Consider the following 122,745-nt stretch of genomic DNA (forward strand, 5'->3'; position numbering starts at 1 on the left):
TATTATTATTATTCTTTATTTCAGACTCATGGGTCCATATAAAAAAGGAAAAAAGAAAAATACATACAAACATACAATTTTAACAAACAACAGGCAAAATTTAAAAGACATACAAGCTTTCATTCCAATGCTTCCAGAAACTGGAAAAATACCTTGTATCACTTAATATAATATCATTTAAGACCATTATGATACTATTTTTTGAATCACTCAACCGACATATGAAGTTATACATACATTTCCTTATGACAGCATGCAAAGTAGGTACATTATTAGAGACAAACATTTGGCTCACACTTGTCCACCTTGGGAGTTTAAGCAAAATTCTTAGCGCATCATTAAATGCCACCTGGAGCTTTTTCATTTTAGCTTTAGCATACCTACACCACAAGTGGGCTGTATGTAGAGAGAAGTACAGTATGCCCTAAATAGAGCTATTTTAACATCATCTGTACACATATAAAATTTACGAGCCAGCATATTAGCTTGCCCATACAACTTACAGCACTGGCGCTGCACATCATCGCCATCATTTAAATCATTTCTAATGATGTGACCCAAGTATTTTACTTTATTTACCACATTTAAAACTTGGTAATCTATATAAAAAGAAGGAACATCACCATTGAACTTTTAAGGTTTGATGTATATACCAAAAATGTCAAATTCTTATCAAATATGGGGAAACCCCTCTTTCTTGCAATTTTATAAATAACTTAGTACGATTAATTCGATCAAACGCCTTAGATGCATCTAAAAAACACACGAAAACTGTGGAATTATGTACATTATACTTACTAACTACTTCTTTTAATGAATATATGCATAGATCAGTGCCATGCTTACTTTTGAAGCATAAACAACAACATATAATAAAAGTGAACTTCATGTGAATTTAATAATGATGTTGATGAGAGTTTTTGTGTGATAATCATACAAAATAGTGTGCTTTTTATTATTCCAACCACAAAATGATATAAAAAATACCAAGATAAATAAGGAAAAGGGCAAAACTAAGACAAGTAAGGTAAAAGGTACACCCCCCCCCCCCAAAAAATAAATAAATAAATAAATAAATAAATAAATAAATAAATAAATAAAAAACAAGAGACACACACACACACTTCCCATAGGTATTTCACGCAAGTAGAGGGCGCTATCATACAGTGAGAGCAGACATAGGCTCATTCAGAGTCCCAGCATCCTCCTCCCACTGCCTACTGCAGATGAATCCATTCAGATATGTCATAATAATAATATCCCAGTGATATTATACCAAAGCAGATTGATGTATAATGAGTGAATGTAAGTAGAAAATACAGTATTTTCAACACCTGTCTTAGTTGTAGATTATATGTTTGGTACTATTTTAACCAAGACTGTTCTTAAGGGCTTTATTTTAAACATTCTATTGATCAAAGAATCCTGTAAAAAAAAATGTATCACCACTTTCCCAAAAATAGCTATTAGGCAGTACAACGGTATTCAACACTGATAATAATAATAAATGTTTCTTGAGCAGCAAATCAGAATGATTTCTGAAGGATCATGTGACACTGAAAACTGGAGTAATGATGCTGAAAATTCAGCTTTGCATCACAGGAATAAATTACATTTCAAAAAAATAATTGTAAAATGTAATAATATTTCTGTCACAATACTAAAGGTCCAAAGACAAAGACGAGTTAAGAGATTCAAAAACAAATTAATAAGAAAAATAAACCAAGTCCACATCTAAGCTTAACCACTAACACAAACAATAACAGTGAACTGATAATGAACAGAATAATAACAGGTGTGATCAAATTAATCAGTAACCATAGTAACAAAGGAAACAGGAAACAACGCTGAGCAAACTAAAAGTCCATGAAAATGAAATCTAAGACAAGATAACTGAATAAGTGTGACATTTTTACAATATTACCTTGGTGACCATAAGAGACCCCAAACTTTTGAGCAGTGTATACAACAAATGACAAAGTGTATCCATATTTCACTATAGCGCCATCCTTTTTTTTTTTTTTTTTTTTTTAATAAATAAAGGACGGGGGAACAGAAAACAGAAATAAATACACAGATAAAATATAAACGAAGCAAAAATAGGGAGACAAATTATACAATATAATATTTGTGGATAAACTGGATCTATTTCATCAATCCATTTTGTCCAATATTCTTCAGGTTTTGTTATTATTATTGTTTAATTTTCTCCACAAATATAGGCTAATGTATAAATTCTTGCGTAGGCTGTTTTTATTGTTGTTGTTTGTTTGATTTTTGCAGTAAACATGATTCCGAATAGATACTGAAGTAATTTAACTCATATTTGAGCGTATAAAGCCCATGGACAGTGAGACACAGTTATGTAATAGACCATGTGAGATTTAGTTGTATCGTAGTTGGTACCATGGATGGCTGTCTCTCATGGGGTGACCTATGACCCCATCTAAGGACGTGTGTGTGAGATCATCTATTATCTCAGTGGTGATGCCAGTGGCTGCAAGTGCATTTACTGAGGCCTCCATCATTCACTGCCATCTGTTTAGACTGTACTAATTACAATATCTTTACTGTAAACAGTCAGAAGAATGAACGAGAGCACTGGAAAGGCTCTCTGCTCCAGTACAACAAAGTTTGGATTCAACAGTGTCCATCCATAAATTAAAATTCAGTCATTATTTATTTATCCTTGTGATGTTCCAAACACATATGTCTTTGTTTGTTCGGTGGAACACAAAAGGAGATGTTAGGTGGAACGACAGCCTTTCACAGAATGGCATTCATTGTATGAAAAAAAAAAAAAAGATGCAATGAAAGTGAATGTTGCCCGAGGCTGTCGGCCCATAACGTTTAGCCTAATATCTCCTTTTGTATTCCATATAGAAGAGAGAAATACACACATGTTTGGAACAATGTGTGTTTTATTGTGGTTCATTTTAAAAAGAACCTCATATAGCGTATCAAGACAGCACAGATGAATAGGGTAAAGTAAACATTTTAATAGATATTACCATACTTCCCCAGTTGGTTAATCACATTTCATTAAAACAAATGCTTTATTTTACAAGTTTTATGAAATGTTATGTTTAAATGATGCACTATCTAATTAAATATGCACTATTTTGCATATATTTCCATAACAGAAATCTGACCAGAAGATAAAGCCAGGTTCAAAATCTTGTTTAATTTTAAGTTGTTAAAAATCTTTTCAAATGAAAAGCTCTGCCAGTCCTATCAGTGCTGTTTTGATTTAAAACACCAGGAGGCAGTATGAAACCTTATCGAGATGATGAAAGTAGAATTTTTAAAAACCACATTTCCTTAGAAATACCCCCTTTAAGACCCTTTAAGATTTTTTTTTCAAGAATATTTCGTTTTTTCATTTTTTGAGACACAAAACTCTTCTGTTTTTAATGAAAACCCCAGCAATTCATACGACAAAAAAAACCCAACAGACTTATAACACCTTTTGATTTTTTGACAATAAACTAGTCGGGAATAAATAAAAAAAACGGGAAGGTTTGATGATGGGTAGCTTTGTACGTTTTTGTTTTGATTGTTGAGTAAGAAACATTCCTCATTGGTCAAGCCGGAGGCGTGGCGTAACGGTGCCACGCAGCTCTAGGCGAAACAACGGATCTTACTATGGCGAAGGTCATGAATATTAATGAGGTCAAGTTAAACGTTGCTTGGTAACCTTGGAGCGTTCAGTCACGTTTCCTAATTAATATTTACAAGTCTTCCTTCTCCATAGTAGGATTAGCTAACTTTCAGTCAATCAGTTTACTGGTCGAACGTCACACAATTCATTCATTATTCATGAGAAAAGCACGGAGGCTCTTTAAAGTTAAATAAACGCCGCGGCGCGACTTGTGTTGCAGTTGCACACAGTGTGCAGAGGCGCTGAGAGACAGGCAGGCAACGAACCGAGACGAACAGACCCGAACCTGCGTGGCAAAAAGATTCTTCTAGAGAATGACGTCCATTTGTCCAAGATGCGATAAGACTGTGTTTTTCGGTGAGAGTTTTCCTCTAGAATGATCACTTAGCAGAAATCTAAGCCAAGTTCATTTCATTGTTATCATATCATTGGACTGGACTAATTGACTCAAATTGCAGGGCATTTAAATTATGTTCTGAAAGGTCAAAGGTTTTTTTTTTTTTTTCTTTAAAGGAATAAACTTCTGCAAATCTTGGCAGAGTTAGGCTACATAACAAGTGTTTGGAAAGTGTATTTGTTGTTTTTGGAGTCATTGGGTTATATGCAGTGGGATTTGAACACTTATGTTTTCTTTTGGGGATATTGAAGACCTCATATCCAGTTTAATAGTTCCAAATATTTCATGGTGTAACGTTAGCATTACATCGGATAGATACTTTATGGTGTGTGCGTGTGTGTGTTTAAATGCTTTATAACGAATTATGTTTTATAAGTAGCCTGCTTCATTATTGTTCTTCGTCTGTTTGGGATTAATGTGAATAAATGCAATGTATTTCCATATACTAATATTCTTACCTTTTAGCCTTCACATCAGTACTTCAGCCCCAAACAAAAGTGTTTGGTGTTCCTGTCCTTGAGAAACATTCTGAAAAGTAGGCTATGTGTCTGCTTTGTAAACGGTTAAGTTAATCTGTCTAGTAGTTTTAACTGGGTCTGAGGAAAAGATGTAGGGTAAAATAATAGGTTAATTTCAAAATTGTTATTATGAATTTTCTCACATACGGCATAGGGATATATGGGACCCCAAACTGTCAGTCTCAAGAAGAAGAAGTCTAATCTTGCAGCCTGTGCAGAACTAAGTATTTTTATTAGTAGGTCAAGCACAAGTGACCCAGACGCTCCCACAACCGCATTGGAGGATGTTCTCTAGTCTGTCCCGTTTTTGTCACGTTATATGCTCCTGTTTAGTATTCTGTCCCGGAATCCAGTAGCCACAGGGTTAGTAAATGCTTTAGCCCATGAAAAGAGAATTGGGTGACAGTGTTACGTAAGAATTTGGCAAGGGACTCTTGGAACAAAGTGAGAGGATCTGTTGTGCTACTGTTGCAGGTTAGCGGATGGAGTAACGGTCTTTCTGGCTGTGCTGAAGAGGAGATGTTAGCTTGATGATTTGATATCCCCATTGAGCCTAGACTTCTGAAAATGTCTGACTCGGTGTGCTCTCTGTTTGACCTGACTAGTTTTGTGTGATGGAATGTGTGTGTGAGAAAGACAGACCTTAGGAATGTTGGCTGGTTAGTGTGTGAGGTTCTGGGATGGTGGGTTTAGTCCCCCATATGCACAATGCACAATGTCAACCTGGCAAATGTTTTTTTGTACCATATTATAGCTCTTTCGCGTGGTATTTTATCACTACAATCTTAAAAATGACAGTGGTTTTCACAGCGATGCCATAGAAGAACCATTTTTGTTTCCCCAAATAACCTTTCAGTCAACAGTTCCTAAAAAAACGTTTTTCTTAGTGTGAAGAACATTCTAAATCTTAAAGGTATAGGATAGGTTGCAGCAGTCATGTGGTACAAGTCAGAGCTTTGAAGTCGTTTACATTCATTATTATTGTAATGTTATGTGCTTTGAGAGATGGGGTAATTTAACGCCGTCTCTCATGACACTTTCCAGACTCTGCTCTGGCTATGCGCATTCATGTGTTATGGAGAAGTAAAGCATTTTCTGTAAAGCTGCTTTGAAACGATACGTGTTGTTAAAAGCACTCTACAAATTAATGTGAATTGAATTGAAGGGAGGGTGGGATCTTATGCATTCAAAGCTAGCTTGCTATTGCTAGCCTCTCTGAAATTGCCTATCCTTCCTCAAAGAACCTTTTTCCACTGTAAATAAACTTTTGTGGAATTGAGAGGTTCAATGGGTGTTGAAAGGTTCTTCATTGAACCATCAATGCCAATATAGAACCTTTTTTTTTAAGAGTGAAAATCTAAAATCTAAAAGTACTTTTATTTTCATTTTTTTGTGTGGAATGTTGACGTGTGTCTTTCTCTAAATCACTTGTATTTCTCATTCCTGTGCTCCAAAGTCCATGGTTGTTTACTGTGTATTTGCTCATAGCAAACTATTGATTTTTTTTTTTTTTTTTCGTAGTTATGTTAAATTCAGGAGCTGATAGACAAATGAGAGAACACAGGCAAGCAGTTTTGTGCAATGGAAGTTGTAAAACATTACTAAAGAAGGCTGAAAATCAGCATACACTACCATTCAGAAGTTTGGGGTCCTTAAGAGGCTGCATTTATATAAACAAAAATACAGTAAAAACAGTAATATTGTGAAATAATACTACAATTTTAAATAACTGTTTCAATTGGAATACTTTTTAAAATATTATTTATTCCTCTGATGGCAATGCTGAATTTTCATCAGCCATTTCTCTAGTCACATGATCCTTCAGAAATCATTCTAATATGCTGATTTTGCTGCTCAAGAAACATTTATTATTACTATGAATGTTGAAAATAGCTGTGCTGCTTAATATTTTTGTGAAACCATTTTTTAAAGATTAATTAATAAATAGAAAGTTTAAAAGAACATTTAAAGTATTAATTAAAAAAAAAATCTTACTGACCCCAAACATTTAAATGGTAGTGTTTCTTTTGAAATATCAGTGAAATGCTTGTTCAATTGATTATGCACTATAACTGCTTGTGAAGATCAGAAGGTCAGAGATAAGATGCACTTTTCAACATCCTCTTGATAGGAGCAGATCTGACTCAGCAGGGTTTGCGTTGTAACAGGATCTCCCTTTGGAGCTTTTTTTCAGATGGTCCAGTTTGTTCTTCCTCTCCTTTGATGCTGCATTTTCAGCTGCACACACACACACACACACACACACACACACACACACACACACACACACACACACACACACACACACACACACACACACACACACACACACACACACACACACACACACACACACACACACATACATACATACACACATACAGACCCCACCCATTAGAATTAGTATTTTGTGTGGAAAGTCTTTCTCAGAGCTCTTGTAAGTACTGTTTATAGATATCTCGACAGATATAAATGCACAAACACACACACAATTGTAGTTGTTGTGTTAAGCTGTATTTCAGCATTTGCCGAGCTGGGCACACCTGAAAAGAACTATGAATTTACAGTAACAGTAATTATAAAAGTTATATAAATAAAGATTTTAAAGTCCCGCTTTAGTCAATAATTGTATCCTTTAAAACTCACCTTTGATCACCAAAATGAAAAAAAAAAAGAATCCGTCATGCCTTGAATGTACCTCTACACACTTGCCTCGTTTAGTATACGTGGTTCTATGATTATGCAAATTAGCCCCGCCTCCACTCACTCTCACCAGCTCAGAGATCCACTCGTTGACGTGATTGGTTACAGTTTGTGACATCAGAAACACCAGTGATTTCAAACCGCGTTTATGAGTTTTAAGGAGAAAATACTCAGCAATGGTGATGACTTATGAATATGCACATGGTTTGTCTTAAAGCATATTAAAAACACCTGATTGACATATAAAAAACGTTAAAAGCTTGATTTTTACCACACCGGAACTTTAAGTACACTACCATTCAAAAGTTTGGGGTCAGAAGATATTTTTTATTTTATGTTTTTGAAAGATTTCTCTTATGCTCACTTGGCTGCTTTTATTTGATAAAAAATAGAGTAAATAGTTAAATTGTGAAATATTTGTACAATTTAAAAATAACTTTATATTTTAATTAATTATTTAATTAATCCCTTCTAATATGCTGATTTGGTGCTCAAGAAACATTTCTTATTATCAATGTTGTAAAAAGTTTCCGCTTAATATATTTGCAGAAACCGTGATCAATTTATTTTTTAGATAAATAAAAGTTTTATTTGAAATCTGTCTTTACTGTCACTTTTGAATGCAATTTTGCTGAATTAACTTTTTTTTTTTTCATTAAATCTTACTGACCCTAATCTTTTGAATTGTAGTGTATATGGCTGATTTGTAAAAAAAATTTTTTTTTAGGCTTTTGAATATTGACATATAGTCAGGTCCACTTAGCAGTGTTTTTGACCAAGAACTACTCACTTAGAAAGAACAATGTCATTTGACTGAGCTGTAATGTGGCCAAACATAGAAATGTATCACTACAGGATAATTGTGATCTTATTAATTGTGTGTAATTTAGAGATACATCACTGCAGTTAAAGCTGTCACCCTCAGTTATATATACGGTATTACACACTGATCAGATAACGCATTACACTCTCTCCCTGTTCTAGCTGAGAAAGTGAGCTCTCTGGGGAAAAACTGGCACCGCTTCTGTCTGAAATGTGAACGATGTAGTAAGATTCTGTCTCCTGGAGGCCATGCGGAGGTAAGCAGAACTAAAGCTGATACTGCTGGCTGAGATGCCATTAAAGGGTTAGTTCACCCAAAAATGAATATTCTGTCAGTACATTAATTACTCACCCTCATGTTATTCCAACCCTGTAAGACTTTCGTTGATCTTCGTAACACAAATTAAGATATTTTTTATGAAATCTAAGAGCTGTCTTACTTCTTCATAGGCTTCTATGTAATTTCATTCTGCCGGCCCAGAAAAGTTAGTAAAAACATCGTTAAAATAGTCCAAGTGACTACAGTGTCTCAACCTTAAGTTTATCAAGTGACAAGAATACTTTTTGTGTGCGAAAACCCCCCAAAATAATGACTTTATTCAACTATTCATTTTCTTCTGTGTGGGCCTCTGACGTGAGTTCACGAGAGAGCCACGATGCATGCGCGAAAACTGAGAAGATGACGCAGATGGGTCTCGATGTAGGGTTTAAAATGGTTCTAAAGTGAGCATTTCCTGGATGTCCGAATCGTGAGAAACCAATGAGAAAACATAAAAGTGCCTTACCAGTGCCACAAAATGAATGGCTTACCTTTCACACTTTCCATCAAATGATCATGAGCGGCATCTTCTCAATTCTCGCTCATGCATCGTGGCGTTCACGTCAGAGGCCCACACGGGAGAAAATTAATAGTTGAATAAAGTCGTTGCGCACAAAAAGTATTCTCGTAGCTTGATAAACTTAAAACTGTAGTCACTTGGAGTATTTTAACGATGTTTAACTAACTTTCTTTCTTTCTTTCTTTCTTTCTTTCTTTCTTTCTTTCTTTCTTTTCTTCTTTCCTTCCTTCCTTCGTTCCTTCTCCTTTGATCAGACAGCACAGACATGATCCCTGATGACAGATAAATGGGATTCTGGATGTCCTACTTCTTGGTCTGTATGTATGTTGGTCTGTAGAGTTTCAGGCTTGCACATCCTCAATGTCATAGTTTAGCAGGAGATCACACAACCGACTTTTAAAGCTCAAGCCATTGGGTTGACACTGATTCTAGGTCATCCATGCCCTTGCCTATTTCAGTGCACCTCACTGCACTTTCTTCTTCCTTTCTTCTTTTTTCTCTCCTTCTTATTGTCCTGACATGTTCGATGGTCTTGTCTGATACATTAGAAGACATTTTCTAGTTCAGTGATCTGAGTTGTCTTTTGTCCCTGTTTGGGTTAAATGATTGTTCACATCCATTCCTCTGTAAGTCTACACTCCACCCGTAGACTTGTCACTCATCAAGAGTAGAAGTTTATGGAGGAATTGAAAGTCCTACAATGACTTTAAGCACAGATAATCAGTATTTATAGTAACCTCATTGGATCTGTCTGGAATGCTCTCTGACTGTCAGGGAGAGATTACAATTACATTCACTATTAAAATTGAATGGAAAAAATGTAGCATGTTTGTTTTCTTGAAACGGTTACATAAAACCGTTCCCATACTCATTTGAACCCTAAACATCAAAATAGCAAAGAACGAAAGGATAAGGTATAAATATCCTCAGTACTCCTTACTAAAAGCATTTGATTTTGCTTTATTCTGTAATTTTTTTACAGTATGAACAGAAAAGAGTTTGACAGACACAGCGGGATGAAGAATGACTGACTGTGTTAACAGGAAGCGAAACAAATTCTTTTAGTCTTGGGCTTTACTACTACTTGCCTCTTACAGGAAATGTAAATCATAATATTCTTAACCGCATGAAATTCATGGAGAAATGGCAGTAATCTGTCATTTTCAAATGCATGTTCAGTCCGGTACAGCTGCTACATTTCAAATAACTTTACTGAACTTGTAGGTATCTGTAAGCCTATGCACTTTCTCTCCCACACAGTGTTACTGTGGGTTTTTACCAGAACTATTACAAGGACAATGTAGGGACAAAGATAGTGTTCATTCAAACCAGAAAACAATCGTCTGCTTTTCTGCTTCTCTTCCTTTCTTCCTTCTCCCTCCTTCTCTCTCTCATTACGCTCACGCTTGCACGCACACAAACACAACAGTCACATACAGCTTTAGTTTAATTATAAGGTGAGTTTGGACTGAAGGAAGTTTTTTTTTCTTTTGCTTTTTCATTTGTGTTGATAAAAATGGATGGACAAACAGCTCTTCATTGTCTCACCGAAAGATATATTTAGTCTCGTTACTCTTCTATTAAAGTTACTGTTTCCCCTTCTTTTGAGAACTGTGTGCTCTTTTTTTTTGTTTCCCCTTCTTTTGAGAACTGTGTGTGCTCTTTTTCTCTTATTGTGTTCAAAACAGCAGGAGGTTGTGTTGTTGGTGTTCACTCTCTGCAGGTGTCGACTGCCTTTTTTTTTCTAACTCTATTCTTTGGGAAATGGCTCTCAGTGGGAACGCAAACTGTATTTTTAGCTTGTCACAACAGAGACACTGAGTTAGATGTTGCTTTTAATATAATATATAAAATATATTAAAAAATGCCTGATTAAGATGGTAAGATAAGAATAAATGAGTAAATATCTGTTTGTTCAGTTTAGCATGTTATTTTGGATTTAATGTTTTGAGCACACGCACTAAAACACTTGCACACTAAAATAGAGGTGTGTGTGTGTGTGTGTGTGTGTGTGTGTGCGTGTGTGTACTTGTACAACTATCTTTGTGAGGACCAGTTTGAGTTTTAGACCATTGGAGTGAGAACAAAGAGAGTAAAGTGAGTACATTTTGGCCGGTCCTCACTTTCTGAGACCCCTTTAAAGGCCTGTTTGAGGGTCAAGACTTTTTTTTAGGAATAAGGTTATAATTAGGTTAAGGGTATACCTATAAGTTTAGGGTTCGGGTTAGGCACTTAGTTGTGATGGGTAAGGTTAGAGTAAGCGGCTAGAGATTGCATTGCGTCAATGAATGTCCTCATAAAGATAGATGTACAAGAGTGTGTGTGTGTGTGTGTGTGTGTGGGTGTGGGTGTGGGTGTGTGTGTGTGTGTAAGGAGGCTTGAATTTCACTCTTGATTTGAGCCTGACTGGGTCTTTTTATGCAGTCTGGGAGGAGCAGGAAGGAACAGAAGGATAAACAATGACCTCTAATGAATCCAGCACGACACAAGCCTCTTTCTCTCTTTCATTCTGTCTCCCACACACACTTCTGAAAATATTACCTTGCTTGAAAATTTAGGTTTTAGTAGAAGAGTGTCTAGCACAAATTTTAATTTAATTTACAAATACACGTTTTTATAGAAAAAAAAAAATTATTATTGGTAGTGAACTAAATATGTGTAAGCACTCTGCAATTAGAATATTTTTATCATTTTAGTTTTAGTATGGTTTATTGATGTGATTTAAAAAAAACTATACATTTGTACAGTGGGAAATTTAGCAGATGAAGTAAAACAAAGTTAAAATGGACTAATAAAGATATTCTCTCTTTTTCTCTATCAGCACGATGGATTGCCTTACTGTCATAAACCCTGCTATGGAACTCTCTTTGGACCAAAAGGTATGTACAATAAATTGTATGGTATGGAGTTTGTAAGGTGTTTTGTGCGTACGTGTAAAAATTTGACATTTAATTGGAAATATAGTGCATTTTCATCTTCATACAAAGCTATGTAAGAATTTACGTGCTAACAGGTATTTAATGCGTATTTGGATTTTTTGTTCTAGCTGCTCTCTGTATCCATGTACAGGAAATAAAGGTTTGAATCAGGGCTCATTTAGAGACATCTGACTCTCGGTGACTTTTTTAGAATAACCTTCCAACCAAAGACCATTCACTCACCACTAGAAACCTTATCGTTCGTGTGTGTGTGAGAGGGAGAGAGAGAGAACACAGAGAAGAGAGAGAGAGAGAGAGAACAGAGAGAGAGAGAGAGAGAGAGAACACAGAGAAGAGAGAGAGAGAGAGAGAACAGAGAGAGAGAGAGAGAGAGAGAGAGAGAGAGAGAGAACAGAGGGGTCATTTTTTTTACCCTCATGTCAGCAGAGGTTGACCAGCTTTTTTGGTACTTTTTCTCCCTTTTGGAGCTGAACATCACTTGAAGAGATCCTTAAAAATATCATAAAGTCTTACAGGTTTGCAACAACAGGAGTTAATGATGATTCAGTTTTGTTTTGTTTTTTGGGTGAATTATCATTTAAAGTCCCCATGAAATCAAAATTGAAGTTTTTTGGCTTTTAGTATGAATAAGCTGTTGTCTATAAGCTAATGTGCTCCAAAACAATGACAAAATTAGCATTTAGTAGATATACAGTGGGGAGAACAAGTACTTGATACACTGCCGATTTTGCAGGTTTTCCTACTTACAAAGCATGTAGAGGTCTGTAATTTTTCATAGGTACACTTCAACTGTGAGTGACGGAATCTAAAACAAAAATCCAGAAAATCACATTGTATGATTTTTACATAATTAATTTGCATTTTATTGCATGACATAAGTATTTGATCACCTACCAACCAGTAAGAATTCCGGCTTTTTCTTGAAGAAGCTCTCCTGTTCTCCACTCATTACCTGTATTAACTGTACCTGTTTGAACTCGTTACCTATATAAAAGACACCTGTCCACACACTCAATCAAACAGACTCCAACCTCTCCACAGTGGCCAAGACCAGAGAGCTGTGTAACGACATCAGGGATAAAATTGTAGACCTGCACAAGGCTGGGATGGGCTACAGGACAATAGGCAAGCAGGTTGGTGAGAAGGCAACAACTGTTGGCGCAATTATTAGAAAATGGAAGAAGTTCAAGATGATGGTCAATCTCCCTCGGTCTGGGGCACCATGCAAGATCTCACCTTGTGGGGCATCAATGATCATGAGGAAGGTGAGGGATCAGCCCAGAACTACACGGCAGGACCTGGTCAATGACCTGAAGAGAGCTGGGACCACAGTCTCAAAGAAAACCATTAGTAACACACTACGCCGTCATGGATTAAAATCCTGCAGCGCACGCAAGGTCCCCCTGCTCAAGCCAGCGCATGTCCAGGCCCATCTGAAGTTTGCCAATGACCATCTGGATGATCCAGAGGAGGAATGGGAGAAGGTCATGTGGTCTGATGAGACAAAAATAGAGCTTTTTGGTCTAAACTCCACTCACCGTGTTTGGAGGAAGAAGAAGGATGAGTACAACCCCAAGAACACCATCCCAACCGTGAAGCATGGAGGTGGAAACATCATTCTTTGGGGATGCTTTTCTGCAAAGGGGACAGGACGACTGCACCGTATTGAGGGGAGGATGGATGGGGCCATGTATCGTGAGATCTTGGCCAACAACCTCCTTCCCTCAGTAAGAGCATTGAAGATGGGTCGTGGCTGGGTCTTCCAGCATGACAATGACCAGAAACACACAGCCAGGGCAACTAAGGAGTGGCTCCGCAAGAAGCATCTCAAGGTCCTCGAGTGGCCTAGCCAGTCTCCAGACCTGAACCCAATAGAAAATCTTTGGAGGGAGCTGAAAGTCCGTATTGCCCAGCGACAGCCCCGAAACCTGAAGGATCTGGAGAAGGTCTGTCTGGAGGAGTGGGCCAAAATCCCTGCTGCAGTGTGTGCAAACCTGGTCAAGAACTACAGGAAACGTATGATCTCTGTAATTGCAAACAAAGGTTTATGTACCAAATATTAAGTTCTGCTTTTCTGATGTATCAAATACTTATGTCATGCAATAAAATGCAAATTAATTACTTAAAAATCATACAATGTGATTTTCTGGATTTTTGTTTTAGATTCCGTCTCTCACAGTTGAAGAGTACCTATGATAAAAATTGCAGACTTCTACATGCTTTGTAAGTGGGAAAACCTGCAAAATCGGCAGTGTATCAAATACTTGTTCTCCCCACTGTAAACATTCAAAACTTACTGTCTCTCACTTCGTTATGTCCCACCCTGTCTTCCTGTTTCAGTGGAAATTACGTCAACAAATTGAATAATGCTGCGCGTTTCAAGGCACTTCAGTGGGCCTTTCAAGGGGCCGTTTACACAACTCCATTTCAACTAAAAACTGAAAACTTTGTATGCATTTTGGCCGTTCATTTACACGACAATGGTGTTTTGGGCTTTTGAAAACGGGTTTCAAAGTGCAAGTTTTTGAAAACAATACCGTTATCACCTCCATGTAAACTATAAAAACGTGAATATGTGAAACGATGACGTCATGCGCATGCTTATTACGTGTTCAGTCTATAGGCGCGTAATGTCTCTTTACAAAGTGACATCACCAACAACTGGCCTGTTTTTAGTCATTTTTGTGGATCCATGTGAACACGGATCGTTTTGACTACGTTGTCACCTGTATGCAAAAATCGCGTTCTGTTTTTAGTACATTGTTTTTAGTACAAGCAACTAAATCTCGAACCTCCGGATAATCACCCATTTTAAAAAGACCCCGAACAAAGGAGAGTCTGCTGGCAAAAAGAGAACGCAACTGAGCTCGTAATAAAGCATCAATGAATCAACATTGGCTTGGCTTTAGGAGATAGCGAGAACTGAGGGATTTGAATTGTTGTAAAAGTGATGTGAAGATTTTATTACTGAACAAGTGAGTAAGGCATTTTATTGAATGAATACATTGCCATGTGTACAGTAGCTCTCTAACAGAGTTCATTGTAAAGCATTATCTATTTTGAAGGGTAATTTCATTATGGTTGTTGTAGCGCTGTGTCAAGTCATCTTTATCCAAATAGCCTAGCGCTTTTTACAGTACAGATTGTTTTAAAACAGCTTTACAGTGATGACAGGAAAATAATCAACAAAGTTTATTTCGGCTGTACAGCAGCTCTAGAAGAAAATGGTGTCATTGTCCAGCTTAAGTAAGTTCAGTATTGATTAATTTAAGTTGTAAAAGTCATTAGTTATTAATTTAGTTTATTTATCTATTCAGCAGCTCTTAAGAAAACAGTGATGTCATCATCCAGCTCAGTTCAGTTCTCATACAGTGGTGTCAATGAAGTCAGATCAATAATATTGTTGAATATCAAGTGTCCCCAACTAAGCAAGCCATAAGCAACAGTTGCAAGGAACCCAAACTCAGGTGACAGAATGGATAAAAAAAACCTTGGGAGAAACCAGGCTCAGTCGGGGGGCCAGTTCTCCTCTGGCCAACAAACGAACAGTGTATGAAGCTGTGCTGGAATTTATTTTCAAGGAAGTACCGTGTCTATTAATGGGTGTAGCTACTGTAGCGTCTTCAGCTATTCAGCTTGAGATCCTTTCCATCCAAACTGGTTATATCTCTTAAGCTCAGTAGTGAATGTTTTATGAGCAGTTGAATAATCTCGCTCTCTCTCTTTTTAGAGAAAGAACCATATTCAGCTGTAGTCACACTGAGCCAAAGCACAACCAAAACAATGTTCTTCTGCAAAAAGCATGCAGTTTTGTTTTTTAACGATAGAGGGCCAAAAGTTGCATATTGTACTTTTTGTGTGTGTGTGTGTGATTGGTAGGTTTAGGGGTCGGGTTAGTGTAAGGGGACAGAATATACAGTTTGGACCGTATAAAACCATTACATCTATGGGGAGTCCCCACAAATAAAGTGAACCTGCCTGTGCGTATGTGTGTGCGTGTGCGTGCGCATTCGGTAAGATGCTAGGTTTTATTTTTATAGCTTGTTAATGCACATCCAGACTTTAGAATAAGCTTGTTTCAGTTTGTATTATACTATCCAAGTGAGTGTGTAATTCGGAAGAGATACATTTTATCAGGATCTGAACAGGTTATTTTTGGCTTTTGGCAAATGCTATCTGCATTAGGAGAGTCTGAACACTTAGATATGAGCTTTATCAACCAAACACTCACTCACACAGTAATGGAATGGTATTCACTGCTCTGTCTTCTCTTTGGTAGGTGTAAATATCGGAGGGGCGGGGTCTTACATATATGACACGCCTCCTCAAACACCGGTTGACAAATCATTTAACAGCTCTCCAGACGGAGCACCCACCACACCTTGGACCAACTCACAGATCAACTATAATCAACCCAAAGGTAATTTAGACACTACTGTTCAAAAGTTTTAAGTCATTAATACATTATTATTATTATTTTCTTTTTTTTATTAATATCTTTATTCCATAAGGATGCATTCAATTAATCAAATGTGCGGTAAAGACATTTATAACACTACAGAAAATATCTATTTCAAATTAATACTGTTATTTAGAAAATTCTATACATCAAAGAATCCTGAACTGGGATCTCAATGGCCACGTACACACTGCAGCTAAATTTGGCTGTCAACTCACCTGTGAGTGCTTAATCCTCTTCTGTACACGCACAGTTCAGTATTTTACGGGAGTGACAACCAACCACATTCTACATTCGAATGAACTCCCAAAAAATGCTGGTAGTCACAAACTCAAAACTTCTACTCTGTGTGTACAGAACTGAACTGAACAACTAGTTGGTAATGACGTATTTTAACATGCAATGAATGTTTCTCTTTATGTGCAGTGCGAGAAATCACAGGGAAAGCAGTACGAGCCTTGACTTATTCATGTTCCAGATCTAGAAAAACAGCAAAGAACAAGACAAAATAGACAAAATAAATCCAAATCCAAATGCTAAAATTGAGACAGAATATTTAATAACTGTTTTGCTTATTTGCTTGGAAAGGCTGAGTGCTTAGTGTTGCCATTTCCACTTATTATAAGTGTTGTTAGGCTTACTGTTTAAGCTTTGCTCATAAAGTGAACAAGTTGACTCCTCCATCGACTGTGCTTTAGTTAAAATTGCTGAACATAACAATTCTTTAAGTAATGGCTGCTGCATAATCAGCTTTTTTAAAAGCTGCATCACAAACACACTTTTAAGCAAAAATATTACAAAAAGTTTATTGATGTCTCTGAAAAAAGGTTAGAATAAAAGAGAAACATAAAAAAATTAACTTTGTGAGATCAATTGCGAAAAACAGTCGTTCTTTTAAATTTATATCTCATTGTCATTATTATATCTCACAAGTTTTGTTGTTTTATTATGTGTATAAATTTTGTAATCATTTATTCCTTGTTTCCCTTTTGCAGTTTTTATTTTTTATTCTTTTACACTGAGGCTGAAATGGTTTCTATAATATACTGTCAAAAATTAAAACAAGTATTTGAACACTTTTCGGTTGTCAAACGTTAGTGTAATATGTCCTTACTTAATGTGGCTACTCTGCTAGAACACCTGTTGAACTTGAGGGAAACTAATTTGTACATCTACTAAAATCTCTTGACATTAATTGGTAAAAGTGAGGAAAAGTTATTTCTGAGAAAAGTTTGAGCATAATTTGACTGTAAATGCCACTTGGTTTGATATTTTGTCTTGTAATGAAATGACATTCAGACATGGTTAAGTGTGATTTAAGTGTCCAAATGTGTCCATATGCTATTTTTAGCCAATGCATATATATAGACACGCTCTTTCTTCCAAGCTGCATTGTTCCACACATTCCTTTTATATATTAACACTTCCTCAGAACTTTTTAACAACACACACACACACACACACACACACACACACACACACACACACACACACACACACACACACACAGATTCCCACACTGAGTGGGAGATAGAAATACTTAAATGTGTGTGTTGTAATGGAGGGGTGGGAGGATTGTTTTCTGAAGTGACCCCCTTGGGATTTTATGCAGTGGAATTTTAATGGCTTTAGTTGATTGGCTTCTTTCCTGAAATATTTCCCCTTAATAGGTGTTTTCCGACAGGCGGGACGTTGCAGGAATGTAAGGGGAGGGTTTTAAGGACTGCTGTGGAAACGTCTGGAGAAATGTCTCAGAATGTAACGTGTTTCCTGTGAGCCAAGCGCCATGGGTTCACTTTGTTAAATATAACACAGGAGAAGACATTAGGATCTGAAACTGGTAACAGTCTGTCATCTTTGATGTGAGACAGAAGTGTTGATTTAAAGATCCTTATCAAATCTAGATCATACAGAACAGATTTGGATCTGGCATTCAAAAGCAACAAACCAGTCCTCCAAAGAAAAATGTTAACATACGCAAAGATACGAAAATAAAAGTTTAAACAAGTATGTATACAGAACCATAAAGTGTTTGCTTTTCGTTTGTAGCTTCCAATGCTCCTACACGCATGTTTGCTGGAGAAACTTATTCGTGTCCCGGCTGTGGAAAGGCAGTTTATTTCGGTGAGTCCAGTGAATCAAAACTATGACTTTTCAGACATTTGAGAACTTTCAGGAATGTCTGTGGTGTGTGTGAGTGTTTGCGAGTGAGTGAGTGAGTGAGTGTGTACCTGGTATTCCCTACGTTACGGGGACCAAATGTCCCCACAAGAATAGTAATACCAGTACTTGTTGGTCCCCATGAGGAAAACAGCTTATAAATCATAATACAAAATTAAATATTCTAAAAATGTAAAAATGTTTTCTGTGATAGGTAGGTTTAGGTTTAGCGTTAGGGTGTAGAATATACAGTTTTGCACAGTATGAAAATCATTGTCTAGGGAAAGTCTCCATAAAAGATGGAAACGTGTGTGTGTGTGTGTGTGTGTGTGGTTTTGTGCTTCTGTGGTAGATCCTGTACGTGTGCAAGCATTCTGTCTGACCATTCTTTGGTCTATTTAAAAGGGAACATAGGCAATATTTTTTGTCTCAAACAAAATTACACTTACAAATTTTATTTAAAATTATATATATATATTTTTTTTATTACATTTATTTTATATATCAAATTATATATTTGAAATAAATTAATGTATATTTAAAATAAAAAAATATTACAAATTGTAAATAATTTTTTTAAATATTTTTTTCTTTGTTATAAAATATACATATCTTATTTAGTTTTTAATGTATAATTATTAAAAACAGTGCTGTGATAGATTGATATGATGTCATTTGTGTTGTGGTGATGTCATGGTCTAATGCTGCAGCTGAGAAGGTGATGTCACTGGGTCGCAACTGGCACAGGCCTTGCCTTCGCTGTGTGAGGTGCAAGAAAACACTGACCCCTGGTGGTCATGCAGAGGTACTCATAAACGCATTGTTCAGCCTACTGCTTCTATTAAAAGTGTTTAAAGTTTATATTATTTCATATTAAATTCATATTCAAAATTAAAATAGTAGCTAACACTGGAATGCAACTCAAAGTTATGTGATCAATAGTTGAGTTCTTCTTTATATATAATGTTGATAAGTGATATATTGTGTAATATTTGTAGAATATTTACCATAATGATTACTTCATTATTAATTCGGACTCCCTAATAATAATACTCTATTATTTTCTCTATTTTCTGCAGCATGAGGGCAGCCCGTACTGCCATGTGCCCTGCTATGGGTACCTTTTTGGACCAAAAGGTGTGAACATTGGAAAGGTGGGCTGTTACATATACGAGAAAGAAAATGCAGAGAATGAAATGCCAAGTGAGCATTAAGTCATAACGAAAAAGCTCTTTTTTTAATTTGGTACTGAAGTGTTTTTTTTTTTTTTTTTACATTAATAAAATTGTAAAGTGTAAAGGTTCATTTGATATATGCAAATGTCATTGCATATGCATGTATTCTAATTGATAATCAGAAATGGCCACTGGCATCTTAAAAATTAATTCATAGTCAACAGTCCCCACTCAAACACACACACTCTCTCTCTCTCTCTCTCTCTCTCTCTCTCTCTCTCTCTCTCTCTCTCTCTCTCTCTCTCTCTCTCTCTCTCTCTCTCTCTCTCTCTTTGTGTCAACACAGATTCACAATTTCAGTGTATTCATTCACAACTCCATTTAATCTCATTTAGGAAATCTCTAATTATTACATGGCACTGGAGAAATTTGTAAATCTTATAAAAAAAAATATTTGTAACTAATAAAAACTATTTTAAAAGAACTTTAGAGTTGTTCTTTCATTTTTTTTTTTTTTTAATCTGAACATGACACTTGTTCCTGGAATCCGAACATGACACTAAGCAACAGAACATCAGTCTGTATTATAAATTTGGTAAAAGGATTGAAAGTACACAAATCTCAGTGGTCTTCAGTGGGTTCTTTCATTTTCATTTTCTCCACGTCTTCCTGCTTTCCATGATGTTTAATGAGATTTTTCCTATTCAATATGATAAAAACACATGATTAATTTGGTTAATGAACACAACTTCAACTTTCCTTTTATGTTTCCTTTTAGTGTGTTTTTAATAGAGATTAAATGTACCTATATTGATCCCAATATTCAAGCTAATTCTCCTCTAAGCTAAAATAATCTTAAAATAATTTAGTGGTTTGTGTTTTACATGCTTGACTCGACAGAGTTACTCAAATGTTCAGCAGTGTGTTAAATACAAGTCTTCTATAGCTGCAAAACAAAATATAGGTTATGACTCACCCAGTACCCTCGACATCCTCTATAGTCTCGGGTAGACACCTGCCTCGTGTCTCGGGTAACTGCCAAGCCACCAGACAAGCGACGAATGCCACAGAACACAGGATGGTCTGAGAGAAGTGACCCCAGAAACTGTCCAATAGCAGGACTAGAGGAGCCACAGACACACCCAGACGGGCCAGGAACGAGTTATAGCCCATCCCATTTTGCCTATAGGACCCAATCAAATAAATTCTTTGTTTATATTCTATGCATTGACATACATTTTGCACTTTGCGGTCAAAAGTTTGGAATAATATATATATATATATATATATATTTTATGTTGTTTAAAGAAGTCTCTTATGCTCACCAAGGTTGCATTTATTTACTTAAAAATAAAAACAGTAATATTCCGAAATAGTATTACAATTTTAAAGAACTTTTTATATTTTAATATATTTAAAAATACAATTTGTCCCTGTGTTGGCAAAGCTCAAGAAACATTTCTTATTACTATCAATGTTGAAAACCGTTGTGCTGTTTAATATTTTTTTTATACAGTACCATTTAAAAATTTCGGGTAAGAAAGATTTAAAAAAAAAAAAATCTCTACTTTATTCAGTTCTGATCAAAAATGACAGTAAAGACATTTATAATGTTACAAAATTTCTATTTCAAATAAATACTGTTCTTTTAAATTTTATTACAGAAATTAAGTAGCGGAAACTGTTTTCAACATTGTTAATAATGAGAACCATTATTAAAAGGTAAAAAGAGTATCAATATAAACAATGCAAAATAAAGTAGTGCAGTTATATTTATATCAAATAATGCAAATATAATTTAATTTTAGATAATAATAGCCTAATAATAATAGTAATATAACAATTAAGTAATTTAAAGATTTTAGTGTAAAATACACCTTTAATCATATGTTCTGTTACCTGAGAACAGTGGGGTAAAGCTCCGAGCTGTATAATACAATTGTAGAAAAAGCAGCAACCGCGAAACCTTTACCCAGTACTGCCACCACAGTACGACCAATCCACTGATCTGAGTGTGAAAGAGATGAAATTGAGCACAGTGTGTGTGACTGAATAAATAAATGTCTAGTGGCTAGTTTCCCTAATGAGTTCAAGTTGTCCAGCGCTTATGCCGTTTCTACAGTGTCCATTGAACAATTACAGTGTGTTCTTAGACTACACAGTTATCTAATCGACTGAGCAGCGTACCATGATCGGGATTTTTAAGTGCCTGTCATTTAATCACATGTACATACTGTACAACTGACTGCTGAAATTGCTGATTTATTCAGGAACGAAACAAGGTAATGTCTTTATGAGAGAGGTTAATAGACGCTGATTCATCGGCACGATAGCCTCATGGGCAGCGCCGACATATAGCGTCGTTGTCCCCCCCCCCCCCCCCCCCCCCCCCCCCAAAAAAAATCTTTAAAAACGCTGATTCATTCAGGAACAAAACACCACTATGCTCGTACTTTGCAACGTTTTACTTTGGCTTTGTTTTGAACAGTTTTTGTTGGCGGAGCAAAAAACAAGGTAATGTCAATATAGTGTCTAAAATGTAGGCCTAATACAGACTTAACATCTTGTTTATTCATCTGTTGCATAAAAGCAGTCGTGCTGTTTTAGATATGTGAGAACAACAGGACTCTTGCTCGTGTGATATTGTGCAATCATGGGTTGGTTTTGCTAGTCTCACCTTTGGGTATGAATATGTTGATCATAAGACTGATTCCAGCCAATAGATGAGCTCCTGCTTCAGTTTTACGTCTGCCAATCTTCTCCAGCAGGTAATATACGATCAGTTTAGATGGAACCTCAATGGCTCCATACACAAACTGAGTGAGGTACATATTTAGTCCAAAGCCAGTGATGTTGAGGCTTATACCATAGGTTATAGTGGCAACACAAAACCTGCAAGAGGTGAAAAGTCATTAAAGATAATTTATTATTCAAACAATAAAGTCTGTCCATGTTCTCTAATCTAGTGCGGCTGAAGGCTAATAGAGTTCAACAGCCAGGTTCCAGAAGTAAAAATCCCTTTAATTTTTTATTTTCATTTTTTTAAACAGAGAAATGGATTTTAAACAATTACTTATCAACTGCTAAAGGGTTAGTTCACCAAAAAATGAAAAGTATCCCATAATTTACTCAGCCTCAAGCCATCCTAGGTGTATATGGCTTTCTTCTTTCAGCCAAACACAATCGGAGTTATATTAAAAAATATTCTGGCTCTTCCAAGCTTTATAATGGGAGTGAATGGTACCTTAGATTTTGAAGCCCAAAAAAGCGCATCTATCCATCATAAAAGTAATCCATAAAGTAATCCATACGGCTCCGGGGGGTTAATAAAGGCCTTCTGAAGCAAAGCAATGCATTTTTATAACTTTATAAACTATAATCACTGGCTTCCAGTAACGGCTACGCAAGTCGAGTTCCAGCAGAAGAGTGACCTCTGACCCGACGCATGACGTAGGATGTAGGAGTAGCGTAAGCTTAGGTGAGAGTAGACGCCTCTTGCGGTTCAAACAAATAGGGCTGGGCAACAAAAAAACTCAAAACTGAGCTCAAGCTCCTCTTCTCTTACATCGAAATCATTAATCAACATTTCATTCTAATTCATGACAGGTGTTTTGTTTTGCTCTATCCTCTGCGCTTCATCAATACGTCATGCGTCGGGTCAGAGGTCACTCTTCCGCCAGAACTAGACTCGTGTACAGTCGTTTCCAAAAGTCAGTGATTATAGTTTATAAAGTTATAAATATTGATTATAGAATACTTTTATGATGGATGGATGTGCTTTTTTTGGGCTTCAAAAATTAAGGTAGGCCTACCATTCACTCCCATTATAAAGCATGGAAGAGCCAGGATATTTTTAATATGACTCTGAATGTGTTTGGCTGAAAGAATAAAGTCATATACAAGGATGGCTTGAGGATGAGTAAATTACGGGATAATTTTTGGGTGAACTACCCTATTAAAGACAGACTTTCTGTGAACAACCTGGTTGTTAATTGATGGTATATGCTTTCACTGAAGTCATCAACCCGCTTTATTTGAACTTACTTTATCTGGTGAGAAGGATCAAAAACTGTTATATTTCTCCATCATTTTTAATTGGATTATATAATTTGCAATGCTTCTTGCAATTGTATTTTTTCCCTCATTAAAGCCGTTAAGTACACTGTCTTGGACCTTTTTGTCCAATTTTCAAATACTTTTTTCCCCCTTAAAATCAATGTTTTTAATGTTGTGATTCACCTCTTAGCTGGTTGGTTTGGTACATGTCTTATACCTCTTTAATGAAAACATTAAAAAAAAAAAAAAAACTATGGAAAAAATGAATGGGAAAAATACTTCCAGAACCAAGACTGCTGAAAAAGTGGGCGGGCACTCTATAAAGTTAGCACATGCTCATTAGAGGATTCACTAGGCTTTATGTCGAACGTCACATGCGCAAATACAGGAAAACAAATCTCATCGCATCAGCTTGTCTGAGAAAGTGTTAATGGCGGATTCTATGGGCTTTTAAGGTAATCAGCTAACCTAGTTATTTTCATTGTTGGTGTTTTCTTCAATTTCAATATCCAAATTTTAGTGAGAAGAAGAAATATATATATATATATATATTTAACATTTAGATATCAATCTGCATATGGGATGGAAATCTGTTATGCTCATCTTTGCTCACTTATTTGAAGGCATTTTGAGTAAAACAGCTCTCTATATTTAATAAAGCACACAAACGAATGGAAGCGATGCTATTGATTTACAGAATTCGGAAGTTAGTTGTGCAAAACCAGTTACACACCAAATGGTTCCTGTGAGCATAGCCAGTCTCCTTATCTTAGGGGTTCTGACAAGGTCCAGGTATGAATAATTTTTCTTTCCTTGATCTGTTATTATGATAGAGAGAGCCTATAGAAGAAAGACAGAGCTATAGTTAGCCTACTGACAGACAGTTGTTTTAAAGTGACCATTTGTCAATCCAGCATGTACTGTAAAATCGAAAATATATATTTTCTCTCACCTCAGGTTTGATTCTTGAGATAACTTCCTCCTTGCGATTCATGACAGCACATTTATGAAGATAAAAATGAGCTCTTTCTGCCTTCCCATTGGCTATCAGCCACCGAGCCGACTCTGGAACCCACCTAGATAAGAAACATTTGCTCTATAAAACATAGGGGTCGTTCAGACAGAATGCATTTTTGCATTACACTCCTCTGCTTTTTCATAGTTTTCTAAGTAAACATGCACTATACTAGAGAGACGTGTTTGACACGGCATTCTAAAAACGTGGCACTCAAGTTAAATGTTCATCTTTTAAAAAACGATGCTGCGTCCGAAAGCGCAAACTAAGTAGGTACTACATTTGGTTTGAAATGTACTTAGCAACCGTTAAAAAAGTGTGTTCTATAGGATAAATGTGTGTAGTAGGAATGAAATTCAGATGTGAAATTCATGTGATCTATGGCGTGAGTTGCATTGCTTCACTGCCATTCATAAATCACCCCCGTGGCCTCATGGGATTGTAAAGTCTCCAGTGGCATGCGCACTTCAGAATCTGGATACTTGGACACAGGGCATGTCTTTAGACGTAGGCTGTACTGACTAAATTGTGCTTTAAATTAGACAGAAAGAATATGTAAGGCCCATTACCACCAGAGGACTGTGCACAGTAGTAAAGGTGAAGTGACGGCCACTGTCAGCCATCTCCAGTCTCTGATACAGTACGCAATAAGAGACAATGAGGTGCTCCCAAAAGCCCATGCCATACTGTCAATTATACATACTAGTCTCCTGTGCTGAATGTCCACCCACTCCACATCTGGAGAAAGACACGTATAAACGATAAGGCCCTTTTCCTTTGTTTTCTTTCAATCATAATCTGAGGCATTGAGACTGAGAGAGAGAGGTTCTTACTGAGTACGGATGAGACGATAACGATGCCAGTGATGGTGAATCCACTAAAGAATCTCAGCACTGCAAACATGATGAAGGAGGAAGAAAAGACGCTGGCCAATGCAAAAGCCATTCCTGATATATACGACACCAGCAGCATTGGCTTACGCCCAAACCTACATGCCAAACAGAGTATGTTTTTTATACAGAGCATTTCATGCTTTTGGCTGTGTTCATAAAATGTACATCATTTATTATAATACACAGTTCTATTTTTAACGAAACATCACCTGTCACTCATGCCTCCATAAAAAGCTGCTCCAAACATCACTCCAACGAAGAAGATGGTGGCCACAGCTTTATTCAGACCTCTGTTATCACATACTAGATCCCACTGTGAAATGAAGAGAGATGGGAAATAACTTTTCTTAAACAGTAACTGTTGTGATGAACTGCTTCATGAACTAAAAGACTAAAAGACTGAAAACTAAATGTAGATGTGCATGAACCTGCAACCATTCATTTGTCACGTTACCCCTCAAATTCCCCAACTAACAGATTCATTTATTTATTTATTGGTTGGATGTCAAGGGCAGTGGAAAAAACTTAAAGGTAAGAATGTGCAAATGACTGAAAAACTATTGCTATTATTATATATATTTTTTTTTATTGTACTTGCACATGCAGAATTCCTAGCCAATAATTACCTACTACTGACTTGCTTGAGTTAATTTTATGTTAAATTTTATTTGATTTTGCTCAATTTAGACACAATGTATTTGAGTAGAGTTTATAGTGTCTTTTAATAGTAAGACAATGTCTCTCTCTTCACAGTATTCATACAATAAATATTGTTTTGTAAAGAATTAGCATACAGCATTTATGCTTCCACACTAAAAGTGGTCACTCATATATACCTAATCTTCAGACCAGGTCTGCAAAACTGCTTGCACATTATATGGTTTACACTCAGGTTGCAATTGTAAAACATTTTTTTTTTTTTTTTGCAAAATGCTAAACACAGTTCTCTACATTAGACACATTATTCTAAACTAACAGCTCTTGTGTTTCATTTGGAAAACACTGCCATTCAAATGCCACATTCATATTCCTCATATTACCTACACCTAATGATCGTGTAAAAAAAAAATATAAATTATATATATATATATATATATATATATATATATATATATATATATATATATATATATATATATATATATATACACATTATTTGTTTATTTGGAAAGAAATTATTTTTACCCCCCAGTAAGTTCATCAATTGTGCATGCATACTGTATATACAGTGTATTTGTGCACATACATGTAAGTATAAGTGCTATGACAAACTCATGCACACTGAACAAGCAAAAGACACGAGAGTAGTGTTTTACATTTTTCACATCTGCGTAGTTTGCCGTGTATGTGGCTAATCATTTAATGGTTTGTGTGTAGAGTTACTGTACTACACAAAAAAAAAAAAAAAAAAAAACATTTTTTAAAAGAGTAAAAACAGTTATGTATTAATTGTTTGCTTCTGCAAGAGTTTAGAGTTTAGAGAAAAGGAGCCATAGTTTGAAAAATTGTGTAAGCAATTTTTTTTAAAACTGCATTAACATTTGTTAATGTCAGTAAAAAAGACAATCGTTCGTTGTTTGTTCATGCTACTTCACAGTGCATTAACTAGAATGAAATGAACAAGCTTAAATGAACATCAGGTTATAAATGCTGTGAAAGTATTGTTCATTGTTAGTTCATGTTAACTAATGTAGTTAACTCTAATGTAAACATTATAAAGTGTTACCCCTCAAATGATTTGAGTTAACTCGTTGGATTTGTCAGTATACAGGCACGTTTGTGAAGTGCAGCACCTTCTTCATTGAAATCTCACCTGTGTGGCGAGAGTGCTGATGAATGTGCTGTTGTCATACTCCCATCCATTCTGACACTCCACTACAGGACGTTCTGTGCTGCTGGAGGAGTTTGCCAACAGGTGGAACTGAGGATAAGAAAACATGAGACAAGAAGCAGGAGTCCCATCTTCCTGTGCTGGAATACTGGCAGCAAGTTTCTGCTCCCGACTCAAATTCCAAAAAATTCCCTCAGCATCCAGAGAGCTAATGTCACAATGGTGAGACGGGATGGCGGCGATAAAGTTGCTTAGTAGAAAGTGGCACGGTATAGTGAATCGTCCTACAAAACTGATGCAAATAATCATCTTCTGGAACCTGCCGAAGCCATTGATCTCCGTAATTAGATCATCAAACTTCATGCTTTTTATTGATGCACAGAATTCCCTCTGTGTCGTCTTACAAAATGCTTGGTTTATGTGCTGAGCTGGATATCAAAGGTTGGTAACTGGAAGTCAGATGCAGCTTGTACTTTGGTCATTAATAAAACTGCTGTGGTTGTATGTCTGTGTTTGAAATGTGTGTGTGTCCATATCTTCATATGATCTTTCATCCATAGTAGATTGTGGTGAATGATTTGTAAGTTGTAGTTAAAGAGTGTCTCGCCATGTGTGCAATTCACTTGGTTAATGTGTGCGGACATTGACACCTTTCCTTACCAATGATAGCCTACTGTATCTTGTCAGCAACTGGCATTCACACTGGCACAGTTTGGCTAGTATACATGATTTGTTTTGTGCATACATGGATCAATATGTCAATCTCAGTCTGTTTTTGATCAATTTCCTCTTTGTAGGAAATGGAGTTTGCAGAAAAAAGGCAAACTTTGTCTCTGATTGCAAGTCATAAAACACCATCTTCTCATGTTACCTTTGCTATTATCCAACATGCTTATTGTTCAAAGAATTTGTGGTTCACAAAACTTCTGTATCAAGAGGATTAAATCAATGTTGCAGCCTTTGGACATTTAACATTGTGTGTACTTAAAGGAAAAAAAATAGACTCAAAGAAATAAATCACTTCTATATACACACTAACATTCTGCATTTTATAAACACTTATTGATAAGCACTAGGGCAGCATTCTAGATTACTGGTTAACAAACAGTAAACTCAAGCTTCAAGTTGTGTAACATGTCTTCCGCAATCATATCAGATGAAGCATTTTGATAAACTGTACTTATGAAGTTAGTAAACCAGTGCCAAGCCTTGATTTTATAAACCATGTTTCTATAGGCACCAATTATTTGTTGTCCTGTAAAAATTTACTAGGGGCAACATTTTATTTATCCTGGAATAAGGTCTCACTTTGTGAAACCAATTTTTGCTTTAAAGCAAATTATAGTATGTTGATGAATTCATTTATCAAAATAAAGGTGTGAGAATGACAGAGTGAAAAGCCTTTGAGCTATTTCTATGATATTCCCATATGTGGAATAATGAGTCCACACAATTCTGACTAAAACAGTAAACACAATGAGAAAACATGCAACGCCTCCCTTCAGATTTCTTTTAAAATTGTTTAATTAAATGAATGGGTAACACATAAATAGGAAATTTTATGGATCTATGGATGCTATAGTTATGTGTTCTGCAAAATTAAATCATCTTTCCATTTCACCCGACTGCCTTCTTTTTCCTCCATTTTTCGATCTTGTAGTGGTGAGCCATCAGTGCCTTTCCTGAGATGAGAAGCAAATGTTAAATCTTAAGGGTTCTGTTTCGTGGAAACACAATACATAGACTAAATAGTTTTTCCACATAACCTTACCTGATTCCCTCAATATCCTCTATAGTCTCCGGCAGACACCTGCCTCGTGTCTCTGGGAGCTGATAAGCCACGAAAGCAGCAGAGAGTGCAATAGAACACAGGATGACTTGAGAGAAATGGCTCCATATATCATCCGATAGCAAGATCAGAGGAGCCACAGACACACCGAGACGTGCCACGAAGGAATTATAGCCCATCCCATTTTGCCTACGGGCAGCGCAACATTTCAATAAATGCATAAATAATTAGTTGCTGATGTTGGATATAGTTTTACTTGAATACAACTGAGCATGAAGTTAGTTTTCCTACCTTAAAACAGTGGGGTAAAGCTCAGAACTGTATAAAATAACTGTACCAAAAGACGTGGCGGAGCAGCCTTTTCCCAGCACGGCTATTACCGTACGAACCACTGTCTTATCTGAATAGCAAGAGAAATCATTGTTGCACTGGATCTTTTCATCAAACCTACATTGTCATTTCATTCTTCATGTCAAAAAGTCAGTAAGTTGTAAGTCTCTCACCTTTGGGTATGAATATGTTAATCATGAGGCTGATTCCAACCAATAGCAAGGATCCAGCTTGAGTTATGTGTCTTCCAAACTTATCTAGCAGATAATAGATGCTCGCTTTGGCAGGAATCTCAATTGCACCATACACAAACTGAGTGAGGTACATATTTAGTCCAAAGCTTGAAATGTTGAAACTAATTCCATAGGCAACAGTGGCGACAGAAAACCTGGCAGTTAGAAAGCAGAAGGAACGTGCAGAATTAGATTAATCTGAACACCCTTTTACTGATGCCACTGTGGTGTGTGTTTGTGATTGTGATTTGACACACCAGGTGATTCCTGTGAGTAAAGCCAGTCTCCTCATCTTAGGAGTCTTGATCAGATCCAGGTATGAATACTTCCTGTTTCCTCTTCCAGTAACTATGATTTTAGCCAACTCCTAGACAGAGAGAGAAAAACAAAGATGTTCAGATTCTATGTAAGCAAACTATGCTGAAGTAAAAGCAAGAAAAAAAACACAGACCCTATTAACACCATTGTAAACAATGTGTTATTTTATTTTTTAGAAATGACAGACTCTCTGATGATGTATGCTGGACTTCTCCAATTATTTCATAAGCTTAAACCTGCCCCTTTCGACTGCAAGCTCGCATTCAGATCTGCCTCCATCTAAGCAGTTGCACTGCTTTAAAGACAAACATAAATAGTAATGAAAGACAAAATATTAAATGTCACAGATGTATATTTACTGAGTAAGAACAAACATTATGTTCAGATATTCCTCTTTAAAAAAAAAAAAGTATCAGCTGTATGGAAAGTAACCCACTTTTGGTTTTTGACCACTGAAAGTGTGTACAATTTACCAATTTACTCATGGAGCCGCATTAAGATCTCCAAATCTCTGGGACTGAACCATTGGGGGCCTTTAAAATGAAGATACCAAAAGGAAAGTTTAAGAACCAGAATCTAAAAGAAAATTTAGAAGCGCTTTTTGCCATTTTTTAACTGTCACTGTTGGCTTATAACGCAACAAAGCTTTCTAAAGTCAACAGATTTTACTAATAGACCTACCAATCGCTGTGTAAAAATAAAATGATGATGCTGACATCTTTCTAAAGTCATTTTTACCCCCCTCTAATTTGGCTCCAAATCTCAGGTGAAAATAGTGGATTACTCAGTACATCTGTGACTTTTAATATTTTGGCTTTCATCACTATTTATGTTGGTCTTTCTACAGAAAAAAATATTAACAAAATAAAAAATTTGAGCTGGGAATGTTTCTGAAATTTGGTTGCTTTGACACGGAATGACCCTATACAGTACCATCCATTGCTAGCAAAAATATGTTGCTGATATTTCTACTGACATTTTAGATTTCTTTCTGGAATCTCTCACCTCAGGTTTTATCCTAGCAGTGGCTTCTTTTTTACGATTCATGACAGCACATTTATGAAGATAATTATAAGCTTTATCTGCCTTCCCATTAGCAATCAGCCACCGAGCCGACTCTGGAATCCACCTATAACATTATTCACATTTATGATTATTTCATATTGAGAATGTACTGTTTTTATTTTGATCTGCAAGCGACTTTCTTGGAAAAGGCATATTTAATGTACCAGATATTTTAAGACATCTACTTAGTATTGGTTTATTTATACTCACCACCAAGTGATTATAGCAATAATGGTGGGCAATGAGATGGAAACTGTCAGCCATCTCCAGTCTCGAATAAAGTATGCAATCAGTGAAATGCTCATGAAGGCAAATGTCCAAGACAGGCTGTCAATCACCCCTACAAGCTTTCTGTGCTCAATGCTCACCCACTCCACATCTGATGAAGAATGAATGAACAAAAGAACCAATACACACACTCATCACTTACAATGACATGTCTTCATTTTAGAAACACTACCGTGTGCTGTTTTAAAACCACAACAAAAACAAAACAATTAAAAATAGAAAGGTTCTCCTCACTGAGTACAGTGGAGATGATGACAGTGCCAGTGATGGTGAATCCAGTGAAGAATCTCAGCACTGCAAACATGGTGAAGGAGGAAGAAAAAGCACTACACAATCCAAAACCCATTCCTGATATATGCGACACCAGCAACATCGGCTTACGCCCATACCTGTGTAGAATAAGACATGTATCCATTTAGAAACACTCCAGTGCTAGTACAAACACATTATTTTTAAGCCAGTGTTTCTAATGCAACTGGAAATTAAAGGGTCACCAAAATGCACCCAAAAATGTCAGCATTTAATGTCAGAATTTACTCACTATGTCGTTTCCCAATCTGTACGACTTTCTTCTTTGGAACTTTTGGAATATTTTTGTGGATTTTATTTTTGACCAAATAATGGAAATGAATGGTTACCAGAACTGTTTGTGTTCCACAGAAAAAACTCATATAGGTTTGGAGCATCATAAGTAAATTATGACAGAATTTTCATTTTATGGTGAACTATGCCTTTAAGAAATGTATTGAGCTAATTTTGAGATGGTAAAATCACCCATATCAATGTTTATATTCAGTTTAGTTGCACTAACATTGCACTCAGGCTCCCGTAAGCAGCTGCTCCAAACATGACCCCAATGAAGAAGATGGTGGTTGTCAATCTGCTCAGCGCTCTGTTGTCACACACTAAATCCCACTGAACAGAAAGAGAGAGAGAGAAAGAGGCCACAACTAGAATAGAGTACAATACATCAGCGATACATAAAAAGCAAGAGACTACCTGTGTGGCAAGAGTGCTGATGAATGTGCTGTTGTCATACTCCCATCCATTCTGACACTCCACTACAGGAAGTGCTGTGCTGTTGGAGGAGTTCATCAGCAGGTGGAACTGAGGATACGAGAACATGTGACAGGAAGCAGGAGTCCCATCCTCCTGTACAGGAATACTGACAGTCAGTCTCTCTTCTCGACTCAGATTCCCAAAGATCCCGTCAGCATCCAGAGAGCCGATATCGCAGTGATGAGACGGGATGACAGCAATGAAGTTGCCTAACAGGAAATGACACGCGAGACTGAATCGACCAAAGAAGTTGATCATCAGGACCATCTTCTGAAACCTTCCGAATCCATTAATTTCTGAGAGAAGATCTTCAAACTTCATCTTTGTGCTCTGTTGTGCTTGACCTGGTTGTGGATCTGTCTCACCTGGACGCTGAGTTCATACCTCACAATGATAACACTCCAAGGGAAGAAAATGGTTAACAGAGGGGATGTCTAAAGCTTTGTGGAACATTTGTAAAAATTAAACCCTTTGGTTGAAACTTTACATTGTGGTAATTTTATAAAAGAAGTTAATTCTTGCTTTGTCATTCTGAGCTCATGCTAACTTTGTACTCAGACACATTAACTGCTTCTTTCAAATTATTTGGCAGCCATAGTCTGTTCACTTTGATTCTCTAAACTGAGAAATTGTTTAGCATGAATTTTGTAATGAATTTTATTCAGCAATAATGCATTAAATTGATCAAAAGGCATTTATCTTACAAGGCATTTATGTTGGATTTCTATCCCAAATAAATGCTGTTCTTTCCACAAAATCTTAATATGATAACAGCACAACTGTTTTCAACATTGAAAAGAAATATTGAGCACCAAATTAGTATTTTAGAACATTTTCTGAAGGATCATGTGACTGGAGTAGGGTATAAATTATATTAAAAAATTTACTAAAATAAAAAAGTTATTTTAAATTTTTATATTTACTAATTTGTGACCCTGGACCACAAAACCAGTCTCATGGGTCAATTTTTTTAAATTGAGATTTGTACATCATATAGAAGCTGAATAAATACACTTTTCATTGATGTATTGTTTGTAGGACAATATTTGGCCGAGATACAACTATTTGAAAATCTGGAATCTGAGGGTACAAAAAAAATGCCTTTAAAATTGTCCATTTATGTTCGCGATTGTGCTGCATTCACTCACAAAAATAAATGTTTTATACATTTATGGTAGGAAATTTACTAAATATCTTCATGGAACATGATGACCTAATGATGCCCTAACAAAACCTAATGATTTTTGGCATAAAAGAAAAATCGATAATTTTGACCCATACAATGTATTGTTGGCTATTGCCACAAATAAATACCGTGTGACATGTGACTGCTTTTGTGATCCAGGGTCACATATTTGCAATACTGATGTTTTGATCAAATAAATTCAGCATGTGCATAAGAGTCTTAAAACCAACCCTAAACATTTGAACAGCAATGTACTCAGCAAAGAAAAGAAAAAAAAGATATGTCCTCCCACTTTCAACTGACATTTGACAAACAGAAATGGAACAATAAGTCCCTGAACAGGGGGCAGGGGTAGCAGTCAATTACAAAATCAAAAGTTGCTGTCAGTGTCTGGTGTGTCCACCAGCTGCTTTAAGTAGCATCTCATCCTCATGGGCTGAGCCAGATTTGCCAGTTCTTGCTGTGCAATGTTCGCCCAATCTTCTACCAAGACATTTGTTCTCAAACAAGTCTGGGAGAACATATGGATACATGTGCTTTTGCACTGCAAGGACGATCAGCTGTCCTTCCTGTTTCTCTTAAGTGTCTTACATCACGTGATGGACATTGCAGTTTATTGCTCTGGCTACATTTGCAGTCCTCATGCTTTCTGTTTTTTCATGGAATAAGCATAAAAAACATTGTTTAAACCCTTTTAAAAAACTTATAAACTTATATTTACAAAATCATCTTTATCCTGTATCCTTTAACTGTATCCTGAAAAGGGGAAATTTCTTTTTTTGCTGAGTTTATTTACAGGAAAAGGCTTTGTAGATTGTCGGAAGAGTATTTAAGAGTAAGTTAAGACCAAGAGATTCAGTGATGAATTTGATTTTTATTAGATTCATCTTCTCTACAGGTTAGATTCATTTTGTCTCTTTGTAGAGCTCATTTCCAAGCTGATATTCAAGTTGTGAACACACCGATCTTTTCCTGAGAAAAAAACATAGTGGTTTAAGTTAATTAAACAAAAATATGTATTTAATATTTTTATATCAAGTTCCTTTTGAACACAGTGAGATATTTTAAGTATCATGAAAACTATGATAATCATTTTTATTATCTTTCATTCTAGTAGTAGTAGTATAGTAGAAAATGATCAATCACCTAGTTTTCTCAATGTCCTCAATAGTCTCAGGAAGCCGCACATTGTGGGTCTCAGGGAGGAGCAGCGCTACGAAGCCTGCAATGACGGCTACGGAGCAAAACAGGACCTGTGGCAGAGGGAGCCATACCTCGTCCAGGAGGCTCACAAGAGGTGCTAAAGAGACACCAACACGACCAACAAATGAACTATAGCCTAATCCATTCTGCCTATGGTCAAAAGAGAAAGAGTGTTAATAACCCATTTCTTTACTGAACTAATTTGAGCTTAAATCGCATTTTATTATGCACAAACATCAAGAGCATTTGCAAATGATAAACTGACCGTAACACAGTCGGGTACAGCTCAGTGGTATAGAGGTAAACACATGTGAAGGAGGCCTCTGAGAATCCTTTACCCAGCACAGAAATCACTGTACGAGCCAGCAACAAATCTAGAGACAGACACAGAGACAGCGGGAGAATTTGACTCTTATATAGGTGAAGTTCAGTGTGAAATGTGTGCCATCTCCTGAGCCATTCACCATAAATGACATAACTGAAATGTTTAACTAAAATGTAACTAATATTTTGAGAGCCACAGGAAAATGTATTTTATTAAATACGTAGCTACTTGGCATAAATTGGAGAAACATGCTTTTTGTGGCCAGGTGGTGTAATCACATCTGCATAATAACCTGCAAAACCTTGTTAGTACACTTAAATAAGAAGAGCAATGTTTTGATTTTGTTGTACATTGTGTGGAAATCAGCCCATAAATGGCTCAATTATATTTGCCTTTGCAAAGTAAACTGGGATAAAGCATTTTAACTCTAGAAAAAACACATACTTCAACGTTAACTTTGATTTTGACATCAAAAAGGCTTTTAAAGTTACCATGAAATCAAAATGGACAATTTCCTTTTTTTAAAGGAATATAGCAGGATGTATTATAAATTATTTTTTCATGCACATCATTATTTAAAAAAAATAAAAAATAATCATGTGCCCTAGATTAATCAAAATAACTTCCCCTCCCTCTTGCAGCGACATCTCTTCTCTTCTCCAATGATGTTTTTACTCACATGAGATTACAGCAGTAGCAAACCACAACAATCCAATCAATTCCTGGTGGACAAAATCAAGCCCCGCCCTACATTTTTTCTTGTTCAAAAAGCCGTTTTACTCAAATATAAATTTTTGAAATGATTGACATGCTGAACACATGACTGTGATATCACAATCAGTGGCGGCGCCAGGGAGGAGCTAGGTGGTGCTGTAGCTCCCCCTATAATAGCCATAGCACCTGCCCAGCACCCCCAAGAAATGTCTGTAATTTTTTTAGATTTATATTTTAATGTCATGTTTAAATAGTCTTTTTCATGTTGTTAAAAATAGGAATTAAATAATAATTTAAAAATCGCGAGCGGACGCGCTGGCGGGGTCTACGTTACTCACTACGTTACTCGTTCCTGCTCACTCAGCGCTCACGGCGACCGCTGAGTGAGCAGGAACGAGTAACGTAGTGAGTTGTCGCCGAAAAAGATGGATAAAGCAAAAAAACTGTTGGGGACTAAAAATAGAAAGAGAAAGAGGGAAAAGGAGATGGCATGTCAATTGATGCGACAGCAGCTACTGTAAGTAAGTGGATGGTGAAAGGCAACAGGTAGGATTTAAAGTGTGACGTCCAGGCATGTAGGTTACTGGCCATCGGGACTACCGGGAGATTCCTGGTGGGCCGACGTGCTTTTTGGGCCGATACATCTCATACTTTTTTTTGTCTTAACGGCCCACAAAACTCGTACATCGGCGGCCCATTCGTTTTGTTTTGCTTAATTGGCGGCGCATGGGTTTGTGCCGGTGTAATGCATTGGTTAAAAAAGTCAGCATTAGTTTGTTTTTTCTTACACCCCATGAAACACGTAGATCAGCGGCCCATTGGTTCTTTTCTTGATTGACACTGGGCTGGCCCAATCACATCTGTAAAGTATAGAAATATACTCTTTCAAGTATAGAAATTAGTACAAAATTAATTATGAAAGTTTCCTTTATTTTTCAGTGCATTTGTTTTACAATATATGGCTATTACTATAATGGGATTAATTAACTATTATTATGTAGTAGTGTAACCAACTAAAAGAGGTTTGAATTTTTCTTTGTTTAATTTGCACACTGAATATGGGTTGGAGCTTTTAATTTTTAACTCTCAAAGTGCACCAGATTGATGATTGCCAAAATTGTTGCTGCATACCCCTCTGACACTGGGTAGTTGCGTCCCTGTCTACAGCCCTTGCGTTGAATACTTTTACATATATATACAGTAAATATATATACTTATAGTCGCAGAACGAGTATAGTTAATGTGGGCATGTACGCATAATGAAACGCCCCAAAATTTAAAGCACCTTCTCTTAAGTGTTGAGCATCCCCATAGCACCTGCAACAGAAAATCTCTGGAGCCGCCACTGATCACAATGGATGACTTTTAGTCTTTTATGACTGTGACATTGCAATATATTGTTGTTCTGTAACTAAATAAACTAAATAAAACAAACATTCACAGTCACACATGATTGTGGAATCCTAATAAATGATTGTTCTCTATCCTTTACCTCTGGGAATAAGGACAGTGATTCCAGTGCAGACCCCTGTTGTAATCAACGTTCCCACCTGACTGTACCTGCGGCCTAGTTTATCAAGACACACATAGGCCACCAGTTTTGATGGCATCTCTATGGCACCATAAATAAACTGGGTGAGGTACAGGTTCAGCCCAAAGCCACTGATGTTCAAACTGATACCGTAGTAAATGAATGCCACACCAAACCTGCAAAAATAATTTACCTCAATATCTTCTCTTAGTAAACCAGATTTTAGCCATCATAAAGTCTATAACCTAATACATTCCCACCAAGTGATTCCTGTAAGCAGAGCCAGTTTCCTCATCTTAGAAGACCTCACAAGATCCAGATATGAGTACTTCTTGTCACCTCTGTCCTCAGCAATTATAACATTAGCAAGGGTCTGAAAGTCATGTTGTCAAAAGCATTAGGAAGATGCTGAAAATTGGATCTTTCTCAATGTCACATATTAAAAGGTTACCTCTGGTTTGATATCTCTGAGGTTGTGTTGCCTGTTATTAGCTGAGGCACATTTGCTCAGATAAAGATGGGCCTCTTCCAGTCGTCCATTGGCTATGAGCCATCGTGCTGACTCTGGGATCCACCTAGCAAACAAGAATTATGTGATTTGGGACAAGTGGACATGAGAATCAATCATAGTAACATCTTACCTCCATGTGATCAATGCCAGTCCGAGGGGAGCTGTCACCGTGATGATCAGACTCCTCCAGTCATTGACGAGATAAGCAATGCCAGGCAATATCATAGTGCTGACAGACCAATCAAGACTGATTATAACACCAGCAATCGTCCTGTGTGCAATATCAGCCCATTCTACGCCTAATGAACAATAACAATAATGTTTTATTATTTAAAATAGACTGTCTGTTAGATATGACATTAGAGATGAAGATATTTAAGTGACTTTCAAAGTTACATCTTTAGACCAAGTGCCCTTTTTTATGAGTGAGCCATTCAATCATTCAATCGACTCAAAACACTGATTCATACAGGAACAAAATGAGTCTTTGAATCATTCATTCAATCAATTTGTTCAAAAACGCTGCTTCATTCAGATATTAAACAAGTGTCATGCTGTCTGAAATTGCATACTGTCTAGTTGGTACAACATTTAGTTTGAAACTTACTTTTGAAACTTTCCTTACAACTCCTTCATGGCCGCATGGAATACAATAGTAAAGTGTCCATCAAATGCACACTCCAGAATCTCAGCAGGAGTATTAAGTCATCCGCGTAATTTTGCCTACTGTTTTTCAAATTCGGACATACTACTCTCTTTTGCCGGACTGTATTCACATACTATACAGTATGATATTAAGCATATTCGGACACAGTGACTGTCTTTATGAGCGAGTCATTGAATCGTTTATTCATTGATTAATTGATGAATTAATTCATACAACTGACTTGTTGAAAAATTTTGATTCATAAGGAGCATTAAGAAAAAGCAAATTAGAAACAAAGACAGAGCCACTGTATAATTGTGAAGTAATCTGGTAATTGTGATTGTGAATAAATTTACCAAAATAAACATATTAATTATAAAATACATATTAATTTGTCGCCCAAGTCCGGGCATCTAGAGCACTCACACAGGACAATGGAGATTATGCTGATGCCTGTAAGGCCCATTCCAGTGAAGAATCTCATTATAGCAAACATGATGAAGGACTGAGAGAATGCACTGGCCACTCCAAATGAAATGGATATTAAGTAAGACATCATCAGCATTCGTTTCCTACCGTACCTGGAATTAGGTAAACAGAACATCTTGGTTACTGATATAACCCTTGTTCACTGGTGGAGGGAACAGAAACGTTATGTCGACTGACAAATGGGGTCTCACTTGGGAGCCCCAATCACCTATAAATTTGAACAAAAATGGCCAATGGAATTGGTGAGTGGAATTTGCATGCTGAGCCACTCCCCTGCACATAAGGGTGTAAAATGGCAGCATGCATCCACTCATTCAGGTTTATGCTGAGGAGCAGAGACAAAGGCACCGGCCATTTATCGGGTCTAAATGGGGTCTATATGGGAAACACCACAACCACTGAACTTTGTTACAAGTGATGGAAATGCAAATGCTGGCAAGCTGTAGCATGCCCTTTTGGCAAATACTCCCATTGAGTCGTAACCTACTCTGTACCCCACGTAAGCCCAGAATATTAGTACTCCATGCCAATGGGATAGAAGGGACAGGGCTTACCATGAAGACAGTCATAGCTGCTGTTCCTTTTACATTTTATTTCATGGGAGGAGTACTTTGGGGGCTCAATTCCCTTTTTTCAGCCATGTCCAGTGTTATTAGCACTGGGGAGTCCAACGGAGAGGGACACTATGGATGCCACATCCTACCCGTAGAGAGGAACATGTGGAAATACACACATGGACTGACCCATGAGGCAGTACTACAAATGGAAAAGGCCTCTGCGGTAGGTCCTGCCTAAACAGGGATTGAACTAATACAGACGCAGAGATGGGGCATGGTAAATCTGCCCAGGGAAAGACAAGGATTTACAGAGAGGGAAACCATACCGTGGAAGAATACACATATGGGATTACCAAGGGGGAATCACAACACATGAGGCATCTAGTCCAGTACAGGGGCTGACCGAGCGGGTATGCACTCGAGTACTGGACCTGGCGCTGGACACCTTCTCCGCGTCTGACTGCCGAAGGATGCTCTGAGGAAACTCAATCTAGGGTTTGCCAAGCACGGAACTCAGCTGGAGAGCCAAGAGGGGACAGGCGCTGCAAGTGAGACACTGAGCCAGCCTTCCTACACATTACCTGTTTGTACCTAACACACAGGAAGAAACCAGCTCCATCCGGAGATTGTAGAATCTTGCAAAGGTATTAGGTGTCGCCCAGCCCACAGCTCTGCAGATGTCTGCCAAAAAGGCACTGCGTGCCAATGCCTAGGAGAAGGCTAGACTTTGATTGTCCACGTAAACGCAACTTATCTGGGCCGGGGAACTCAAAGCATGATTCGCTGACCGAAAATACCTGTAGTTCCCCCACCCTCTTGATGGAAGTGAGTGCGGTCAGGAGCGCTGTCTTTAGAGACAGGCTCTTAAGCTCAACTGACTACTCAAAGGGAGCTCTCTGCAGACCAGAAAGGACCACAGAGAGATCCCAGGAGGGGATGGGCTTGACAACCTGACGACCAGGTTGTGCTTTCCTTGTGACTTACCATCAACTGCAACGTGATGTGTAGCAATGACGGTGGCAGTGCAGAGGCAGCATGCTGGGCAACATCAGAGGGGACTCTAGTCTTCATGAGGAAAGAGAGTCACAACCACAGTGTCGACATGGTCATGCCCTCACAAGTAGCCATCCATGAATGCTGCCTCAGCATGCTCTCATCAGATGTAGACAGGAAACAACCGCATCCAGAAACACAAGGACAAAAAGATATATTTAAAAAGACGCTCACCGAAAGTAATTGCTCTTTTAGGAAAATCAGCTCTTTGCTCTGAAGTGTCCAAGGGGATTTCGTTGCACTTAACTGTGCACTGCTCTTTTAGAATGGCGAAACCCACTGAATGCCCCCTCTCCACCAGCATAAGCCGCTTTCCGACCGGAGGAACCTTTTCACAGTTCCTAGAACTATTGGCTAAAGTACCCGTATGTTCCTGCGGTGCGAACACGCCGACTAGGAACGACTTTAGTTCTAGGAACTCCATTTGTAGGAACTAATTTAGCTCCTACTTCAGAGTAGGGTCTAAACTAGCACTATAGGAACTACACTTGACGTTAGTGTACGCTGATGACCGAACGCATGCAAAACACCAGCACCTGCCATTTTTAAAACAGCTATATGTAAACACACAGATTATAGCCTATATATTTACTCCAGAAACTAGATACAAACATGGAAAACAGTGATAGATGGGCCTCTAATCCTTTATGCTGAAGAAAAAATCCAACGCAACTGAGGGGACCAAGCCAAACATGATTATGTATTTCTGCTCAGCTAGCAACACTGGACATCAACCACATGGCATAGGCTAATAACTTTTTTTCATATACTGTGTACTTTCTATAACAATTCTATCTAATAACATACATGTTATACAGATCGCTAACTAATGAACACAGAGAATGCGAGCATTGTTTGATCTGGCGTTCTCAGCGCCGTCAAAATAAAGGTCCGTCGCTACCTCAAAATAAAAGTCGTCGTGCTTGCGTCACTCCCTTACCCCTCCTACCAGTTCCTATGGCCACTTGGCCAGTGCGAACGCAAACAGCAAAACCGAGTTTGGGGGAGAGTAGTTCATAGAACTGTTTAGAAGTGGACAGTTCCTATAACTAAGTTCCTGTAACTACTTGGTCAGAAAGCGGCTATAGAATGATCTCCGTAACACACTCGTTGCATGGTCATTGGAAGAGTGATCACTGTGCAACCACTCGGTTCCGAAGCAAATTCCACTCACCAATTCCATTGGCCATTTTCCTAAATCTCAGAGGTGATTGGGGCTCCCAAGTGAGATCCCATTTGTCAGTCGACAAAACGTTGTAGTGACTGACAGATGTGGAACCCATGAGATATACTTAAGTAGCCTACAGTGTTGGGAAGTGACAAAAAAAAAAAACATGCTACCTATTATGTTTTTCAGTAGCTTGACAGTAGTTCAGATGTTCTTAAAGTAGTGTAGCTTTTCCAGAACAAGTTACTTTTTCTAATGGACTGCATTAAGTGACCAAAACACCACATCGCTTTTTTAAATAGCTTTAAGGAAACAACAAAGCTGTCACCTAAACAGTAAATTCATTCCGCAAGTATGTAATTCTGATTCATTGTTTTAGTGAATAAGCTAATCCTCCCTAAACCTCCCTTTTAGTGAATTGCTCTATTCGGATGATTCATGTGATTCGCAAAAATTGAAAAGTCATTTGAATTCCTGCAATATCTAGATTTTCATTTAACTCAATATGTTAAATAAAGCATTTTTGTTGCATAAATGTATTATTCAACTTTCAACCTTAATTAAGATGACAATTTATTCAAAACCTCATTGTGTTTGTGCAAAATATTTTTCTGATTAAATTGTAACTAAGAACAGTTATTTTCTTTATTTATAAACTCATATTGTTTACTTACAATATGTGTCTATAAATATTTAACTAACTTCAATGTATGTAGATACTTTTTGTTTGTGGTGTGGCCTTTACAAAACAATGGACTGTAGTTGAACTGCTTCAAATAATGATTATGTGACATCGCCATTTACTTCATCTCTTGAAGGGCCAGATCTTAGTCTAAGGTCTCACCTGTCACTCAGCCAGCCAAAAATAGCTGCTCCAACCATCACACCAACAAAGAAGATAGTGGCTGTGGCTTTATTCAGACCTTTCCTGTCGCACACCAATTCAAACTGAAAGAGGGACACACACAGTATCAGAGAGATATAATTTTCCTTTTGATCAGTGAAATAATTCTGCTTAATGTCTAATTCAGATGTTCAACTCTTCTTTATTCAAAACTTGCATTTGTCATGTTTTTTAAAAGCTGATGTAATTCTTGCACTGCTATCATCACCAAACAGAATTTAAACACCCCTCATCTGCCATTGGCCAGAGAAAAATAAAGTCCCGCCCCAAACTCATGCCATTTGTTGAGCCAATGTTTTAGGGAAACCCCAAAAATGGCTTACTTATAATTTTAACATAAAACAAACATACACTCCAACTTTAGCATTTATTTAGGCTGAGAATGGCTGTGAAAACAATATTTAACAATCTTAAAATTAAAGTATACTGTATAGTTATAAAATGCATTTGAATAAATACATATGAAGTGAATTACCTCAGTAGCCAAGGCTGATTTAAATGTGCTGTTGTCATACTCCCATCCATTCTGACACTCCACTACAGGAAGTGCTGTGCTGTTGGAGGAGTTCATCAGCAGGTGGAACTGAGGATACGAGAACATGTGACAGGAAGCAGGAGTCCCATCCTCCTGTGCAGGAATACTGACAGTCAGTCTCTCTTCTCGACTCAGATTCCCAAGGATCCCGTCAGCATCCAGAGAGCTGATGTTACAGTGATGAGATGGGATAGCAGCGATAAAGTTGTTTAACAGAAAGTGAAACGGCAATGTGACTCTCGGAATCACCAAAAGGGCGATGATACTGATCTGGTATTTTCCAAACCCCCCAACCTCAGCCAAAAGGTTCTCAAACTTCATCTTTGCTGATCTAAACTTCTGATGTGGCTCAAAAGAAGCAATGAGGGTGAAATGGACTTGAGCTTGTCCAACCATAAGTGTACTTACACATTCACTGATTTGATGTAGATCATTAAGCATGTAGATCATTAGCATTGTCCTTTAGTACATTAACATCTAACACAGACAGTGTTTGGTGGAACTTAAGGCTTGACCTCATTTGGATGGACTGCCTGCTTAATAAATGACAACAGTGTTGAACAATACATAGACAAACTGGGGAAAAAGGCAGATATTATATAATATTATATTATACTATATTATTACAGTTCAAATGTTAAATTACATTTCTTGGTGAAATATGCTGTTATTGTTTATATGCTAAACAAACAAAAGAAACAATACACTGCCGTTGTCACAACCACCACCTGGAGTGCTCATGATCTTCACCAGAGGACACTCCTCCTGCTTTATCTCACCATGAACTACATTTCCCATAACCCATTGCCTGGACTAATCATGTTCTGATCACTTCTACCTGTGTTATTGTCTCGTTTACTCTTGCCTATGTAAGCTCTGTGTATATGCACTCTTATTTGATGAAGTCTTGTATGTTGTTACACTGCATTTCTGGGTGTTATCCTGGTTTCCTGTGTCTTTTTTAATTTATTATTCTCTGCCCGTCATCAATATGATGTGATGAAGAATAATGTAGCCTACACATATATGAATTGCATTTGCATATGGCAAATACTTTATTTTCCTGAAATAATCTGTATTCTTCATATTATTAGCCTAATTGTTATGACAGAAAGTGAAGCTTCTCCAGTAGTAAAGGCTAGCGCAAAATGCGTTGTTTCAGACATAGTTTACATGAGCGCTGTCTTCTCTGGCAGCGCGCGAAAGCATGCTAAATATTCGGATGTGATCGCGGAATCATTTAAGAATAAGGTCGTGTCCTTGTCACGATCCAATCTGTTAATGATTAATCGTGCATAGGCTGCTACATACACATATAATGGGCTATAGATCCTAGATATAATGCTATTTCTTTTTTCAAATGTAGTTTTTACAGTTAAAAATATTACGCTGCTGAATTATATAACTGGTCAGCGGCAGGTGTTATTTCAGCTGGCTGAAAAAGTCCCTAGCTGCTGGAGATGCCGCCGGAAGTGCCGCTGCATGCTTCATCTGGCACGCCCATTTATGCTCGACACGAGCTCCGACGTCTCGGTTGACTTTTTGCTCATTATATGAATTATTCTGGATCGTCCCAATAAAGCTGCATTTGGATCTTCAACCCAAGTCGCGGACTTTGCAAGATGTTATAAGTCTCTTATGCTCATCAAATATAGCCTAGAGTAAAACCAGCAATTCTTTGTGAAATATTATTTCAATTTAAAATAACTGGTTTCCATTTGAAAATAAATGTAATATATTCCTGTGTTGGCAAAGCTGAATTTTCAGCATCATTACTGAATGCTCAGTGTCACATTATCCTTCAGAAATCATTCTAATATGCTTGCTGGTCAAAAAACATTTCATATTATTATTGTCAATGTTGAAAATGTTAATATTTTTGCTGCTTAATAATTTTGTGGAAACCGTGATAACTTTCAAAAATTCGAAAGAACAGCATTCATTTGAAATAGAAATCATAATGTATGAGATTCTTTACTGTCACTTTTTATCAATTTAAAGCATAAATAAAAGTATGAATTTCTTTCAAATAATACTACTACTTTTGAACAGTAGCCTAGTGTACATTATACAGTGCTTGCCTATTATGATCTCTTTTGACAGCACTGTAAGCCACATGTAAAGAATGATTACTCTTTCTCTGTCACTACTGCCATCTAGAGGTTCTGTGACCATACCATTATTAGAAGGACTGAACATGTAGCAACAGAAACTTACATAAATTATGTTCAGGTCCAGCAAAGCTTCATCAAAGTTTTTCAAGTGCAGAAAGCTATAGGTGTGAAAAACACAATATCCGATCTCACTCCCTGCCAGGAACATTAGAATTGAATACAATCTAATTAAACAACTGCATACAGTTGGGTGCATGTTTGGCCTGTCTGCTTGCATTCAGGTCTTTTCTCTATAATTTCATATTTATAGCAGTATCACTTGTTATAAAGTTTAGATAACGAACAAAAATGTTTTTTTTTGTTGTTGTTGTTGTTTTAATGACAGGTGTGCACCTTCATTTTATGAAGAAGACTGAATGATACACAGTATGTTTTTTTAATGATAAATATGGATACATGAGCTGTGTTCACTCTGTATAATAACTTATGAAGATAATATGTGTGATGTACTGGTTTTTGGTGGCAGTTGTCAATTACATGAGAGTGTTGCCACTTCCACAGCTCATTAACTAACAGAAGTCAGACTCTGGAAAATGTGGAGCTATCCAGGGTGCTGTTTGTCACACAGAGTCCAGATACTAATCCTGGTCTGAGTGGGTGCTGTCCATGGTGCTGGGAAACCGACTTAAAGATGCCATATTGTGCCCTTTTTCAAAGTCTGGATTTTGTTTTTGGGGTCTCCAAGAAAAGGTTTTCATGCTTGAAAGTTCAAAAAACACATTATTCTTCACATATTTTACATTGTTGCAGCACCTGGTTTTCCAGTCTGTCTGTATTGCTCTGTTTAGTTCATATCTCTATAAAGCCCCTCCTTCTGAAAAGCGTAATGTGCTCTGATTGGTCAGCTGGACCAGTGTGTTGTGATTGGTCAACCGCTTCAGCTATTTCAGAAATGCCACGCCCCTTACTATAACAGCAAGTTTCAACACACTAACACAACTCAACCAGGCCTCCCCTTTTTTGCATATGACTTGGGCAAGAATTATTTAAATGAGGGATACTGTGACGTGTATGTTTCTGGAAGAAAGACTACAACAAAGCATTTCAGAGAGTTCAGAAACAATGCTTCCTGATATAGAGATCAGCTCCCTATGGAGTGGACTTTGTGCTCTGTAACTTTGACCTTTTTCCTGCTCAAACAGGAACATTATACACTAAAGAAAGTTGAAAATGTAAAATAAAACATAATAGGTCCTCTTTAAAAAGAAAGAGATTAACTAAATATGTATATAAAGATAGGTAATGCATGGGCAAAAAAGACTGAATCTAGATTTCTCAATTCCTAGACGTAAGTAAAACAGTATACCATGACTCAAGTTTTATATACAAAAGGTGGGATATCAAGTACAGCTTATGAGACTTGTTACTATGATTTGTGCTTTTGAAGTGATTTGCATATCATTGCGTAGTGTCTGTAGAGATGGGCAACTTTAAAGGAATGTTTCTCTGATCCTCTGTTGTGAAATAGACAGGTTTCTTTCTGCAATAATAAAGCAAATGATTGTGAATTTAAAAATGAGAAAAACAAACAGAATACAATACAACAAACTAAAGCTGAAAACATTTTGTCTTGTATTTGCTGTCATTTCGTTTTCTTATACCTCATCTCTTCAATATCTTCTATTGTTTCTGGCAATCTTGCGTTGTTTGTTTCAGGGAGAAGCCAAGCGATGAGACCAGAAAAGATGGCCAATGTGCAGAAAATGACCTCAGGGAGGAGCGTCCACTTGTCTTCTAAGAGCATGATGAGAGGAGAAATGGATGCACCCAAACGTGCCATAAAACTGGTGTAGCCAAGCCCATTCTGCCTATAGACGTGAAAGGGAGATAACAGAAGCATTTTCAAAAACGAGAGTGCTTAATAATTCGAAAAGGGACATGGTAGATTCTAACCTCATGACTGTAGGATAGAGCTCAGTGGTGTAAAGGAATACAGTTGTGAACGAAGCTTCTGAAAGTCCTTTACCCAACACTGCAATCACAGTCCGAAAAGTCCAGAATTCTAAACCCACAGACATTCACACAGAAGAGGTCATAGAAAATCACCACGCAACCAAATCACGTCATACTATGCCATTCATAAAAGATGGGCAAAACTGTTTTGGGCAAAGCAGTGGTTCTTTAAGATTAGATTTTATGATGGATCCACAGTGCGACTCAAAACAGTATCAAAATTTGTCCTTAAAAAGAAAATGTCCTTGAAATTAAGCATTTCAATTTCTTAATATACCTGCAATATCTTAAGATATGCATTTCAGTGGTTTCGAAGGCAAATAATTCACCATACAAAAAGAACTGTGGTCATGATAAACTATGTCTGTCCTTGTTGTGAGTGTACCTGTGTTTAAAGGTGCAGGATGTAGATTGACAGCTAGGGGTTGAAATGGGTACTGCAGACCAAATTCAAAATAATGGAGAGTGTTGTGTCCCCCGCCCCCTCCTCCTCAGACCCGACACTCACGCGGGTTGCCAGTTTGAGGACATGCAACAGGAGCGAGCGCAATTGACAATGTATTAGTATAATTTTGTCCTTTTCAAGGATGGATAATCATTCCATGTTGGCATCTACAGATTTGGCCAGTTTCTATGATTTGTATCAAAATTAATAGCTTGGCTGCTGTATGGCTTTTGACATCATTATCAAGTGTTTTCTCACCCCCTTTAAAAGCGTATGTATTGAGAAATTTGGTATCTTGGTATCCAACTTTGGTATCTTAACCTTAACCCTATTGGAACCATAGTCGTGGAACTATTTTTTGATGAGAACCACTGATTTAAAGCGTACTTGCAACTAAAGGTGTTCAACCTGTAGGTGTGATGATGTTGATGAGTATGCAAAATCCTGTGAGCACCAGTGTCCCGCTCTGAGTGACTCTACGGCCGACCTTGTTGAGACTTAAGTAGATGAGGATTTTTGCCGGCACCTCTATGGCTGCATAAATGAAGTGCGTCAGGTAAAAATCAAGCCCAAAGCTGGTGATGTTTAAGCTGATGCCGTAGTACGTAGAAGAAACTCCATACCTACAAAAAGGGAAGATGAACGTATCCTCATTGCTTCCATATATTCACTAAAAAGAGGCACTTTCATCAAATCTAAAATAAAATACTTAAATTAGTACACACACAAAAACCTACCACACTATTCCAGTAAAGAGTGTGAGTCTCCTCAGCTGTGGGGTTTTGACTAGGTCTAAGTAAGTGTAACTGTGACCCTGTTGATCCATAGTTGCTACAGTGGACAGAGACTGAGATAGAAACAGAAATAATGGTGTTACTGTTGAAATAAGTTCTTTGCAAATATCTAAATGATGGCAAACATAGATGGCAAATGAAACCCTGTTTACCTCTGGCTTGACTCTAGAACTGAAGTCTCGTCTTTTGTTAAAATTAGCACACTTTTGCAGATACTTGTATGCTGTTTCTGCCTCTCCATTGGCTATTAGCCATCGTGCTGATTCAGGGATCCACCTGTTAAAGTATTAACCAATCTCTCTAAAGTAATAACCAATATACACTCACCTAAAGGATTATTAGGAACACCATACTAATACTGTGTTTGACCCCCTTTCGCCTTCAGAACTGCATTAATTCTACGTGGCATTGATTCAACAAGGTGCTGAAAGCATTCTTTAGAAATGTTGGCCCATATTGATAGGATAGCATCTTGCAGTTGATGGAGATTTGTGGGATGCACATCCAGGGCACGAAGCTCCCGTTCCACCACATCCCAAAGATGCTCTATTGGGTTGAGATCTGGTGACTGTGGGGGCCATTTTAGTACAGTGAACTCATTGTCATGTTCAAGAAACCAATTTGAAATGATTCGAGCTTTGTGACATGGTGCATTATCCTGCTGGAAGTAGCCATCAGAGGATGGGTACATGGTGGTCATAAAGGGATGGACATGGTCAGAAACAATGCTCAGGTAGGCCGTGGCATTTAAACGATGCCCAATTGGCACTAAGGGGCCTAAAGTGTGCCAAGAAAACATCCCCCACACCATTACACCACCAGCCTGCACATTGGTAACAAGGCATGATGGATCCATGTTCTCATTCTGTTTACGCCAAATTCTGACTCTACCATCTGAATGTCTCAACAGAAATCGAGACTCATCAGACCAGGCAACATTTTTCCAGTCTTCAACTGTCCAATTTTGGTGTGCTCGTGCAAATTGTAGCCTCTTTTTCCTATTTGTAGTGGAGATGAGTGGTACCCGGTGGGGTCTTCTGCTGTTGTAGCCCATCCGCCTCAAGGTTGTGCGTGTTGTGGCTTCACAAATGCTTTGCTGCATACCTCGGTTGTAACGAGTGGTTATTTCAGTCAAAGTTGCTCTTCTATCAGCTTGAATCAGTCGGCCCATTCTCCTCTGACCTCTAGCATCAACAAGGCATTTTCGCCCACAGGACTGATGCATACTGGATGTTTTTCCCTTTTCACACCATTCTTTGTAAACCCTAGAAATGGTTGTGCGTGAAAATCCCAGTAACTGAGCAGATTGTGAAATACTCAGACAGGCTCGTCTGGCACCAACAACCATGCCACGCTCAAAATTGCTTAAATCACCTTTCTTTCCCATTCTGACATTCAGTTTGGAGTTCAGGAGATGACCAGGACCACACCCCTAAATGCATTGAAGCAACTGCCATGTGATTGGTTGATTAGATAATTGCATTAATGAGAAATTGAACAGGTGTTCCTAATAATCCTTTAGGTGAGTGTATATATATATATATATATTAGGGATGCCACAATTCTCAATATAATATTGAACCGTTCGGTACGACATCCACGGTTCAATACGCGCTTGTGAATTGCGGTTTTTTCGGTTTTACGTTTAAATAATTTATGTGCGTTTTATTTCTCTCCGAATTGACTGTTTGTGTGTGCCTGTAAGTCTACAAGCTGATAAGGAAATTCCCCGCGAGTAAATATTCAATATGCTCTAAATTTAGGGGGCGCTTAACCATCATTCCACACTTTAACATGGCGAGCGGCGATGAAGTGAGGCTACAGTACGAGGAAGCGCCGGCGTCTTTCAAATCCGTGGTGTGGGGACATTTCGGTTTTGCCGTTGAGTATAGTGCCGAGGAAGAAAAAACGGTAAACAATAAAAATAACTGTGTGCAAGCATTGTTTTACACGTGTAGCCTACTCAAACGGAGACACTTCCAACATGACTGCACATCTGCGGCGCCATCACCCAATATCACTGTCTGAAGGCACAAATATGTTTATTTGAAATGGTCAATTTAAAGGGGTCGCACACCGGACGCGCAGCGCCACGTCTTTTAAATTCGAAAACATTATTCTCTATGAGTGTACGTAGCGCTACACACACCGTCGGCGCCTTTCGGATCAGGACCGTGTTCAAAATCCTGCCGCGCCACAGAATGCCATCTATATAGTTTTACATTAAATGTACATTTATTTGTCTCAAATCGTCGTTAATGTATATACTGACTTCACCCTGTGCTGCAATATACATTTAGTTTTACATTCATTCACAGAAATCAGCTGCTTGAATGAAAATTGCTGATGTTATCGGATTTTCAGGTGACATTCAGTTAACGGACGCTCTGAGGTAAAGAGATGTCAGTGTTAATTGTATATTATACAATACACTAAGAACTAGTGGACTTTGCTTAGCTTTTAAGTAAAATAAAGGAGTATTGCAATAAATCGTTTTTATTTTTTTTCTCCTTAACCTCTTACTGTTCCTATTGCCTAAGCACAGAATAACAAAAAAACACTATTATGTGTCAAGCCATCAGAACCGAACCGAACCGAAAACCGTGGTTAAAAAACCGAGGTATGTATTGAACCGTGGGCTAACTGTATTGTTGCATCCCTAATATATATATATATATATATATATATATATATATATATATATATATATATATATATATATATATATATATGTGTGTGTGTGTGCAGTCCCTGTCAAAAGTTTGGAAACATTCATTTTTTTATGTTTTTGAAAGAAATGCATTAAATTGATCAAAAGTGACAGTGAAGACATTTTGTTCATGAATTTAATTGCATTTAATTAAAAATAATTTAATGAAAAAATGTAATTCATGAAAAACAGACAAATCTTTCCAGCAGAGGAAAAACATGTCATGACCTTACAAACAGGCCCTGACTGTGAGGAAGACTCAGGATATAATGGTGTTCCCCTACCACCAGGTTGCTGTTGCAAGAAGAAGAGGAGAAGTGACAGTAATAATCAGCATCCTCCAATCAGTGACCAGATAGGCAAAACCAGCCAGCAGCATGTTGCCTAAACTCCAGGAAATACTGCCGAACACCCCCATAAATGTACGGTGCTCAGTGTCCACCCACTCAATACCTGCAGAACAGATCAAATGTAATCATTAACTCTTTCCTTGCCGTTGACGAAATTTTTCGTCATTTATGAGACAACGCTTCCACTGTTATAGGGTAGAGGGCGCTATTACGCATCTTCAGACAGAGTAGATAATCTCCGTTACATATATTCAATACAGATAGTTTTAAAGCAGCTTCATGACAAATTTGATTCAGCTATAAAACAGCTCTACAGGAGTGTCATCATCCAGCTCAATTCACTTATCCGATAATGTCCGATAATTTTCATTTTGGACCCTAAAGTGTTCAGACTGGACAAACGTCTTAATGTCTCTGAGTCCTAGGAAGGGATACAATGGAGAGGAAAAATACAGAGCAAAGAAGAATTAAGTCAGTTGGGTTTCAGAGAAGACCTACTGAGTCCAACAGATATGTTGACGATTCCCGACAATGCCAATCCAGTCAGGAAGCGGAAGGCAGCAAACATGATGTAGGTGCTTGAGAAAGCACTAGCAACACTGAACACTATAGATAACACATAGGACACCAGCAACATGCTCCTACGGCCATACCTGAAAACAACACATACTGTACATGAGCAATGACCCTTCAGAGCATTAATACTGCATTCATAATAATATGAAATGTTTCATTAAACTATCTCTCTGTGTTATTATATCACACTGCAGAAAGATTATTAAAGGAGGATATTGTTTTTTTACTTATCACAGAGCACTCCAAAGAACACAGCTCCAGCCATGACGCCCAAAAAAAATATGGTGACTGATGTTTTGGCCAGTCCCCTCTTGTCACAAACTAAATCAAACTGATTGAGAAATTAAAGAGAGAGAAACAGGAAAAAAACTGTGAGTGGTGAGAGGGCAGAGAAGGATCTATGGTATACACCGCCATGAGACTTTACCTGTGTGGCGAGAGTGCTGATGAATGTGCTGTTGTCATACTCCCATCCATTCTGACACTCCACTACAGGAAGTGCTGTGCTGTTGGAGGAGTTCATCAGCAGGTGGAACTGAGGATACGAGAACATGTGACAGGAAGCAGGAGTCCCATCCTCCTGTACAGGAATACTGACAGTCAGTCTCTCTTCTCGACTCAGATTCCCAAGGATCCCGTCAGCAACCAGAGAGCTGATGTTGCAGTGATGAGACGGGATGGCGGCTATAAAATTGTTCAGCAGGAAGTGACATGGGATAGTGATGCGAGGTATGAACAGCAGCAAGGCCAGTGCAATCTGGTAACGGCCAAACCCATCTGCTTTGTCCAGAATACTGTCAAACTTCATTGTCACCTGGAATCTCAGACAATTAAACATCAATATGTTATAACTGAATAAAGGTTCATGTTATTTGAAAAGTTTGGAATCAGTGAGATTAATAATAATAATAATAATAATAATAATAATAATAATTTTATTCAGCAAGGATGCATTAAATTGATCAAAAGTGACAGTAAAGGCACTTAAATGATACAACAGATTTCTGTTGCAAATGAATGCTGCTGAAATTTCTATTCATCAAAGAATCATGAAAAAAAAATGTATTGTGGTTTCTACAAAAATATTAGGCAGTACAATGTTTTCAACATTGATAAAAACAACAAATGTTTCTTGATCAGCAAATCAGCATATGATTTCTGAAGGATCATGTGACACTGTGACGGTAATAATGCTGAAAATTCAGCTTTGCCATCACAGGAATAAATTAACTTACATCTTAAAATAAAATAGTTATAGAGACATTTTACAAAAACATAACAATAATTCACTAACCCCAAACATTTGTGTATATTTATTTATATATACATTTATGTGTGTGTAATAATTACAATAATAACTTTTTTAACCCTTAAATGCATGAATGTTTCGCCAATCATTATTACATATTTGGGTCTTTATCGACCCGGATCTATATTCAATCATGGGCAAATCTCTACCTGTCACGATGATATTAAACTCTCCTTATATAAAATAAAGCATATTTTGTTACCTTTTGGATCTAGGAAAGGTTCAGTTTGAGCAGATGTTTTATACCATCACCACTGTCCTCATCAGAGCTCATTTCCCAGTACATTCAGCATCTGTCTCATATTCTTAAAACTAACATCTTCAAAATCAATATTTTGATCGCTGACAGCATCTTCACCAGATCCACCATCAAGTGACAGTGACACATATTTGATTGCATTCAGTACTTGCTCTACAGTAAATCGCTGAGCCATTTTTTCAAGTTTTGCAGATGACACTTCCTATTCTTTTGTTTTCTGCCTGCGGTAACTATGAGTGAAAAGTCACTTCATCATTGTGTATCAGACATTGCCACCTTGTGGAATAAAAGTGAATTGCACTTATTCAGTCATCAAAGATTAAATGATTGTTTTGCAGAAAAAAATTATACTTACAGTGTTACACACCTCGGGTCGTTAGAAAACAGGCATCCTTTTTTTATTTTATATTTTTTTTTCTTGTTATATTGTTTATAACGAATTGATTAAAGAATACTAAGAAGGTTAATGTCTATCTTTAAAAAGATGAATGAGGGGGAGGTCAGTGAATTACGTCCCGGGTCATTAAAGACCCGAGGTATGCATTTAAGGGTTAAAATAATATTTATTAATAGATATTTGTAAGATCAATTCAGAGCAAGGATCATTGCTTGAAGCATTCTTAAAACATCCCCCTCTAATCCCAAATATAGGTTACATCATTGACTATATAGAGAGATAGAGAGACAAATAATTTTATTATAAATCAATTAGTAAATCGTTGAGACATGTTTGTGATACAACTTCATCACAGACCATTTCAATTATTCTGTAATAAACTAATGGGTTGTTGGACTCTGTGAAGCATGAACTCTTTTGAAGTCCATTCCTTCACCCTACATTAGCCTCATAGCAGGCAATGGACCGCAGGGGGTACAGAACTCTGTTTGAATGCTGAGAACAGCTGTTGGGACACACACCAGCTGAACACATTTGATTAAAGTTTAGAATAGTAGTTGTTCGATGTAAATGGTTTCATTCCATTATTTATAATGACAGACACTGCAAATATGTATTCGTTTTTTTAATGTTTCGATTGTCCAGTTGCTTATCCTCTCATCAACAACAAAAAATCCTCGCATTAATCAACACTTTCAGCTTCCAGTCAGGACTTAAAACAAAAAGAATATTTTCTTAAAAATGGTCCATTGTGAAGATGTTGATTTTTATTCAATAAATGATCATTTTTGTGTTTTTGTGCTTTTAAAAGCACTTTGATACTATTCCATCAATGATAAAAACAAACAAAAAACATCCAAGATGGAAAAGACACTCACCTCTTCTTCAGCTTGACTATTGAAGTGGGTGGATGATCTTTGTAGAGTGCCGTGATGGTGAAGAGCTTCAACAAGCAGAGTCAAAACAGACAGAAGGATATTGGAGGATAACAATGAACAGTACTTCAAATAAAGGCTAAATGAAGTCCCTCCCCAAACTCCCTTCATCTTTCCTCCCTCTCTGCCTCCTTCAGTCATAGAGAGATATGCTGTTTTTGGCTGTTGAGTAACTTTTTTTCCCCAGTCATTTCTGCTCACTATCCATCCGTTTACCCTACAGTATAATGTACAGTACAATGTCTCTGTCATGATATACAACACCAAGCACAATCAGAATTTAGAGTTAGAGCTTTTTCTGTAAAATCCTCACAGGAAACCGAGAGAGACATTTAACCACAGGAATTCGCTGTAGAAAAGAAATCCCAATCAGAGTAATCAGGCTGGAATATGATGATGAACAGTTAACTTGCAATCACTGTAATGACCACTGACAGGTATTATACAATCAAATTATTACACAAAACCACTTCATCAACATAAACTGACCAAGTAAAGAATCAGTGATCCCATGTTTGACTATACAAAAAACCTATTAATCTGCAGTTCTACCAGAAAGACTCGGGAGATAAATTGATATAACAAGCGTATATTTATTAACAGCCCAGCAAGCATACATTTATAAAGTTCTTTGGCGTAGGCCCCGTCCTTAGCGCGCAATGCGAGGGTAGCGGGAGCAGCATATCCTGCCTGAAGACGAAGGCAGGGGTGCAGCCGACCCCCTGGAGGTAAAGGAAGGGACCATCCTGGTGGTGGTGGGGAGGATGAAGTGGAAGGGACCATCTTGGTGGTGGTTGGGGAGGATGGAGGTAATTGGCAGCGTCAGCATCTGCAAACTCAGACAAATGCTACCAATCTTTTATACTGCGAGTGTTAGCACATGATTGGTTAGAAGTGAGGTAATACGTGACGTGCTGATTGAGTCTTCCTGGCAGAACTTACGCTAAAGCTTTCATTTCTCAACTACCAGACGGAATCCAAACCTGTAGAGGCAAGATTAGACAATGTTTACAAGTTTCTTTTTGCCCCAATCCCATTTTAACAACTGTTTGTGCTTGAAAAGGTTGTTCTGTCCAGAGATTAGACTTTAAAATGACATTTTCAGTGAATGAATGTTGGTGTTGGTTAAAAAAGGTTAACAGATCCAACAATTTCTGGCTGTGATCCTTGAACCAGTCTGAGGGACACAAAGATCAGATGCGATTACATAATGTTGTCAACTGTACTATTTGACATTTATTATAAAATTAGATGATGCAGCTTAGATCGGTATGAGGTATGCACACAGAAGACTGGTAATGGCTGCTGGGAATTCAGCTTTACCATCACAGGAATAAAGTACAATTTAAAATATCTTCAAATAGAAAATATTACAATATTACTGGTTTTATTGTATTTTTGAATGAATAAATGCAGCCCAGACTTTTGAACCTTATTGCTAGCCTATTGTTTCCCCACCATTATTAATGATTTTTAGGGAATGGTTAACAGAAACATCTTGAACTAGTAATGCTTGCACTAGTCTGAAGGACACTAAAATCAAAAATGATGTGATTACATAGTGTTCTGGCTTCTCTGTTATTGCTTAATTCTTGTGCAGATGATTCTCAATTCACTCTCACTTTCACAACAGCCAGGACATGCAGATTCCCTATGCAGAACATCCACTATTCTTTTCTGAAAAGAAAAGAAAAAGATACAAAACCATCAACTGAAACAGTGATGAAACTTGCGTTTATTGAATGGCATCATTGATAATTTGTAATAATTTTAAATTGTATAACTCAGAAAGGTTGCTCCTTAGTATAAGTTAGTCAATCATGATTCATGAAACACATTCATGCATATTCTCTTAAAGCGACACTCTGAAAAGAGATGACCAACCACGAGGAGATGTCTTTCCTCATATCTTGTCTGTATTAAGAGCAGAGAGAGTCTTCAAAGTTCTCTGCCGATGGAACATTCTGGAACATACAGCAGAAAGTATTTTCCTTTTATTTCATCCAAACAACAGCATGCAATGGTTTTGCAGTGGGGCATGGTTCAAATCAAGCACTCCCTTTAAGTTAACTCACAAATAACACTGGCTAGTGTGCACTAGGGACATTTTTCTCCTCAGCTGATTTGACACTCTTCATGAATATTTGGGTTTTATTCCAAGCACAGGATGGGGAAAAACACCAATGACTAGAGCAGGCATGAAGGAAAACTCTTATAGCACCTTAATCATTTAAACTCCACGTCAGATTACCGGCCTTTGAACACATGCTGTACACACTCGGGAGTAACAGTACTGCATAAAAAATAACATCCTAGAGTACATTTACACACTCCAGACATGCTGCTTTAACACACATTATTGGTTCCTGCTGCTTTATTCTCCTTGGTGTGTGTGATTTTTGAGAAGCTTTGATGTTCTCTTTGACCTTCACTCAGCTTCCTCCAGTGTTCTTTGAACTGCAAAAGTTGCATACAGATCAGTCTGAGACTGAGAAAAATGCAACTAAGTTAATCCTATTTTCATCCATTCATCTTTTGTTTGGAACAAAAATATAAATTTGTTTTTCAAAAGTACTGCTTACATTATCTACAGTTTTGCAAAAGACGATAAACAGAACGAGCATTTCCAAATGCATACCGCTGGTCCGGGATCCGGTTATAAGTAAATTTAGCAGACGAGTGTCACGGATGGATTGATCAGAGAGAGAAACGCATACAGTGGGCGGGGCCAAGATGATTATATGATTGACATCAAACTGTAGCAGCAACATTAGTCATCAAGATTACATTTAGGTATTAATACCAGATTTATGTACCATATGACATTTTCCCCCCAGTATATTCTGCACAGAACTACCCAGTCTAGGTGCATATGATTATTATAATTATGTTTGAGATAAATACAAATTTTAGCACACAGTAATTGACTTGAGGCTGTCCCAAACACCAACTAGACAATTTGGGACTTTTGATACATTTTAGGTTTTTGTAAGTTTAAATAAAGCTATCTTTTTTCCAGTTTCTGATATTGTGATGTTAGTCAAAAACAGTTGGGGAAGTGATATTCAAATAAAATAAATGGCATGTACAGTAATGCATTTAAAAGCTTTAAAGCTGCAGCAAAACCCGATTCTAACTTGTACAATGGGATTGATTGTATTATTGAACATGATAGTGACATTAACGCCATGGACAGAAGGATAGAGCCTGTGGAAGCTTTGTTGTGATGGCAGCAATTATTTCCTTTGCAGGTTTAAGGCATATGAAGTGTGTTCATCAGTCCAACACACTTCATTAATGACAACTCGCCCTCCCCTCACACAGTTTTGTACACTCACTGTGTGAATGAATGTCAGAGGTTCTCCTCATCAGAGGTATTTCAGTAGCTGCTGCAGTCACTTGGCTGAATAACGAACATGTTTGGTTGAATCTGTTGTGTGTTGTGAGAGGTGCAGTCCAACACTGTTGATTGTGATGATGATGATGATGCTGAGGATGAAGATCATCTGGAGGAATGAAGTCCTTCAATGCAGTGTAATTATCTCGTTGTAGTCTTTGAGTCCGGTGAGTCTTTCTTCGCTTTTTGAGATGAGGTTGATGGGTGGGTTTTGCTCTTTTTGGGGGTGGAGTCCTGAGGTTTGGATTTGGACTGCGACGGGCAAGGAGGTCTGGGCTGCTGGGGCTGTCGTTGCGTTTCATTGGCTATAGGCTGTCGGCGAATGCGCTGAGGCGAGGGGCTGTCGGTGCGAGAGGTGGCGTGGCTCCGCGGGGAGGAGCTAATGCTTCGAGTGGAATTAAGAGTTAAGGTACGAGTAATAGTACGTGTGGCGGTCCGACTTCCCTGTGAGGGGCCTGAAGATGGAGGACGGGGTGGAAGTGTTTTTGAGGGGCGGAGCTGAGGTTTAGGTGGCTGCTGATGGATATTTGTGTGCAGACTTGCAGACTTTTGAATCCTGGGATTGACAGAACTTTTGGTTCTGTTGGAGAGAGGAAAGAATGAGTCATATCACTCAGAGCTATTATAGGATAGTCTGTATAATTTTCCTTACATAGTTTGTCAGTAAAAGTGCCAAGCTAAATCTGAGGTTCAGTTTTCACAATTTTACATTTCACATTACGAGCAAGAAATTTCACGAAAGTAAGTCGATTTTATAAACAGACATCCAAATGTGATGATGCCTCTGTCCTAAAATATAAAGGCAGCTATATATTTTGTATATTTTTATATACAGTTTGTATTTTTTTATATCCTTTAAATGTTTTACTTTCTGTACGTTATAACCCACAATTAGAGAGTACTGTTAAACCTGGAGAGAATCATAAAACTATAGCTAATAATTATTATGTTATATATATTTATCGTTAGGGAGTAAAATAAAAAAAAAGGTCCAGCTTAAAAAAATAATACAAAAATATATATGTATATATATACACATCATTTTGTTACATATATATTTATTTAATTTATAAAAAAATTATTTTCGCCATTTTTTCCTTCATTATATCGTGTATAGTGGACCAGCTTAAAAAAATAATACAAAAATATATATGTATATATATACACATCATTTTGTTACATATATATTTATTTAATTTATAAAAAATTTATTTTTGCCATTTTTTCCTTCATTATATCGTGTATAGTGGACCACGAGATGGGATTCAAACTGCACTGCCCACAAGTCTATCGGTTCTGGCAGGCACATTTTATATTTGACTGATATATACATCACAAACACATATCCATAGGCCTTTAGATGGAAAGGTTTATAAGACACTAAAAAAACGTAAATCCAGTGAAATTCAGTGTGTTCAAACATTTAACTGGTAGTGTAGATTCAAATGAATGACTTCTAAATTGCAATTCTGTTCCACCAACCTGTATTGAATGAAAGACACAGATCTCTGGGTTTGCAGGAGGGTCGTGCCCCCCAGTTGGTCAGAAGACCCCCTGATGGGTGTGACTGGTCGAGGGATTCTGCTCCTAATTCTCCCATCTGCTCCTCTCTCTCCTCTCTTAGAGTCGTCTGATTGGTGGGTTTCATCCTCAGATGCGGTGGTTGAGAGTGTAGGGGAGGGCGAGGAGGCGGAGCGAGAACGAATCAGATGTGTTTGTTTGCGCTCCAGAACAAAGCGGGCCAGCTGTTGTTGTCGGCTTTTGCGAGTTCGCTGCAACTGCTCCTGACTCTGCGATGACTTGTCTGAGCCCATTTCCTCCTCCGACATAAGAACAGGAATACGGCTCTGCCTCTGTGGGAGTGGCTTTCTATTGGGTGACTCTCCCTCCGGTGGAGACATGTCCTTCTCATCCTCCACCTCTGTATCTCTGTTTTGTTCAGGGGTCGGAGATTGACACTCTTCCTGCTCCTGTTCCCTTTGCAGGTCGACTTCTGGCACGAGACCTTCTGGTCCGACTTCCATTTTGGTTTCTCTGGAGACTTCCTCCTCAATGGCTGTAGTCTCTGGCTGGTCATGTGACTCAGCTAAAAACACAGTCTCTGCTTCCTCTCTGCCACTTTTATTTACTTTTTCTTCAGCCTGTCTGCCATTTTCAGCTTCACTTTCTTCTTTTTTCCTCTCATCCTCTTCCCGTTCTACTGTAATCCTCTCTCTATTGCTCTCCTTTTGCTCTCGTTCACTGACCCCTTCCCTCTCCTCTTTCTCTCCACCCGTCACCTCACACTTAGGTATCAACTCATCCAGTCCAGGCGGGCGATGTCTGGCTGTCATGACATTGAGATGTGTAGTCTCAGCAATGTGGATGAAAGTGCGCTCCACCTTGGTGAAAGGCGGCGAGCAAGAACCGCTGGTGATTACAGCTGCAGATGTCATGATGATAGGTCTGGGCTCAGACCTAATAACAGAGGAAAGAGTCCCGGGTTCGGATTCCTCTGGTATGGGCCGCTCTCCCTGCGGTGTCAATGCGGCGAGTGTTCCCTGCCCGTCTCCAGGTGAGACTTGCCCGTTACCAGCAGACACAAGCACCAGCGTACGTGAGCCCTCTTCCTGGTCGTGGTCCCGGTGGGCGGGGGCGAGTAGGGTAGACGCAGCGCCCTCCGGACTTCCCTCACTACTGCGCGGGCTTCCTTCACTGCCAGAACCTCCATTCTTTGCACCCTCATCTCTGAGATCGTCAAACATCAACACACCGGACACAAAGTCGACTCGCTTCATACGCGTCTGAGAGGAAGATGGTGAAGGTTCAGCCACTGCGATCTCCTGTAACAATGCAAGAAAAAGAGAAAATAAATGAGTGAAGTAATGTTAAAAGAGCTGGATAAGTTCAAATTAGTATTAGTATTAGAATTTTTTTTTTTTTTTTTTGCTTAATGCAATTTAATGCTTAATGCAATTTCATATACAACTTCTGTCAGGACCACTATCATCAAAGATGATTGAAAATTAGCATACAGTTTGGATTGGTGGTATGGTTCTGTTCTGGGAAGAACTCCCTGCAGCCTAGCAAGGACAAGAGAAGGGACAGCAGCAATAACCCCCCTTAGGGTAAACAGAACAGAACCAACATAAATGTATTGCAGAAATCATTAATGTTCAATAATGTAATGTACAACATGATTCAAGAGAAATGAGTCTGAATCGAAGAGGAATATCAGAAGGCCAAGTCCTGACTGGATGAGAGGAGGAGCTGGGGATGGAGGAGGGTAATTAATTAGGGTAAGCGAGCTTGACTGATGTGACCTGCCAGACCTAACGCTGCGATTGATTTTTGATCAATTTAATGCATTATTGGAGAATAAAAGTATCATGAATGGTAGTATGTATTGAAAATTGATCAAAAATGTATCATTAAATTGATCAAAAGTTCAAAATTTCATAATTTTGAAAGTTATAATAAAAAATGATTAAAACTTGAACTTTTGATCAATTTAATGCATCCTTGCTGGATAAAAGTATTCATTTCCAAAAAAAGCTTAAACCTTTGAACGACAGAACGTTATTGCAAATCAGGTTTGTTGGCAAAATTCACAGACTTTTTCAAGCTGTTTGCGATGAACAAATCAAACAAAAGTAACTGAAATAGCTCAGCTATGTGGTTTCCCCAAATTCAACTGAAAATGCAACTTTGAAGACTTCTGCAGTCTCAAAATTATTCAACCCCTTGAATAAAATCCCTCACAACAGCACAAATCTGCAAAACAGGTGTTGTCTCAAGCACACGTGATGCAACTAATCAAGAACTTTATTAGTTGCACCAGGTGTGCTTGGGCTAGAACACATGAAATATCTGAACTAACTAGGTTTGTTGAGTGTCATGTTTGACTGCATGTTACTAATATGGCTAAGTCAAGAGAAGATATCATCACCATCACAAACAAGGAACAGGATACAAAAAGCGAATGCACTAAAATGTTCCTAGAGACACCGTTGGAAGCATAGTTTGCAAGCTCAAAGTTAAAGGAACAGTGGTTATATTTTCTGAGACCAGATTTCTGAGAAGACAGGTTCAGAAAAACCCTCAAGTGACAGCAAAAGACCTGGAGCAAGACTTGATGGCAACAGGTAGTAAGGCACATACTAAACGCATGCGGTTTCCATGCCAGAACTCCAAGACATTCACCAATATTGACCCAAAAGCACAAGAAAAGTCAGCTCCAATTTGTTCGAAATCATATAAATAAGCCACAGAAGTTATGGGATTCTGTTCTGTGAGGCGATGAAACAAAACTGGAACTTTTCGACCCTATGGATCAGCGGTATGTCTGGAGGAACAAGAATGAAGCATACTGCATACATACAATTACTTTAGTTTGATTTGTTCATTGCAAACACCTGAAAGTCTGTACATTTTGCCAATAAACCTGATTTGCAATGGGGGTTGAATAATTTCGATCACAACTATATATATATATATATATATATATATATATATATATATATATATATTTAAATAAATAAAAGTAATTAAAATATAATTTTATATGCACAATAAGAATACAGAAATTAAAAAACAATTTTGGACCACATTGTGAGAGAAGAGACCACAATTTAGTCATTTTTCTGATTATTTACTTGTGATTTGGTTGTATACAAGCTTTGCAGGATTGTCTTTTTAGAATGACATACATAGTTAAAAAGGCACAAAAGTCCATTTTACAGTGTAATATTTTTTAAATGATTTAGCCCATTTGTGATTTCAAGTGTAGACTCAAAGACAGTGCTCAGCCAACAGTATGTACAGCGATGGACACACACACAGAGAATGAGACAGAGGAATGTGTTAGTACAGCAGCATGTTCAGCTATCTGTCCAAAGACTTATACTTTTACAAAAGCCAAAAATACATGCTTGTACATAATACTATTAAGTCTACTATATAGTCCCCTATGGTGTTTATTGCCCTAGCTATTTTGTGAAAGACTCTTGCAGTTGAAGTATGACCCTGATTCACACATGTAACGCTTCTATGAGCAGGTCTGGGATTAGCTGATGATGACGAGTAACATTTATCAGCAATAAAAAGTCCAGCGTATGATATAAATTTTGACTCAAAAAATTTCTTCAAATTTCTTCATAACAATACTGATGTGTGAGAAGCCATCTACATGGTTTTAGACTTTTCACAGCACGTTATTAAATAGATAGAAAGAATACATTTTAATGTTTTTTCTATACAAACAGACATTGCTAAACGCTGTTTCACGCTGCTCGGAGCTCAAGGTTTGTCTCTGGGGAGTTCAGACAAGCTCAAAGATTGACCCAGTTAGAGACAGAGAATGTGAGAAGTTATGAATGTTGAATGGCATGAAGCAGGACTGCAATGAAAAGCTGTTCGGCTTATAATGAATTTAGCATAAAACATGTAACAACACTAAGATTCAGAAGTAATGGACATCATTATTTACAGTCTCTCAGTAAAACAGAGAAGAAATTTGTGACTCTTTAAATCTTTATCAGCGTGGAAACACTACGTTTCCTGGGCAATTATTTTCTTCATAAGAATTTAAATATACTAATAAAAAGATATTTGTCTTGTCAAGATTAAATCTGATCAAATGTGTATAAGCACTACCTTTCAAAAGTTTGGGGTCAGTTTGGGATTTTTTAAAAAGAAATCAATATTTTTATTCAGAATGGATGCATTAAATTGATCAAAAGGTAAATACATTTATAATGTTACAAAATATTTATATTTTAAATAAATGCTGTTCTTCTGAACTTTCTATTCATCAAAAATTCCTAAAAATGTATCACAGTTTCCACAAATATATTAAGCAGCACAGCTGTTTTCAACATTGATAATAATAAGAAATGTTTCTTGAGCACCAAATCAGCAAATTAAAATGATTTCTGATGAAAAAAAAGGAGAAGAAGAATTTGTGATGGATCCTGTGACATTGGGAAATGGCTACTGAAAATTCAGCGTTGCCATTACATTACATTACAATATAATAAAAAAGAAAACAGTTAATAATTTCAAAATATTACTGTTTTTCCTGGATTTTTGGTCAAATAAATGCAGCCTGGGTGACCATAAGAGAATTCTTTCAAAAACATTAAAAATATCGTCAACCCCAAACTTTTAAACAGTAGTGTATTTGATGCCTCATCAATTAACAATCTTTGGGATGCAGAAATCATTACTATTACCGGTACTATTATCCTGCATAACAAATAAAAACCCGGGTTCATTTACAGCTGAGCTTTTGTACATATATACACTCATTCAGTCTGTGCTACTCTTCTCCGTTAGGAAGACATTTGGATCAGCTGTTTCACACAATTCAGACTACAAACTCTTCTGAACATACACATTACAGTACATTGGTGATTCCAGATAAACAGTGGTTGGTGTAAATTGCATTAAAACACCCAAAGCAAAGCAGCACAGATGCCAGGAGCCAACTGCTATGAACACTGAGTTGCAAACCAATATTACATAAATAATAAACTTTGTCTTTACTCATGTGTTTTTTTACCACTCAGAGTTTGGTGCAGTTGGCCCAGCGAGGCAAATTATAGTTTAAGAAGAAATTCTACATCTTCAGCAAGATGGTTCACATATGCATTGATATCCAGCATTGAGTCATATAGCATTTCTACAGCATGAATTTTAAGTGAAACATTAATATACTGACAGAAAATCAATCTCCCAACAGATATGTACATATCTCAACTGAACTGAGGCTAGAGGATAAAGCGATAATTTCAATAATGTGTGAATGCTACTTAATTTTTCATAGGAAATATCTAACACTGTGCACTAACCAGGCACAACCAACTTGTCTGTCTGTGAAAATGTGACACAATCAGCCAATCAGAACCAGTGTTTTATTGTTAACTAAAATTAAAACTATTAAAAATTAGAAATGTTACTGAAATAATAACTAACTGAAATAAATGTTTAAGTTGAAGTACTAAAATTACAACAAAAAAAGTTAAATAAAAATGACAAAATCGCATAACAAAATTAATAAAACTTAAACTAAAATTAAAAAGAAGACAACAAATATAAAAATAAAAGCTCATTCAAAACATTAATAAACATTATAATAGTATGAATGTAAAAAAACTTAACACTTGTCAGTTTATAGCATCGTGCCTGATTACTACACAATATGTGATCTAATTTCTATGACAGCGATACTGCGCTTCTGCATTCAAAAGCTTATTTATGCATTGATTTATGAGACTATTGTGACTTTAAACACTAACGTAGAATGTCAAGTCTAGGCCCAGGAACAAACATGGCAACATTCATTTGCTGAATGATAAATTATAGTCAAGTTCAAATATCTGCATGTGTGCATCAAACCATTAATGCATGTGTGACAAAACCAAAGAAAGAGGCTCAGTCTTCCTTTTACGCTCCTATTGCCTTGATCTCTATTGCACTTTGATATATAATATATATAATATATCTCTATTCCAGAACTTTATAAATTTCTCAACGCACTAACTATTAGTCAGATGTCTTGACATAGAGGATGTTGTTTATGTCTTTCTTGCCCTCAGATAAACACTGCTTAAGTTCACATAGAACCTAATATCCCTCTATCTGAAAGCAATATGCATATGTTTCTGTAATACTGACTTAAATAATTATGGCAGAGAAACTCATCTTTAAATTTATTTTTATAGCTAATATGGAAGACAATGTGATATCACAATTAATCTAGGCTACATGACCAAAAGTATGTAAACACACACCAAACCGACATTCAGTTGTTAAGCATATAATTTTTTAAACCATGGCCATTTACCTAAAAATGTTTAGGAGGAGGTTGTATGGCTGTATACCTGGGCTGCGTTTAACTCCACTTTTAGACATATACTCGTGAACTTCCCTAAGCATTTCCCCTCTGGGGGATCCCCATCGCCATTGTGCGTTCAACTTTGTCAAGTGGGCGAGGGAAGTTTATTTGGACAGACAATCGTCTCCTTGATTTTGACCAAGGGAGTAAATCTACTCAATATGCACGCTTCAGGCAGATCCATAGACCATGTAGCCCATAAATACAATCACTTGTAATGTAACATAATTGCTACTGTTGACCAATAGGAGGCACTGACACCAAATTGATCGGGTGTGGTCAGTCTTGAGTGATAATTACACACATAAAGTTTGGTGTCAGTATGTCAAATATGTCCAGAGATACAGCCTCAGATGCAGTTTGGAATTATGCCATCAAATTCATTGATGCGGTATACGAAAATGGTTTTGTCTATTGACACTATATCCACAACTTTTTGCCGACATAGGTTGAAGATGATCTGACTCGAATTTGGTGAAAATCGGATGAACTAGGGGGAGTTCGATAAATTAAGTTTTTAAAGAAAATCAAAATGGAGGAAAGGAAAAAGTGAAATCTGACAAAATTGTTATCTATCTTCTCAGTATGACTCAGAGAATCTATTAAGAGCAGTATTATTACAATAGGCATGCTGCACCGAATCTTAAGAGACCAGTCTCTTGATTTTCGGTCAAACTGTTCAGTAGTTATAAGCAAAAATATCCATTTTCATATCTCCTGACCACTAGGTGGCACAGTGGCGAAACACCGCACATACCCTCAAGTTATGCTTGTGGTTATACGTACCAAGTTTGGTCTGGATACGAAACAGCATTGTGGAGATACAGCCTCATGTCTATTTTGGCGTATTCTTCGTCAAATCTGTTTGACCATTATACGAGAACGGTTTGACAAATCAACTTGAATCAAACTGAATTTTTGTCTGCATCGTCTAAAGATCATCTGGTTCGATTTTTGTAAACATCGGATGAACGGTCTAGGAGGAGTTCGCAAAAGTTCAAAATGGCGGATTTTTTGTTTTGTTTCTAGCCCTTAAGGTTCAAACAGTATTAGCATAAATGTGAGTGCAAATTTGGACAGTTGGTAGCACTAGAGGGATTGAGTTAGAGACTCTAAAATTGCTGTCGTTATTGTTCAGACTGTCCTCTATCTGTATGCAAAATTAGTCGGAAGAAGAAGAAAGAAGAAGAAGAAGAAGAAGGAGAACAAGAAGAAGTATTGCATTTAAACACATTGCAAGGGTTCTGCCAGTAGTGGGCAATCGCGCAACTTAATGATGCACATCCGTGTAAACGAGATGGGGGAAAGTTAGCGAGGGAAGGGCATAAAAAAAGTAGACTTAAAAGCAGCCTTGTTAGTAAAGGATGTAGCTGAAACAGCCAAATTCATTAAATAGAAATGTGTGTCCACATACTTTTATCCATGCAGAGCATTTAATTCAGGCCTATTACTCACACATTGGACATGTGTACACACAACTCATTCTCTTTCTTTACTCATTTTCTCTTCTATAAATTGAAAGCACTCTGCTTGAAATGCCAGAGGATCCAAGCAACTGGATTATTTTATAGGTCCAAAGCCTTTGAACCCTGCACATGCTGTATATGATTAATGTCACACTTTCTCTCGGCTACGAAAGACCCCAATGAGAATCTATATAAAGAGATCCATCAGTTCAAATTCTGTCATGCTTGCTTAAGAAAGCCATTCATCCCGCCTGGAGGTGCATGTTGTGGCATTTGACAGGTTTTATATATGCTGAGATCATATTGATGCGAACAGACTGTGCAAAAATAGCTTAGCAAGCACTCACTGTCCTTCTAGTGTCCTATACGAACAAACAGCAGGTGAACACACCCTTTTTAAGTAACTGCATTTGGCCGACATTCAACATTGAAAACACAATCACACTATCAGCCTGCATCACATCTGTCCTCTTACATAGAACATGATGGTGTTATGAGATTCTAAGAGGCCAAAGCAACAACAACAACAACAAAAAATTATATTCTCATCACTTTAGTCAATGTGCCCGTCCCACCTGACACCAGCAGCTCTGCAAACATCCTCCAAGGAGGTAAAAATGATTTTTTTTTGCTTTTCTTTTCTTTTTTTACAAAATATTTAGTGTACAGTGTCTTTATGAGTGAATACATCTTACAGCATTGTACATAATTGCTTTGTTTTGGAGAATAATTTATCTTTCTCCAATTGTCCCAAGTAAGGGGAAAATTCACCCAAAAATGACAATTCTGTCATCATGTCATTCCATACCTGTATGAATTTCTTTCTTCTGTGGAACATTAAAGAAGATTTTTGTTTTCGTCCATGCAATGAAGAACAATGTGGTCCAAAAACAGCACTGACTTTTGGACATTTTTCAAAATATCTTCTTTTGAGTTCCACAAAAGTCATAGGGGTTGGAACAACATGAGGGTGAGTAAATGATAACACAATTGTAATTTTAGGGTGAACCTTTTAATTTAAAATATCCAATAACACATTTCAGTGTAGCTAGAGAGGATGTCTCGTGTCTCGCTGACACACACACACACAATCTCTCACACACGCACACGGATCTCACAATCACAGACCAAGTTTATTGCCCAAGCTTCCATAATGATTTCTTTTCATCTATGGGCACAAAAGCGGGCACCGTACTCCTCTTCTATTAAAACGGCACCACACGTGTGCATCTGTGTACGTTGATGGTGGGTGAATCATGTCTTGTTCATAAGTTTGGCCAGCATTTGCTGAATGTGTAGGCGTGGTATATTTAGTACAGAATGCCGGGCTCTGGGGTTGCCCTGCAACAGGGGCATGTGTCTGCGATGGGCGTGACGGTGGGCGGGGCTGCTTTCAGCTGAGCGGCTGCGCTGAATGGCCGCTGCCCCGAGGGCGGGGTCGTGGGGGAAGTGCTCCGTGTCCATGGTATTGGAGGAAAACACGTACGACGCCAGTCTTCTCAAATGGGCGGGCCTCGGGAATGAGTGATGTGGGTGTGGCCTGTCCTCCTCCAACTGAAAAAGACCAATAAGAGTGGAGGAAAAGAGGAATCAGGCTGAGGAAAAACTAAAACGCGAAGTATTGAAAAAAATCGTGTTTTTTGTCTTTTTTGTGTGTGATGTGTGATGCACACACAAAAGCACACCAATAAAAAACAAGTGATATACGATACATTATATCAAATGGGTGGTACAAACACATAGATGTGCTGTAACTCGTTCAGAGGACAAGACCAGCCCACATCTGTCTAAACGCTAAAGACAGACTTGATTAAGCTTAGGTGTGAGTGGATGTATGTTCTACATGTTGTGAAGGAGCCACTGTGTGCACACAGACCCCTGGACCACCAAGGTGAAGATGATTTCACCAAGTACAACATGTTCCTTGATCAACATCTTTGTTGATCCTGGAACAACATTCCGATCAACCAATCAGATTTTTGGGGACAAGATTACAGTTTATGTCTAGTTTAGGCTTACAACCAGGGTTAGGTGCTTCTACATCAGTGTTATTCACCTATCATTTCCCTCTGATTTTTGATCCCTCTGAGTAAAATAGGGATTAGGACAAAATTTTCAGACAGAAATGATGTTCCAGGATCAACAAAATATGTTGATCCAGGAACATGTCTTACTTGGCAAAATCACGGCGACCGTATGACCAATGAGCAAACTAAGCTTGGCTGTAAACTGTTGAGCATGACGTGCACACACACACACACACACACACACACACACACACACACACACACACACACACACACACACACACACACACACACACACACACACACACACACAACCATAGAACCCTAAAATATGCAACTCAACACAAATGTATAGGATTACATAACACACTCACATATACATCAGGGGGGCGTACATACACTCATATACAAACAATGTATGCTAATTATCTTGCAATACAAGTTATCAGTAAGAGACTTTCTTGTACTGGTAATGTCATTATGTAAAATATGAATTTGTACAATAAAAATAAAATGTAAAATAAAATACCCTAACCTACCCAGCAGCTAGGAGCAAATGCTAGTAGTATCTCCTAACACTTAAACACAACCTAAACACACACACACACACACACACACACACACACACACACACTAGAGCACCCAGTAAGGGATATTTGTGGTTTCAGAAAGTGACTTTCAAGATTTCAGGAACTTCACAGAATCTTTTTTAAGCAGGGTTTGTTTGTTATTTGTTAAAATTAGTTAATGTATTAGATATCATGTACAACAACACTTGTACATTCGTTCAAATTAAATTAACGAATACAACTTGAAATGTTAAAAATGTACACAATTATTATTATTTATTTATTGGAAAATTCAGCTGTGTATCACAGGAATAAATTACATTTTAAAATATATTAAAATAGAATTTTTTTTTTTTTTTTTTTTTGTAATAATATATTTTTTATCAAATAAATGCAGCCCTATTGAGCTGAAGAGACTTCTTTCAAAAACATTAAAAACCTTATCGACCCCAAAAAGGTAATATATTATAAATATATTATTAATAAATTCTGTACCAAATGCATGTATTAATGTTCACCCTTGTTGTAAGCTGTTACTGTTTTATTTATTGTTTATTGTGTTTATTCACAAAGATAGAACAAAACCAAAAAACAAACCAGTGTACCGAGTACAGACATAAATTAGACAGGTTTTGGGTCCTTAGAAGCATGTAGTCTTTCTCTAAAAGGCTTATAAAGACAACATGAAATCAAAAATGGCCATCTTTACTTTTAATAAAGTAAACTATTAATTTGATCTATTCATTGTTATTCTAAAAAGCCTAAATAACAAATAAAAAGTAAAAAATAATAATTGCTCTTCCTCTGAAATGACAATCCTTTCAGCCCATTTGCTACAGTAATTTTTGTTGTTGCTGAATATCCTATTTCACTCAGATATGTCACATAACAAAACTAAAATGATCCGTGTAGTAAAATTCATGTTGACTGTGGAAAACAAGCATGTACTCGCAGACCAATGGCATGTGAAAAAAATATAACATGCAATAAATTATATTTCAAACTAGACTTAAAATGATAGGTCAACCAAAAAACACCTTCATGTTGTTCCAATCCCATAAGACTTTGGTTGATCTTCGAAAAAACAAATTAAGATAGTTTTAATTAGAAATTTTATTCAGGCTTTTATTCACATATAAATTCATGAGTCACGCGCTTGGTTCTCATGTGTGCGTGATGCATGAAAACCAATACATTCTAAATTAAATCTGTAAAATCATATAAAGCGATCATATCTCTTCTCAAGGTTTGGATGAAACCGCTTGATTAATATACATTTGTTTTACGACGCCTTAACCTTTTTGGATCTTTTAAGTTGTGGTTACCTGGCCTTTCAATGGAGTGACAGAAACATCTCAGGTTTCATTAAAAACATCTTAACTTGTATTGTGTAGATTAACCAAAGTCTTACGGGTTTGGAACAACACGAGGGTGAGTAAATAATGACAGAATTTTCATTTTTGGGTGAACAATCCCTTTAAGCTTTCAAAAAGCTGTTATCAGGGTGCTAAAGATCATCAAACATATAAAGTGATAAGGTTCATTAATACACACACTTGCCCACACATACACACCCAGGTGTGACTTACCGGGCCATCAGGTCCAAACGGCTCCGACTCCCTCCTTCTTGGGCAGGTTTGAGGCAACGAGTGACAAGGTGAATGGGCGGGGCTTGGTCCCAGACCCTGCTCCTCTGCTACAATCATCACCCCACGTTGAGTTTTGGGCCGTACAACAGCCTCAGCTCCACCCATCCCGTGCACCGCTCCTCTCCTTCTTCTCTCCTCGTGGTCCTCAAGAGGGCGTAATTCCTCTGGTTCCTCATCTGTGGTGCCTGAGGTGGTGGGCTCTGCCCCAGGATGGAAGTCTTTCAACTCAGTTTCTTTATCAATCATCACCCACTCCCTGCTGTCAAAGTCCTCCTCTTCTGCTAGCGGGACTGAGCGGATGAAGGCATTGCTGTGGGCCTCCTGGTCACCGTCTGCAGACACATCATGGCGGCCACCGGCCAGTCTTTCTCCCTGCCCAGCGTCTAAAGAGAACATCTGAGCAGGCTGGGAAGAATAGACGTGCCTGGATGGAGAACCCAGCATGTCCAAACGAGAGCTGCCACAAAACACACAAAGACTAAGACACAGAACCAACTGAACAACAATGTATTTAACTACAGAATACTACTGTTATTTTGTTTTGTTTTTTAAAGAAATTAATACTTGTATTCAGCAAGGATGCATTAAATTGTGTTTAATTTATATTGCATAAATCAAAGGTCACAGTAAAGACAATTAAAATGTTATAAAATAATACAACATTCATTTGATCTTTTAAGTTATGGTTACCTGGTCTTTCAATGGAGGTCAGGTAATCAAATGAAAAGGAACAAATGTTGAAAAAAAAGAATGTTGTTCTTTTGAACTTTCTATTAATCAAAGAATCCTGAAATAAATGTGTAATGCTTTCCACAAAAGTACTGGTGTTTTTTTATTTCTTTTCTTGAGCACCAAATCAGCCTATTAGAATGATTTCTGAAATTCAGCTTTGCCATTACAGGAATAAATTACATAAAAAATGTATTAAAATAGAAAACTGTTATTTAACATTTTTATTAATATTTCACAATGTTACATATATTCAAAAAATCAATGTAGCTTAAGAGAAGCACAAAATACTTTTTTTCAAAAAATCTTACCTACCCCCAATTTTTTAAATGGTAGTGTATGTTTATCCACAAACTGCTATACAGCATGTTTTGAATAAAATTACAGCAAAATAACTATAATAAATTTATATTTGTGTTTCATCAAGTCAGACGCTTTAATCTCTATATCCCTAAAACAAATTTTCTGAACTGTGTTCAAATGTTGTTGTTTGGCATAATTAGCTACAATGTGGTATTATTTCTATAAACCTTTAATATTACATTTAATAATTAATAATTTAGACACCAATAAATATGGTCAATGTTTACTATACCAAATATTATAATATTTATCACTAATAATAATTAACAGTCCTATGAGATAATTTCATAATTATATAATTAATGATAGATTAGTCAGAAATGTCAACAAAAAGGGTTGAAAAAAATATCTTAAGATTATACTTCATTATACCCATTACAAACTGCATTAATCTTTAATTTAACTTTTCCTAAGAATTTTTTTTAGCATGCCAAGCCATTTTGATCTTAAAAATGCCATATGTTTCCATAATAAGACAAGCATGCACTTTCCTTCCAGTAAATTCCCAGATGCCACCCGAAATGTCAGAGAAGAATGTTATAGTACAAAACAAAAACCTTACATGATTTCTTCTCAGAAAGCCACTTTTGAATGCTTTTATTATCAACAAGACACATGAGGTCGAGTGACCTTTAGAAAGCTAAATGTCAGCCAGAGGGATAGAGTGATAAATTTTACCGTTTATCTGCACCATCTCCTCTATCCTCTGCAGCAGACAGGCGGTCTGATTCTGGGCTGTTTACTCTCCGGTACCTTGGAGGGCGGGCTTGAGCGTCTGCTTCTCCGACCCTCGCTGGGGAAACTGACCTCCCTCCTCCGGCAGGCTCTTCCCCATCCTCTGATGCTACTTGTGTCTAGGAGGAAAAGCCGTTTTAAGCACTTAATTGATCTAAAAGCATGTTTCAAACTAATTAGAATCCAATTCATTTGAATAATTGGGCATTATACATAAAAAAATAGTACCTTACTGATGCTGATCCTGAGTTTGTTACGATTGAAGTCAGTTTCATCCCATCCTTCACCAGCAGGTGGGGCTGGAGCAGGTTCGCTAGGCCTCCTGGGTATCAAAGCAGGTGGGGCGTTCTCTTGGTCATCTTCAATTAATTGTTCATCTTGCAGAACATCATCAGTGTTTTCCCTCGGTAATTCACCAGGTATCAGTGTCACATTCACCACCCTGAGAGAGACAATTCAAAGCCATATCAGAATGGCATCCATATCATTCAAAACCATATAAGAATCACAGTCATTTCAAATCCCATTGTGGAAATGGTCTGATACTGTTGTAAGCGTAATCTTACCCCACGATGGCAGCAGTTTGCCGTGTGTTTTGTTGCGGTGGTGTGTGTGTGCTGCTGGGGAGGGCCGTATCTGTTCCAGATTTTTCCCAGTCATACGGCTCATTTTCTGTTATCACCCTTTCTTTCATGCTGTTTTCAAATACTGACATTAGCAACTAGACCAGGAAGAAGAAAAAAAAAGAAAATTAATTTTTCATTTATATATATATATATATATATATATATATATATATATATATATATATATATATATGAAGACCTCCGATGCAAAAGCCTCTGAAAGCCACCTCTGTCAAAAATGAAATAATAATATTGAGTGAATGCTCTCCGCACATACGTTCATCAAATGCTTTCACTTCAGACTCACTAAATCCCAGCCTCAACCCATTCAGAAATGCCGGTACTTGGGTAGAAACCTATAGGAGCCTGCTAAAAATGTTAATATTAAACAAAAACTTTAGACAGACTTAGAGGCTTTTGCGTCTGAAGTCTTCATATACTGTATATATATGCCGTGCAAAAGTTTAGGGTTGGTAATGTTTTTTCAAATGTAATTGTAATGTAGTCTCTAATACTCACCAAGGCTGCAGTTACAGGTATTTGATTAAAAATACAGTACAACTGTTTTCTGTTTTAACATATTTGTAAATTGTAATTTATTCCTGTTATGGCAAAGCTGAATTTTCAGCATTATTAGTCACATAATCCTTCAGAAATCATTAAATTACACTGATTTGGTGCTCAAGAAACATTTCTTACTATCAATGTTCTTACAATAGTTGTGCTGCTTAATATTTTTGTGGAAACCAATGATTTTTTTCAGGATTCTTTGATGAATAGAAAGTTTTAAAGAACAGCATTTATTTGAACTAAAAATCTTTTTGTAACATTATAAATGTTTTTACTGTCACTTGGTGTATATAAATGTATATACTGTATATATATATATATATATATATTCCTTCATCTTTTTTCTCTGACGACCACAAAAACTCTTTCCCAAATTGAATCAATATGCTCATTAAGCTATGTACAAACATCTAGCAGTTGGTCTGACTAACTGTTGCCACACACACACAAAAAAAAAAATTCAATAAGGAGGTAAGAGCACATGAAGTGGGTGATTAGAGGTGTGTGTGAAGGGTTTACCTGATATTCAGGTTTGGTGAAATAATCCAAATCCAGCACATGGTCATAGAAGACATGAAACTCAGCGGGCATGTGTTTCAACAACATCCTGTGCTCATAGCGCTCTTTAATCTGTCCCACCTGCTCCTGTTCACCAGATACACATTATAGACACAATTAACAACTCTGAAGGCTTTAAATATTTTAAACAAAAGCTCTTAAGACTGAGTACAACAAGGGTTAATTCACTCAATTCAGTTCTATTTTCTTCATAGTCCCTGGCTAAAGTGAGTGTGAAACAACTGTCTTACCTTATCTTTTATCTTACGCCATGGTAACTGTCCAACAGTAAACTCTACCAGCATATAAAACAACGACCACAAATCATCATGACGACCCATTTCCTGTTAAGAAGGGGAAAAAATTGGTCTTCTTTAAAAAAATAATAATAATAAATCTCATTGTATCTTATTCTGGCCAAGAATCATAGAGTTCAATATTGCATAAAGCCAAATGAACATGTTTCATGAATATGTTTGGATTGTGTTTGGTCAGTGGGCGTCCTCTCTGAGGCTGACACTACACTTACCTTGTTTTTATGAGCGTTAATGGAAGCGTAGCGTACTGTTCCTCTGAACCCAGCCACCGTCCTGGGCTAAAGCAGAACATTTAAAAGAGTCTCATAATAAGAATTCATATCGCTTTCATTTTATACTTTAACACTTTGGTTGGAATAAGTAAATACATAATCAAAACAAAGCAAACATGGAAAGGAAATATAAGGAAGGGTGGAGCAACAGGAATTATGTACAGCTACTTTTCATAACTTTTTTTACCTTTTTTGGGATTCTTAGCCTGATTGAGCCTAATTAATTTAAGACACAGGAAGTTTCTTACATAGAGATAGTAAAGGTGTAGGATGCAGGTACATTATAAGAAGGTACGGCAGGGGTGTGTGGATATGTCCAAAGGGGTATGTTGAAGGATTCAGCATTTGAAATTTAAGGGCACAACCATTAGGGAGGATTGTGTAATTTCTAAAAGCCTTCAGAGGGTAAGGAAGGAATCTTTCCAAAATTTTGGAAAACTCACAATATGACTGTCGCTATGGTAACAGGGACAAACATCTTTGGCGGGGGAGCATGCGATTCAACATGAGAGCCAAAACAGAACTGCAAAACAAAACTGAGAAAAGTGAAACATAAAAATGAATTCAAACATACAAATAATAACATTTATTAGTGAAAGGCAAATAAAATAAATAAATAAATAAATAGGGATGCATGATACATTAACCCACTGGAGCCATACAAATTACTTTTATGATGGATGGATGCACTTTTTTGGGCTTCAAAATCTCAGTAACTATTCACTCCCATTATAAAGCATGAAAGCCAGGATATTTTTAAATATAACTCCAATTGTGTTTGGCTGAAAGAAGAAAGTCATATACACCTAGGATGGCTTGAGGGTGAATAAATTATGTGATAATTTTCATTTTTGGGTGAACTAACCCTTTAATGGAATTGGCCAGAAATGTGATATCGGTGCATCCCTAGAAATAATTCCTGAAACATAAAGCATCACAACTAAATATAAAAACTGCACATGCAAGAAACAAATGTGAAAAATGTTGCTTATTAGGTAATTTTTGAGCTATTTCCATTTGAAAAAAAAAAAAAATACACATTTAAAAACTAACACAAATAGTATTTGAGAGAATATAAAGAAGGAAGAAGAAGAATCTACCACAAAATAAAGCAAAAGCAATACTTACTGGCCGCACCTCCCCATTTGTATTAGTGTACTGTCGTGCCAAACCAAAGTCCAGCATGTAACACTTCCTACAGGTAGACGGCAATCGGCCCATGGCAAAATTTGACTAAGGATAAGAGAGAGACCAGAATCAGTTGACAGAAGCCAGGTAAATGGATTGGGAAAGATAAGAGATGGAAACAGTGAGACGTACAGGTTTAATGTCTCGGTGCAGGAAGCCCACAGAGTGAATGGCTTCAATGGACTCCAAGATCTGTTTCCCCAACCGTAGAGTCGTGCTCATGCTGAACGTCCCTCTAGGCATACTCCTCCTGAGATCAGCCAGATTCCTTCCCTACAGAAAGAGAGAATCATCTGCAGTTTCTTTCACACACACATAAGAATAAGAAGTTTAAAAAAATACTGTACCTGCAACTGCATGACAACGTAATTGAACTTGTCATTTCTTCCACATCCAATAAATTTGCAAACATGATTCTTTCCTGCACAAGAAATGAAAGCAGTAATGTCACAGATATTACACTGAAATCACACATATTACAGCTTTTTCACTAATTCGCACATACGAAACACATTCAGCATCAGCAAGCAGGTACAGAGGCGGTGACATTAGGAATTCCAGCATGTCCTCCATGAAGGTTATAAAGACATGTGAGAGCGGCGAAAAAGAGAGGGAGGGAGAAAAAGTGTGGTAACCTCACTTTCCTTCAGTTCTTCACGCTCATTAGTCATACAGACTCCCAGTGGTATGGCTGAACTACAGCTGAGGCTAACTGCCTTGACAGGCATGAAAGTCACAGTGTGTCTCTGTGTGCGTTTCATATGTGCACATCTGAAAACATTATGATGGGCATATTAACAACAGATGAACTGTCACATATTTTTCCAGATTCTGCTTGATGCCTTGTTATCTAAATACAAAGATGTACTGTACACTACCCCATATTTAATGTTTAATGCTTTTGAAAGAAGTCTCTTATGCTCACCAAGGCGGCATTTATTTGATTAAAACCACAGTAAAAATTGTTATATTGTGAAATTATGACAAATTAAAATCACTTTTTCCATTTTAATATAATTTAAAATGTAATTTATTCCTGTGATGGCAAAGCTGAATTTTCAGCATCATTACTCGTCTTCAGTGTCACATGATCCTTCAGAAATCATTCTAATATGCCTACTAAAGAAAACACTGATTCAGTGAAAAAGTTTACGATCAGAAGTTTATAGAGGATACCTAAATGTTGTTTTATGACACATTTGTTGAATATTCCTTGCATTAAGCCACTAAAACAAAAATATGAGGAACAAAATCACTAAGGGCCAGATTTACTAAATAGTGCAAATTAGTGTGAGAGCGCAATCCCATAAAAGCGTGATGGGAGTGGAAAGTTCTGCGCATGATCTACTGATGATGAGCAAGTGAAAGAACACAGATGCAGCTGGATCATTTCCATAATGACCTACACAATCTACCAAGCTTTTTTGGGGGGTTAAATAATGGCGCAAACACCAGTAAATTGACTAGCGCAAACCTTAGTAAATTTAGTAAACCTTGCGTAATTCATTTAAATACTCTCCTCCCATAAATGTTGCGTCTAAAAGGGAAACTCCAACAAATGCATATGCAATAAGGTCAGCCGCAAAAATAGCCCTGTCCCCGCCTTTTCAGCACTAATTTCTCCCCGCGTGTCTTTAGTACATCCTGACAGTAGTTTTTTAACGCCAAAAGAGGGTTTGCACTGGCGCCAAGCTGTTAGTAAATCTGGCCCTAAGTGTCTTGGAGATGGATGAGATGGATAATGGCTTAACTCAGTTTGATGCTGCAAGTGACACAATGACCTGTGCTGTTTGTCAACAGCTATCTGATTAGCTAACTTGAATATGACACTAAATGCATACACATCCTCTCAGTCTCCTCACCTTGAAGTTTCTTTAGCACAGCAACCTCCATCTTTAGCACTTGTTTGGGCTGTTGGGCGGATTCCACTTTAAGAGCCACATTCTCCCGTGACAACAGGTCGCAGGCCTCATATATCTCCCCGAACCCTCCACCCCCAATCTTCTTCAGCTGAATACACAAACAATAGCAAGGTCAGTCATAGCAGACCATTGATTTCACCTGTGTGTCATCTATTCCACATGCTTTGAGTCAGAGCTGGTCTCGCACAATATACGCTCTTAAAAAAAAAAAGCTTCCAAAGATGGTTTTCACAGTAAGAACCAATTTGGGTTCCCCAAAGAAATTTGTTTGAAGAACGTATTAATAATCTAAAGAACCTTTTTTCCACTATAAAGGCCCTTTTGTGCAATGAAAATGAATGTTAAAGCTCCTTCTTGGATTCAAAGATGCCAATAAAGAACCTTTATTTTTAATGTACATCGTAAATAAACATGCCCTGAGAAAGTCCCTTAGCTAAACAGGACAAGTTCAGCTAAAACAGCTAAATTCACAGAAGAGAAAAGCTTTTGTGGATTGTAACAGGCAGGATTTGTTTTACATGCAATAAATTGTATAACAAAATTTGATTGCCTAAGTTGTTTGAGCTGCTCCGATCTCTGAGCATATTACTAAACTCAAGAAAGATTTAATTCAATTCCGTGCATTTCAATTCTAGTAGCATGCGCTGAACATATCGATTAATCTTGGCTTAAACATGCTTTATCACGTGAGTTATGACAGGATTCAGTTTAAGCCAGTAACAAATGAGTCAGACTCTGTTTTACGGACCACCACCATCCCCATCAAAGATATTATTACAGTAAAACAGCCACAAATCATTTCTGAGGACATCTGCTTGAAGGAGAAGTGCTATGAACTGGCCCACAACCAAATGGTTTGGGAGAATTTTGGAGAGAAGCCAGACTGAGTTGATTTAAAAGCATCTGCTGTCATATGTGGACCATTTTGTCCTGTGCGATTAGGCTGCAAAGGCAACAGACACTTTAGGCATCTTTATTCCATGAACACACTCCCACCTAAATATAGACAAACACACACTTACCACTTTCCAGCGCTCTTTCACCAAGCAGTTGGGGGGCAAGATGTCGACCTGCTCCCCCGCCCCGTTCATGTTTTCGTCGCCGTGGACAACGGGCCCTACGCACTGCATCGGCTGGCCAGAACTTTACCAAACCCTGCCATTTACCTGAAACACAGTGTGCACACAACTGCTAAACTAGCATGCCGCAATATTGCATTTTAAAATATTGCACTGTGGAGTCAAATACAACTATTTTTTATTATTAATTATAATTTGAGTAAAAAATACCCCCTGAAAGAAATAACAGGGATTTGAGAATGCTTTCGTATTTGGTATATTCTCATTTTGCTTACAAAATCGTACATATTCCTCATTCATTCATAATAACCTTTCTATTTTATTTTTTAGTAATATATATATATATATATATATATTAGTATTCCCCTAAAATAATAATGAATTGACACATTCAGAAAAAAAACTTGAATGCAAATGAATAGCTTAAGGAAAATCATCATCATCTTTAAGCTCTAAACGCAAAAGATGTATCTACAAAACCAACCCAACACAAGACAAGTGACAACAAAAATAGCACTGTGTCTATCAGAATGAAGAATACAATACAGACACCAGAAGGAACAGACATATGTTTCTCTGGAGGTCATAATCTGGGCCTGGGCTTTTTTCCATAATCAATGAACCCTTTTTAAGGTCGTACAAAGGCATCCACTGCAAAAATTTGGCCAAAATAACATACATTTCATTCATTCCAACAGTCTTAAACCACTGTTGAACATGCTGTTTACAAAAACAGAGAATTCTGAAAACAGTCACACATATTCAAAGACCCTGAACAAGAAAAAAAAATCCTCTACCGCCTCTTCGAGATTTCTCTGTCTGCAGTAGAGTATCAGGTATCCACTAGAGCCGGTCAGACACAGAGGCCCTGTCTGTCAGAACTGGACTACACCCTTAAGCATGCTCTCATAATGTTACAGGCACTTATTAACCATATAAAAATGGAAACAGCGATTATTTTTCACATGCTTCTAGTTTATATTTGCATATTTTCTCTCTAAAGAATGCAATGGGTTATAAATGGATCTAATTAATAAAACTGAAAAGACTCTCACCTTAACACTTCTGACACCTTCATCTGAGAAAGTTAATGCATAGCCATGTAGGCCAAGGTATTTTAGGGAATACCTCGTCTTATTCTCCACCCTTAACATCCAGAACAGCAAATCAGGATGGTATTTCAGTATACATAATTATTCATAATTATATCATCAGAAAAAAATCTATCGACTTATTTTACAATGCAATGGATTGCTCAAAAACACATATAAAGGTAAATGCTTTAAATGTCAGATAAATGTATCATTTATACAAATAATGTATAGTAATGTTATGACAATGTACAGTAAAAACTGGCGGCTGTGGTTGCCAGAACATTTACAAACATAAAAAGTGATGTTACAAGCACTAAGGGATGTCATATTGTTCGCTGTATTTTACTCTCTCTAATTATATATGTCATTACATAAAATAACTTTTATAGTAAGCATAGTAAACATTACATAACAAATCAAAAACAAACTCTCTAAATAAAATCTAAACAACTGAGACAATCATGCAAAGAATTGTGGGAATGTCTATTTATCATAAATTATAAGTTAATTTGTACCTTTTTACTAAAAATGTAATTTTAACAATTTATTGCAAGAATATAAGTATAACAGTTATATATAAAATCACTATAAAGTAATTCATACTTTTTTTTTTTTTTTTTTTTAAATCAGTATTGTACAATAAATATTACTCATATTCTATAACACTTAGCCCTAGGCTATATAATAGGCCTTACTTACATTAAATCCATCACTTTACATAATGCTTAGCAGATCATTTGATACTGTTCAGTCAGATGGTTTGAAATATCTTTAAATGTGTTTTATGCTGAATATCTTATGCACAGACACCTGATTAAAAAATCTGACTTTATGCAGGGTCCAAAGGATAAACCTCAGTCTCATCATGAAGCAGGCTCTCCACCTGTTTGCCTGGACAACTCGTAGCCTACACTTTAACAAAATGATAATGACATTCTGATTGCATAAGCATTCGCAGAGATCACTTCATTATTCTGAGTTAACTAAATGTCAGGCGCACAGGACTGCGTGGGCTCAGTCTCCTGACATCTTCAGCTTATTTCTCCGCAGTGCCAAAAGGATCCGTCTGCACGGACCCCACCCAAACACGGTCTCATCCAATGAGCAGCCCTGAAAGCTAAGCCCCGCCCCCAAACCGTCGTTTGATCACCGTCCATTGGGGCAATGCCTAACAATCATCAGCACATTCCCCTGCTCGAGCCTGAAGCGAAAAGCACTTTGGGATATGTCGTTCATCAATGAGACATTAGACATACACGGAACTAGTCATTGTCAACTCTGAAAAACTACAACTCCCAATGACAGGCCACGTGAGCTGTTGACGTACAGCTGCATTATGTGGCATGTAATGTAAATTATTCATGATTTTTCTTAAGCATAAATAATATATATATAATATGGGTTAGTTTTTATTTTTGACTCGGGCCCGAGTGCCTTAACAGTTTGTCAAGACCGTGACAGATTTTGTTTCGCGTGCCCGGTTGGGCACCTGGGCCAGCGCAGCATCACTAATTGACAAGGTGCCAACATACACGGGACAAGCTGATTGCTACTGAGCAGCGCTTTGTTTAAAAAATTATTTTGGCAAACAAAAAACGATCTACTAACCTGTTCTTCTGTCGTCGGAGTAAAATCTCAAAGTGAGAGTTTAAGGAGAGCCGCATAATTCCGTTGGCGCGACCGCTGCGCCTCTTCCCCTGGTTGATGCTGCACCATTTTCAGCCTCCTCTGCTCCTCCGCGCCTGCACTGATTCAGCATCGCACGGATACTCCCACTATGCACCGCGCACATGCGTGACAGAGGACGGCTGTTGCGTAGCAACCCGCAAGGCGTGAATCCCCCTCATCTGCAGACTTCAGCCATTGAGGAAATTCCTTCAGAAACGTCTTATTACTAAAAAATACTAATTGTAATGAAAACGAAGAAGAAATAATCATTGTTAAGGAAATAAATGTTATGAAAATGATGTTAAATGATGCTAGTTGATGTACTGTCTTTAACGTGCTCTTGAAAGGTGATCCTGAAAAATGCCCTTCAGAAGAATACAGAAAATTATCAATAGGCAAGACAAATTAGTTTTCGAGTGAGACAAATTAGTTTTGTGATTCATTGACTCTTGAATATGAAGAAAAAAAAGAAAAAAAAATCTAGTAGTCTGTAATAATTGTCTAAAATCATCAGGTCATGCTTCAATATTTAACTGATCTCAGCAAACAGAAAATCCACCGACAAATGAGAAATAAAATTAATTTTTGAAACCTAACAATAAATATGGTAGCTTATGGGTTACACGTCTGATGGTTACCCGGCTTTACTTGGATTCTTCTGTTGGTCAATTTTTAGCTGGTCTAAACTGATCTATCAAGCTGACCATTGCATTAAATGACATTTAAATTATACATCATTGTTTTAATGTGCTTGGGGTTGTGGTATTAAAAACACACAAGGCCTGACTGAATTAAAAGGTTAGTTCACCCAAAAAATGAAAATTGACCCATAATTTACTCACCCGCTCAAGCCATTCTAGGTGTATATGACTTTCTTCTTTCAGCCAAACACAATCGGAGTTGTATTAAAAAATATCATGGCTCTTCCAAGCTTTATAATGGGAGTGAATGGTATAAAGCCCAAAAAAGCGCATCTATCCATCATAAAAGTAATCCATATGGCTCCAGGGGGTTAATAAAGGCCTTCTGAAGTGAAGCGACCGTTCCCGGAAGCCAGTGATTACAGTTTATAAAGTCATAATTATATATTTCTTACAAAAACACATTGTTTCGCTTCACAAGGCCTTTATGAACCCTGGAGCCGTATGGATTATGATGGATGGAAGCCAGTGGCGTAAGTTTGTTTTAAAAAGTGGGTGGGACAGGTGTGTAATAAAAATAACATTACGATGTCTATAAATCTAAAAATGTCTAAAATGTTTTTAGTAACGTTACATTGGGTTTAATTAGTCTTGTAATGAGATCTACTAATATTGTTAGTGTCGAGATTTTTCACGTATAAAAATGTGAAATTTATTTCCTCATTATTTTCCTTATAATGTTTCAAAAAGTGGTGGGGGACGATATAGATCCTGAGAAAAAGTGGTGGGGACATGTCCCACCCGTAAATTACGCCTATGATGGAATTTTTTTGGGCTTAAAAAAATGGTGCCATTCACTCCCACTATAAAGCTTGGAAGAGCCAGAATATTTTTTTAAATATAGCCTACTCAGATTGTGTTTGGCTGAAAGACGAAAGTCATATACACCTAGGATGGCTTGAGGGTGAGTAAATTATGGGATAATTTTCATTTTTTGGTGAACTAACCCTTTAAGCTTTTATCAGTCCTCCGTAACATATCTACCAAAAACTGTCCCACTTTTGCATAGTTCACACTATTGATGCAGCCATGTCTCTTTTCTCTTATCCTCAGGCAACAGACGTTACAAAAATAATGATAAAAAGATGCCCTTCCTAACTGAACATATTCAACTTTTAGTTGGTAGATACATTTTATTTCAAAACCTGGAAGAGAATTAGGCCAAGCAATTTTATGCCCTGAAATTTTCAGTGTGTTTTTTGTTTATAAGGTCTTCAGTTAACATCTCTTTAAGACACTTTCACGTTCTACTTGTTCTACAATATAAATGGTGCACAGTCGTATCTGAAACGAGAATTTTGGAGCAGATGTGGTTTCTAAACAAGACCTACAACTGTTATCGTTGTGGTAGATGTAGTCTTTATTTAGTTGGCCTACAAATTTTCGTCACGGTCGCGTATGAAGGTAAAACAGTAGCAAAACTCGAGAGCTTGCTAATTTGAATGTGAGAACTTGTAAAATTAATATTTGTATTTGTAAGTTGAAATTTATACTTGCAGCTCTGATGTGAAAAGCTGCATCTATCGATTTGCACACACAGACAATACTCAGAACACCTGTGTTTTGAATTCGAAGTTGCAGATTAATAGTTACAAATGTGTAAAGTGTCATTTACATAAACAAAATGACAGGCACAATTGTGTACTACACATTTATCTTTGTGCTTTAGTTCAGTTTCGTAGTACAACCACAAGTCGGCACTCACAACCTCTCATATCTGGCAGTACAACTTCAAATCCTAGCGCTTTGACTTTTGCTACTCTTTTTGCGATATGCCTGTAGCAAAACTCACTCGTGCACTTGTAAATGCAGACTTGAGAGAGCAGAGTCGGGGGCGGGGCTGGGGTCGGAATGAAGTCATTTTATTGGTCGATGCCTCACCAATGAACAACGCCAGCCACAATGCAAACATTTGTATGCATATGTATCAGCTATTTTTTAAAACGCTTGGAAAATATTTTTATGAAATATCATTAGTTTTACTGGAATAGTTTTACAGAATATGAACGCAACGCGTTTAATTGAGACAGTGGTATTAAAAGACCAAACAGGAAACACCATAAAGCATAGCCTATACAGAAAAAAATTGAGCACAGAATATGAACGCAACGCGTTTAATTGTACTTTTTCCTCGAAACCCAAGAAAACGCTTAATGAGGCTTAATGGACCAACAGTTATAAAATAAAAATTAAAAACAATAAAAAAAACACATCATTTGTTACTTTATTAATAAAACACTAGGCAGAAAGTTTATTTGCACTGAACACACATTTGCTTATATATATATATATATATATATATATATATATATATATATATATATATATATATATATATATATATATATATATATATGAAGAGTTCAGATGCTCGTATATTTAAATTCAATAATTTCACTTAAATGGCAGTGAAGATTACCTATTAATTATCATTTAAGTGAAATTACTGAACTTAAATATACAAGCTTGATAAAAATGCATCTAATATATTCCATTGCAATATGAAAATGCACCTAAATTATCTGATAAGAATGTAAAATGTATACCTTAATATGCAATGTAAGTCGCTTTGGAAAAATGTAAATGTTTTAAATATTCACCCTAGCCTAACTGTTGGACACACAAAAACAAACAAAACATAAATAAATTATATATATATATATACGTACGTGTGTGTGTGTGTGTGTCTTTTACAGTCTATGGTATACCATATATATATAGGGCATATATATATATGGCATACGTCATATGTTTTACGTCATATTCTGTGCTCATCTGCTTTTCTGTAGTATGCATTAGCATTGTGTCTACTGAGTTTGATAATTTCGTTTATTTATTTTAATATCAGTCTAATGCATTAAGCCATGTTAGTGTTTCAGTGCACGCGGGTTTCGTGACATCATCGAACTCCCATTTCATTGGCTAGGTGCCAACCAATAAAACGGCTCCTTTGACCCCCCCTCCTCCCGCCCCCCTTTCCCTCTCACCGCCTCTGAGTTTCAAGTGCACAAGTTAGTTTTGCACCTGATATATCGCGAAAAGAGTAGCAAAAGTCAAGGCGCGAAATTTGAAATTGCAGTGACAGATTTGAGAAGCTGCAAGTGCCTAATTGAGGAAGTACCGCGAATGTGAACGTAAGATTAAACGCAAAATATATATTACAAGTTTGTGTCTGTAGTTGTATTTCTGTGAATGGCATTTTACACGTTTGTGTCTACTTGTCTGCAGCTTCAGATTCAGAATACAGGTTTGTGACTATTGTCTACGAGTGCAAATTTCAACATTCAACTTCAGTTTTTTATTTTACAGGTTTTCACATTGGAGCTGTGAGTGTAAATGTTCATGTACAAGTACGAATATTTATTGTACAAGTTCTCAAATTCACATTTACATGCTCTCGAGTTTTGCTACTGTTTTACCTTCATAGTCGCGCAGCAGGTTACGGCCATGTCACGTGCTTCCATTCACACGCGTGTTTCCTCCGCAGCTGAGGTGAACATGGCCGATGTGTCGGAGAGGACGTTACAGGTCGCTATAGTCGTTTCATTTGCGGCGGGATTTGTCGCAGGCTGGCAGGCAAATAGAATGCGAAGAAAGTTCTTGGACTGGCGGAAAAAGCGGTTACAGGACAAACTCGCAGAAACACAGAAGAAGTTAGACCTGTCATGACAGATACAAAATATCACGCAACCGACCTGGTGAGATGAGACATGCGCCTTTCATAATTGTAGGATAAATGGCTTTCGTTGGTAGCTTTAATCGTTTTTCTTTTTCGTTTTCTAGTGACTTTGGTCATCAAGGCACTGATTTCTCAAACAGAACGAGTATGTAACAGCACCTCTTTTGGAGCTCTCAGCAGGAGCAAGCCTGGGATCAAAGACAGTCTACATTCTGGAGGACAATAATACAACCTACAAGGACTTTAAACACTGAGAAACATTTTCCTTAATGTTTGTTAAAGCCATAAATCATAGTGTTTCCATTTCTGTGCCTTCTCCTTTTCTGTGACCGTAAAAATAATTGAAATGTTTTATTAACTGTTGATTCAATAAAATGTAATATGCACATTATTGTTGTGACGTTTGCTCACTTTTGAGACTTCAAGATCCAATAAAAGTAAGCTGAAAAGTTAACAACTATATTTCCTACATTCATTTATTGAACTGACAGAACCTCAAATCAAGAAATGTGTTTCTGGGATATCTTTGCTTATTTATATTGTCTATATAGATTTCCATATCTTCTCAACAAGCTTGTGAGATTTTATGACAACTTTTCAGACCTGGAACTCACACAATTCAAATTCCCTGATATTTTAAAGTTTTTTAGGACTAGGGAAACTACTGCATAGGTTCCCTGCTCTAGACATTTTCGGTAAGCATGTGTTTTTTGCACTTTCCAGAGAGCCAGAAGAACCATGTGTTTAGTGTGAACTTGAAGTCCAGCTCCCCCTCTCTGGATGCAATTTGGGTGTAATGGGTGGGTCTAGAAGGTCCAACCACACATTCTCCATTAGATCCACAGAGCTGGACTAGGTCAAGCTCAACCACAGCTCTGCAGTGAGTGAGCACCACTTGCTTTCCCAGGAAACCTGTTTTACCTGATTAGACAATCACAGCCCAAAGCAGGAATGAAGCAGGGGAGTCAGTCTCAGCCTCAGACATAATGAAACCACTGCAGGATGTTTAGGTCCTCCGAAATTTTCTGCATCGCAAAACAAGTTTATAAAAATGCAAAAGCGACTTTGAAAATACTTTCTGCAATAAAACCGATATTTTGTGTACAAATACTTTACCTCACTTCAAACACAGTCTCCACTGCTATTTAATGGCAAAAAAAGCATACAAACCATAGCTGTAGCTCATAGATGAATCGAGGATTTGTTTAAGATAAAAAAATAATAATGATTGACAGCACTTCAAATTCTTACTCTTCAATTAAATTAAACTTTTTAGTAAATACTACATTTCGATTTTTTTTTTTTTTTACATAAATCTCTAAATTCAGCTTTGCGTCGTGCCTAACAACGCCCTTCAGCCGTGACTTATTCACGATACAGCACAGCCTCTCGTACCTTATTGCTTACATATATTTAAAGGACTTAGTTATAAAAACATTACACGTGATTTAGACAAGTCATGTGAAATTTACCAAATAAAATAAGTTTCAAAATAAAATTCACAGATGCAGACGTCTCGCGCGCGCAGTGATGAGGTAATCACAACGTCACGTAAAGTATCTTAGCAACTTATCCGGAGCGTCTGTGATGGCGTCGCCGTTGCGTTTTGTTTCAGTAAATCTGAGCACGAGTGTGATGTTTGTTTAAATCTCGCATTTAAAATACAGTTTGTGTCAAACCTGATGTCATATTGTGTTGAAGACGAATAGAAGATGCCTCCGAAAAAGAGAGGACCACTTCAGACGGTCCAAAGAGATACGGATGTCATCAAGAGAAAGGTTGAACTGATTGACGCGAATGTTTGTTCGTTTGCTGGTGCGCATTCGATTTTTACATTATATCTCTATTCTATTCTGTCCTGTAACGTTAGGTGGATGCTTTGGTACAGCAGGCTGCTCAACCAGATGCGTCAGATTGGACTGAGACCTTTGAGAAGTACAGAAGACTTCTATATGTTTTGTTTTTGAGCGCCTACTAACGTTAACGTTACATGAACCAGGTTAAATAATGCGTACTTGAGTTCTATGTTTTGCATATATCCAATGTGATTTATAATGATGTTTGCATTCCAGGTGCAAAGAGTTAAAGCGCGCGGTGGAGGAAATGACGAAGACTCTGAAGAAATTATCTAAAGTAAGTCTTTATGTCTGTGTACTTGTATTGTCAATACATCTTACATGAATTGTATAAGTATATATATATGTGTATATATATAATATGTGTGTGTAGGCAGATGAGCCAGCTCCAGTGGGGAACTATGACCAGTGTAAGAGGGACGAGGAGAAGCGTTTGTTGAACTTGCATGAGCGTCTACAGTCTCTAGCTCTTCAGCTGCAACCTCAGGATGAGTAAGTAACCTCATAAATTAATTCTAACAGAGTTTACAAACTTTTTTTTCATTCTATTACGCAAACCATTTTTAGATATACCTTTATTCTTTGGAAAAGAAAATTATATTTAAGGAGTTTACAAACAGTACTGGTTCTCTTTGTTTCCTGGCCATAGGATAGCCGGACCTAGTTCTTCCCAGACAGAACAGAAGAGCGATGAGGAAAATAGTGAAGAAATAGATGAGAGCTCTGAAGATGAAGATACAGAAGAGGAAGAAGCGCATGATGATGATGATGCTGACAGTGATGAAGAGGATACAGATATCGGTCAAACTGCCACAGGACAGGAGACTGTTTCTTATGTTGCTCTTAGTGCATTTACAGGAGAGGAGGAAGGGGACCTCAGCATCCAGGTAATCATCTATGCATCTTATTTTAGTTATTAAATGCTTAAATTTAAATAGTTATTTTCTTGTATTGAGAAATTTCTTTTTTTGTGTTGTGTCAGAAAGGAGAGGTTTTGAAAGTTCTCTCTAAGAATAAGGATGGATGGTGGCTGGCTCAGAACTCAAATGGCCAGAAGGGCCTGGTGCCTAAAACCTTCCTCAAGGTCTGTATATCACAGATACTCAGTGAGTATGTTTGATAGCGTGTAAGGTCATATAAACAGTGGCCATAAACATATAGGCCGTAAACGGTGTTTTTTAGTTGATTAAATTCTGGTGGATTGTAATGTAAATCAATTAGAGTTTTATAAGTACTTCCATAAAATGCATATAAATATCAGTTGTAACTATATATCTCCCAATAATATGTCTTAGTAAGAATTGTATTTAAATGAAATCATCCATGCATTTAAATGATCATTTTATGATCAATGCAATGCGATGTGATAATAATTGAGAGATATACAATTAAGCATTCTTCAAAAGCCTGATGAGGTATCATATTTGATCAGTTTTGCTTTTCAGATCAGCGTTTTGTCCGTTTATTTAGTGTAAATGTGGACATCAAGATTAGAGGAAAAAGATTTCTTGCAGTCAGTGTATGGTTTTTATACTGTTTTATTACCGATTTGATTGAGATGTTCACATTATGCATTTAAAGTATTTATATAACATTTATATTATACTTTTACGTTGTCTGAATCATGTTTCAGAATTATATATTTTTGCAATCACATAGGAAACCAGACCAGTGTTTAGATAATTAACATGGATGAATTACATCTGCATTTTAACTTTCAGTCTTCTCAGAAGGATAGTGAGAGAGAGAATGAAGATGAGGAGGAGAGTGAGGAGGAACAGGAGTCTGACGTAAAGTCCAGGTAATGTCCCCTCTCTCTCCACTAGAGAGCAGCATTGTTTTCACAATTTGTTGAAATGTATTTTGCATGTCTGTGCTTTTTTTTTTTTTTTTTCTTCATTAAAGTGTATTGAATATAGTTAATAATTAATTCCAGTTGAAATGAATTAAACACAAGTTTAAGTTAAAATAAAGTCTTTATTAAAGAAAATGATTAAATATGGTCTCTTTTCCAACTAGCAAAACATCCAATTGGAACACGGTCCGGAAGGCTGTTACTGAGGTATATTCTGTTTGGATAATTTTATCCTTAAATTCACAATGAAATCAAAATGTACTCATCTTATTTTTTTATGGAATATTCCAGTATTATTTATAAATAATTTATCTATGCACATAATTTTTTCATTATTGTGCCTTGAACTGCCTTCGAAATCTTTAATCATAATAACTTCCCTCCTCTTACATCGACATCTCTTCACTTTTCTTTTTTACTTTTATTTGTTGGACAGGACATAAAACAAAATCTAGGAGGACAGCACCCTAAATACAAAACAAACCTGAAAACAAACAAATTAATAAACAAACAAAAAAGAAAGTAGGTTTTAGATGTGAAGTGTAGGTGCTAGGTTGTGTTGTGCATGTTTACCTCGATCTTGTATGTGCTGAAGTATATATGTAAAGCAGAGTGTTTGAACAAATGAGATAAGGGGGGAAAGAGAGAGGAAAGAAAGAAAAATATATAAATATACTGTATTTATACATACAGATTTAAAAACATACATTCATTTCCCTCGTTCCCCATCTCTTCCCTTCTTTGTTGACGTGGGTGGGACAACCTGTCATTCACATGAGATCCAACGATCCAATCAATTCCCAATGGACAAAAAGTCCTACATTTTTCCTTGTTCAAGAAGCCGTTTCACTCAGATATATACGTCACAATGGGGTAGAAAAATCGCAACCTCCGTTTTTATTCCACCTTTAATCATCTAAATACTAATGCACACATGTTTTATATATATTAACAGACACAAACTGAAGTGTGCTTGTATGTTGTGTCTGCAGATAGATGCTACTGATGTGCTGGCAGCGATGGGTGCCATCCCTCCAGGCTTCAGACCTTCCAATCTCTCCAGACACCTAGAAGAAGGTCACTATCTGTCTCTATATTTGGCAAAACCTATAGATAGAAGGCCATTTACAGTTTTTAGTTAACCAGAAGGCAGTTTGTGTGATTTATACCACATTATAACATCTGGTAAGAATTCAGATTTTATAGTAGTATATTATACTTGTATTATACAGGTACTGTTTGTATGTGTGTTTGTGTTGAGCAGGGACATCGTACAGAGCAAGTCACTTCATTCAGCCCAAGCTTAGCCAATCACAACTCTCCTTTCAAGATCTCCATATGGACCCAGACACAGGCAAGGTACCTAACTGCAAAGCAAACACTAGCTACATTTACAAAATGTTATGTATAATAAAATATGTACATTCCTTTAAGGCAAGACACTACAGGCACATAAACGTAATTTTTTCATGCACTGGCCAATTTTGTGATTTTTGGGCTATTTGGCTGTTTATAAAGTGTTGTAGTAGTGGAAGGAAAACATCCATAATACACTTTTATGTGTTTCTTTTATTGCACTTTGAGTCAGAAATCTCCACTTTTTTAGCACTTACACCAAACTTTACAGTTTTATTCCTATCTGTGTTCTGGCGATTTTTACAGACAGATTTGTTCATATATCATTTGCCTGATTTCATACAACATTTCATTCCTAAAACCATGGTGATTTTTATTTTATTTTTCTGGCTGTTGACAGTATTTTCGGAGTGATAAAATGAGATATACAAATACCCTCTGTAAAAACCATTAACTCTGATATGACAATAAAATGAAACAGATTTTGAACCTTGCTTATCCAATGTTCTGATTTCTGTTCTGGAAATGTATGCTAAATAGTGCATATTTAATTAGATACTGCCATTTTGCATATTTAAACAACATTTCAGCACAACAATGTTTGCAATTCTTAATGTAATCAACCAACTGGGGAAGTATGGTGATATGTGTTAGTTAAATTATTTACCCTATTCACCTGGGGTGTCTTGCCTTAAAAATATTTATTTAATTATATGAAGGAAAAAAAATACATTATAAAGTTTTTTTTAAATATGCATATATAAATATATAGTGATGGGCATTCAAGTGGATGGTTGAGGAGATTCTTCCCGACCATACATAAAGCTCTTTTAGTGTTGAGAAAAGTGCTATATTAATTCAATGCATTATTATTATTAATATTATTATACATTTATAAGGTGAGTGTGTGTTTGTCCAGGTTCATGGGCGCCCATCTAGAGTGAGTTTAATCCTGACCCTGTGGAGCTGTAGAATGATCCCAGCCCCTGGGGTTGGGTTACAGGTGCTTAGCAGGCACGTTCGGCTCTGTGCATTTAATGGAACCCAGGTAACACACACACACATACATACTGGTTGATCTACAACCAAAATGATTACCTTTAAATGATTTTGACCTTAAAAGAGAGATATTTACATACTAATGTTTTGAGGAAAAGCTTGAGTAATGATTCTGACATCATGTGTTATTCATGTGGAACAGTAATCAGGGTGGACCATTTGTAACAAAAAACAAATAAAAAAGAACCATTGTATTAATGGCTTGGGTGCCTGAATTAAAACAGGTGCAATCCAAAAGCATGAGTGTAAAATACTAGACCGCATATTTGAGTCTTGAGTGTTAACAATTTAATAATTGTATTCCTGGTATCTCTACAATATTTGTCTTTCACAAATCTATGAATTCTCTGTAATGTGAATTCTATCTGATTACTAATCGTCAAGAATTTAAAGTATCAATACACAGTTCGTTCAACTTTACATTTTAAAAAAAAGTCAAAATCAATTGGTATTCCTCAGGGTTCTGTCTTGGGCCCTTTTCTTTTCATTGTTTACTTCCTCGTTTACTTATATTTTGGAAATATGGTATCTATTTTCATTGCTAAACTGATGAAACCCAGCTCTATCTTTTTTTTCTAAGCCTTCAAGTTCCTTTCCTCCACCTTCTCTGTCCAGCTGTTTGGCTGAAATTAAAGACTGGCTTTCAGCTAATTTTCTAAAACTTTATAGTGATAAAACTGAAGTCCTCCTTGTAGGCACAAAATCTATTCTGACAAAATCTGATTGCTTTTCTGTGGCTGTATTGAAAACTCAAAAAAACAATTCTTCCCCTGCAGGTTATAAGAGTCTGGGTGCCATCCTCGATAGCACTCTATCCTTTGAAGCTCATGTTAATTACATCACACGTACTGCATACTTTCATCTATGTAATATTAATAGTCTTCGTCCCTCTCTCACAATGAATAGCACTGCAATCCTTATTCATGCACTGGTTACTAAATGTAATGATTACTGTAAAGCTCTCCTCACTGGTCTCCCTTCCAAATTCCTTTATAAACTTCAACTGGTTCAGAACTGGTTCTTTCTAGAACTCCTTCTATGGAGTACATTTCTCTAATTCTACAGGAATTGCACTGGCTTTCAGTGAAGTATCGTATCGATTTTAAAATGATGCTTTTTGCATGCAAGGCTCTTAAGGCCCGTTCTCACCAAGCACGATAACTATAAAGATAACGATAAAGATAACTATATATGCGTCCACACCAACAACCGATAACGGTCTTTTTATTCTAAGCACGCGCGCGCCCGGATGATCCAGATCCATTTTAAATGCGCGAGACCTTTAAATTAGAATGGATTCTGATTGGCTGTCAGTGTTTTATCGTTCGACAGCTGGAAAAAAATCGTTCTGAAAGTGATCCCAACGATATCGTTCCTCATATCTTTATCGTTATAGTTGTGGTGTGAACTCTGTTATTCTTTAATATGGAGAACGATTTTTAGAATTATATCTTTATCGTTATCTTTATAGTTATCGTCCTTGGTGTGAACGGGCCTTTAATCTTGCTCCTCCGTACCTTAATGGTCTTCACATCTACACCCCTTTCGCGCTCTCTAAGATCTTCACTTTCAATTTCTTTTGACTTACCACGTATACGCCTGACCACAATGGGAGCTAGAACTTTAGGTTATGCTGCCTCTTGTTTATGGAACTCTCTCTCCCTTGATATTCACAATAGTGATAGTCTCCATACTTTTAAATCTCATCTCAAGACTTTTTATTCAGGCCTTTTTATGACGTTCTTTATGTAACCTGCGTCTTTGGTGTTGTGTTGTATTGTTTATTGTTATTTACTTTTGTATTATTTTTGCTTGTAATGTTACCTTGGGTGTCATGAAAGGTATCTTAAAATATCCCATTTGTCTTCCCCATGTTTATTGTAAACAGGTGTTGTGTGACATGCTGTGTACATGGTGCCATTGTTTGTTTGTTTCTCTCTCTCGCTCTCTCTCCCCTATCAGGTTTTGAGTAACATTCACACAGTCAGAGCCACTTACAACTTCAAGAGCCAAAAGACATGGAGTTTTTCTCCACGGGTAAGACTAAAGTACACTTAAACACATGCAAACACACGTCCAAACTTCTGAGGCCACATTAAAAATCTGGGATTTGAAATCTTATTTAAACTTGAAAATAAACAAGGTTTTAATATTGACATTTCGAAAAAAAGAAATGTTATCATTTAAAATCAACAAGACATATTTAAGGTTTTGCACTATATCTAGGTCAGTAAGCATGAAGTAAATATTTGATATTGATAATGTGACTCTTTGTACTGACAGTCAGATATTCTTGCTTCCAATGAAGCACAGATGCTGGAGAACATGATCATCAGGTTTTACACACTTGTGAAGCTCATGCAAGCTTGAAGGCAGCAGGCACAAGAGGGGCAAACCAAATACTAAAACATTCTGAAATTCATGTTCATTTATCAATTCAACTTTACAATCAAATTGGGAATTTTATCTGAAATACAGTTCTGGAATCTAACAGTTTTTTATCTGTATTTTTCCTGTATGTGTGTATTATAGATGACTGGAATGCTTCCTTGTCTACTGGATGGAGACTGTTTCCTGCGTTGTGACTCTGAATCTCCTGATCTTGGAATTCTGTTTGAATTGGGTGTGACCTACATAAGAAATGTAAGCAATAGTTCCTTGCAAAAAAAATCTTATAATTTAAACAATTATATGGCAGTACCTCCCAAAATCTGATCACTGAGGACATGGCCTTGATCTAACCTCAGAAAGACAAAAGAACTGTTTTCTCCTACCCTCTCATATATTTACATAAACGCACACAATGATCTCTATTAAAGAGGCCTTACCCTTTTACAAAGTGTTGGTTTAGATTTTCAGGGTCTACTGGAATAGGTTTTCATGCTTTTTACATTTTGCACATATTTTACATTCGTTGCAGCACCTTTTCCTCTTCCCAGTTTGTCTGGGAATAACGTTTAGTTTCTGTCTCTATTAAGCCCTTCCTTCTAAAAACACAATGTGCTCTGATTGGTCAGCTGGACCTGTATGTTGTGATTGGTCAACCGCTTCAAGTGTGTTTTGGAAATGTCACGTCCCTTACCATAACTGCCCTGTCCCAAATGGCACCCTAAGCACTTGCGGTCTTCCTACGAGTCCGCACTTTCGTGACGTAACGCCGCTTTGACTGTCGGGAAGAAGTCTGCTGCAGAGCTCGCTTCAGTGCGAGCCCGGTAGAAGTGCGCATTGAGGGTGCATATCAACCGCAAAGGGGGCTTCTGAGACCTAAAATGACAAATGGGACACCCTACGGTCTCACGGACTTAACGGACACACGCACGCGGCAGCCATTGTAAGTCCACATGACCGAAAGTGCATATGAAGTGTGCCATTTGGGACAGGGCCAACAGTGAGTTTCAGCACACTTTTAGTGCATCTCAGCCAGGCCTCGTCCCTTTTTTTGTGTGTATGGCGTTGGAAGAAATTATTTAAAGGTACAATATGTACAAATTTTGTATCAAAATATCCAAAAAACACTTGCACAGTGCTATATATTTCTTTTAATTATGTACTTACATTATTCTAAATGTTTCCAAGAATTAGTAAATTCAGAGAAATTCACAATTTTAAATAGTGCCCGTCCCTTGTCACTTGTCGCCTGTCAATAACGTAATATCCGTGTTCTCCCTGGTTTCCGCTTTGTTATATAGCTCAACATGATGAAATGTTAGAATATGATCAGTATGTTATTCTAATGTTGATCTAGCTTACTGCTAGTATAGCCAACAAACTAACACATAGAATAACATTATAACTTTCACTCAAATGCTGTTTAGTATGATAGTGTAACATTAGACCAAGTGAAAAAGCACTGTTACCTCACAAGTTAAATTCGTCAAATAAACTGACCTGTGTGAGTAGTAATTCAGCACTTGCGGGTAGTTTGGTAGAATTAAATGTCCTCATTCCTTTATATACGCGAGACTCGCGTGTGGTGCTGATATCTGTCTCTCATTAGCAATCGCGACCTGCTTCATACCATAGTCATGAAAAATCCATAAACATTTATTAGATCAGCATGACGCCAAGTTCCATGATTCCGCTTATCACTGCGTCATCAATCTACACCTTTGTTATTGTAAGAGGTTAGCGACCCTTAGCTGCAAAAAAAATTTGATATTGTAGCTTTAAATGAGGGATATTGTGATGTGTATGTTACCGGAAGAAAACTCAAGACTACAATTGAGGTTGATCAAGGAGTTCAGAAACAGTGCTTACTGATATAGACAACATCTCCCTTTGGAGCTTTGTTTGTGGAGCACTTTGTGCTTTGTAACTTTGCAGACCTTTTACATGCCCAAACAGCAACATTATACATTAAAAAAAGTTGAAAAAGTAAAAAGCATAATAGGTCCTTTTAAAGGGATAGTTCACCAAAAAATGAAAAATTCTGCCATTTACTCACCATCATGTTGTTCCAAACATGAATTACTTTCTTTCTTTTGCGGTACACAAAAGAAGATATTTTGAAGAACATTGGGAACCAAACAACATGGGAGCCCATTGACTTTCATTGTATGGACAAAAAGATGTTTGTGTGTGTTCCACAGAAGAAAGTAAGTCATACAGGTTTGGAGCGACAAGAGAGTTCTGTTTTTTTTCAATGGTTCTGCAGGTGTAAAAGTGTATGTGCTCTGTTTCAGTCCACAGGGGAGAGAGGAGACCTCAGCTGTGGCTGGGCGTTCCTTAAACTGTTTGATGAAAGTGGAGCACCCATTACTTTACGGTACACACACATTCCCTTATTACAATTTGCACATTAGTTCTATTCTTTCCTTACATACTTGCTTACAAACTTCAGTATATGCATGTGTGCAGGACACAAGAGCTTACTATTCATGGTGGCACACCATTTGAGAGAGACACCGATATGGATACCACATCTACCAAAAGAGGTAACGTTCTCTCACAAAAATACCCATACTCTCTCACATACAAGCCATTCTCTTCTGTTCTCTCCTCAGGTTATCCCACTGGTGTGTTTCAGCAGATGTTGCTGTCCAGGAAGGTGCCAAAGCTTGTTGTTAAGCTCAAATCAGTAAACACACGCAACAGAGTGCTTCTGAAGTAAGAATGCCTTCACACCAGAGTACACATTCATGTTCAGAAGAGTTTTTGGTAACACTTTAGTTTAGGGTCAATTTGTCACTATTAAGTAGTTGCTTACTAGCAATTATATCATTAGGACATAGGCTGTTTATTAGTACATATAAAGCACATATTAATGCCTTATTCTGCATGACCATGTTCTACGTCATTTAATCCTACCAAATTTCTACCCAATACCTAAACTTAACAGCTACCTTACTAACTATTAATAGTTAATAGTTAACAGTGAGAATTGGACCCTAATCTAAAGTGTGACCAATTTTTTTTATGTTTTTGAAATAAGTCTCTTAGCTCACCAAGGCTGCATTTATTTTATTGAAAATACAGTAAAACAGTAATGTTGTGAAATATTAATTTAATAACTTTCTTTTTTAATACATTTTAAAAATGTAATTTATTCCTGTGATGACAAAGCCGAATTATTACTCTAGCATCAGCATTATTACTTCAGTCTTCAGTGTCACATGATCCTTCAGAAATCATTCTAATATGCTGATTTGCTGCTCAAGAACCATTTATTATTATCATCAATGTTGAAAGCAGTTGTGCTGTTGAAAGCTGTTGAATGTTGAAAGCAGTTGAATGTTGAAAGCAGTGCTGTTGAATGTTGAAAGCAGTTTTGTGGAAACCATAATCAGAAAAGAACAGTGTTTATTTGAAACAGAAATCTTTTGTAACATTATAAATGTCTTAACTATCACTTTTAAACAATTTAATGCATAATTACTTTAAATTAATTTTCTTTTAATCGTGCTGATCCAAAACGTTTGAACAGTAGTATGTATACTTTAATTTTTATTGCCAGTTTTAGGATTCCACATTGTTTTTTGATGAATATTCATCTGTTTCCCTAAATGTTTTTTTTCTCATAAGTCTGCTGCCAGACACTATTGTAGGAAGTCTGTCCACAGTGCACCTCCTGGCAACATACAGGCAAATACTCGCTGATGCTCTTTTACTTGACAGAGTCACCATGTGTAATGCAGGTAACACACACATAAACATATTTTGTCTTTGTGCTTGACGTGTATCTAATGTGTATCTAAGGTTCCTGTCACATCACAACACTATATGCGTTTTCTTTGGCAAGAAAGGGTCTGGCATGAAAGCAAATGTAAATGTAAAACACACATGGAAATGAATATGTGAATGTAAATAACTTAAGATTGGTTCTGTGTTCTCCATCCCAGATCTGATCTGCAGCTCAGTTCTATCCTCCTTCCCTGATGTTCTAGATCAGCCAGACCTGATTGATGCATTTAGGGTGAGACTGGTTACATAAACACGTTTACTTAGCATTTACTAAACTTTCATTTCAACATAAACCTTTTATTTTAGTTTCTATATACATATAATTACTACAGTCTAACCTGAACCCCACCCTTAAAGAACTTTTTTTTTTTTGCATGTTTAGAATTGATTAAAAGATTATACCATTATTAAATGAATTAATTATTAAATATAATTATAATTTTAATTATTAATTAAATATAAATTATTTAAAAAACAATAATAGTAAGTAATTAACATACTAATAGTATGTTAAATTAATAATAATTGAAAATAAAATGAAATATAAAATGTAACTATAAAATGCATTTTTATTTAAATTATTTTATTTATATTGATTTTCCAGTTGAGAACCAAAGGGAATTTTTTTTCAGATTAAATTAACTTCTGGGGACAAAACTATATTATCATGTACATGGGAGTATAATATGGGTAGGTGTTATAAAAAGAATTAAACTTGAACCTGATTTTACAGAAATCATGGACCGAATCAGAGAAAAACCTGAGAAGATCTGATAAGGTAAACAGGTGTATGTGATTTTGTGTGAGAATGTCACACAATTGCCACAGTACTAGGATCATAAAAAGTTTATTCATGCTGTTTGCATACAATGTATTTCTGTTTCTGTGTATTGCAGAGGGATATCAATGTGTTAAAGCAGATGTTTGTGAGCGTTTATATGGGCAGTGTGTTCCCATTGTTGTACTCTGCGGAGATGCCCACTCCCTGCTGGGCGGACGAGGAAGTGGAGTCTCAACGTGCTCGTATCATCTACAGCCCTTCCCAAAAAATCTCAGTAGAAACTATGCTGTCCTCCCAATGTTCACATCAAGCCTTTGACATCACACAGGTCACCTATGACCTCATCAGCAGTGCCCAGCATTGACTCTAGAGACAGACCTATCACATGGTCCTCCAAAAGATAAGTGTCCAATATCAAAAGAAAAATGTCTTTTCAAAATGTATTTAAGTATTAAAAATATAAATAAAATTATTTAATCTTTCACTCTCTGGCCAGAAAGCTTATTCATAGTTCTGTTGATGGGGAAATCATGCCAAACATTGTGTGTGTGTGTTCTGTACCTTAAATAATGGCCTAATTTTAAGTACCACACCTCCTAAGTACAGCTCCTCCCTCTTTCTTTTTTTCTTGTTGTTTCTCACACATAAGCATAACTACATGGTTTAAGTACACACCCCTCCATCTTCAATAGAAGACTCTTATTTAAACATGCCACTCCTTTAAAACATCTTGCACACTTAGAAAACAGTACCTATTCTCTCCGTGTCTGCCTCACCGCCTCACCCAGCCATATCCCGAGGTGTGGTGTCAGATGCCTACAAAGATGGAGACATGAATCAGCATTTATTGTTCTGAAATAAATTACCGTATTATCACTGATGGGAAGAGGTGTCATGTATGCCAGATACATTTGAGTCGTCTTATACTGTATTATATAAGTCAGCTGCTGCTCACACGTAACATGTTTCTGTGCTGTAATAAGTAATTATATGTTCTGTACACTGTAGTCACAAATAGTTCTGCAACCAATATTCAAGTAGAGACTGATCAATATGAGTTACAAACTACTTAGAATTTACAATCGGTAGCTAAACTACAGGCAAGCTACTATTTAACATTACAAGCTAGTAACAACAATTGCAAATTACATTGAAGCTCTTTGAATATCTTTTTAAACATGATATAGTTTCAATCAGAGCAGCTAAAGAATCAGATATGCTTCTGAAAAATTAGCTTATTAGCTAATGTAAATTTCAACTACATTAGCTTTTTGCTACATTAACTACTTTTAGTTAGTTACTCCTTGAGACTTTGATTCTGCAGTAAATTGTTCCAAGAACTAGTGTGCTGCCTACAAAGGGAGCATTTTAAGGTGTCATAGGCACGCTTCTGATGCAAAGACTGTTCAAAAAGGTAGATGACTTAATTATGCTGACCTTTAAGATACTTTTTTGGCATCAGAATCACATGATTCTGCCTGAAGAAGGCAATCTCAGAAAGCACTGCGACAAGTTCAGTTCAGTGGAAAATCTTTCAAAATGGATGAACTTATAAAAATAGTTCAAAGTATCCAAAATGTGATAATTTTATGTGTGCTGATAGCTTAGCAACATTGTTAACGTCAGAATCCACTATTTGCGCCTTAAGTAATAGTTCACCCAAAAAATGAAAATGCTGTAATTTACTCACCATCAAGTCATTCTAAACCTGTATGACTTACTGTTTTCTTTTGAACATCTAAAACAAAGTTGAAACATTCTTCAAAATATCTTCTTTTTATCTTTTTGCGAGTAAATGAGGATTTTTTTTATTATTATAACTCTGACATTCTGGTTCTGACATTCCAGGACAAAAACGAACACTTATCTGTTATATTTTCACAATATTTCATACATAATCTTAAATGTAAAAAGTTCTGTACATAATTAAATATTACATTATATAATGAATTATGCTGTAACAGTCTGTCTGTGTGTGCTGAAAAAAAGTTTGACCAGGAATGTATTTTTCCCAGTTGGTTTCTGTCTCCACACTCCCAGTGTTTATAGAGAAATAATAGAGACTAGTTTGACCACATTCCATCTTTTAATATTAACCAGTTAGAATTCCACCCTCTCCATTAGCAGAGTTTCTTTACTAATAGTTCAGCGCTTATTCCGATCATGAGGAAGTTACCTGTAAAGGCAGAAGTTAAATTAATTCTTCCATCCTCAATTTGTAAGACAACATGTACAGAAAAGCCTTTAATAAGTTGATTCATTTCATCAGTACATTGTTGGGGAAGATTGAGTGTTTATGTGTGTGCGGGTGTTTCTCAGGACTGTCTGAAGGGGAGGGATTCCAGAGCGTTCACATTTCACCACTGCTCATGAAACCCGAGTTAGTAAGATGACACGCCCGGGTGACCTGCTGCTGTGGTGATAGAAAAGCATTAGAGCCCAAAGTCAACACACACACACACACACACACACACACACACTGTCTGGACTGAGATGATAGATGCTGGAGATAATTATTCTAATTCTAAATCAATCTAAAGAGAATACTGTCTGTATCTGTGAATATGTGTTTGTGTGTTGATTATAGTCACTTTAGCTGAAGTTTTAACTTTAACAAAAAGTGGCTGTGGCCCCAAAAGCGCATTTGATCTGTTATAGCTAATATCCCCAAACCCTGAACGAGACATGCAAAATTACTCCACTTTTAGCGATATATACATTACGGTGTACTATTTGCAGGCACAATTCCCATGGAGAAATGCTCAAGGTCACAAGGTTCGTAGGTCATCCATGCTTAGCACTGAATCGTTCACTAAACGAACGTGTTATCTATGTTTCATTTTGTGAAATATTAGGCTTTTGTGCACCTGTATTGTTTCCTAGGACTGGTCATTTTTATTTAGCATAAATAATGCCTAAAACCCTTTTTTTTTTATAATAATAATAATAATAATAATAATAATTATTATTATTATTATTATTATTATTATTATTTTTTTTTTTCTACTTTTTAATATAGAAGCCAATTTCAACATCAGAGTAAAAAAATAGTAAAAAGTTTTTAGGACTTTGTGAAATATAGTCACAATTACAAGAATTAAAACAATGTGATTATGCACTATGAAAAGTCCTTCAAAATACGACCCAATTTACAGTTTAAATCGTAAGGCATTTTCTGCATTTGATTTTTCATACGTCACCCATATTTTGATTATGCTTGTTCTGTTTTAGGGTTGAAGGATATGTCAAATTAAACGTAAACGTAGTTAATTTTGAGCCAGGACATTATCCGTTTTTCTACAGCAACAAAAAAATTCTTACAGCAACTGTATTTCTCGTTATATCTTGTATTTGGGACTTTAATACTCACATTGTGACTTTATAACTAATTTTACATTTTTATCCCACAACAGACTTCCATATCTCAAAAACTGAAAAAATAAGCTCCAGTGGAGTGCAGCCTGTATTAATGGAGCCTGTATCTATTCAGTACTTTCATGTGTCACAGTAATGTCTTAAAATATCTTCACAATATCTTGGTCAGCATATTGTAATTAATTTGATTCAGTGTTTTAATCGATTGAAAGTCCTATTAATATTTACACAAAAGTGATGGTGAACCATGGCTACCACAGGAAGCAAAAGAAAACCATTATCGTTCATAAAAATTTCATGTCATTGTTACCTTAGGTAACCAGATCAGAAGAGAAACAAACAAGTATTGTTTGGAGCTGTGCAACGCTACAAGTGTTCCCATGAGCAACCAGGTGTGTATGTGTGTCTTCATCAGACACAAGATCCGCCAGCCACTCAGACAAAAGTTTCTGTCCGGTCTGTCTGACACACAGCCTCTCACCCTGAGGAAAGAGAGAGCGTGTTTGTAAGTGTGTGCGTGTTTGCAGACATCTCTCTTGAGCCAGCTGATGTGTATCTCTATAAGTCTGGGATTGCAAAAGCTATAGTGAAACCTAACATTTTATCAGTGAAACACATTTACCATGTGCACACACACACACACACACACACACACACACACACACACACACACACACACACACACACACACAGGCATGCTGCTCTTGTGTTGACTTAGCTCTCTGGATCTGAAGGTTAAACATTCACCTGAATTGTTTCCGCATAGTAAATATTTTCTATTTGAAACAGAGGGCCCTGAAGGGAGTTCATTTTAATCTCTTTATTTGCTCTTTTTTTTTTTTTCAACTCGCTCAAGGGCTCACTCAAATGCATGGTGCTCCAAATGTGTTTTCCCTCTGAGCATCAGTGTAGTATACAATTCTGCCTGTGTGGATAGATAACTTGCTAGTTAAAGTGCATTAAACAATCTTTTGGAATTTCATTGCATAGAGTCAACATAATTTTAACAGTAGAAGATTAAAATGCTTTAGTAAAAACCTGTTAATTGGTTAATAGTAAGTTCTTTTAACCAATCTTACTATGGGAAAAACTGTAATAAACCTAAAACCAGTAAAATACTGTTAAATATACCATTTTCATAAGTAAAAAAAAGAACAAATCATCTTATAAATTACAGCGAAAAGCCATAAACTGACATTCCCAGAATTTCCTGTGACAGCTCACATCTGATGGTTTTTCATTTGAATAAATAAGCTGCTGCTTAGCTCCCTTTCAAATGGGAACTTGCACTGTGTCTAAAAAGACACTATGGGGAACCAGTGTCTGGACACTATGGTTCCCACTATGGGGAACCAGTGTCTGAAGCATCTGTCTTAACACGACAATGATGTTCGCCGGTGACAGCCCATGATGTATCTACCGATGCAACCTCAGTTTAAAAGTACACGTCATCCTCTTCTTTGTCTTCAGGTGCTGTTTGTGATGTATTGAAGGGGATCATCATGAGGATTGTAGTGCAAAGCGTTTCAGAAAGCTTGTGCATCCGTGTCAGCATTAACCTACTCCTGATGACACACACTGGGCGAGGAGAATGCACGCTCAGTCTTCAAGGGGGCTTAATTCGAGCATTGTGAGTGCTCTGCTCTCGTTTGGGGATCACAGATGGAGCTGGTCGAGGAATTAGAGAAAGGTGTGGCTATTTCTCATTTTTCAGTGGCTGACAAGTGTAATCTGCTCAATGACGATTTGTCGTCACTCACATCCTCTGATCCATCGGGTAGCGCTCTGCTGGCTGAGAGCCAGGAAGAGCCGGATGTGGCTGTAGAGGGCGAAGTAGTAGTTGAGCCCTCTCAGCCTGCCTGCCCCGCATGAGAGTTGTTGGAGGTTATGCCCCGCGCCTCAGACAGATTAGATCTGACGGGGAGGCTCAAGAGATGTGAAGTCGCTTGCGGCGGGTTAGATGAGGGATTTCTGTCCGGACATAACCGCCCCGCGTTCAGTGAGTCACCCATTTCTTCCGGATCTCCACGGCGAGGTAGAGAGATCATGGAGGAAACCATATTTGTCCTGCATCCACCTTTTTCAGCCCACACGAATTACACAACTGTAGAGGGGATGCGTGAGCACGTCGTATACTGTATGCATTGATCCTTGTAAGAGATGCTGGCAAACTATCTCTCTGTGGGTTAGGCATCGACATTGATGCCTCAGGCTCTGCCATCAAAGCCTCTACGCGTTACACCGTTACACTGCGTGTTGCACACGTTGGTCGTGTTGCAAGCTTACCAGGCCAATCTGTTGTAGGACCTAGACCAGGGCCAGGGTCTTTCTCCTGAGGCGGTGGCCGAGCTGCGCCACACCACGGATCTTGCTCTCCTCTGCCACTTTCTCTCGAACTTTCACTTCAATGCGGCATTTTCGCCTTCCTTTCACATCCGTCGAGACTGTGGTCAGGAAGTTCAGGGAGGCGAAGGCATAGTCTGTGGCCTTCAAAGTCTACATACTGCAGTGTACTATATCGCATACATTGTAAACCCGAATAAGTTGGCAAAACTCAATACTATCAATACAATCAGTTGCCTCAAAATATTTAAGTTTCAAATATTCAAAGTTTAAGTAAGCAGAACTCGCAGATTTTTATTTTACTCATTCATTTTACTTGTTCTTAACGTGAAATGTTTGAGTACATTAAGCCAGACTTTTAACTTAAAAATTGATAAATGCTAACAATAGCATAGTTTAACTATTAACACAGCACACATACATTTAACTTGCTGTATGCATGCTGCAATATTAAGCATTGACATGCTCTCAAACCAAGCCGCATGCACCACTTGTCATCATGACGGTAACTCTCCTATAATGCATTAACAAAAATTCTTCTAAATTAGCATAAGAAAACATTAATCACTACTAAATCTCCCCCTTAACATTAATCTTGCACACACACACACACACACACACACACAAAACATTATATTACACTTAATTACAGCATTTACTCTCCCTTTCGAGTGCCATGGGCAAAGCATGCTGGGAAATAGAAATCCCAGCCCAGTTTCAGTTGAACTTAAGTTCATCTAAGTTCAAAGAAATAATTTCATAAAACTCAAAACAATGAAACAGTTCAGTTTACTTAAAATATATCAGTTCTGTGAACTTGAAAGAAAAATAAAGTGCTAAATACTTATAAAAGTTAATTTGACTGAACTAATTAGCTTAATTTAAGTTTGTCCTACTCAAACCAATTAATTATTTTGAGCGTTAGGGTTTACAGTGATACACTGCCATTCACTAACTGAGGTTGGGTAGGTACAGTAGATGCTTTACATCAGGCCAGTTTGTACCAGTATGTAATGGCATTATCTACCTTTCATTAAGATGTACATTCTGAGGGGTCTGGGTCAGGACTTGATGAGGAGTGTGAGAGCATGCCTATAAGCCAGAGTTGAGGATGTTTACCAGCTATGGCATCACTCCTCTTGGTATAACCAGACTAGATGAGTGCTTAAGGTTTAGCTGATATTGAGGGAGGCAGCCAGTAATCAAGTGAATTCAGATGACCACAGAGTGTTCTAGAATTAAATCTATTGCTAAAAAAAATTAGTCTTCATGGGGTATGAAAAACAGGATTTGTCAGAACAGAATGTGATGTAGCTTGGTGGTTAAAAACTAGGTTACAAAATGGAAGGCTTTAGATTAAAATTTTGCAGTGTGCGTTTTTACTATTGTGCATTTAAGTCAACGGGTTACTCAAGGAGAACTTGTTTAGTAATTAGCTGTTAGTCACCTTTGAGAAAAACAACAACTAATCATTAGTTTGTGCTCATATATTTTGTACACCATCTCAAACTGAACACTGCTGCTCAGATACTCGTCCACTCGTGCATACATGATTTACAAATACACAAAGATGTGCAAATCTACAAACTTACATTCACACGAACGCTTACTGCTGCAATTCACTCAAATTAGAGAAATAAACTGATTTGGTGTGATCATGCAGAAAATAAGAAACACAAAAGCTTAACCAACACATACATTCACACAGGTTTCTAATATGGCTCCCAACATCATCCTGCATCCATTTAAAACCACATCTCACTTCCTGTAGTTAATGATGTAAATCTGGCTTTGCATTATGTCCTGCAGCACCTGGACAGTTCTTGGACTTATGTAACTTATTTTACTTTCAGTTTGTGACTAGTTTTGGTCAAAATAGTTTTGTTAAAGAAATATACTACAAAAATACAATACAACAGAAGGCAACCAAACACCCATTTGTCAGAATTGCTAATATTACAATATTGCCTCTAGGATTTTAAAGTTGATCTAGACTATTTATTTTCATTTGTTTTGCTTGCTTTATGTATTCCAATGTTCCTGTTCAAATCAGCCCTTTAGACCTTCATAATCTAAACATATATCTAGTGTTGTTATATGTGCAATATTTAATAGATTTTTTCAGCTTTTTTTATCTGTAATATATTGGTACCAAGAAAAGGACATTGTACTGCAAATGCATTGATGAGGGTAAATTTTACATTTAATTTCAGAAGATTTAGTTTTTGTTTTAGTTTGTTGTTGAAACATTGAGTTTGGAGAAAATGGTTATTTTTAATAAAAAGATCTAGATTTAGAAGATCTAATCTGACCAGTTTTTCTCAACATAAAGTGTTCAATGTTTGAATGAGAAGTGCAAATATTGCAGAAAACAGGATAGGGAGGGACAGTATGAATAAGGAAATTGTTTATGAAGTCTCAGTTCATACCTTTCAACTTTCAATACCACACACAAGCAATGGCTTCTTCAGTGAGCATTGTGATGCCTTAATGATCTACAACCTAATTTATTTAATACATTTCAAATAAATTTGTCATGTGTCAGATGAGTCAAGGCAGTTATTTCCTATAAACAATTTGGATTAACTTGGCTAATCAAATTTTATTGTGTGACACACCTTGTGACCAATTATATTTTATTTTCTTATATGTAACTACTATGAAACAAGAGACTTACAGGAAATGGCATGTATTTTTGACAGTTGCTGAAGCAGATAGCTAAGGATTTGTGTCAAGACTAAACATCAGTTTCATTATAGAATTAAACCCAGTTGCCATGTAAGACACAAAACAAGTTTTTAATACTGAGAAATAAATTAATTATAGTGAAATATATTATGGTGATGGAACTTGTTTGTTTATAGAGCTCATTGTGCTTTATTACAGGGCTTCTCATGTCTATTGGTGAACTGCAGAGAAAAAAACAATGTTAAATGCAAGTAATAAACTGCAGCTAACCTTAGTTATAACCGTGCCTATAAGATAGCAAAATTAATAAGCATATCAACTTTTAAAAGGGAGGAGAAAAACCTTCCCATGTGTCCAATAAAACGCTATTCTGTGGTATTTTGGTGCAAATTATCCTCCATTCGGTAGAAACCAAATTAGATGGATGCCAATACGGACAGGTAACATGACAATCTCTCATTCTTGAGAACCACTAGTGTTTTACAAAAACAAAATAAAAATCAGCATTTTAATTCGACTTTTTATATTAAGTATTTCAGCATTTTCAAAAAAAAAAAATTACTCTACAATCTCCAGACAGTTACAGCGCGTATATTGTGCGTTTGTGTGTGAATTGCATTTTTTATGTATTTTTGAATAACCTGATAGATCCACACAAAAATGAACGACAGATTATTGATGCACATATTGAAGGAAGAGCATTTTCTCCTAAAGTTATCCAGTAAAAATCTCTGGCTGCTTTATTTTGGAGCTAACAAGTGACATAATTTGCCTATTATTTGCCTGCCACACCTATTAAATGAATTAAAACACCAGCAGGACTCACAGAAGTATCCTGCCAGAGCCGGATGATGACAGAGACACTGGAATTTACATTTAAACGGCTCATATCAGCTGCTCTGTGAATGGAACAGTTTGAGATTCACATCTGTTATAAAATACTGTTATACAAATCGTTAATACCTTGAATATACCAAGCAAACATTAAACATTCTCAGAACTTTGGAAAATGTTCTGGCAAGATTCTCTCAGAGTTATGAACATTCTTCCAGTAAAGTTAATAGAATGTTAATTTAAACTTGTCTGGTCTTTAATAATGTTCTCAAAAATTGTATTAATACATTGTTCATGAAACTTTTTTTAAACATGACTTGCTTCTTGTTTCAGAACATACAGAGTTTTATTTAAAAGTTTCCATAATGTTTGCAAAATGCTAACATTGAAAGTTTCCTTAATGTTTTCTCTAAAAAAAAAAAATTATATTGTTAAATTGTTTAAATGTTATTCAAAATTGTATTAAAACATTTGAAAAACTGGATGCTTTGAACCTTAAAAAAACATTCCAAAATTATGTTTTCATAACTTAATGGGAACATTAGCTAAATGCTTCTATGTTCTTAGAATATAGAGTTGTAATCAAAATTATTCAACCCCCATTGCAAATTAGGTTTATTTGCAAAATTTACAGACTTTCAGCTGTTTGCAATGTACAAATCAAACAAAAGTAATTGAAATAGCTCAACACAACAAATGTTTCATGTGGTTTCCCCAAATTCAACAGAAAATGCAACTTTTAATTACTTCTGAAGTCTCAAAATTATTCAACACCCTGAATAGAATCCCTCCCAACAGCAAAAATCTGCAAAACAGGTGTTGTCTCAAGCACACCTGATGCAACTAATCAAGGGCCTCATTAGTTGCACTAGGTATGCTTGAGCTAGAACACATGAAATACCTGAACTGGGGTGCGTTTCCCGAAAGCATCGTTAGCCAACTATGGTCGCAAGTTCCGTCGTTATCAGCATAGTTCAACGATTTGGTGTTTCCCGAAACCATCGTTCCAACGAACGTTCGCAAATAGCATCGCAAACTTGTGTGGTTGGAACGACAGCTCTCGAGCTGTCGTTAGAAGCATAGTTTCTAGTTTACATGAGATAGACTGAATAAATCCTTATCTTTAGCTAAATAAGCAAGCTGACATTCAGTACAACCCGTGTTATTTATTTAGAATACATACAAATGTAATTTACGTCTTTTATTTTGTCAAGAGATTTAAAGCACCGTTTTTGAAGACTGCGCATGTGCGAACGTGATCTACTATGTAAGAATGAGCCAAATATTGAGTCTGGTAATAAAGCAAAATAACTGAGAAAAATTAGAAATGGTCTTCAGATGCCATGTCTGTAACTTATATGACAAAATCTAGCATTAATTCGGTCCCAAACAGATTAATTAAAATAAGTTAATAGTCCACCACGTGCGAGACATCATAAACCAACGTGGTTGAACGATACTTTGCGACATACGGTTTCGTGAAACAGTTGTGACTAGCTAGTTGATTTCTCCAACGATTCATCGTACTATTGTAGTTAAGCAGCGAGCTATATAGTTGTACGGGAAACGCACCCCTGGCTAGGTTTGTTGAGTGTCATGTTTGACTGCATGTTACAAATATGGCTAAGTCAAAAGAATGGTCCAAAAAGTTAAGAGAAGATATCATCATCCTTCACAAACAAGGAACAGAATACAAAAATGTAAGGCGGCACTAAATGTTCCTATAGAGACACCTTTGGAAGCGTAGTTCATTTAAAGTTTAAAGTTAAAGGAACAGTGGTTACACTTCCTAGTCATAAGAAAAAGGAAGCTATCAACGGCTGCAACCAGATTTCTGAAAAGGTGAGTTCAGAAAAACACTTGAGTGACTGCAAATGACCTGCAGCAAGACTTGGTGGCGCCAGGCACTGAGGTTTCAGCTTGCACAGTAAGGCGTGTACTAAACGCACGCCAGAACTCCAAGTCGTACACCACTACTGACCCAATAGATTAAATTTTCTCAAAATCATATAAATAAGCCGCAGAAGTTTTAGGATTCTGTTCTGTGGAACATTTCGGCCCTATTGATCAGCAGTATGCCTGGAGGAAGAAGATAGAAGCATATGCTGAAAGAACACTCTATCTACACAGTTAAGCATGGTGGTGCTCAGTGATGCTCTGGGGCTGCTTTGCGTCCTCTGGCAATGGAAACCTGCAGCTTGTGGAAGGCAAGATGGATTCATTGAAGTATCAGGAAATTCTAGGAGAAAACGTCATGCCGACAGTGAGGAAGCTAAAGCTTGGGCGTCATTGGACCATCCAACAGGACAATGATCCCAAGCATACCTCAAATTCCACCAAGGCTTGGTTGCAGAAGAAGTCCTACAAGATTCTACAGTGGCCATCACAGTCACCTGACTTGAACCCCATAGAAAATCTTTGGTGGGATTTGAAGGTGGCGGTTGCAGCAAGCAAACCCAAGAATATTACTGAACTGGAGGCCATTGCTCATGAGGAATGGGCTAAGATTCCTCAGAAACTCTGCCAGAAGCTGGTGTCTGGTTACATATCTCGTTTGCAGCAGGTCATAACAGCAAAATGGTGTTCTACTAAATACTAAAGATGCTTGCCATGAAGGATTTGAATAATTTTGAGACTGCAGAAGTCATTAAGAGTTGCATTTTCAGTTGAATTTGGGGAAACCACTTGAAACATTTGTTTAGTTAAGCTATTTCAATCACATTTGTTCATTGCAAACAGCCAATAAACCTGATTTGCGATGGGGGTTTAATAATTAAAATTACAACTGTAGAATATCTTTTTGTTAGCTGTTTTAGGTAGCACTGTCACCTCATAGCAAGAAGGTCCCTAGTTTGAGCCCCGGCTAATCCAGGAGTCCTCTCTGTTTGGACTTTGTATGTTCTCCCCGTGTCAGCGTGGGTTTCCTTTGGGGGCTCCAGTTTGCCTCACAATCCAAAAACATGAAGAGTGTAAATGCGTGTTTGGGTATGAGTCCCAAACCATGTAATGTGGAGGGTCGGGGAAAGATCTGGTGACCTACCTCGGAAAAATCATCAGCAAGAAAATTCATGGACAATCTTGCATATGGCAAGAGATGGCCCATATTATCAGCAAGAGTGAAAATGATCATACGACATATCATATGACTTTGTTTGTAGTCTTATATACATGTTTTTTTTTAATATATATACATGAGTGACTGTGTTTAGTTTTACTGTATGTTTGTTTTTTTCCAGGTGTTTGGTGGATTGGTGTGGACCCTGGTGGCCTCCACCAATGTGAACCCAGGAAATCCTCAGGGCTGGGTCATGTTTGTGTCCCTTTTCTGCTTCCGGCCTGGCTTGGTAATAAAACATCAGTTCATGGTTTTAGCATGTTTTTTGACATAGTTTTGGAGACAGCATGCATGGTAATATTACTGTATTCTCTGGAGTACCACAATATTATCATACGGTACCATTACTGAACCATGGTTCCACCACAGTACTTTTTTGTTCAAAGTTTGGTTAATCAGACCAACATTAATTCAAATGTAGACCTAGACATTTTAATAGTTTATTAACGGCACCAAATAATAAAGTCCTGGACATGACATACATTCTCACTTTTGTTCTGTATTCTGCTCTCTTAAGGATGTTGGATATCATGGCATTGCCGCATTCTTTTATCTGGGTGCTGCAGTGCTTTTGGCTAATGTCAAAATCTCAAAACAAGGACAGGGTAAAGTGTACCAGCTAGACATTGCTGCTGTGGTAAGACTCATTCATCACAGATAATAAAAGTAAAATCTTTATATCACTCATTGATGCTCAAGGCAACATACTACATTAAGAGCCAGGGAGATGTAAACTTTTGAGCAGGATGATCAGTGTAAATTGTTCTTATTTTGGTCAAAATTATTTAGTACTGCCCTTTAGAACAAATTAATAACAATTTACACTGACTGTCCTGTTCAAAAGTTTACCTTGCCCTGGCTCTTTATGTAGCCTTTCTAACCCATTCTAAATGCGCATGTGAACGCCATCAGCGTTTCTCACAGGTTCGCGTTTAAAGTCTGTGTAGAGGGAATGGTGTCGTCTTAGCGGCCCCTAATTTAATAACAAATGATCGTTGCGACGGAAGCAAATCAATCAAAACTAACTTTAGATGGAAAATAACTTAACTCTGCTATAAAGCCAAAACAATCTCTGTTACCTTAAATTATACGCTTATCTCTGTGAAGCTGCTTTGAAACAATCTACGTTGTTAAAAGCGCTATATAAATGAAGATGACTTGACTTGACTTGACTAGCCTGGAACTTTTGGATCAAACATTAGCGTACAGGTGCCAGACTATTCAAGGCCTAAATGTAATTATAATGATTGATGTGAATTAACTGGAGCGTAGCATAAGGTGTGTTTCATTTGTTTACAGGTGATGGCTTTCATTGTCACATTACTGTACTGGATTCAGTCCTCTCTGCTCTCCGATGGAAGTCCTCTTGAACTTGTGTAGTCAAATTTAAAGCCCTTTAAAACACTCATTCAACAGAACATCACCGCTAAACCCTCAATGAACCAAATAACAGACATATTAATGATATTGTTTTTATGAAAGATATGCAAATGTGCAGAACTGATTTTTACTTATTGTTCCATTTCTGGCGTTTGACACAATAACCAAGATGAACTGTCTGAAGCTGAACAGTCTGGAGTTAGGAGACTAATATTTTTGCTTTGAATTTCAAATAATTTATGCAAATAGCACATTAAATATTAAGCTACTTTACCTGTAAACAATGTTGTTTCCTGTTGAATGCACAGTGGTGTAATGGCACTGCTTGAAACTGTTTTTCAAGACTTAGATGGCCAGATGGTGCCATTTTTGGTAAACCAGATATTTAAGAGCCGAGAACCCTATTTAGTGAAAAAGTGTGAATTTCTGTAAAAAAAAACAAAAAAAAAAACAGATAACACAAATATGTTCTATAAACATTTTGCTAACATTCCCATTAAGTTACAAAAACCTTACTTACATTCCATTTGATCATTTTGCAGACATTATGGGAAGGTTACTTTTAAATGCTATCCATCTAAACATTCTGAAATAAGTAGCAACATTTAAAAAAAATATTATACGAACATCTAACTAAACCATTTCAGAAAAAAATCTTGCATGAACAATGTATAAAAAAAGCATTTTTGTGCCAACATTTTGAGAATATTTTTAAAGACCAAATAAATCTGAACGAATGTTCTATTAACATTACTGGAAGAACTTTTGTTCATAACTTTGAGAGAACCTTGCTAGAACATTAGCAAAGTTCTTAGATCGTTCCTTGTTAGCTGGGTATCAGTCAAAACAATTATCTCTAAAGCAAACAAACCAACCTCAAACCAATCAAGTGAATATTGGGGATAGATCCTTACCTTAACTAGCCAACTAACCAGCTGAACATCAGGAGCACACCTCCTACTTTAACTAGCCACCCATCTTTAACCAACCAACAATGGGATTTTTGAGGAGGTGCTCAGTATAAAACTGGGTGGAGAGACATGTTCTCAACGCTTCTGCATGCCCAAATGCTTCTAGAGCATTCTGCAACAGATTAAAGCTGATAATTAGATGATCTTTAAAGACTAATTTTGGTCTAAAGATTATGAAGTGTTTATAGTCCTTCAATGCCTCTGACATTCTGGTTATATGTAATCTGATGTCCATGAATGTATTTCAGCTTTGTTTGAGCTGTAAAAAAAAAAAAAAAATTATTGTACTGAAAGTGTGCATCTAATACCTATGAGCCTTCCTCCTAAAAAAAAAAAAAAAAAATCTGAGAAATCTTAGTCCATATTATTTGATATCATAATGACAAGGAGGTACAAAAACTGTGAGATAGTTAAAAGATGTATGTTCTAACAACTCTTTATGTAAAGTTAAAAAAATTATTGATCTACATAAAAATAAACATGTTTTGGTATTTATCCAAACACCATATTCAGTTGAAAACACAGGAAGTAACTCTGGCAAATATACACAAGTAACATAATCCGCACACGTCGAAGTCATATGACTACCAGGTTGTCCACATAATATTCTTGCCAGAGCAAATAGTATTCCCTGTCGCTTAGAGTGGTGCCCCCTTGATTTGTTTCTGTTCCATGCTTGTGTATGTTGCTTGTGGATGGAGCTAGTGGGTAGACACTCAAGGGCTGGACTGGTGAATACAAAGCCCAAGACAAATCCAGGCAGGGAGGTGGAGCCAGTGCGGGAGGAGCTGAAGGGCTGAGAGGAGACAGTGTACGCAGGGCTGGAGTACTGGGCAGTGCAGACAAGAATTTCAAAAATAACTCTATAGGATGAACCAGGACAGACAAATCTCTCAGGAATGACACTTTTGGCTGACACGGAACGGGCAGACATTTCTCATTAGGCAGAATCCAGCAGTATATTTAACCATGGGCATGGGGTACTTTTTATCCGCCAAACCCATTGTTATGGAAATTTTTATATTCAGATATTTGTTGTGAGTTGCAATAAACCAGGTAGACCAAACCATGTCTTTCTTGAGTTTTATTCTTGCAAGAAGGCCAATCACATACAGACATCAGAGTTTTCTGCAGCGAAGGGCAACCTTGCCTACTGAGGGCTGCCTTTTTATACATCACTAACCTCACTTTGCTGTTTTCCTGTTATGTTTATTGAGAAAGAAGATCTATACCATATAAGGAGACAAAAACGTCTCTTATTCTCTAGACCACAAGACAGAGGGACCATTTCTAAGAAATAGCAGGATGTGGAGTAACCAGGTGAGAGACATTTTCAGTTCATACGAGCTGATGTTAGAAATCGCATGTCATTCCAAACCCGTAAGACCTCCGTTCATCTTCGGAACACAAGATATTTTTGATTAAATATGATGTCTCCAGGGGGCTACATTAACCCTTAAAAACCTATATGCGTGTGTGTATATATATATATATATATATATATATATATATATATATATATATATATATATATATATAAAGTGACTTATATGTACAGTGCTATGCATAAGTTTAGACACCCATGCTAAAGTTGACTAAAAAAGAGGAATAAAAAATCATCTTTTGGAAATTGAACTTAATGCCTTAATTAAAAAAAACATGAAAAATCCAACCTTTAAGGACACCAATTTTCTTTGTGAATGAATAATGTATTGTAAATAAATAAATGTTCTTCCTTAAATTACAGGGTGCATAAGTCTGGACACCCCTATGTTAAATTCCCATAGAGGCAGGCAGATTTTTATTTTTAAAGGCCAGTTACTTCATGGATCCAGGACTGTATGGACCGGGCAATGACAAAGGTCCTGTAGGGCAGGGCAGAGCAGCAGAAACGAGCAACCGAGGTGGAGCCAGGGGACCAGAGGACCAGAGGACGGAGACGAAGCAGGATGGCAGGAGGAGTGCGCCGGAGCCAAAGGGGTGGAGGTACGAATCACAGCTGAAGTCCCGGAAGTCTATGGCGCAGGTAGAGCGGCGACTGACTAAGGCGGAGCCGGAGGGATGAGGAATCCCAGTGGAGACGAGGGGGCAAAGATCCACGGTGGAGGCGACTTATCAACAGGCCAAGGTGCAGTGACTGGCATGGAGGTTCTGGATGGAGCTAGTGGGTATACACTCAAGGGCTGGACTGGTGAATACAAAGCCCAAGACAAATCCAGGCGGGGAGGTGGAGCCAGTGCGGGAGGAGCTGAAGGGCTGAGAGGAGACAGTGTACGCAGGGCTGGAGTACTGGGCAGTGCAGACAAGAATTTCAAAAATAACTCTATAGGATAAACCAGGACAGACAAATCTCTCAGGAATGACACTTTTGGCAGACACGGAACGGGCAGACATTTCTCATTAGGCAGAATCCAGCAGTATATTTAACCATGGGCATGGGTACTTTTTATCCACCAAACAAATTTTTTATATTTGTTGTGAGTTGCAATAAACCAGGGGCCTGTACCATGAAGGTAGCTGAACAAACTCAGGGTTACAGGATTAGTTTTGAGTTGACAAAACCAAACCGATGCAATTAGGCTTTATTGGTACCATGATGCAGCTCATCAACTTTCTCTGTCAACTCAGGCTTTGATCCTCAAGCTATGATTACTCCACGCGCGCGTGCACATAAAAGAGTGACGTCGATACTGAACAACCAATCGTGGGTAGAGCGAGAGCGATATATTTTTTACGCGGAGAAGCAAGAGATAATCATTCATAATTACGATGAATTTAAATATGTATTTCAAGCTCGAAACAATACGGTCTCTGCTGCCAAAGCAAGAGAAGACTGTTGGAGAAAGATTGCTGATTGTTAAAACAAATACGTTCTATATTTATGTACAATTATTATATGTATGTGTAGCCTATGTGTAATATAGCCTATTTTTATAATGTATAAAAAATGTGCATGTATGTACTAAGAAAGATTAATATTCATTGATTTTTAGCGCAATTTTCCTACGGACAAAATTGCGATTGTTAACTCATGATTTCTGTTCTGTCTGTGCGCACCAATCTTGCACTTCTATCTCCTCCTCAACCAGACCACCTAGAGACTTCGGGTTTTCGGCATTATGTTAAGGAAGGTCTAATCTCGGGAACGCACACAAAAAACAAACAAAAAAAAAAACCATAAAAAGATTTACTATCTCTTAGTGTTGTGATCCCATGACGTCAGAAAATTGCGCTAAAACACTCACTGAGTTTTTATTACTTGTTTTTAGATGCAACCCCAACTCCAAATGTTCTTGGCAGCAGATAAAGACAAAATATACAAATATAATTCAAAGTGGTGAGTATTTACCACAACCTTTTATTATTTTTGTGAACATTTTATCGGAAACACTTGTTTGCAGCAAACAGAAATAAAGAGTTAAATTCAGAAAACACTGGCTGAGGAGTTGGCTCTGAGTAGGCAATAAGGGACGGCCGATTATGGATGGGATTACAGGTGCTGTACAATCTGACCCTGGTGCTGGCTCCTCTAAGCAAGTAACACTGGGTGTGCAATACATTACCACTTTTTTAAGTTTTAAATATGGCTGACCGTATGTTCTGCAGTAGAGGGAAATACAGTGTCCCTGTTGAAGCCAGCACACATACACACAGTCTCCCACACAGAGGTCAGTATGCAGCAGACAGAACACCAAACATAACCTGCTTTACAACAGTTATGCTTTACATTGGCCTATTTTTATTTATTAGGGTGAAGGAAATGAAGACACTCTGTCTGTGTCTTCTGAGACAGTTGCTGAGGTGAATGCTTAGGCTTTTTATTATGGCGAACATTTGAATGTGTGGCATAAAAAAGGGACTGGCCCTTACACATCTCTTTTATTGTAGGATTTTTCACAACCTGCCCCAAAACTGAGGCCTCTACCTCAATGGGCTTCAGAAGAGATGTGAACAAGGTAAGGATTTAAAGTCTGTGATTTGTAGGAAGTCAAGGAACTTTTTATGATTTGATGAGCCTCCAGAAATCTTGTAATGATCATGTTTGTGGTGGAATTATGTTTCAGGTGGAAACAGACTCAGTCAGGGCCCTATACAAAACGAGTCTTGAACTAGACTGCACACTAAAGGAGTCTTGAACTAGACTGCACACTAAAGGAGCTGGACTGTGAGCTGAGGAGGCTCAAAAAAAAAAAAAAAAAACCTTGGAGATCAAACAGCTGGATAAAACTGATCTCAGTGACTTATTTAACCAAGTAACACTTTAGTATGAATATTTATTAATGCAACTTTCTCTTGCTCTCTTTCTCCCTCTCATCCCACAAAACCAATAAAACAGTTTGAGACCTATCTGCAGTTTCAATGTGCTTTTATTAAGTGTAATATTGTATGGTGATTGCATCTACATCTGCACCAGCTGGGTGGTCAAGTGTGATTGGGTCAGTTTCATCGGGGGGAGAAGCTGGTTTTGTGGTGTTTCTCGCTCCTTTCTACTGGTGGCTATATTGTGCAGAATGGCACATGCAGCCACTATCTGTGATGCCCGCTCTGGTGACTCTTAAGGGCCGAACACAGTTGAAATGTGCCTTTAGGATGCCAAAGGTCATCTCTATCTTCACTCTGGTTTTACTGAGGGCCACATTGAAGTGGTTCTGTGGCCCTGTCTGAGGGTCATGATAGGGGGTTATTGTGTAGGTTTTTCTATCTCAGTTCAAATTAACAGTGTTTTGTACTGTACCAAATTTAACTTGCTTTCCTCAAAGCGCTGACACAACAGACTTACGGAAAGTTTGTGAGACAAGCACTGGAGCCAGGCCATTTGGCATCCAAACTTGTGATCATACGTTCATGACCACAAGTCGTCTGCAGATGAAATGTTTAGTAGATCATTGTTATATCTGTTAATGTTACTATTAATGTAAAAATTCATCTCACAGAAAATAATCTCACATATTCACATCATCTCTACCTGAACATTAAGGTTGTGATAGGATTTCCTATTAACATAATCTGCCTCATGTTCCCCTAGAGCGGTGGAGATTGGAGCAATCTGCATACATGTTGCAATGACTCTAGGGAATCCTATCATAAGATTAACAGAATAATAATAAAGATTTAAAATAATTCTTAACATGTATTATATTGTATAGTACATTTGTGAAATTTGCTTTTTGAAAAAAAATAAAATAATTTGTTCATGTGATGTCACCCTATCAATATATCTTACCGGCAATTTTATAAAAGCCCTCTTTTATGGACATGGTCGATAAATGTCCGGGGAACACTATTAATGAAACTATTCTGCAGAGCGAGGACCACCTTGCGAATGGTTCGACAAACCGTGTTTTCCCCTTGCTTCTGTGCGTCACCCACCGTGCAAGTATAGGCTACCACTTGCAAAAAAACGCAACGCAATACCATTTGCGGTACAGTAAGTGCATGAATTCGACGTGTTAAATTCTTTATGTGCGGCTCAAGAAGTTCGCAAAGATAAGACATTACTTCCGCGGAAAATCTGTATCTTTCATACAAGTAACTATCAGGAAAGGCAAGGGGATTTTGTCTGGCTAAAAACTCTTTCTCTACGAAGTGCTCGTCAAACAATTTTGCGCTGAGATGTCCACCGGATTTGGAAGAAAAGGTGAAGTCATTGTAACAGACACTGGGAATAAGTTACGTCACCTATATGTTTCTTTGCTCTCAGCTGATTGGTCAAACTTCAGTCTGAGATCTTGAATCCAGAACATAACCTGCCCCGGAGCAGGGTAGCAGTGCAGTGTAAGATACCATGGCAACGAACACCGATTAAAGCCAAGCTACTTTCATAGTAGCCTACCTAAAACCCAGGGACATGGGTTTAGTTTCCGCCAACCCTGGGCCAGGGTTGGCGGAAACTAAACTGAAACATAGCTGGCTAGCCGGCTAAACCGGCTTCATGGTATAGGCCCCGGCTTCATGGTATACAGGTAGACCAAACCATGTCTTTCTTGAGTTTTATTCTTGCAAGAAGGCCAATCACATACAGACATCAGAGTTTTCTGCAGCGAAGGGCAACCTTGCCTACTGAGGGCTGCCTTTTTATACATCACTAACCTCACTTTGCTGTTTTCCTGTTATGTTTATTGAGAAAGAAGATCTATACCATATAAGGAGACAAAAACGTCTCTTATTCTCTAGACCACAAGACAGAGGGACCATTTCTAAGAAATAGCAGGATGTGGAGTAACCAGGTGAGAGACATTTTCAGTTCATACGAACTGCTGACGTTAGAAATACCACAGTAATTTACCACTTAGACTAGTTGTCTGTTGCATGCAAGCACATACATTACATGAAGTAAAATTATTTGCCACCTCATTTCTTCCCTTTTAATTATTATTAATCAACTTAAAAGTATTTTACATTCTTTCATACATATTCATCATGTTAAAGGGATAGTTCACCCAAAAATGAAAATTCTGTCATTAATTACTCACCCGCATGTCATTCCAAACCTGCAAGACCTTCGTTCATCTTCGGAATCGGAACACAAGATATTTTTGATTAAATACGATCTCTTATTTCTTATTAAATAACCAATGTTTCTATTTATTTTACTTCCTGAACTTTTTTGGACACATCTACATTGTCAGTAAATAAAAAACACCAGCTTTTCACTGAAAATCGTCTATAATAATGTTGTAATAAATGGCTACAACTTGTTTAGGGATTGTTACATGTAGACAAAATTTCATCTGGAAATATAGAATATCCAAGTAAAACTTTCTAAAAGAAAAAAATCCAAACTTCAGGAAGTTTTGTTTGAGTTGAGTAAAAAAAAAAAAAAAAATACAAATCTGGTATATTCATCCATTCTAAAACAAAATACATGAAAAATTGGGAATTTAAATGAGCTAGATTGAAACGTCAAGTTCTCCTGTTTAAAATGATATATGGCACTTGATACTGACTGCTATAAAAGGTTAGAAAAACAAAGAAAGGAACAGGCAAGACAGGTGCTTCAAAAATGTTCTAGGTCTATTTAATTAACACTTTGAAGGCCCAGAAAGGTAGGAAAAACATTGTTAAAATAGTCCATGTGACTATAGTGGTTCAACCTTCATTTTATGAAGCGACGAGAATACTTTTTGTGCGAAAAAAAAAAAAAAACGACTTTATTCAACAATTTCTTCTCTTCCGTATCAGTCTCCGACACG

At 37.2% G+C, this 122,745-nt stretch overlaps 8 protein-coding genes across 15 annotated transcripts; 4 read left to right on the forward strand and 4 right to left on the reverse strand.

Annotated features, from left to right (window-relative positions):
• Positions 1 to 3,742: 3,742 nt before the first annotated feature.
• Positions 3,743 to 20,150, forward strand: crip3 (cysteine-rich protein 3). The gene is made up of 7 exons (XM_079852658.1): positions 3,743 to 4,018; positions 8,264 to 8,358; positions 11,762 to 11,819; positions 16,159 to 16,299; positions 18,388 to 18,462; positions 19,209 to 19,303; positions 19,578 to 20,150. Exons 1-7 carry the CDS (start codon positions 3,976 to 3,978, stop codon positions 19,710 to 19,712), a joined length of 642 nt encoding a protein of 213 aa, XP_079708784.1. The 5' UTR covers positions 3,743 to 3,975; the 3' UTR covers positions 19,713 to 20,150.
• Positions 20,151 to 20,275: 125 nt separating this feature from the next.
• Positions 20,276 to 27,831, reverse strand: LOC307147724 (solute carrier family 22 member 7-like; the record flags this gene model as incomplete). The annotated part of the gene is made up of 10 exons (XM_079852656.1): positions 20,276 to 20,373; positions 20,650 to 20,856; positions 21,573 to 21,681; positions 22,351 to 22,565; positions 24,463 to 24,569; positions 24,682 to 24,805; positions 25,314 to 25,482; positions 25,578 to 25,732; positions 25,847 to 25,950; positions 27,451 to 27,831. The coding sequence occupies 10 exons, from the start codon at positions 27,829 to 27,831 to the stop codon at positions 20,295 to 20,297; spliced, it is 1,650 nt and encodes a 549-aa protein (XP_079708782.1). The 3' UTR covers positions 20,276 to 20,294.
• A 1,219-nt stretch (positions 27,832 to 29,050) lies between these two features.
• On the reverse strand, positions 29,051 to 43,693 carry LOC307148520 (uncharacterized protein; the record flags this gene model as incomplete). Its single annotated transcript, XM_079854130.1, has 20 exons — positions 29,051 to 29,150; positions 29,240 to 29,446; positions 29,549 to 29,657; positions 29,761 to 29,975; positions 30,078 to 30,187; positions 31,144 to 31,267; positions 31,414 to 31,582; positions 31,726 to 31,880; positions 32,303 to 32,406; positions 32,491 to 32,922; positions 34,648 to 34,708; positions 34,883 to 35,089; positions 35,205 to 35,313; positions 37,471 to 37,685; positions 37,770 to 37,882; positions 37,961 to 38,084; positions 38,151 to 38,319; positions 39,093 to 39,247; positions 42,778 to 42,881; positions 43,313 to 43,693. 20 exons carry the CDS (start codon positions 43,691 to 43,693, stop codon positions 29,051 to 29,053), a joined length of 3,363 nt encoding a protein of 1,120 aa, XP_079710256.1.
• Positions 43,694 to 46,871: 3,178 nt separating this feature from the next.
• On the reverse strand, positions 46,872 to 55,300 carry slc22a7b.4 (solute carrier family 22 member 7b, tandem duplicate 4). Of its 4 annotated transcripts, none has more exons than XM_079852653.1 (11): positions 55,218 to 55,300; positions 52,802 to 53,188; positions 52,602 to 52,705; positions 52,297 to 52,451; positions 51,733 to 51,901; positions 48,891 to 49,014; positions 48,682 to 48,791; positions 48,353 to 48,567; positions 47,440 to 47,548; positions 47,148 to 47,354; positions 46,872 to 47,022 (listed from the first exon to the last, which is right to left on the reverse strand). In XM_079852653.1, the coding sequence occupies exons 2-11, from the start codon at positions 53,180 to 53,182 to the stop codon at positions 46,977 to 46,979; spliced, it is 1,620 nt and encodes a 539-aa protein (XP_079708779.1). In that variant the 5' UTR covers positions 53,183 to 53,188; positions 55,218 to 55,300; the 3' UTR covers positions 46,872 to 46,976. The 4 variants fall into 4 exon arrangements, with proteins under 4 accessions (XP_079708779.1, XP_079708780.1, XP_079708781.1 ...); XM_079852654.1 differs by having other exon boundaries at positions 52,802 to 53,195; XM_079852655.1 differs by having other exon boundaries at positions 55,212 to 55,300.
• Positions 55,301 to 55,882: 582 nt separating this feature from the next.
• Positions 55,883 to 88,696, reverse strand: ttbk1b (tau tubulin kinase 1b). Of its 4 annotated transcripts, XR_013819371.1 has the most exons (18): positions 83,320 to 83,623; positions 80,561 to 80,704; positions 79,479 to 79,626; positions 77,964 to 78,037; positions 77,749 to 77,889; positions 77,557 to 77,661; positions 76,369 to 76,434; positions 76,091 to 76,183; positions 75,801 to 75,926; positions 74,652 to 74,806; positions 74,314 to 74,527; positions 74,029 to 74,204; positions 72,199 to 72,715; positions 60,154 to 61,493; positions 57,159 to 59,251; positions 56,897 to 56,951; positions 56,217 to 56,257; positions 55,883 to 56,103 (listed from the first exon to the last, which is right to left on the reverse strand). XR_013819371.1 is itself a non-coding variant. In XM_079852863.1 (16 exons), exons 3-16 carry the CDS (start codon positions 80,666 to 80,668, stop codon positions 58,813 to 58,815), a joined length of 3,702 nt encoding a protein of 1,233 aa, XP_079708989.1. In that variant the 5' UTR covers positions 80,669 to 80,704; positions 83,320 to 83,565; positions 88,681 to 88,696; the 3' UTR covers positions 56,988 to 58,812. The 4 variants fall into 4 exon arrangements, 2 of the variants coding, with proteins under 2 accessions (XP_079708989.1, XP_079708988.1); XM_079852863.1 differs by lacking the exons at positions 55,883 to 56,103; positions 56,217 to 56,257; positions 56,897 to 56,951 and adding an exon at positions 88,681 to 88,696 and having other exon boundaries at positions 56,988 to 59,251; positions 83,320 to 83,565; XR_013819372.1 differs by lacking the exons at positions 55,883 to 56,103; positions 56,217 to 56,257; positions 56,897 to 56,951 and having other exon boundaries at positions 57,011 to 57,238; positions 58,613 to 59,251.
• On the forward strand, positions 87,521 to 88,220 carry lnc.lemp (lncRNA encoded micropeptide). Its single transcript, XM_079852864.1, has 2 exons — positions 87,521 to 87,778; positions 87,864 to 88,220. The coding sequence occupies exon 1, from the start codon at positions 87,528 to 87,530 to the stop codon at positions 87,747 to 87,749; it is 222 nt and encodes a 73-aa protein (XP_079708990.1). The 5' UTR covers positions 87,521 to 87,527; the 3' UTR covers positions 87,750 to 87,778; positions 87,864 to 88,220.
• Positions 88,697 to 89,308: 612 nt separating the features above from the next.
• On the forward strand, positions 89,309 to 103,013 carry nphp1 (nephronophthisis 1). Of its 2 annotated transcripts, none has more exons than XM_079852650.1 (20): positions 89,309 to 89,537; positions 89,630 to 89,694; positions 89,832 to 89,892; positions 89,989 to 90,107; positions 90,265 to 90,502; positions 90,598 to 90,699; positions 91,337 to 91,416; positions 91,635 to 91,677; positions 92,463 to 92,547; positions 92,735 to 92,829; positions 93,746 to 93,874; positions 95,848 to 95,922; positions 96,418 to 96,528; positions 98,568 to 98,650; positions 98,743 to 98,819; positions 98,889 to 98,991; positions 99,907 to 100,019; positions 100,224 to 100,297; positions 100,799 to 100,843; positions 100,962 to 103,013. In XM_079852650.1, the coding sequence occupies exons 1-20, from the start codon at positions 89,472 to 89,474 to the stop codon at positions 101,208 to 101,210; spliced, it is 2,013 nt and encodes a 670-aa protein (XP_079708776.1). In that variant the 5' UTR covers positions 89,309 to 89,471; the 3' UTR covers positions 101,211 to 103,013. The 2 variants fall into 2 exon arrangements, with proteins under 2 accessions (XP_079708776.1, XP_079708777.1); XM_079852651.1 differs by having other exon boundaries at positions 89,341 to 89,537; positions 91,346 to 91,416.
• A 920-nt stretch (positions 103,014 to 103,933) lies between these two features.
• On the forward strand, positions 103,934 to 116,609 carry LOC307147729 (myelin and lymphocyte protein-like). Its single transcript, XM_079852666.1, has 4 exons — positions 103,934 to 104,613; positions 113,323 to 113,430; positions 113,719 to 113,838; positions 114,501 to 116,609. Exons 1-4 carry the CDS (start codon positions 104,602 to 104,604, stop codon positions 114,579 to 114,581), a joined length of 321 nt encoding a protein of 106 aa, XP_079708792.1. The 5' UTR covers positions 103,934 to 104,601; the 3' UTR covers positions 114,582 to 116,609.
• The last annotated feature ends 6,136 nt before the right edge of the window (positions 116,610 to 122,745 follow it).

Source organism: Squalius cephalus (assembly GCF_949319135.1).
Source record: "Squalius cephalus genome assembly, chromosome: 20".
Taxonomy (NCBI): Eukaryota; Metazoa; Chordata; class Actinopteri; order Cypriniformes; family Leuciscidae; genus Squalius; species Squalius cephalus.

Coding starts and splice junctions, on each gene's coding strand:
- crip3 (XM_079852658.1), top strand. CDS start 3,976: ATGACGTCCATTTGTCCAAGATGCGATAAGACTGTGTTTTTCG. Junction 16,300..18,387: donor CAACTATAATCAACCCAAAG/GTAATTTAGACA, acceptor TTTCGTTTGTAG/CTTCCAATGCTCCTACACGC. Junction 19,304..19,577: donor CCCCTGGTGGTCATGCAGAG/GTACTCATAAAC, acceptor TATTTTCTGCAG/CATGAGGGCAGCCCGTACTG.
- slc22a7b.4 (XM_079852652.1), bottom strand. CDS start 53,212: ATGTTTAATTGTCTGAGATTCCAGGTGACAATGAAGTTTGACAGTATT. Junction 49,015..51,732: donor CTTGCAACAGCAACCTGGTG/GTAGGGGAACAC, acceptor ATACTTTAACAG/GTGGATCCCTGAATCAGCAC. Junction 48,568..48,681: donor CTCTTTACTGGAATAGTGTG/GTAGGTTTTTGT, acceptor CCCTTTTTGTAG/GTATGGAGTTTCTTCTACGT.
- ttbk1b (XM_079852863.1), bottom strand. CDS start 80,668: ATGCAGTGCGTAGGGCCCGTTGTCCACGGCGACGAAAACATGAACGGG. Junction 79,627..80,560: donor TGAAAGAGCGCTGGAAAGTG/GTAAGTGTGTGT, acceptor TTGTGTATTCAG/CTGAAGAAGATTGGGGGTGG. Junction 61,494..72,198: donor CGTTTGGACCTGATGGCCCG/GTAAGTCACACC, acceptor GCATTGTTACAG/GAGATCGCAGTGGCTGAACC.
- lnc.lemp (XM_079852864.1), top strand. CDS start 87,528: ATGTCACGTGCTTCCATTCACACGCGTGTTTCCTCCGCAGCTGAGGTG.
- nphp1 (XM_079852650.1), top strand. CDS start 89,472: ATGCCTCCGAAAAAGAGAGGACCACTTCAGACGGTCCAAAGAGATACG. Junction 90,700..91,336: donor TGCCTAAAACCTTCCTCAAG/GTCTGTATATCA, acceptor TTTAACTTTCAG/TCTTCTCAGAAGGATAGTGA. Junction 98,992..99,906: donor CGCAACAGAGTGCTTCTGAA/GTAAGAATGCCT, acceptor TTTTCTCATAAG/TCTGCTGCCAGACACTATTG.
- LOC307147729 (XM_079852666.1), top strand. Junction 113,431..113,718: donor TCTGCTTCCGGCCTGGCTTG/GTAATAAAACAT, acceptor TGCTCTCTTAAG/GATGTTGGATATCATGGCAT. Junction 113,839..114,500: donor AGCTAGACATTGCTGCTGTG/GTAAGACTCATT, acceptor ATTTGTTTACAG/GTGATGGCTTTCATTGTCAC.